Source organism: Pelodiscus sinensis, chromosome 26 (genome assembly GCF_052426305.1).
Source record: "Pelodiscus sinensis isolate ZL-2025 chromosome 26, ASM5242630v1, whole genome shotgun sequence".
NCBI lineage: Eukaryota > Metazoa > Chordata > Testudines > Trionychidae > Pelodiscus > Pelodiscus sinensis.
This window is the reverse complement of record NC_143077.1, coordinates 1,872,730-2,013,802: the sequence shown is the minus strand read 5'-3', so window position 1 is coordinate 2,013,802 and position 141,073 is coordinate 1,872,730. Positions and strand designations below refer to the sequence as shown.

Genomic DNA, 141,073 nt, shown 5'->3' with positions numbered 1-141,073 from the left:
GGAACGTGGAGGGGTCTGGATGCAGTGAATGGGGCAGGCAGGAGGGGCCAGTGGTGCCTTGCACGTCCCTGGGGAGGCGGCTTTCGCCAGAATGCCAGTGTGGTCTCAGATTGGGGTGCCCCGATGAGCTAGGGCCTGGCGAATGGGCTGTCGAGGTCCATGTCCCCATCTTAGCAGCGCTGTGGCCAGTGGGGTGTGTTTGGCTCCTTGCACGAACAGCGCAAGAGCCTGGGCACTCCCGACTCTGGACTCAAGACCCCGTTAGTGCTGCTGGACGTGGTTTCAATACAAGGGCATGTCGCTGGCTTTCTTACTGTACAAATAAATCGATTCTTATATTCACCCGAGTGGCCTGGTTAGCCCCAGCGCTTGGACTGGTCTTCATGGACTGGCCAAGCAGCAGCGAATTCTGGGAGCAGCGTGTGCTCAAGGCCAGGGACTGTGCGTCTCCTGGCTGACTGGGATGAGAGCTCGCCATGTGGCCCCGACGCGAATCTGTCCCTTGTATGCCCGAGGGGAGGGGGGCTGCTGCAGACACCCAGGAAGGAAGTCTCTGTAGCTTGATGCATTGCCAAGGAACAGGGCCTGGAGTGCTGGGAGCCAGGGCCACCCAGCGAGGCCCAGAACCTTGGTACAGAGGGTGATAACCCTCCACAGCTTGTGTCACGATTGTGCCAAATGGGGGCAGTTCCGAGCTGCTCCCTTCCCGGGCGCGGCTGACAATGCCCCCGCCACGCCCTGGAGACCTAGCCCCGCGAGTGCGGCTCCGTGTGCATTTGGTTAGGAGCTGTAATGAGCTGCAGTTATTTTTGGCTTGCTCTTGCCTTTCCATGAAGCACACCAGGCACCAGACCACCGGGAACAAAAGCTCTGGCATTTACAAAAGTCAGCTGGTTTAATCCCTCCTTTATGCATTTGTGTGGCTTGGATTGGCAATCACTCCTTGAACAATTGCCTGCCACCCAGATAATCCCTGCTAAGTCGCTCTGAAAGGGGTAACGCCGGCGTTCCGGCCGAGGGGGTAAACCTTTAGGTCCTGCTTGGCTTTTGTGTGAGGCCTGAGCAGACCATGAGCAGAGCTCTCCAGATTGGGCGCTCTCCAAGTTCCCGGGAAGGGGCCAGGTTGATCTTGGGTAGAACTCCGGCGGGAGCAATTGTGCAGGGTGTAACGATTTGTGCTCGCAGCCATGCCTGGGACGCCCTGGCAGGGGACGCCATGGGCCCTGCAATGAGCGCAAGAAGCGAGCGGTGATCACGCGCTCCTTGATTGCAACTAGTCAGCGGGAAATCTCCGTGCTCCAGGCCCTTCGAAGCCCCACGGAAGCAGCTCTGGGCACCACTCTGGGCGGCTTTGAGAGCCCCACCCCTTCTGCCAAGGCTCCGCCCCTTCTGGGAGCATGGAGCTGTCCCCGCCCACTGCTCCCGGGCCCGGGCCCATGGTGGCTGTCAACCCTGCTGCCCGGCCACAGGCAGGGCACGGAGAATGAATTAGCAGCTGCAACGTTCCCAAACCGTGGTGGCATCTGCATCCCACGCTGGTGGCTCACTGACCCGAGGTCTCTTCCAGCCTTCCACGTCTGATCCCATGGTCCCTGTTCTGGCACCAGCCCACTCGGCCACACAATACAACACACAATACAGAAGCCCAATGTGGAGCCAGGCTCTGAAGCACTTTAATGGCTGCTCCATGTGTTCTCCACAGGGGCGATCAGGAAAACCCCCAGGGGCGTTTTCAGAGGTGGGGGCAAGGTGGCTTCTGATCTCTGGAGTTCAAACTGTGACCAGCTCAGGGAATGGGGGGGGGGGGTTGTGGGACAGCTGCTGGGGGCCTGTTAGGCTCAATACAGGTCATGCAGCACGTACGCTCATGTGGCATGGACTTAGGTCAGTCACGGTTCTGTTCTTGCAGCAGCGGCTTTACAACGTCACGCTTGCGTTGGCCCGAGACAAGCGTGAGTGTAGCAGGAACGCCGGCAGGCACCAATCGTCCGGGGGTGGAATCAAACCTGCGGACTCGGAAGCTTAGTGCATGAGACTCCGCTGTAGGAGCTACAATACAGCTGGCTGTTAGCTAAGACTGTAGAGCAACCTCATTATTCTCTCTGTAAGATCCTGGTGTCCGACATGTGAGCCACTAGTCACATGTGGCTGTTTGGCCCGTTGAGCGTGGCTAGTTGGCTATGGCAGTAGCCGCCTAGTGCTTCAGAACTGGTTGGACCTCATGGAGACAGGAGAGTGCACCACCCAGAAGGTGTGTGGGTTACACAAACAGGTAGAAACAGGTGGATGAAGGTGACTAACATTGATCTAACTTTGGAGTGTAGATAAGATCTTAGAAGAACTTAAATGTGGAGCTTAAAACTCATTGTCATTGTCCCTGTAACGTTCAGTTCTTTTCCTCAGGCCCCACATGTGCTATCAGTCACTGGATCACATTTTCAGCCATTCCATTTTTCCATCCCATTTTCTGCTGTCAGTTTGAGATTAGCGGCAGATTTGCCCCAGATGTGATCAAGAGAAACTTCTGACGGCAAAGAAAGGGGAAACCATACCCCCGTCCTCACACACAGAAACAAGGCAGGGCTGTTTTGTTTAGCAAAAGTAAAAGGAGTGTCCCTGTTCCATGAATGGGAATGAAAACACCACATTAGAAACCCGTCTAATTAATTTCACCGCCAGTCTTTAAATCATTAGCCCTTCTGGTTTGAATCTGCTCTTCCTAGAGAAAACCACGTAACTCAGTAATTGGCTAATAAAGATCTCTCCCTTCATATCACAAAGAGTTTGTGCCGGAGAAACTAGTCATGGGGCCAGTGACTAGCAATGAACTACAGGTAGTATCTGTTCTCTGTGCTGCAGAGGGAGCAGGACCCTGCTGTGTACACACAGGTGAGGGGCAAAGCTAGATAGGCAAGACAGACAGAGTATGGGAGAAAGTGGCTTGCCCAAGGTCACACACACAAGATGTAGCAACAGCATCCGGACTCCTAGTGTGCTGCGCTATCCATTAAGCTGCGCTGCCTCTCTCCCAGCCAGCTCCGGGGCCTCATTATAGAGCTATTCTCTCCCCCACCTACAGAGCGTCTCAACACCTCCAAATCTTAGCTGGATCTTTATCCCCATTTGAAAGGTGAAGAAACTGAGGCACCGAGATTAAGGGCTGATCTTCTTGAGAAATGAGGCTGTAACAGTCTCGTGGGGGCTCGGGGTTGCACACACAATGGCCAGTCAATGTGGACAAGGACTAGCTGCTGTTTAACAGCCAAACTCTCCTGGAGTCGTGGGGTTAACTGAGCCCCATCCCTCCCTACAAAGCAGGTTTAGCGCCGCTGGCCATGCCCACAGTCACTGGGGAAGGTTGCAAGAGACTCAGACCCAGGAGTCCTGCCCTGCCTGACCCAAGAGCAGGCTGCCTCCATGTCCAGAGCCACACTCTGCTCTCCCTGCTGCCCCAAGAAACCCTCCTGGAATCTCTGGGCCCTTACGCTGCCCACAGCCGTCCTGTGCTTGCAGCCCGCTGGGTGTGCTGGCCTGGCTCCAGGCACAGGGCGTAGCCTTTGGGGGGGGGTGCTTCTGGCTGATTGCAGCTCCTGCAAGCAAAGCTCTGAGGCCAGGCACACGCTCAGCTTGAGCCGGTGCTGCCCCCGGGGCATAAGGGACACTGGCGTGGGCAGCCTGTCCTCACTAGGCTCAGTGGCATCCACGCTGCTGGACACTGTGTGGGGTAGCCAGAGCCAGAGCCAGAGCCACAGCTGGGAGCTCTCCCTCCCCTGCATTCACACAGCTCTCTCCCCCCAGCACCTGCTTTGCATCCTGCTCGTTAGGGACTGGGCCTGGGCGAGCCAGGAGCAAGCTCTGCTTGGGCTGTTTGCAAGTCTGACCCAGGAATCCGGAGCGCAGTGTCAGCCGTGCGAGCGCCAGTGAAAAGGTATTTCCATTGACTCCTCTCTTTATGGCATCCCCCGTGTTCAGTGTGGAGCGTTGCTCCAAACCGTGGTGCATGTACCCACCGCGTGCGGCCTGCGGCCAGCCATTTCAGCTCGCGAATGAGGAGGAGGCTCTCCTGGAGTCCTGCCACGCCTCTTCCCTTTGTATTTTTGAGGAACACTCGTGATGTTGGGTTTTATGCACTTTTTTCAATCTTTATTGATTTAAATACTCCCGGTTGCGGGAAATTCTGGGGGTTAGACAGAAGGCAAGGCAGAGAGCAGGTCTCTCAGGGCCGCAGGTGTTGAGAGTCACACAGTGAAAGGTTATCACCATCCGAACACACATTGTCACCTCACACATCAGACCATGCAAAGCCAACAGCCTTAAATGAAACTCCCGTTGAGTTCTCCAGCAGCATTGTCCTTACTCTGCCTGCGCCTCTCGCTTGCTGTCAATGGAAATCTTTCCCCATTGGTGTGTATTTGGTGAAATCAACGTTGACCCAAGAGTTACAGGGGAAAAACGGCCTTTCCAGGCCTGCTGTTAAGGGAGCAGCTTCCTGTCTATTGTGCTCTGTCTTCTTCCAGGGTAGTGCCTTTGCAAAGGTATTTGTTTGCAAGGGGTCATGTGTACTGGGGTTGGATCTGTTTGGTGTAATGCAGGATCGCACATGCCCACAGAAAAGCCTGTTGCTTCCCAAGAGCTCCCAAGCGAGAGGCGATTTTACGCCACGTACAGTTTCCACAGAGTTTTCTTTCCACTCCAAGTTCATGGCAAAGTGCTTTGTTTGGGGCTGGGTGGGTTTGCTTCTTTCTGCACTCCAGGAGCCAGATTTCTAGTTGCTCGGTCGGGTGACGCGCCTCTGGGCCTTGCATTGGGATCGCGAATCGAAAGGCGGCGGCCAAGTCCTAGCGCCCCACAGCTGGAAACTCTGAGTGCAGAAGGGCTTCTGGTTTTTGAGGACCCCCCGGCCCGATGTGCGGGTGACACCGAGTGCGCTGAGGGGCCAGCGCGTCGGCCAAGGGCCGAAGGGGATGCGGTTTCTTTCCGTGCAGAGCGGCCCCGGGGGTTGAGCCCCTGGCTCTCGGCCTGGTGCAGGTAGCCGTGTACATGAATGGAGCCTGTCCTTGTCGCAGGTGTTTCCCTCCCTGGTGCTGGGTGCAGTCGCTAGCTTGAAAGCCCTGGAAGCCTGGTGGCTCAGTGACGAGGGCTCACGCGCTGGCTCGGATCCTTGGCTCTGCTGCGAACATCCCATGTCTCTTTGGACATGTCACTGACAAGTGCCGTGCCTCAGTTTCCCCTCTGTGAACCTGGGGCAATAATACACCAGCCCCGATGAAAGAATTTTGGGGCCCCTTGCACTATGTAATGAGGGTCCCCATACAGCGGCAAGAACGTCCCTTCAGTCCACACCCCCGAATGCCCCTCACTCCACCAGGCTCCACTTAGCCTGACAATCTCCACACACAACCCTGCTGCCCTCAGCATCCCCCAGCCTCATCCCATAAGCCCCCCATGCTCCCCACTCACCCTGCACCCCACAACTCTCCCCCAGCCCCTCGAATGCTGGGACCTTCCTGGCCACTCCCTGGCTCCGTGCTCTCTCTGCTCCCCATTCTGCATCCACACGGCCCCGCACTGCTCAGATTTGGCCCAGCTGCCCACCCCCAGGACAAAAGAACAGCTGGAGTTTCACTGACACAGTAGCACCAACGATGGGATGGAGGAGGAGTGTAAGAACGGCCACACTGGGTCAAATCAAAGGTCCATGTAGCCCAGTGTCCTGTCTGCCGAGCGCGGCCAGCGCCGGATGCCCCAGAGAGAGTGAACAGAACAGGGAATCATCTTGTGGCCCCTCCCCTATCATCCATTTCCAGCCCCTGTTAGAGGCTAGAAATACTATCCCTACCCATCCTAGATAAAAGCCATGGATGGACCTAACCTCCATGAATTTATCTCTCTCTTTTTTAACCCTGTTAACGTCCTGGTCTTGACAACATCCTTTGGCAAGGAGTTCCACAGGTTGATTGTATGCTGCATGAAGAAAAATTTCCTTTTGTTTGTTTTAAACCTGCTGCCTATTAATTACATTTGGTGACCTCTAGTTCTTATAGATGCATTTTCTTATGGCTAGGACTGTCCCCCTCTAGCTCATGGGGGCAGTACATTGATGGGGCGATATTCTAGGGGATACATGAAGGACTTTGGTCTGTTTCTAGGCCTACGATCTCTGTGGTATCTGAGAGTTTCACAGGTGTCAGTTAACGTAGCCTCACAACACCCCTGCGAGGTCAGACAGTGACACTCTTCCTATTTTATAGATGGGAAATCGAGGCACAGAAAGATTAAGGCCCGAACCCCCAAAGGTATTGAAGAGCCTAGCCCCCAGGGATTTCAATGGGAGAGAGGCGTCGGCATGCCCTGCAAAAGATGCTAGTCACACAGATGCGGGGGACAAACTAACCCGCCGCTCTCGGATGGCAGCAGTTTCTGTCTATTTTAGGGTTTTCTCCAGCAACTGCCTCTGTAGCATCTCGCCCCTGATTTGTGACTGGCCGATTAAAACACAAAATCATTAACTGGCACCCGCCCAGCAACCTAATTAGCTGCCACAGATTCTAATTGATACCCCATCCAACACAGCTGAAAGGCATCAAGCGGCTTTTTGCCTAGGGACACACGCTCCGCACCCGCAGTTAAGTAAAAGGCACCCCTCCTCCGAGTGAAAAAGTGCTGGTGAGTTTGAAATAACGAAAAGCCGCCTTGGAACAAACCGTTCGTGTGAGGTGACCTTTCAGGCTCAGCGGTGAGGCTTGTTGTTAGCTCGCCCTTCCGTTATTTTATCGTGGGCCAAGAGAGGAATCTGGTCTCAATAAAGATGGACCATAACCAAGTGATTTTCCTGGGACAGCAAGGAAAGCAGAGTTGGAAACCAGATGACGGGCCTGATACCCTGTTGTGAAAGGGCCAAATGAAATCCCGTCTGGGGGGGGAACTGGAAGCTTTGCCTTGTAAAAGACAAATACTGGCTGGCGCATTTCTGCTTTGGCTTCCAGCCGTGGAGGGGTACCTGGGACGCAGAGCGCGGCTGTAGAGAGAACTTTGCTCCGTGTGGCCGACGCTGGCCACTCCGTGGCTTCTTGTGCCTTCTTCAGGGTTCCTGGGCTCAGAGAGTAAGAAGGGACCTGGGGTAGACAGCTAGTCATAATCCCCTGGGCTGGGTCTAGACTGGCCAGTTTTTCCGGAAAATCAGCCGCTTTTCCAGAAAAACTTGCCAGCTGTCTACGCTGGCTGCTTGAATTTCCAGAAAAGCACTGACTTCCTACTGTCTGAAATCAGTGCTTCTTGCAGAAATACTCTGCTGCTCCCGTTCGGGCAAATGTCCCTTTTGCACAAAACTTTTGCGCAAAAGGGTCGGTGTAGACAGCTCAGATTTGTTTTGCGCAAAAACGCGTCTAGATTGGCACGGACGCTTTTCCGCAAAAAGTGCTTTTGTACAAAAGTGTCCTGCCAATCTAGACGCTCTGTTCCGCTAATGCTTTAACGGAAAACTTTTCTGTGAAAAGCATTTCCGGAAAATCCTGCCAGTCTAGACGTAGCCTGGTGTCCCTGGACTCAGCCCAGTAACTCACAGGTGGAGGTTTGCTGTGAAGCAGGAAGCCTGAGAGAGCAAAACACCCTCCCCCAATGTCCCATGGGGTCCAGTCCCAACAGAACTCAGCCTGAAGCAGCTTGCCCAGAAGCCTGGTGTGTAGCACTATGGGCCCCTTGTCCCCAGGATTTCTCCAGCTGCCGGGCTGGCAGGATTGTCGGAACCTGCCCTGAGCAGAGGATTCTGGGGCTGGCCAGGACTGGAGCTCGCTGGGCCGGTGGCCGAAAGGTGCTCGGACTCCAGAGGCAGGGATGAGCTTTGAAGAGTGACTGACGTGGGGAAAGTGGATTGGTGCGCTTCGGTGCCCTGCAGATTGTGGGAAACACAAATTCATGGGGAGGTGGGGATTCCCTTCCTTCTCTGGGAGGTGCAAGTTAAGCAGGGAGGTCCTTCTGCAACTCAGTCAGTGGCAGAGCGAAGATCAGAACCTCAGAGTTCTGACAATGAGCCCTCTGCTCTGCCCACTAGGCACTTCTGCTTCCCCACCATGCAGCAGAGACCAAGCACTGGATGGAATGAAAAGTTGATACATTTGGATGTTGTAAAACCCAAGTGACTGTATAATTTAATCTGTGGAACTTGCTGCTGCAGGATGTGATTATGGCAAATGTCTTTAATCCTGTGAAATTAACATTCCATTTTTGACGGGGAATAGAATCTGCAGGTACGTTAACAAGGGCACAGATGACGCGGTTAATCTCCTACATGCCTCAGGATTTGAAATTATTTCTTGCAAGAAGTTGCCTTCTCATGACATAATACAGTTCAACTAAGCCCAGTAGTCCAGAGCCAGATCTCCTTTGCCCCAGAGAAATTAGAAATAATTTAGGGTTAGTGGACCAGATTCTGAACTCCGCTTGTGGGGTTTACACCTTCTTGGTCAGAATTGGAGTCGGAGTCAAGCTACCAAACTAGATTGGCCGCTTGTCTCTTTGTGGCGTGGTAACTCCTGTGCTCCCAGTAAAACTGTACATGGAACCGGCCCCAGTGTGAGGAAATACAAAAGTCCAATGACAGTCTTTGTTGTACGCTGTGTGGGTTTCCTGGATGTTTTAGAAAAAAAGATCCCGTCTCTTTAAGTAACGGCTGGTCCTTGCAACCCATCAGCTACACATTCCTCCGAGAGACGCATGCTTATTAAATGTTCCACTAACACGGGTGTAGTTAGAGGGGAATGCGCGGAAAACCGAAGCGCCCCTATCTCGACTGAGAGGAAACCAAAAGGGAATTTTTTTAATAGGAGGCGGTTTACGAAAGTATTTAACAATGTTCCCTCGAAAAGACAAGCCCAGCGGCAGTGCCCCCTCCCATGGAAAGTCTCCTTGATACAAGGTGGTGGGTCACACGAGGCGCAGCAAATGGCCCCCCGGCTTCTCACAGAGCCCAGCTGAGCCATTTGCCAGCAAGCGGATTGTAGGGGACTTTGTCAGTCTACAGCCCGTGGAAAAGTCCCAGCCTGCACTGCACCAGCCTGAGGCTTTCAAACACGGGCTATTATAGGCTCTCCTGGATCCCAACACTGGCCCTGAAACTGATTCACTCTGGGACACTGTCTTGCAGGCTCCGAGCCTCAGTTTCCCCATCTGTAGCATGGGGGTTAATATTGCTCTCACAAGCAAGTGCTAAGTGGATTAGTAAATAGATTAATTAATTAGCAGACTGATTTGTGCAGCTGGGTGAAAAAGTCAGGTTTTTTTTTCCATGAGAAACTTTATTTTTTTTTTAAAAAAAAACACATTTCTTGGTGAGGAAAACACAAACCCAGTTTTTTTTTTCAGTACAAACTTTTTTCAAAAATGAAAAACTTCACTGCGAACTGGAACATCTAACAGCAAAATGGGAGCAATTTTGTTAAAAAAATGAACCTCGGAAAATTTCAGACAAAATGAAAGTTTCCATTTTGGTCAAATGAGCTATTTTTCATTGGAAAAAAAATGGTTTGATTTAAAAATGTCAGCCCGTTCTGTTAGTGATATTATTTGTAAAGCAGCTTGATGGTAACAAGGTCTGTAAATGTCAGGTAATAACCCTAATTTTGAATCTAAATCCTAAATGGAGGGGCAAATCCAATGATGTTTTGAAACCTAAAAATTAATTATTTATAAAGAGACGTATAAAATTACAGAGTTCCACAAACCATGTTTCCTTTGTGTTTAATATAAATACACCAAGGTGTATACCCTGTGTAACAGAAGCTTATGAAACCCTTTGTTTGAAATCTGCCGTGCCTCTAAGAAAGCCAAGGAACTTAAAATAGCAATAGGAATACAAAAGATGCGTTAGCCAGGGACTCGTATTTTGCTAGAGCCAAATAGAACTTGAATGCCAAAAGGGTGTAATTCTGTTCTCAGGAGAGAACCCTATCGTTTAGATTTGCAGCTGAGTAAGAGGGTTCCTTAAGCCAAACGCCAATCTAATCCTGCCGCCGTCTTGAGCCCGGATCTAGCAAAACACATAGACATCTGCTTCATTTTAAGCATGTGGAATGAGATGTTCAAAGCCCTGCAGGCCAGTTTGACAGCTCCTGGCGGCTCCAGCCTCAACTGTTAAAAACCCACGTGCTGGGTTTCCCTCCAAAATACTGCCCCATCACGGTCCTGTGCTGGTGCCCTTTGGACTGGCCTGCTCTGTGAGCTTCAGGGCTGTGTCTTCAGTCTTTCCTCCCCAGCCGCGAGCGCAAGAGCCTGACTCCAGGAGTTGGGGCTTTGAGGGGAAAACCCAGTGAAAGGTTTCTTTTGGGGTACCACGGAGCCCTCTGACCGCCACCCTGGGCTCCCCCTCTCTGTCACAGCTGCGCAAGCTGCAGACCCGCTCCCCATCGTACCCTTCCCCCAGCCTCCACGCAGCTCGCGACACCCCGGCTGCAGTTCCACGCAGGCCGTCTGGCCAGCCTCCGCATGCACCACAGGAGAGCGGCTGCAGCCCACGTTGCTCCCAGTTCCCCAGCCCCCCCCCTTTCTCAACCCCCAAAGGAAACCTCCTTGCGCTGCACGGGGAACTCTACCATGTAAGTTCCTCAAGTCCCCCCCCCCATGTGGGGGGATGCAGCAGCCTTTGCCCCTTGAGCTCTGGTGCCTGGACACATCACGGCCCCTCACTGGGCTGGGTCACAGACGGGCTTTGGCTCCAAGTGCCGCAGAGCGACCCGGAGCAGACAGATCACAGCAGGGTTACTGGGGAACGGAGTCTGCAACACTAGACAAAGAGGAGATGAATAAGCAGAGTCTCACCCTGGCGGATGCTGCGAGCCTGCGACATGTTCTGAAGGGACCAGCTGCTCTTGTTTTACAGCTTCGGAGCCCATTGGCCCGGCCCGGCTCCCACTTCAGCCGTCGTCCTCCAGGGCTCCAGGAGTTGGCTCCGTGGCGGGCAACGAGCACCCCATGGCAACGCCATTCCCAGCCTGAGAGCGTTAGCCTGCGGCAGGAGCCCTTCGCTTCCAAGCGTGGCTCCCAGACAGTTTGTGGAAGGCGACTGACGTGCCCCGAGGGCTCCGGGCCGGCCACGCGGCCGTGCGGTGTGTGGTGTACAGCCTGGCCCAAATGCCCTCAGGAAGGTTAAGCTATTTGACAGGCCAGTGTCCCCGCTCGCCGGCCAGCAGCCGTCTCCAGCTTCCTCGTTGCTGTACCTGACGGGCTGACAGGCAGAGTTCTCCGGTCGAAATACAGACCCCTAGTCATAACGTGCGACATACAGGGCGGCCCTGGGCTGGCGAGTGGCCGTGTGAGTGGCCTCCCTCGTCTCCGTGGCTGCACGAGTGCCCGGCACAGGGCAGTTCTGCTCCCTGGGCTTGTAATATCTAGAATTTGCGAGAATTTGTCGCAGCGCCATGATTGGCTGCAGAGGGAGCACCCACCTCTCACCATCAGTGCTGTGTGCAATCAGCACCCACCTCCCTGCACCTGCCCTGGTTTCACCTGCATGTCACTGTAGTGATAGCCGTGGGAAATCCCTCCACAGGTGGAAGCCAGCGGAATTTCACACATGGGCAATGGTAAATGAAATCTCGCGGGCTACACAGGGAACGTGGCCCACAGACCACAGGCTGCCCCCCACAGATGAGTAATCGCATTGAGCAAATCATAATCTGTCCAATGACACCTCACATGACCCACCCCCTACAACTCATCTCAATTGTATCCCTGTGTTGCACCCACCATCGCTGGCCCCATGACGAAAGGGCGAGAAATCACCCCGGAAGAGCTTCCGTTACACTCAGTGCTAGAGCACCTGAAGCTATGTAGGCGCTTAGCTGCTTTGCCGGGCCCTGCAAACGAGGCAATCGGAGGCCACAAGGATGAGCACGATATAACTGCTTAGGGAGATGTGCCCCAGCTGCCAAGAGGTATTTAGGAGCCTAATTCTCAATTAAATCAATGGGAGATAGGTGCCTAAATCCCTTGAGAATCTGCCAGTACTAGTTGGCCTCTAGGCTTGATTCTTCTCTCTCCTAGGAGTGACCCCACGGGTGATGTGCTGGTGCAAACGGGAAGAGAATGGGGCCATAAAACAGCCTGAACACGTGTGCTCTGGAAGCCGCCAGGCAGCCGAGCTGCCCTGCGAACTGCAGCAACTGCTGACGAAAAGCAGGACTCCAGCTCCCTCCGGGAGCTCCTTGTGGCAAATTCACACCCGGGCAGGCTAAGCACCGCACCACGGGGTGCACTGGGTGTGGCACACGGGTGAATGCCATCAGGCAGAAGGAGGAGATTCAAGGAGCCAGACTCGCCTCCGCCGTTTACACCTGTGTTAATCAGGAGTGGATCCCGTGTGGGGTGCTGTCGCCCCTGCTGCTTTCCTCCAGCCTGAGCCAGGTCCACAGTGAAACCAGCATGTAGGTAGAGTGTGGGCGGGTGTGACTTTTCTTTTTTAATGGTGGAAAAAGTCTCCGAATCTACCTCTGCCCACAGGCTGCGGGGATAATGCTCATTTTTCTAGCCACTTCAAAGGCTCCCTGATAGCAAACTGCAGCCCACACTTGTTCTCATGCAGCGCAGGCTCACAAACAAAGCGGAAGAAAAGCCAAGCCCTTTCCCAAACCAGAAACAGAAACCAAACTCTGAATGGCAATATACAAAACCCTGTAGGAGAACACTTCCATCTCCCTGGACACACCGTAGCAGATCTAAAGGTAGCCATCCTGCAACACAAAAACTTCAAGAACAGACTTCAAAGAAAAACTGCTGAGCTACAGTTCATCTGCAAATTTGACACCATCAGCTTAGGATTAAACAAAGACTGTGAATGGCTGGCTAACTACAAAAGCAGTTTCTCCTCTCTTGGTGGTCACACCTCCGCACTAGCTGCTAGAAGTGGGCCTCATCCTCCCTGACTGAACTGACCTCGTTATCTCTAGCCTTACTCTTGATTGGAGCTCTTTTCTTATGCCTGTTTATTTATACCTGCCTCTGGAATTTCCACTACATGCATCTGACCAAGTGGGTCTTTGCCCACGAAAGCTTATGCTCCAATAAATCTGTTAGTCTCTAAGGTGCCACCGGTCTCCTTATCACCGTTGCAGATTCAGACTAACACGGCTGCCCCTCTGAGACTTGACACAGAAAACAAATGGAAAGTCGCCGTTCCCCTGCGTGAAAAACCTTTTTCCGACAGAGAGCGTCCACACGGCCAAAGCGCATTGAGAAAGTGATCTGCTTTTTCGACAGAGCGTCCACACGTCAGCTGTGATTGCTATGGACAGAGTGGCCACCAGGGCTCCGTGCTTTTTCCTCTTGCCACCTCTTGCGAAAGAACTCCCTCTTCCCCGTCCACACGCGCCTTTTTCTAACAGAGCTCTTCCGAAAAAAGGCTTCTTCCTCGTAGAATGGGGATTGCTAATGTTGAAAAACCCCTCTGTTCTTTCGATTTATTTCAGAACAAGGCGATTACAGTGTGGACGTAATTGAAGGTTTTTTTTTTAAAAAAACAGCCATTTTCCCAAAAATCCTCTGTAGCGTAGCCATGCCCTCTCTAAAACCCAAAGGGGAAATACATCAGGGCTACTTTTCCCTTTAACTTCAGCCCAGATACCATGAGGGCTGCAGGATTTCAGGGCAGTAGCGTTAGGAGTCCCGTGAGATCAGGTCTCCGGACCCTCAGGGTCACTCAAGGCTACTGAGGGATCCTGTGGTGCTCAAGGGACTACACCTAGGTCCTCTCTGCCGGCCACAGGCCGTCTCTGCAGCCTGCCTCCCCAGGTCCCATCACACTTTGCAGAAAGGAAGCTCCCGGGGTCCACAGCGAGGGCCCTGGTGTGGAAGCCACGTTCTGGTTCTGCTTCTGCCACGGACTTTCTGCGAGACCCTGTGTCACGGGGCTTGTGGCTCACTGCCACGGCGCCTCCTGCTGGTCACACTGGGAGTTAGCTCAGTCCTCGGCAGGGCGCCCCCTTCCGGCCGGCGTCTCGCTCATTGTTGCACAGCGCTCTTGCCACCCTCTGGCTCTGAACCTGCGTGGCTCCCAGGACCGTGGTGGCCTCCTCAGGGCACTGCCCCTCGGGACTGCCCACTGCACCGGCCTCTTGCCTCCCTCCCGGGGGTATCAGCAGTCCTCAGCCTTGCACCCGCCGCCATGGCCACCTATAGCCCCGTCTAGCCCCTCAGCTCAGGGGCAAGCCACAGCCTGTCAAGGCCACGCTTCAGTGGTAGATGTAGTGTCGGGGAAAAGGGGGAGATCCAGGCCTGACCACTACTCTGGGTCCCCACCCCGAGACCCTCTGGTGGCAGGGGTGCTCCTCGGGGAACCAGTCCAGCTCCCCCTGGTCAGGCCCCAACTGCCCACTGCTCTGCAGAGCAGCTCCTTATAACCAGGGCTGCCCCAGCAAGCTGCCTTTTGATTGGCTCCTTCTGAGCCCCTCTCTGATTGGCCAAGGCTCTGCACAGGCTCCCGCCGTCCTGTTTGACCCTTTTCTGGCCAGAGTAGGGCAGCCGCCGCACTACGCCTTGGTCGAATCACTTCAGTCCAGACCCTAACCGGTATTTAAGCCCCTAACTTCCATATTGAATCATGGGGGCCGGGCCGCCCCCTCTTTCTGCCTCAGTTTCTCTAGCTGTAGAATGGGGGCAATGGTGTGAATGTTGCCTTGAGACCTCGGGAGGGAAAAGCTGGAGCGAAGGGCTAGCAATCGCCAAGTACCACTGAGCAGCGCTGCCACCGTAACCCTGAGCCACTTGCTGAGGGGCTGCAGTGGGGACGATCCACGCGGTGACTTGGCATCCCAGGGTTCAAAAGGCGACCGGCACAGCTGCTTTGTCCCTAGCGCCGAGCAGCGTGCTGCCTCTCACCTCCCACACACGAGGTCAGTGGCCCGCGCGGATCTATTGATTTCAGTTTTTGATAAACACATCTGCTTACCAAAAAGATGATGCTGTTGGATCGATACAGCCGTGCCCTTTTCAGCAGCCGTTACAGATCTGCATGACACAAACCCCAAACGGAGCCACTTTGCTGTTGGCCAAAGTGTCTGGATCTATATGAAGCCCAAGATCTTTTGAACTCGCGCATTTTAAGATGTCTGACGTCTGACTTTTACAGCCCAGCTGACGGGTGGTGGGGCGATTCCATACTCACATTGCCTGCTTCTGCTCTTGGGAACATGGTCTGGGGGCCAGGTCTGGAGAGCACAGCACCACTGAGACCAGCGAAGCCAAATGATTCCCCCCCGGTGAGGCTGTGGCCATACATACTGTCATACCCCTGATTTCCGGATGAATGAAGAACACGTTGCAGATAATCATCAGCTAAGATAACGATCAAAAATGGTATCCTCTGTTGCAAAAAAATAAGCAAATATGATAGTTGCTGACGGTTGGAGTGGCACTACTGAGATTAAAGACTGCATTAAAAATTCATGCTCAGTGTTACTAAAAACTCCTCAGCTTAGTAAGAATTTACACAATCAAATCGAGCCGTCGCCATTTGTATCTGAGCCGTGTCTAGTTTTTGCACCTCAGTTCAAAGTGGGTTTCTGGTTTTAGTTAGTTTCACGTCTGGGCCTCATGGGCTACCATCGGTCCGTTGATTATTTGCGTATATTCCTGCCCAGTGACCACCCCTCGCCCCCAGGGCTCCATTGGACTGAGGGCTGCACAGACCTGGAATAAAAGCAGGCCCAGATATACAGCTGGTGTAAATCAGCAGAGCTCCACTGACTTCACTGGCTGTCCCAATTTCAATGGGTTCTTCCAGTTTGCACCAGCCGAGGATCTAGGCCCAGCTCTGAGGCGCCGTGTCGCAGAAAGACACAAATGCGAAGTTTCCCCTCCCCCCAGCGGCGGATGCTGATAACGTGCCGTTGCTCTTTGGGCTTGTTTCCTCCTCTCTTATCTCCGCCATCTCGAGCGAGGCAGGGCGCTCCCCCCTCGATTCTCACCTCCACTCTGGCTTCTGGCCACCACTGCGTGGCTTTGCTGGCCTCCCCGGGACCTGCTTTTGGGGCTGTTTCCCCAGCAGCAGAGGCACTGACCTGGCCACGGTGCGGTGAGGGCCGTGCCGTGGTCCTGAGCCACTGACCTGCAGCCTTCAAACCCACCCTCTGGGGCTCCAAACCCAGCCAGGCCAGGAGCCCCCATCCCCTGCCAGCCTCCCCGCAGGGCAGGAGCGCCGCTCACCCACGTGCTCCGGCAGGGCTCTCGCATTCTGCGTGAATGTCCTCGGCTGTAACGTGTCGATCCCACAGATGTGGCCAAAGAGCGACAGGACAAGGCAGCCACCCCGCGCGGCATCCGGCCGATACAGACCCCGCCTCGGCGCCACGTGCTGCTGGGGGCTGAAGGGGAGGACGTAGAAAGATCCTTCGGTGCGTTACTCCACCCTGAGCACCCCTGAGACCAGCCTGCTTTTACAAGGCCTTTTACGTAGATTACGACACGCCCCTTGCTCCCAAACTGGGCTGTCCCACGGATTCATGGGGTCCCACGTAGTACCATTAAATCGATGCCCCTGTGCCACAGGGCAGCCCGGAAGGGCGGGGAGTGATGCTGTGTTCGGGCTGTGGCTGTGTAACCATCAGCAACACGCTCACAAAACGTTCTTCAAGCAAATGGTAAACTCCCATCCTGCAGCCTGCCACAGTCGCTCCAGAACGTGCCTTGGCTTCACTCGCACTCGACTGGCCCGTCACGGGGTTGCCCTGGCAGGCGTTGTCACCTGCAAGTGAACTAGCTCCTGTCTGGAGGCAGCAGGGAGACAGAACAGGCGGGTGGACACTCAGACCCGGGGTGCCGACGCAGCTGCACGTTCCCATCTGGGTGAGGACGGCCCTGCTCCCAGGCACTCACGGGCTGAGCCCTGGCCCTGAAAACTCACTGTGTGCGTGTTGGCAAGTGCCCGGCAGCTGGCGAGGGCGCTGCCCTGGGGCTTATGCTGCAGCCGCTCACTAGGGCCTGGGGCACTTCTGGGGCACCCCTGCCCCGGGGCCAGAGCCCTGGCTGGCTCCACCAGGAGCAAAGCGAGCGGCCCTGTGTGGGCACCGGGCCTTGCTTCCCGTGCGCGCAGGTGGGAAATGAGCCGGGGGACGCGCTGGGGGGGTCGTACCCCGACTGACAGCGACGTGGTACGAAGCCCGTGTCTAGGCCCAGCCTGCGGGCCTAGCCCAATGGGGCTCCACGCTCAGCCTGGGCCTCAGCAGGGTCCTCTGGTACAAAGCTACAGGCTTCCTCTAAAGCAGGCTGCTTGGACGGATTCATAATTTGGTGGCCTCCACGGGAGCCCAGTCGCATGAGAGCAACACCAGGCATATCCTGGCTTTCCCTGGCGGGCGTGGAGCACGGCCCTTGGAGCGCATCCTCCCTGAGACCACGGACCAGACACGAAAATCCCTGCTGTTTGCCACACGTTGTTGGTTTGCATGGCTGTGTGCAGGGGCCGGGCAATCTCAGAGCTCCCTGGTGTTTCACATGGGCCACGCTTCTGGCAGCTGAAAGTGGAAAGAGCATTTCGGACCCTTCCGAGAAGGGCTGGGGGCTGGGTTGGTTTCAGACTCTGTCAATGGGCCACGGTCACACTGGATTGCTGGGGGGTGTCTCTAGTGTAGGCCACTTTGGGTTTGACTCTCTGTGCCTGTGGGAGCTTGTGCGGTTGCTGCTACTGATGGGTTGTCACTTGCATCCAGTGAGTCCTGGGCACCCAGGCTCCTTGCTGCATAACCTCCTCCCAAACCAGACACTTCTCCCGCAATGTCGCTCCCTGTCTGCATTGCCACTGGGCTCTTCTGTGGCGTTCAAACGCCTCCCGGGCACCAGGAGCTTCTGCTCAGCCCTGAAAGCGGCTTTCCTAGAATCCTAGAGCACTGGAACGGGAAGGGACCTTCCAAGGTCAAGTCCAGTCCCCTGCCCTCCCGGCAGGACCAAGCACCATCTCTGGACCATCCCTGCCAGGTGCCTGTCTAACCTGCTCTTAAATAGCTCCGGTGGTGGAGATTCCTCAACCTCCCGAGGCAATTTATAGCAGCACTTTACCACCCTGAGAGGAACTTTTTCCTAATGTCCAACCTCAACCTCCCTTGCTGCAGTTTAAGCCCCTTGCTCCTGTCCTGTCCTCAGAGATCAAGGAGAACAATTTTTCTCTCTCCTCATAACACCTTTTTGGGAACTTAAAAGCTGCCCTTATGTCCCCTCTCAGTCTTCTCCTTTCCAGACTAAACAAGCCCAGTTCTTTCAGTCTTCCCCCATAGCTCCTGTTCTCTAGACCTTTCATCATTCTTGTTGCTCTTCTCTGGACCCTCTCCAATTTCTCCACATCTTTCCTGAAACGCGGTGCCCAGAACTGGACACAATCCTCCAGCTGAGGCCTAACCAGCGCAGAGTAGAGCAGAAGAAGGACTTCTCGTGTCTCACTCACCACATTCCTGTGAACGCAGCCCAGAAGCAGGTTTGCTTTGTTTGCATCCGTGTCTCACCAGGACTCATATTTAGCTTTGTATTCCTTGCTTGACAATTGCCAGTTTATTCCTCCTTTAAACCCAGCTCAGTCTCATCCCCAGCGATCGCCCCATGCCTCTTGCACCGGAATTGCTGCTCTGCGCCATTTTCTGACTTGCGCTAAGGTGCCTTCTTGTCTCCTGGGGGTCTCGTGATGTGTCCTTTCCCCTTGCGGTGCCAGGTGAATAAGACTCTAGTGAATCTGCTCATAGCTCCAAGTTAAGTCTGGATCTGGAACCAAATCTGCCCTTCCTCGCCGCTTGGAGGAATTTCTACCCGTCGCGCTGTCTTGGTGCTCGCCCCAAGCCTATTGCCGCAGTGTCCAAGGGTTTGGGCTGCGTGTGCTGGTCCGAGTTCTGGCCTGGTGGCAGCGTGTGTGGAACGCGCCCAGGGGCACACGTGCCAGGAGAAAGGGAACTGAGGCCGCGAGGACCAGTGTCACCGCTCTGGACGTCTGCCAGGCGAGGCTGCTGTGGTGATGCTCCGCTCACCCTGCAGCCCGGGGAAATGCTCGGTCATGGGACGGGGTGCTGGGTGGCCCTTCTGGCTTCGCACTTCTTTTGGCCTCTGCTGAAATCTGTGTCAGCAGCTGCGAAACCTGCCTGTGCCGAGTGAAAACGAAACTCGCGGGTCACCCAGAGTGGGGCCTCAGAAGGGTTTGGCGGCGAAGGGCTGCTGGCTGCATGTAAGCCCATTTGACCTGCATCTCCAACAGGCAGCGGAGCTGCAGAAACGGTTCCTACTGATGACTGAAAGAGGGGAGACGAGCGGGCTGGGGGCAGGCAGGTGGGCAGGTCCGGAGGCTCGCGCCTGAGTCAGCTGGCTCGGGCTGTGGGGCCATAACGGTCGTGAGACGTTCCTGCTGGGGGGAACCAGGGGTCTGAGCCTGCTCTCGCCCCCCTTGGGGAGTTTCAGAAGCTGGGCTCCAGCTCCAGCCCAAACGTCGCCCGTGGGTGAGCGGCACCGCGCTGCCATGCAGACGTACCCTCGCCGCTGAGACTTGCCATCCAGCGAGGGACCAGCCGAGGCACCTGCTCTCGGAGGGTTTTAGCATCCCCCCCGGGACTGCCGGCCATGCTGCTCGTTTCCCAGCGATACGGCGTTTGCCTGCGGGGATCAGTCCTTGGAGCGTGGGGGTAATTTCAGATTCCCGGGGCTGGAGCTCCCAGGGTGTTTCTGCAGTCACTGGATGGCAGCACAGACGGCCTCTTCCGCTCTCCGGGAGCTGCAGGGAGCTGCCCAGGTGCCTCTGGCTTGCAGGCTAAGCAGGGAGCAGCAACAAGCACACAATGACCCTCCCTCCCCCTCCCCCTCTCCCTCTCCTTGGTCTCAGTGCTCAGTTTGTGACTCCTTCACTTTGCATCTATGTGAACCAAGGCAAGCCCATGTCCTGGAAGATCATGGGGAGTTGTGTCATTGCATTTGAGTGAATGAGAAGTGCGTGTGCGTGTGCGTGTGCGTGTGCGTGTGTGTGTGTGTGTGTGTGTGTACAAGTACTACAGTAAAATAACATTATGAAAGTGGCAAAGTCAAGCACTCTAAAGTTAGGAAATGCCAGTTAAGGATGCCTATGCAACCTTAATTCCTCTCTTTGTGCATATGCCTTATGATGCAGCCTTTAATTACATATGAGTTTTGCCCTGGATCCCATGCCTCATTCAGTTCACATAGATGTATGGGTGGGTGCATGGGGATGAGAAAGGAACAGCTGTGTATCACAGACCCTATACTGCTCACCTCTAGTAGGGAGTCTCCTTTAGCTAGAGCAAATGGAGCTGAGTTGCTGCTGGTCTGAGGTTCCAACTGGCCATAGCATACAGCACAGGGACAGATGACAAGTCCTAAACATCTGTGGTTTTGTTGTAGTATGTTGTGGGGGGGTTGAGATTTTCCGTAAAAACCTGCTTTTCAGATATTCTACACGCACTAATTTATTCCAGAGTAGCAAGTTAACAAAAGATTCTTTTTCTTTTTCTTTTAGCGGAGGGCAATAAGATTGTTTTTCCTAACCAAAAGCTGCTAGCTGTTTGATATGGCTCCTAGACAGGAAAAGCACAGGCAGTTATTTGCATACTTTATGGTCCAGGACTCATGGAGCTAGACGACTCCATTTACAGAATTGTGTGACTGCATTTTTAGGGAAAAGGAGCCCGTCTCAGTACTATTTCTCTAGCGATGACTTTCCCCTGCCTCTTCGTGCCCTGCAATGCCCTGGAGTTGAATGAAACTAAAGCTCCTGTGTGTTCTAAGCCAGTGACTCTCAACTCGAGGTACATGTACCCCTGGGTACGTGGGGATGCGTGCGGATAGTTAGGATCCTGGGGGTATGTGCAGTTGGGGTCCTGGGCACATGGGGGTACATGCGGATAGTTGGGGTTCTGGGCACACGGGGGTACGTGCAGATAGTTGGAGTTCTGGGCACGCGGGGGTACGTGTAGTTGGGGTTCTGGGCACACGGGGGTACGTGTAGTTGGGGTTCCGGGCACGTGGGGGTACGTGCGGATAGTTGGGGTTCCGGGCACATGGGGGTACGTGCAGATAGTTGGAGTTCTGGGCATGCGGGGGTACGTACGTGTAGTTGGGGTTCCAGGCACGCGGGGGTACGTGCGGATAGTTGGGGTTCTGGGCACGCGGGGGTACGTGCAGTTGGGGTTCTGGGCACGCGGGGGTACGTGCGGATAGTTGGGGTTCTGGGCACGCGGGGGTACGTGCGGATAGTTGGGGTTCTGGGCACGCGGGGGTACGTGCGGATGGTTGGGGTTCTGGGCACGCGGGGGTACGTGCGGATGGTTGGGGTTCTGGGCACGCGGGGCTACGTACGTGTAGTTGGGGTTCTGGGCACGCAGGGGTACGTGCGGATAGTTGGGGTTCTGGGCACGTGGGGGTACGTGTGGATGGTTGGGGTTCCGGGCACACGGGGGTGCGTGCGGATAGTTGGGGTTCCGGGCACGCGGGGCTACGTGTAGTTGGGGTTCTGGGCACGCGGGGGTACGTGCGGATAGTTGGGGTTCCGGGCACACGGGGGTGCGTGCGGATAGTTGGGGTTCCGGGCACGCAGGGCTACGTGTAGTTGGGGTTCTGGGCACACGGGGGTACGTGCGGATAGTTGGGGTTCTGGGCACACGGGGGTACGTGCAGATAGTTGGGGTTCTGGGCACGTGGGGGTTCGTGTGGATGGTTGGGGTTCCGGGCACACGGGGGTGCGTGCGGATAGTTGGGGTTCCGGGCACGCGGGGCTACGTGTAGTTGGGGTTCTGGGCACGCGGGGGTACGTGCGGATAGTTGGGGTTCTGGGCACGCGGGGGTACGTGCGGATAGTTGGGGTTCTGGGCATGCGGGGCTATGTGTAGTTGGGGTTCTGGGCACGCGGGGCTACGTGTAGTTGGGGTTCTGGGCACACGGGGGTACGTGCGGATAGTTGGGGTTCTGGGCACGCGGGGGTACGTGCGGATAGTTGGGGTTCTGGGCATGCGGGGCTACGTGTAGTTGGGGTTCTGGGCACACGGGGGTACGTGCGGATAGTTGGGGTTCTGGGCACGCGGGGGTACGTGCGGATAGTTGGGGTTCTGGGCACATGGGGGTACGTGCGGATAGTTGGGGTTCCGGGCACATGGGGGTACGTGCAGATAGTTGGAGTTCTGGGCATGCGGGGGTACGTACGTGTAGTTGGGGTTCCAGGCACGTGGGGGTACGTGCGGATAGTTGGGATTCCGGGCACGCGGGGGTACGTGCGGATAGTTGGGGTTCTGGGCACGCGGGGGTACGTGCAGTTGGGGTTCTGGGCACGCGGGGGTACGTGCGGATAGTTGGGGTTCTGGGCACGCGGGGGTACGTGCGGATGGTTGGGGTTCTGGGCACGCGGGGCTACGTACGTGTAGTTGGGGTTCTGGGCACGCGGGGGTACGTGCGGATAGTTGGGGTTCTGGGCACGTGGGGGTACGTGTGGATGGTTGGGGTTCCGGGCACACGGGGGTGCGTGCGGATAGTTGGGGTTCCGGGCACGCGGGGCTACGTGTAGTTGGGGTTCTGGGCACACGGGGGTACGTGTAGTTGGGGTTCTGGGCACACGGGGGTACGTGCGGATAGTTGGGGTTCTGGGCACACGGGGGTACGTGCGGATAGTTGGGGTTCTGGGCACGTGGGGGTACGTGTGGATGGTTGGGGTTCCGGGCACACGGGGGTGCGTGCAGATAGTTGGGGTTCCGGGCACGCGGGGCTACGTGTAGTTGGGGTTCTGGGCACGCGGGGGTACGTGCGGATAGTTGGGGTTCTGGGCACGCGGGGGTACGTGTGGATAGTTGGGGTTCTGGGCACACGGGGGTACGTGCGGATAGTTGGGGTTCTGGGCACGCGGGGCTACGTGTAGTTGGGGTTCTGGGCACACGGGGGTACGTGCGGATAGTTGGGGTTCTGGGCACGCGGGGGTACGTGCGGATAGTTGGGGTTCTGGGCATGCGGGGCTACGTGTAGTTGGGGTTCTGGGCACACGGGGGTACGTGCGGATAGTTGGGGTTCTGGGCACGCGGGGGTACGTGCGGATAGTTGGGGTTCTGGGCACGCGGGGCTACGTGTAGTTGGGGTTCTGGGCACACGGGGGTATGTGCGGATAGTTGGGGTTCTGGGCACGCGGGGCTACGTGTAGTTGGGGTTCTGGGCACACGGGGGTACGTGCAGATAGTTGGGGTTCTGGGCACGCGGGGCTACGTGTAGTTGGGGTTCTGGGCACGCGGGGGTACGTGTAGTTGGGGTTCTGGGCACACGGGGGTACGTGCAGATAGTTGGGGTTCTGGGCACGCGGGGCTACGTGTAGTTGGGGTTCTGGGCACACGGGGGTACGTGCGGATAGTTGGGGTTCTGGGCACGCGGGGGTACGTGTAGTTGGGGTTCTGGGCACGCGGGGGTACGTGCGGATAGTTGGGGTTCTGGGCACGTGGGGGTACGTGTGGATGGTTGGGGTTCCGGGCACACGGGGGTGCGTGCGGATAGTTGGGGTTCCGGGCACGCGGGGCTACGTGTAGTTGGGGTTCTGGGCACACGGGGGTACGTGTAGTTGGGGTTCTGGGCACACGGGGGTACGTGCGGATAGTTGGGGTTCTGGGCACACGGGGGTACGTGCGGATAGTTGGGGTTCTGGGCACGTGGGGGTACGTGTGGATGGTTGGGGTTCCGGGCACACGGGGGTGCGTGCAGATAGTTGGGGTTCCGGGCACGCGGGGCTACGTGTAGTTGGGGTTCTTGGCACGCGGGGGTACGTGCGGATAGTTGGGGTTCTGGGCACGCGGGGGTACGTGTGGATAGTTGGGGTTCTGGGCACACGGGGGTACGTGCGGATAGTTGGGGTTCTGGGCACGCGGGGCTACGTGTAGTTGGGGTTCTGGGCACACGGGGGTACGTGCGGATAGTTGGGGTTCTGGGCACGCGGGGGTACGTGCGGATAGTTGGGGTTCTGGGCATGCGGGGCTACGTGTAGTTGGGGTTCTGGGCACACGGGGGTACGTGCGGATAGTTGGGGTTCTGGGCACGCGGGGGTACGTGCGGATAGTTGGGGTTCTGGGCACGTGGGGCTACGTGTAGTTGGGGTTCTGGGCACACGGGGGTACGTGCGGATAGTTGGGGTTCTGGGCACGCGGGGGTACGTGCGGATAGTTGGGGTTCTGGGCACGCGGGGCTACGTGTAGTTGGGGTTCTGGGCACACGGGGGTATGTGCGGATAGTTGGGGTTCTGGGCACGCGGGGCTACGTGTAGTTGGGGTTCTGGGCACACGGGGGTACGTGCAGATAGTTGGGGTTCTGGGCACGCGGGGCTACGTGTAGTTGGGGTTCTGGGCACGCGGGGGTACGTGTAGTTGGGGTTCTGGGCACACGGGGGTACGTGCAGATAGTTGGGGTTCTGGGCACGCGGGGCTACGTGTAGTTGGGGTTCTGGGCACACGGGGGTACGTGCGGATAGTTGGGGTTCTGGGCACGCGGGGGTACGTGTAGTTGGGGTTCTGGGCACGCGGGGGTACGTGCGGATAGTTGGGGTTCTGGGCACGCGGGGCTACGTGTAGTTGGGGATCTGGGCACGCGGGGGTACGTGCGGATAGTTGGGGTTCTGGGCACGCGGGGGTACGTGCGGATAGTTGGGGTTCTGGGCATGCGGGGCTACGTGTAGTTGGGGTTCTGGGCACACGGGGGTACGTGCGGATAGTTGGGGTTCTGGGCACGCGGGGCTACGTGTAGTTGGGGATCTGGGCACGCGGGGGTACGTGCGGATAGTTGGGGTTCTGGGCACGCGGGGGTACGTGCGGATAGTTGGGGTTCTGGGCACGCGGGGCTACGTGTAGTTGGGGTTCTGGGCACGCGGGGGTACGTGCGGATAGTTGGGGTTCTGGGCACGCGGGGCTACGTGTAGTTGGGATTCTGGGCACGCGGGGGTACGTGCAGTTGGGGTTCTGGGCACACGGGGGTACGTGCGGATAGTTGGGGTTCTGGGCACGCGGGGCTACGTGTATCATAGAATAATAGGACTGGAAGGGACCTCGAGAGGTCATCGAGTCCAGCCCCCCGCCCTCAAGGCAGGACCAAGCTCCACCTACACCATCCCTGACAGATGTCTATCTAACCTGTTCTTAAATATCTCCAGAGAGGGACATTCCACCACCTCCCTTGGCAATTTATTCCAATATTTGACCACCCTGACAGTTAGGAATTTTTTCCTAATGTCCAATCTAAACCTCCCCTGCTGCACTTTAAGCCCATTACTCCTTGTCCTGTCCTCAGAAACCAAGAGGAACAAATTTTCTCCTTCCTCCTTGTGACACCCTTTTAGATATTTGAAAACCGCTCTCATGTCCCCCCTTAATCTTCTTTTTTCCAAACTAAACAAGCCCAGTTCATGAAGCCTGGCTTCATAGGTCATGTTCTCTAAACCTTTAATCATTCTTGTCGCTCTTCTCTGTACCCTTTCAGAGAAGATACGTGCGGATACGTGCGGATAGTTGGGGTTCTGGGCACGCGGGGCTACGTGTAGTTGGGGTTCTGGGCACGCGGGGCTACGTGTAGTTGGGGTTCTGGGCACGCGGGGGTACGTGCGGATAGTTGGGGTTCTGGGCACGCGGGGCTACGTGTAGTTGGGGTTCTGGGCACTGGGGTACGTGCGGATAGTTGGGGTTCTGGGCACTGGGGTACGTGCGGATAGTTGGGGTCCTGGGCCAGAGTGTGCCACGTGTTCGGAGTTGGTGGTTTCGTGCAGCGCGCCGCCTGCGATGGTGGCCTGGCCAAGCTGCCTGCAGCTGCCTGTGACTCGTCTTGCCCGGTTTGGCGCCAGCGCGGCTTGTTTGGGGTGTTTCCTTTGCGGAGGAGAATGCACAAAAAGCTGCTTCTGCCGACCAGCCTGCTCCGGGGGGCGAAGCCAGGCCCCGAACCTGTGGGAACCTGTCCCTCCGAGTGGCCGCCCCCTCCCCCGGCTGGTTTCAGTGTGTGAGCTGGAGAATGCAGCCTGGGGGGCACAAGGCATAAACGAGGGCAGGGAGCAGGGGACTTTGCATAGTTTCCGGCCGCCAGCAATCGACAGGCTTGTGCAGCTGGTTTTCCACAGCTGGTTTGTGGTCATCGTAGCATCTGGGAGCCCCAGCCAAGGGCATCTTGTGCCAGCTGCTGTACAAATACTGAGCAAAGTCCAGTGCCACCCCCACAGGCAGTCACTGATTTGGGGGGAGGGGAGGTCTCGGTTTGGGGGGCTCCCACTCTTGTAACCCCACCCAGGGCCTGGTAGGAAACCTGCTGGAGAACATGTAACATTTGACTCCGGGGGGGCGACGTGGGGAGCAGCGTCCCATGAGTCCAACTGAAGTTGGTGGGAGCAGAGGGTGTTCCCAGCATTTCTGACCCCAGCACCGCTCGGATCAGGTGTCCGTGTCCGTGCCGCTATTTACAGAGCTCAGCTACAGGAAAACTAACCAAAGACCCTGATCTCAGTCGCTGGTGGCGTGTCCATACGCGAAGGTGGCTGTAGCGCTCTCCTGAGGGGTAGGACTGGATATTTCTATTTCAAGAGCGTCCAGAGGGTGTGTCTAGACTACGTGCCTCTGCCGACAGAGCCATGTAAATTAGATACCACAAGGCCGGGGCGGCCCGTCCATATAGATGAACCAGGCGGTCGCCTAGGGCGCCAAGCTAAATGGGGCGCCAAACGTTGGCGCAATATCAGTGAGGGGTTTGGAGGGGGGGTGCCGATTGCAGGGTCGCCTAGGGCGCCAGTTGCTGGCAGCTCGTCTACGGCCGCCCCTGCACAAGGCATAAGGGATCGGTCGACAACGGCTTTCCCTGTCGACTGATCCGCGTCTTGACTGCCGTGTTGTGCCGACAATCAGCTGAGCTGGCACAGCGCGGCGGCCATTCTTATTTGAATGAAGCGGGGGATATTAAATCTCCTCTTCACTGGCTATGTCGGTATGTCTGTCGGCAGAGGCATGTAGTCTAGACACACCCAGAGAGACCCACCGGGAGGGGGACCCCTGTGACGTAGTGGGGGTACCTGGCTGGTTTCTATGCTGCTGGCTCTGGGGTAACCCCCACTGGCTGCCGTGGGTACCACGACCCAGCAAAACAGGATGAGTCACTATGCAAAACAGTGGCCAGACACCCCACATGGAGAGGAACAAAGGAAGGTGGATGCTGCCCTGGCTGGGGGCAGGGCTGGAAGAGAGTTGGTTAGTTCCTGTCTGGAAAGCAGGGGAGAAGGAGCTGGGGAGGGGGGCTGGGACTCCCCTATCTCAAGGGGAGCACTGAGGCCTCTTAGCCCCAGTTCCTGTAACCAGATTACATCTGTGCTTCGCTGTGCTGGAGGAACAATAAACCACCCTCAATTCCACTGGCTGGTGGAGTCTGTTTGTGCCATTTCGGGGTGCAGGAGACGGGGAACCCCCAACGCGCCGTCACAACCCCGCTGTCCTATCCACAGCACAGCTCTCCGTGAGACCGGCCTCTGCCTGAAAAGAGGTGCTTACGTCAGGGTCTGTAATCTCTGGCGCTCTCGAGGTGGTTCTTTCTGTTCTGTTGTGTGGTCCGGGAGCTATTCGCATGGACTCGGAGAGCTGTTCCTCTGTAATGCATCCATGCCACCAGATTTTGGGTGCATGTACAAACACTCAGTGATGGCTAAGCCTTGAACGGAAAATCCAAAGCCATCATTTTAGAGTCTTTCCTACTTTTGGTGAGCTCACCATGTTACCCATTTTGGGCTCCATTGCACTTCAGAGCTGCCAAGTTAACACCCTCCTCCTGCACCCGGCCTTTTTTAAATGGACCGAATACTTTTGTGTGTGGATTGTGTTCTAAAGTTTGCCAGAACTTTATAGAATGTGAGGTAGGCACTTTGTATTTCTACAGGTCATCAGAGATAAAATATACCAGCACCTACATTACACACCCGTAGATGCATATGGATGTGCATTATAAAATGCAATGCCGGATTAAGTTGTTAATTTCCTTGAAACACAGCATAAGCTTCTGGTACAGAATATAGATAACATATGGAATACCCATCCATTTCTAGACCACATAATAAGCCCTTGCATTTGACTGCACGAGCAAAATTGGAGTATTTAGATTTAAAGACACACCCATGGAAAAAATGCAGCAATTTAAAGAAGGGAGAATTTTATCATAAAGAAAACAGCTGGGGATCATTTCAGAGATGAGTATAACAAGAGGAGCACCAAGGGGGAGGCGCTTCGGCTGCCCGCAGGATGTTTTGTGCCACAGGGCTGGAGCAAAGCAATGAGAAAGCCGCTCTATCCAAGCCCCAAAGGATTAACACAGCGCAGAGTAGAATAATCCTGGGATACCATCTGCTGAGCCACCTTGGCCAGTAAATTTGTGGGCATGGCTTGGGGGAAAGGGGCATGGCCACTTCTCTCTGCACCCTAGGGATCCCCAGCTCTCCGAGTGGCCCTGGGGGACATTTGGAGCAGGTGTAAATCCGAGCAGCTATGCCAGAGATCCAGACCTGGATCAAGGTGGCTCAGTTGTCTCTGCACCCTCTCTCCACTTCCTAAATGGCAGGGGTAGTTTTCCAGGGGGCCTGTCCTTGGCCTAACTTTGCTTCCATTGAATTCAACAGCTTTGAAAGTCCCAGGCCTTTTCCTCATGGGCGGAAGGAATCAAAACTAGCAACTGAATGACCCAGTGGCCCCCGAGCGCATGGTCCACACGCTTGCTGGGTCAGCCATGCACAGACAAATGTTGCGTCGTCGGGAGGATACATCTATTATCCCCCTTTTGCACAGGCAGCATTGACTTCGGGTGTGTCTACACTGCACGGCTCTTTCGGGAGGCCAGAGGTTTCCTGAAATAGCTACCCTGCATCTACACAAGCCGCCCGTTATTCCGAAATGTTTTTCAAGCTAACGGGAGTGCTATTTTGCACAAGGGATAAGGGCTGGCTCGCAACAGCGCGTGATTTCGAAATGTGGCGCAGTGTAGTCGCGCCAAACTTCTAAATAAGCCAGTTGGAAATGGATTCGAGATAAGAGACACGGTTTGCCCAGCGCAGGTTGCGTTACTTATTTCAAGTTTAGGTGCACCCGTCAGTGGGATCAAGGCACGTGTAGAGGGAGGAGACCAAATTGCTCTTTCACAGAATGGGGCAAGAGGAATCTTTTGTCCCCTCCAGCTCCCCAGAGACCCAGAATTAAGCCCTGTCCAAAGTCTCGCTGAAGATGGCCGTGGGTCTTGGACTTGGCAAGCGGGGCTGGCCGGCGACACAACACTTGTGTGGACAAGTGGGGCCTGGGGAAAGGAGGATGCTGTGGTCTGAGAAGATACAAGGCAAATGGAGACAAGGTGACACTGTCCAGGGCCATCGATCCCAGGTCTAATGCACTGAAGTTTCTCAAAGCTGCTTTGGTACGTTGCCCCTCCTTTTGCGCTGTAAGATGGTCACTGGGCCGTCCCCATGCCCGAGCCCCGGGTCTCGCAGTTAGCTGTTAACGCAGTGCGCACCCTCTGCTGTCAGGAGACAAGCTACGGGGCTAGATGGACCATTAATCTGACTCTTATGAAGGGCAAACAGTGTCCCAGGGTTTTGAGCCCCAATAAATAAGATCCAGTTTCCCCCGTCTCCATATTAGCATTCCAGGAGTCAATAACACCTCCCCCCTTCCAGGACCCCTGCGCTCTTGTGCGAAAGCCAAGACTGGGACACCCAGTGGTGGCGAACGTGGGATGATAGAAATACTGCTCAGTCACGCTCCTGTGACTGGAAATACCACAACCCTTGGCACTTCTGGCCTGCAGATTTCATTCGGATTTAATTTGCTGTGAGTTTCACTTCCTCAAATATCTTCTTTTTTTTTTTTTTTGGGTGGGGGGAATCTCTGCATTCAAGTTAGTTCTTTTTCCGTCTATGGGTAGATCCCTGCAGATTTGCAGAGACCCGCTTTATATCCGTGGGGATCCATATTCGTGGGTGTGGATATCTGTGGCTCATTTTTGCTGATGCGGAGGTGGATGTGGATACAAAATTTGATGGCCACACGAGGTTCTACCTGTAGGGCTCCAATGAAAGCTAGTTCTTGAGTTGGGCTCTGCAAAAACACACACAGGATCATATCTGAATGGCGCTTATTAAGGACACGAGCCACTTGGCCCCACCGGCGCTCACTGGTTATGGAGGCATCAGTCCTGCGTCAGCTTGGTTCTAGAAACTAGTGATGCTTCTTAAAAATAGAAGCCAAATTCTGCTCTCGCTCGGGGCTCAAACAAAAACCTCTTTCAAATCAACTGCAAATCTCCTCGTTTGTCCTTGGCCCAGACCATTAATCTGGGGCAAGCCTGAAGGAACTTCATTGGTTCCAACAGTTACTGTGAACTTAGTGTTCCAGTGCCGCAGAGACCAGAATTCGACCCAATGGGAGTTGTGCCTCATTCAAGGAGCAGAGACTGCTGGGATTGGAGTTGTTCTGGGTTTACGCTGGTGCCACTGAGGCCACAATCTGGTTAACACTGACTAACTGACCACTTGCCTGGAGGGACCTAACAACCAAATAGGAATACCTGAAGGGTTGGGAGAAAGAGGAGATGGGCCCTTTGTCTGGGTGTGTCCAGTGAGGACCCTGCTAGAAACCAGTAATAATGTGGTGGATTAACTGGGGGCGAAGAGGAAAGAGTGAGAAGAAAATGTAGTTCATTGTCAGGGAAAGCTTCCTAGCCACGAGAACCGTTACAGTGGGATGGTCTTCCAAGAGGAGTGAGTGGAACCATCGGCCTCTAGGGATGGCCATTTACAACCCACCATGCTACGGCACCTAGAAAAAGTGCACCTAGACCACCTCTGGCCATTTGTGGGGTGTGCGTGTGTGTGTGTGTGTGTGTGTGAGAGAGAGAGACTTGTTGTGAGGGCGTGTGTATTGTGCCAAATCCTCCATGCTACTCACCTGAGTTAATGCTACTCATTGTGAGTAAGGAAACAGGTAAGTCAAGTGTAAGAGGAAAATGATGTATTTGTAATGTAATGGCTCTGAAGAGGCCAGGTCGGGAGCCAGGTGCCCATTGTGCCAGAGGCTGTACCAATGCAGAATGAGAAGACAGCCTGGGCCCCAAGGAGCTTACTCTGTAAATGTAAGACCAGAGACACTAGCTGGATCCAGCCTGACCAACCCAGGAGCACAGGGAACCAGTGGGACAGTATTGGTCAATGGGAACGGCTACGCGTGGTCTCTGGGTACCAGCGGCCTCCGCGTGAATACGTTTTCTGTAGGTATGAAGGCTAAAGAGGGTTTTCAGGCTTTGCAGATGTTTATGCTGCCAGTTCTGATGGCTCTTTAAGTGACGTTTTATTAATAGCCCTGAACCATCTCGTGCCAGGGGATTTTATACAGCTCCCCCCCAGGAAACCAATGGGACGTTTACTTAAAGAGTGAGGGCCCAAGGTGTATCTCTCAGGTATGCTGGGAGCTTTATTTCCTGAGCAGGTGAAGTTCTCCCCTAGGAGAAGGCCCATATTGAATCTATATTCTATTTGACCATGATTTTGAGGGCCATGGGGCCAGATTCTCCAAGGGATGTAGGCCCCTAGAGGTGAAGATAGGCACCTCCTAGGATTTTCAAAAAGCACCTGTGTGAGTTGGGCACCAAACCTTGGAAAATTTGTCCGTTTGCAATTACCCACGAGCGGCTAGCAAAGCATCCTCATTAATAACTGGGAGCCAGCCAGCATGAACAAAGGCCTCGGCCTCAGGCCAAGTTAACACTCTGCGTTAAGTTTGATTTAAAATCTGCATCTCCTGCTCCAAGAATAGTGTAGCTGGAGTCAACGTACCATAAATCGAATTTCTCTGGTGTTCCCACTGCAGGAAGGCAACAGGAGAAATTCTCCCATCAACTTCCCTTACACCTGTGGAGTACCGGAGTCGAGAGAGACCCCATCAGAGTTTGATTTAGTGGGTCCTGACTAGACTCACTAAATCAAACCCCAGAAGATCAATCTCCGGAGCATCGATCTTCCCGGAAATATAGACAAGGCCTCCAAAGCTTGCAAGTTCAGTCGCCTTTATAATGAGATTCTTCACCTTGAAAGAATGACGAATGGCCACAACTCCTCTTCTTCAGCTGAGTGTGTTTGTTCTGCTGCATGTGCTTTGTGTTTTTGCTTAATACTAATTCACATCAAATCCCTGTGAAGAAGAGCCACCCATCGGCACATATGGAAATAGTCTCGACATGCAGTAACGACAATCAGCCAAGAGAGCTGGGAGTTAGAAAGCCATGTACAGCTAAAAATTATGATACAGACAAGTGGTAAATGTGGGAGAAAAGGCAGTTAAAAGGAGAAAACCACTGAATGTAAATGGGTTATTACTTCAATCAACCAATTAGGAATCTGAAGTCTCTTGTCTGTCGCTTTTAGAACAACAAAATAATTAATGAAAAGGAAATGCTTCAATGAGTCTAAGTTCTGCTTCTGTATGTCATTCACCAGAAGGTCCGGGAGAGTCAACCAGGCCTCCCATGAACTAATAAATATAAACCATAAAAAAAAAAAGAAGCAGCAGCCACAAAGTTGTTTCATGCCCCGTTGACATCATGGGTCAGCTGACTCTCTTCTTCCACTCAGCGAATGACTAGCTGGAGTCTTTTCTGTCTCCGAACCGGGGTTGAGTTAACACTCTTTCAGGCCTCATAGGCAACCACAGAACCACAAGCAAACTGCAATCTCCAATTTAGAAGAGTACCTGAACCTCAGCGAGGAGGTTTTCCCCCCTCTGGTTGTTAACACCAGCTGTATTTTTGTCTGTCTAGGGTAAGTTCCATTCATTCATTCATTTCGCTCTCCGTGCTTCATGCCGCTGCATCGTCTATCTCTGTGCAAACCCCATTCTCATGCCCCCTTGCAGCAATGATCCAGCGGGCGTCTGCTTCTGCTGAGCAGCGTGTGGCTGAACATTCCTGTGGCCCGGCAAAGCCAGAGTCTGGGTTGCAAAGACGCCCTTAGCTTCCTTGTGGATTTCTCTCCCTCCCTCGCTTCTTTGTTTCAGTTCAAACTTCTTTTTTCAAGAGTAGCGAGGGGACTACAAACCAACCACAAGTACTGGCTGAAGAATCCGCTTGGGCGGGGGTCATGGCTTCCAACAGCATCTTTGACTCGTTTGCAACCTACTCGCCAACCTTCCTCCGTGGTGAGTAGAGCTCTTGTTTCCCTTCCCTTCCAGGCAGGAAATGTTGTTTGTCACTGCACTGCAGCCTGTGTTAATAACGCCACTGGTGCATCGTCCGTGGGTGCCAGCAGCTCACGCCGCAGGCTGGTGTTTTCGGTGGTGCGTGCGACTGGGCTTCGAGCACTCCATGGCTGGGTGAAGGGATGAGCTTCTTCCCAGGACGTAGCTTGCTGGGCATGTTCCTTCCTGGTGGCTTTTTGTGGTTGACTCACCAGGTGTGGCGTGAAATTGGCTGCAGGTCCACAAACGTTACCTGCATGGTATTCTGTCCACAGAGCATTGTTTGCTGGTAGATACAGGCGCTTTCTTTCTCTGCGATGCTGCTGGCATAGCCCCATGGGAGCCACGGTAGCTAGCTCTGGGGATGGGTGCTTTAGAACATGCCTCCCCAGCAGGTGAAAAGAGAGGACTGAATTCATCAGGTGAGAGCTGCGAGAGTGAATCGCACTCGACAGTTTCCCTTTCTCGGGGAAAGCAGCTCAGAGGGCACAGGAGCGCTTGGGGACGATTTCTTCAAAGTCTTTGCGATTGTGTGTGCTGCTCTGCTAGTGTTTCACTTTTAGAGGGCACGTCAGAAAAGTAGCAGGTTGCCACTAAGTTTATTCCACCTCTTTCTGCCCCAGCTCTGCAGCCAAAGTCCAAGGGTGAGATGTGCTCCCTGTCTCTGTTCTCACAGAGGGGCCTTCCATTTCCGACATGCAGCGTGCGAGTAGGATGCTTTGCGCCATCCTAGAGCAGGGCTGATCTGTGTCTTGTTTACAGAGAGCAAGTGCCTGATCTTTTTCCACTCTTGTTTGCTTCTGCATTGCTATAAACTGGGGACCACAACTGGGTTGAAAGCTTTACTAAGCACAGAGGCCGTTTGATTTGTCAGTTCCAGCCCCGAGATCCGCAAAAGGCAGAGTGTGCCCGATTCCAAGTGCCGTTTTACTCAGTATTTTTGCCTGTGCAAAAATAAAGCAAGACGCGTAGGGTTTGGCCCAACAAGTTTAAACTAGACGGCACTTATTTTGTGTTGTGCGGCTTTGCCTGCCCTGTGGGAGCAGGCTGCAGAATGCCATTCAGTGGGCAATCGGTATGTTACTTGGGCGAATACTGCAAACGGGGATGATGTTGTTTAGTTCAGCCTGTTGGTCTAGAGATGACCTCGTGCTCTGGGACATACTGCTAAAATCAAGTGTGTTTCTTGGAGTTACTTGCTTTGGTAAATCCAGTAAATTGCACAAAACCAACTTGTGCTCTTGCAAGTCCTGCTATCTGGGACGCTGGTGACAAAATATTTAAAAAATGCAACTCAAGAGGACGTAAAGAATGTGCAGATCGTCCCCTCACTGATTCATATTGAACTGGCAGACTTGGCATGTTCTCAATTCTCAAACCTTTGAATGAAAACCAGGACGGACTCCGTCTTTCATTCCTTGTGCAACCCGAATAATCCCTCGTTAATTCACTGAGCGTTGAGGAGGCCTCAGGAACTCAGGATTAGACCATAAAGTTAGAGCTCTGGGCTTGTTCCCAGGTATGCCAGAGCGCGTCAAATTCTGGGCTTTTGTCATGGTGGTTTTGTACTTGTTTTGTAGCTGAATTTCTAAAACAAGACAAAACATTCAAACTGATTCTTAAAATAAATGCATAAAGAAAAGGATTCGCAACTGGAAATTTAACACCGTATACTGACACTGAATGGGTAAAAGAAAGCAATGGTATCAAAATCAATCAACTTGATACCTATGTCCTAAAATGACTGGTGATAAATCTTAACTCGAATGTGATCTAGAAATAGCAAAATACTACAGAAGTTACTGGGCCATATTAAGTAGGGTTTTTATCCATATCAAAGACTTGAATTTGGTGTAGTGTTAAAAAATCAAAAAGATTACAAGATATTAAATGAATTAACATGATTAAATCTGTCCCAGTACATTTAGTGGCTTTGAATTTTCTTTTGAGCAGAGTGTATTGGAAAATGAGAATAAGGAGCCAATTCGGTTTTTAGTTACATTCATGTAAATCCAGAGTAGTTTCCTTGACCTCAGTCGTGTTACTCAGGATTTACACTGGAACCTAGTCCCCAGTTGGTACTTATCAAAGTATCGGAGTACTGTGTGAATATTCAGCAATAAATACAGTAGATTTTAATACCCTCCACTACGTGATGGTGTCATTATGTATCCTTTGTACTCCACAGAGCTAATTAAAGGCAGTCTTAGGGCAAAAAAAATAAGTGAAGTTTTATCAAAAACATTTGCACAGTTCTTTTTAATCTGTGCTTTCCCCCTCCACAAACCAGATGAAGAAATGCCAAGGATTGGTCAGAAAGAAAAAAAAACCAGAAATGTCACATTTTGAATTCAATTTCCATACAAATAGGAACCCATAAAAGCAATAAGCATTTTTGTTTCAGACATAAATTTATTAAAAGTGGGGAGTGAAAAAAAATTACACTGAAGATGGTGAAATTGGTACCCATTTGTTTACAATTAGGACAAGAAATCCTTGTTTCTTTAAGAGGTTAGATGTGCCCTTTCCAGTGCTGGATCTGAGTGAATATTGTAAAACTATTAATGAATGTTTATTTGAATTTCACATAGCTTTCTGATTCAACTACAGTTCCTATTTGACGGCTTTTCTGTGCCTCTCGATGCAAATGGATATTTGTTTGCACAAGTATTTGAGGAATGAAACAAACAAACAACCAAATCCAAAAGCTATTCACTCTTCAGACTGGAAATGCTTTATTCCTTTCCCCCTCCACCTCTCCTTTTTTTTCCAGTATTTTTCTCTTACCCAATCAGTAAGCAGAATCAATGCCACATGATGTAGCTAACCAATCACAAGCCGAGGAACTGGCAGACATTGACATATAATTGCATAAAGTGAACAATTTTGGATAGAAAATCTAATTTAGAAAAATGGGCTGTTTGAGGCCAGTATGAGAACTGAGAATGACTGACTCTGTAGGAAGCTCTTGGCCTACAAATAATTTGCCCAGCTCTTCCCATAACGGCAGAATGAAATGCGGCTCAGGTCAGGACACTCCTGCGAAGTCGCTGGATGCTGCATTCTAGCGGAGGAAGCAGGAGAGGGCATGGAGGAGAAATGCAGCACATTTTCATCTGCAGTCTCATGCCGAGATCCCCCAATTCCCACTGATTCAACAGGTGTTGGGCTCTTAAATATTATCCGAGTCTCCGCTCCCTTTCACTCACCAGAAGAAGTGGTTCACGGAGTGGTGGAAAATTTGACCAAAACTACAGGGCCAAATTGTGCCCCTAACTGTGCTGGTTTAAACTGGCCGCGGCCCCACGGACGGCTAGTGCTTACTGGTGCATCACTGCATGCCATGCGCAATCCACGCTCCCAGCGAAATAAGGGGGGAGGTGGGCGTGTCCAGGGAAAGCGGAATTCCATGGCCCCCATTGGGCGCCAGGCGAGCGTGGAGCGTTTGCCAGCTCTTGTGAAGACGAGCGATGAAATGGGGCCGGAGGGACTCTGCTTCCACCTGTGTTATTCAATGAGCTCGTTGGCATTGAGCTTTGAGGCTGGTGCAAGAATCATTTGCAATTTGCTCTTGAAACTGCTTGTAGCTGGACCACTAGACCTCAGGGTGTGTGGCTCATTGGCCGCAAATGTCACGTTCGCTAATCAGCCTTGTGTCACCATGGCCGAGGCTTGAGAAATTCTCACCTGGGCCTCACTTCTCCCCAGGCACCTTCAACTCTGCAGTGGCTTTCATGGAAATAACGCCCACCAGAGAGTCTAAATATAGACATTGACACAGGCCATGAACAGTCACCAAGGGCCAGCAGAACTCGGTCGCTTCACCAAGATGGACCTGACGTGTAACGTTGATTTGGCTCTGTCCTTTACTGAGACTGGTCACGGGAGGCTCTTGAGTTACTTTATGGGCACTAAGGGCTTGTCTCCACTACACGGTGGAGCAGGTCGGTTTGTCATATCTAGGGCTTTGTTCAGGTGAATTTTGGAAGACTTAGGCCTCGTCTACACTACACTCCCACGTCGATCCAGCCTACACCGCTTATAGGGTTGCCAGGTGTTCGGTTTTGAACCGGACAGTCCATTATTTGAGCTTTCTGTTTGGAAACAAATTGAAAAAATATAAATGTTGGGTATTTTCTAACTAAGATGGAATGTAGCTTGTGATGTAAAGTCAAGTGTGTCCGGTATTTTTGTTGAAACCATTTGGCAACTCTAGCCACTTATCACAAGCGGCTGTACTTCCCGCGGTGCCTTCCATGCAGTAAAGTCAGTGGGGGGCTGTTCTCCCGTCGATTCCAGCTACTCTTCTCATCTGGGCGGAGTGCTAGAGTCAACGGGAGCAGTTTTCAGTGGCTGATTCATCGTGTCTGAGCAGAGATGATAAATTGATCACTGGTGGATCAATCACTGCAACGTGGACCCCCCACATCGCGAAGAAGAGCCCCCCCCTCCTTTTCTTGGAGGCATGGTCTTTTTGGTCTGTGGTTGTACAGCACCCACCCAGTGGCATCCGTGACTAGTGCTCCCTGGTGTTACTGCAATATAAATAGCTGTGATCAGCAGTGGTTTAGCACAGGAAGTGATGGACCTACCCGGTCCAGTTTGCAAGGGAACTCAGAGAGAAAGGATGAAAGTGCCAGGGTGAAATTGGTCTAGGGCAGGGGGTTAACCCCACTGCGGTTCCAAAAAACACCGAGGCATATTCAAGGGCCACAAGGACATTAGCACATGCAACCTCCTCCCCTATTCAGGGCTTTAATGTGGTGAGGATGGTTTTGCCAGACCACAGATTTGCACCTGGAAAAGGCTAACCTGAAATCCCTTCCTTGATTCAAGTATCACCCTCCTAGCAATGTTCTCGCTAATTGTTTCTGTCTGTGTATGGAGTAAATTTTGTTACATGCACCAGTGGCCGTGCACCATCCGTGGAAACACTTGCTGCCAGCTGTGGGTGCTCTGCCAAATCAGCAGGGCAGCTTTTGAATCTCTGCTGGGTGGCTGCCCAAGCATTCAGTTTGCAGGGAACCCCGGCTCCTCGAACCCTCCTGGTGAGGTGATTCCCTTTTGACTAGCTGTGTGGCCTAGTAGCTGCTGCTCTTCAAGGAGTCTCTTCTTGGCTCTGCCCTTACACTGGTCATGTCATTTCCTATTCAGTATGTAGGAGGAAGGGACTGCTCTCTTCCTGCATGTGCCGCTCCCAGCCATCTGAGCACCATGGTCCTAATTGTTAGTGGTACCTGACACTTCATCCCAGAAATGTTTCTTGAAGGTCTCCCATCCACATACAGAACTAGCCTTAGTCTGCTTAGCTTGTCTCAAAGGCTTTAGGGAAGCTGGCACAACTGCAGCACACACAGAACTGGAGCATCCCGCAGGCCGCTACGGAGACTTTAAACCAGGCACTTGCGGCCAGGCTTTCCTGCAGCGTCTGGGGAGTGCTGACTTCACAGAGCCTGAGACTTCCAGGATGTCAGGAATGTGCTTATTCCCGTCGTTTCTTCGCAGCTCACAAAACTGTCGGTAGCTCGTCATCTTCCTGAACCGATGGCTGCCCGCCATCCTTGGCTTCCAAGCCGCCCAGCTCCCGGCCTGGTATCCTGGCCGCATGCCCGGCTGCAAGAGACACAGCGTGGCCCTGAGCTACAAACAGGCTCGGGGGTCAGATCACTCGTATTTTATATTTTCCCCAGAAATGCCACTAGCCAATGTAGTAACGCGCAGGAGTGGCCTGTTGAATGAGGCCACTGCAACGTTTCCCAGGGAAAAGGAAATTGTTTTTCTTTCTGTCGTCATCCCCAGATGTGATGCCCCCTCACCCTTACCGTGAGTCTCCTACATCTCAGCACCAGCTCGCGGCTTCCCTCGGGGCCTTCGACACCGCAGACCCAGTCCTGCTGCTTTTCCCCGGGAAACCCCCATGACCTCAGTGTCAATGGAGGGATTGTCTGTGTGAGGAAGGCAAGACTGGGTGCTGTGCTGGGAGTTTAAGGCTGGGCGTTATCTATGCAACCAAAACTATGCAAAATGTCAACATGAGCTGAGACAGTGTGGTCTAGTGGGTAGAGCCTTAGAAGAGTTGGGTCCTGCTCCCTGCTCAGAAAATGACCATGTATAAATTCTTGGATTAGGCCTCAGCTGGAGGATTGTGTCCAGTTCTGGGCACCACTTTTCAAGAAAGATGCAAAGAAATTGGAGAGGGTCCAGAGAAGAGCAACAAGAATGATTAAAGATCTAGACGATATGAGCTATGAGGGAAGACTGAGAGAATTGGGCTTAGTTTGGAAAGGAGAAGACTGAGAGGGGACATGGTAGCAGTTTTCAAGTACCTAAAAGAGTGTTACAAGGAGGAAGGAGAAAAATTGACCTGTTGATAGGCCAAGAAGCAATGGGCCTAAATTGTAGCAAGAGAGGTTGAGGTTGAACATCGGGAAAAACTTCCTGCCTGTCAGGGTGGTTACAAGCTGGAATGACTTGCTGAGGAAGGTTTTGGAGTCTCCATCGCTGAAAACATTTAAAAGCAGGTTAGATGCATCTATCAGGGGTGTTAGATGGTGCTTGGTCCTGCCGTGAGGGCAGGGGACTGGATCCGATGACTCTCAAGGCCTTTTCCAGGTCTAGGGTTCCATGATTCTATAAGATCGGTGCCTCTGAGTCTCGTCCCACCCATGACGATGTAGAGCGTCAGATCTCGGGGAAGAGGTGTGTCTTACTTTCTGCATGATCTAGGGAAAGGCCTGTAGCCGCTGTTGTCGTATGAATGAGTCACCAGCCGTGTCGTACAACAGAGCTGTAAAAACACCGAAAAGAAAGAGAAGGCGGCAGGGGGTCAGGAGATGAGGGGACAATTCCCAAAGTTCCTGTTCAACCCTGAGCAAGTTTCTTAATAATCTGCTGGGCTTCGGTTCCCGTCGGCACAACGGGCCTAACGCCGACGGAGCTAGTGGGGATGTTCGGACGCTCGGTTGGCTGAAGTGGGTGAGAGCGCTTGTGGGGCCCAGCGCGCACGCAGAGCAGAAATGCAGGAATTCAGAGACCCCGACACAGTGTGTGCTCTGTCAGGCTGTTGGATCTGCAGCAGCACCCTGCTGGCCTGGTCAGATGGGAAGGCTGGCTCTGATCAGCCCTCGGTTAGGGCCGGCGTCCCTGTAAGATTTCCCATCCGTGAGCGGAGTGAATCTTGCCTTGTGCACCAACATTGACATTACGTGTGCTTGTTCGGATGTGCGCGGGGGTGGCACCCCCCAGTTACTCTCACACACACACACACACACACACACACACACACCCACACACACACACACACACACACACTGTCTGTCTCTGCCCCTGAGCAAAATCTTCCACCACTGAAAGCCCTGGCCCAGGACAGCTGCTCGTTGAGTTTAAACGGCTCCTAAACTGTCCAAGCTGCCAGACCAGCCTGTTTGACCAAAGCTGCTACTGAGGGAAGGGAGGGAAGGGCAGACCTGCTCTGTCCCCGTGACCCCCCCAGTCCTGGCTCCGTCTCACGTCAGCGTGAACACCTCTGCCCTCTGCCCTCTGCCCTCTGCACACGTCCAGGGCTCGGTACCAGCGGCCACAGCCCCCTTGTGAAAAGCCCAGGTTTGCCTGGGAGGGGCTACAGAGCAGAAGCCCCAGAAAATCGCCCCCCACCGGAAGAATCCGACAGGAAGGGAGCAAATGAGCGGCCGCAGTGCTGATCTGCTTTCAAGTGACTCCTTCCACCCGGCCAGGAAACACCTGAGTTGACTGGGTTGGTCGGGAGCGTGGGTGGGCCCAGAAATATCTCGGCTTTGCAGTCTTGGTCAGTTTGATCCCTCGCCGAAGGAGGCCGAAGGCCGGGGCTTGAGTGCGGCCCAGAACATTCCCCACGTTTTCAGGAGCCGTCTCTAGTAGTTCTCCAGGCAAATAGTCTAATCTGTGTTCCCTGAAAGCTGGGCACCCAGGAGAGGGTCAGATGCCTCCCAGCATCAGATGCCCACAGTTGGCCGCACGTGTTTCTGCTGGTGGTGCACATCTGCACATGCCCCGGTGAGCATAAAATGTATTCTGCACACAGATGGAAAAAACCGGTCAGGAGCATTGATTGTCTTGCCCATCCCGCCTCTATCAGGGACGATCTAGATGGTGCCTTGTCCGGCCGAGGCCCTGCCAGTTCTAGGGTTCTGCAGCGGGGGCTGGGATAGGAGACGAGACCGTTCTCGAGCAGCTGTCCAGCCTGGTGACTCAAACGAAAGAACTGACTTTGCTAGACCCTCCCCCACCCGATATTCCCACCCCCAGGTATTTCCCACTGACGTCTCGGAGGCAGAAACGTACGGCTTCCCCGCAGCGAGGGCTCCTTGTCTCTGCAATAGGCTCCCACGGAAGTCAGGCAAAGGCCCTGTGCTGTGCGCCGGGGGGTCGTGCACTTGCCTGGGAGAAGGACCCGTCAGGTGCCCCGACAGGACTTCTCTCTCATTCCTGAGGGTCCATTTCTGTTCAAAGGAGACAGGCCTGCAGAGGCAGCAAACAGCAACCAGCCCTAGGAGCACAGGCCGGCTCATCGCTAACCAGAGCCGAGGCTGAAATAGAGCAACGGGGCGGGAGCCCATCACACAGGGAAGCCGTTTGGCTCCAGATCTGGTTCTGCTTTGCAGTACAAGCCTGACTCTGTAATTTCCCAAATTGGAACATCCAAAGCAAACGCCCTCCACTGGGGACGTTTCAATTCCAGGTCTCAGTCTCTCTTGTGTTAGCCACATGCTAGTACGGCCGTTCCTTCCCTCCCCTTCCCTGGGGAACAGGTGTAACCAACAGCACCGTTGAGCCATTAGTTCTTCTCTTCTCGGCAAGGGCAGAAGTGTCACTGAACTTGAAATTGCATCAGGAGCAGACGGGCGGAGATGAGTCGGAGGTTTCACAGTGACTGGTTTCTAGAGCGTGTGGTCTTGGTCATCCAATAAGCACTTGTAGACCAATGTGCCACCTTGCACCGGCCACATCCGGGATGTAAATCCAGAGCACCTCCGCTGCCTCCCGGTGGTCCTGGGGATTTCAGCCGTGGGCACTGAGCAGAATGGAGCCCTGGGCCTTTGCTGCTAGCCGGTCTCTCCTGGCCTCGGAGCCGCCAGCGCAGCGGCTGGGTGGGAGTAGCCACAGGGTGGAAGCTGGGAAATAGGCGGGAGGCCACGCACAGCCCAGGTCGACACGACAGCGACGCTCCCCAAGGCTCCCGGGGATCCGCTTTGGGTGGCAAAGCAGAGGCCGAGCAAGGAGCCAACAATTCCTAGGTGATGAGGGGCAGTGTCCATGGAAACCTTTTGGTACAGAATATCCTGCCTCCGTCCCAGCCCTGCCTGGCTTGGCTTGTCCACCCCCCTCGCACGCTGCAGAAGGGCTCCTGAGGCCGGGGGGTGACCACGCCCACCTGGTCTTGGGGAGATGCCGCCCCATTGTCCAGGGAGGTCCGGGCGCCACAGTCTGTCACAAGACCAAGATCCCCTGGAAGGGCACTTTAAAAACGACTGTTCAGGGGCTCGGAGCAGCCCAAGCCAGACACCAAACCTCGCGCCAGACCAAACTAGGAGCCAGTGGCAGGAGAGACCAAGCCGAGTTTGCTGGGCTGGTATGGCAGTGGTGACTAGCGGCCCACCTAAGACGTCCTCCCTCCCCTGCTAGCGGTGGTACGTGCCCCTCATGACAGACCTTCCCTGCCATCTGAACAAACAAGGTATTGTTAGCCATCTTTGAAAGAGGGGAAACTGAGGCTCAGGGAAAAGACGTGTCTTGCCCCCATCTCCTGGCACGCAGTCTGTTGCCTTCCCAAGCAGGGGTCCTTTGGGCGGCCACTCGGGAGAGATTCCAGTGCCGCCCAGCGGGTTAACAAGGCACCCACAGCTCGGTGTGTGTTTCTCCTGGTGGTGCACATCCCCACGTGCCTCAGTGCACATAACAAAACTTATTCTATATATGGATGGAAAAGATTGGCGGGAACGTTGTAACCCAGGCCAACCTCAGGCAGGGCCAATAAGCTACCTCCCTCCCAAGGTCCTTGCAGAACATCTTCCCATCCCTGCCAGCCTGCGGCCCCATTCCCGAAGCCCAGTCTCACGGGGTGGTCGCTCGTTTCCAGCCGAACGCTTCCCGGTTTCATGAAATGCCCCCTCTTGTCTCACTTGGTGTCGGCTGCAGGCCACGTCCACTCCGACGCTCGCTGGGGTTTCTTTTTTTAACCTTCCAGTAATTCACCACCTCAGGGTTCCCGCTCTACAAACTTTCCCTTTTAATGGATTTCTGTGTTGCTGTTTAACCACGGAAAACTGTAACCCTGACAATATTTCTCTTGCTCGCTCGCGCTCTCTCTCCCGCCGCGTTATGCGAAGCGCCACAGCTCAAAGCGGAGGATGATGGGAGTGTAGGAATGAATCATCTATAATGCAGTGTACAATAGGAGCAGAGTCCAGACAAACATGTCTGTGGTTTCATTAAGTCTTTCTGGAGTATTTCCCTGACCAAAACGAAAGGAGTTTTCCATTCTGCACTGTACCGATGAATCTCCTCGTGTGGCAAAGCTAAACTGGTCCCTCTTCTCGTCTTGCTTACTGTGTCTAAACCCCTGGAAAGCATTGCTTGTTATTTTAGTATGGTCACGCTGCGGGGTCGGGAGGAGACCGATCGGAGGGGTACAGCCAAAGGCCCCGCTCCTGAAATCAGTATTACCCCTGCATCTCATGGCCACACTGGGATCGGGGCCCCCTTGTGCTAGGTGCTGTGCAGACCCCTCCTGAGAGACAGTCCCTACCCTGAAGAGTTTATAATATAAATAGACAAGACAAAGAGAGTCTTACCCCATTTTACAGCTGCTGAGGCAGTGAGAGGTTGTGTGGTTGGCCCAAAGTCACTCAGGAAGTGGGGAGCCCTATAGAGCAGAGTGCAGATCCACATCAGGATACCATGCTCCTAGGGGCTGGCTGCGTGGACCACGTCTCAAAGTCTTTGCTGTTTCTTTAACCCAGGGGAGGTCTGGGCTGCAAAGGCTGTGTCTCCACTACAGGGTTTTTGTGCAAAAACCAGCGGAGTGTCCGCTCCTCAAGTGCATTTTTGTGCAAAAAAAATACAGTAAATCGACAGGCCAGAGGGCTTTTGCCGGTAGAGTTATTCCTCTCCCCACGAGGAATGACTCCTGTTTGCGCTACAGCTCTAGCACAAAGAGGCGGGCGTGGACGCTCCGCAGGGGTTTCTTGCACAAAAAGAGCATATCGGAAAAAGCACAGGTGCTCTGATGGCCATTCTGACGAGTGTCTGTCTAGCCTGCTCTTAAATGTCTCCAGTGAGGGAGATTCCACAACCCCCTAGGCAACTTATTCCAGTGTCTCACCACCCTGACAGGCAGGAAGTTTTTCCTAATGTCCAACCGAAACCTCCCTTGCTGCAGTTTAAGCCCCTTGCTTCTTCTATCAACAGAAATCAAAGAGAACAATTTTTCTCCTTCCTCCTTGTAACACCCTTTTAGGTACTTGAAAGCTGCTCTCATGTCCCCTCTCAGTCTTCTCTTTTCTAAACTAAACAAACCCAATTCTTTTAGCCTTCTCTTATAGCTCATGTTTTCTAAATCTTTGATCATTCTTGATGCTCTTCTCTGGACCTTCTCCAATTTCTCCACATCTTTCTTGAAATATGGTGCCCAGAACTGGACACAATACTCCAATTGGGGCCTCATCAGCGCAAGAATGACGTCTCGTGTCTTGCTCACGACACTCCTGTTAATGCCGCCCAGAACATGTTTGCGTTCTTTGCAGCGTCACACTGTTGTCTCCTATTCAGCTTGTGCTCTACTCTGACCCCCAGATCCCTTTCTGCAGGACTCCTCCTAGACAGCCGCTTCCCTTTCTGTGTGTGTGGAACGGATTGTTCAGAACATCAGAGCGGCCAGACTGGGTCAGACCAAAGGTTCATCCCGCCCAGTGTCCTGTCTGCTGACAATGGCCAATGCCAGGTGTCCCAGAGGGAGGGGACACAACGGGGAATCCTCACATGATCCCTCCCCTATCACCCACCTCCAAACAAACAGAGGCTGGCGACACCATTCCTGTCCAGCCTGGCTAATCGCCATTGATGGACCTAACCTCCATGGATCTATCTAGCTCTTCTCTGAACCCTGTTAAAGTTCTAGCCTTCACCACATCCTCTGGCAAGAAGTTCCACAGGTTGACTGCGCACTAAGTGAAGAAAAGTTTCCTTTTGTTTGTCTTACACCTGCTGCCTATTCATTTCATTTGGTGACCCCTAGTTCTTGTGGAACAAGTAAATAACTTTTCTTTATTCACTTTTTCCACTCCAGTCATGATTTTATAGACCTCTAGCCTAGCCCCCCCTTAGTATCCCCTTTTCAGTCTTTTTACTCTCTCTTCACATGGGACCTGTTCCAAACCCCTTATCATTTTTGTTGCTCTTTTCTGAACCTTTTCCAATGCCAAAATATCTTTGTAGAGATGCGGTGACCACATCAGTACGCAGTATTCAAGATGTGGGCGTCCCATGGTTTTACATACAGGCTATAAGATATTTTCTGTCTTATTCTCTATCCCCTTTTTAATGACTTCTAACATTCTGTTTGCTTTTTTCACTGCCGCTGCGCACTGAGTGGGTGTTCTCAGAACTCTCCACAGTGACTCCAAGATCTCTCTCGAGTAGTTGTAGCCAAATTAGTCCCCATCATCCTTTATGTCTAGTTGGGATTATTTTTTCCAATGTGCATTACGGGTAGACCCCGCCTTACAAACGCATTGACGTACGACCAGCCGCACTTACAACCAACCTTCCATTAAGCGCGGCCCTGACTTACGAACAGCCCGGTCCCATTGAAATGAATGGGGTCCGACTTATGAACACATCGAGTTACGACCAAGTGCTTGGAGAGTAACTTGTTTGTGTACTTTCTATTTATCAACATTACATTTCATTTGCCATTTTGTTGCCCACTCACTTGCTCCTTCCTAAGCGGAGCACTTTGCATTTGTCCTTATTAAACTTCATCTTGTTTATCTCAGACCATTCCTCCTGTTTGTCCAGATCAGTTTGAATTTTGGCCCTGTCCTCGAAAGCGCTTGCAACCCCTCCCAGCTTGGTATCATCTGCACACTTAATAATCATACTCTCTGTGCCGTCATCTGAATCGTTGATGAAGATATTGAATAGAACTGGACTCAAAACAGACCCCTGTGGAATCAAGCTCTGGATATTTATACCTGCCTCTGGATATTTCCACTACATGCATCTGATAAAGTGGGTCTTTGCCCACGAAAGCTTATGCTCCAATACATCTGTTAGGGTATGTCTACACTAGCTCATTAATTCGAGCTAGGTAGGCAAATCAGGCAACCAGAGTTGCAAATGAAGCCCAGGATTTAAATATCCCAGGCTTTATTTTCATATTCCCGTCCGGCCGCCATTTTAAAATCCCCCTTAGTTTGAACGAACTGCCCGCGGCTACACGCAGCAGTTTAAAGTTAATCCGAACTAAATCCTTAGCCCATCCTGGGCTTCATTTGCAACTCCGGTTGCCTAATTTGCCTACCTAGCTCGAATTAACGACCTAGTGTAGACATACCCTTAGTCTATAAGGTGCTATAGGACTCCTTGTCACTTTTGCAGATCCAGATTAACATGGCTGCCCCTCTGATATCTCTGGGATTGGTTATCCAGCCAGCTTTGCACCCACTTCATAGTAGGCAGTATTTCTCTAGTTTATTGATAAGAAGGTCACGTGAGACCGTGTCCAATGCCTTACTAAAGTCTAGGTATCCCACGTCCACTGCTTCCCCCTTAGCCACAGGGCTTGATATCCCATCAAAGTAAGCTATCGGATTGGTTTGACAGGGCTTGTTCTTTACAGATCCATGCTGGCTGTTCCCTTTAACCTTATATGAGAGAGACCCGGTGTGGGAGGTCAGAACTGTTATGGGACCAGCTTGGTTCTGATACGGGCTGTTTTCTAAGCTGAAAAGTCGAAGCCCAGGGGCGGGTCCGCGCATGTGCCGCACGCTCGGGCCCAGGGCGCCAAAATGGCTCGGGCCGCCCCTTGGGGCTGCACCACCCTGCCAGCTTTCCCAGGGTAAACAAAGGGTTAAAACGTACAAATGGCAATTTCCATAACCTGATTTCAATGCGAGGGGCACGTCCCTTTGAGTCATTGTGACAGACTGGGGCATCTGGGCCCCTTCTCCGTTCTAAACCCCCCAGCCCCGCACATTCCCCACTAGGACTGAGCAAAGCATCGATGTTTCAAACTCAAAAATAAAACCAACAAATAAAATTTAAGAAACCGTTTTGTTTCGGACACGCGCTGATTTGTTTTCAGTTCTCTCACCCACACGAAATGCCCAAAGAAAAATGGATTTGGCTTGAAACCAAAAGTTTTGGACACTGAACGGAGTCGACATTTTGGAAAGGGCTCATGCTGATTTTTTTTTTTTTTTTTTTTTTTTTTTTTTTGAAGCAAACCATTTCGTCATTTCTGGGGAAAATATTTTTTTTCTGCCAACATTATTAGTCAAATTAGTCAAATTTGTGAGCAGTTTGGGTGCCTCCCCAGACGTGTTTTGGTCAGGACACCAAAGCTAAAGCAGCGTCTTTTTTTTTTTTTTTAAACGAGAGGCTCATGTGATCTCTAATGACCATCGCTGGCTTCCTGGTTTAATGTCCCAGCCACAGAAGTGTCTTAAGCAGCCAGATACAACCCGTAGGATAAAAGGTCTGGTATTTGCTACCGGAGCAGCTGTGAAAGAAGCCAGGGCACTGATTGTTGTTTACAGCCGACATGGGGCTGAGCCCACGCCTGGGACCCCACTGGTCGGGGGCTGTGGAAACACGAAGTACAATGCCCGGCCCTGCTCCTCCCAGTCCCGGTGAATGTCTAGGTCTGGGGAAGGGGGGGTAACGTAAACAGCTGGTGGGGAGCCAGCAAGCCACAGCACCAGAGTGTCACTAGGAACGTGTCCGCCCGTGGCCGTGTCAGGGGGGAGCTCTCTGGAGAGACTTGAGGGCTGGTTTCGCTTCTTAGATACTGGTTCCCGCACGGCAATATTCCTTCCCCTACTGGGAGGCCAGTGTTGTCTCGTCAGAGGTTCCGTCCTTTCTCTGGGCAGGGGAGTCTCGCTGCACCTAAGGTTTTACAGCGATTTCATGGCTAATAAATTGGACTGGTTCCTCTAACGCCAGCGTCACTCCAGCGCAGCCTGAGACCCGCCGGCTTCGCGATTCGCGTCGTGCAGACAACGTGCAGCTTGCAACGTGCACCTTGCCAAAGTGGGTATGGACAGGCCGAACCTCAGCCACTAAGCTAATGAAAACGGCCCACAAGACAAAATACCTTCAGCAAATGACTCAGCCTGTGGTCAGCGAATCAGGTTTCTTTAGCTCTGCCTGCTGCTTTGGGCCGAATGGCTGCGCCCATGTTACTGGAAGCGACTGATGTTCAAAACGACATGCACAAGGGTGGCAGGAGACCTGGAGCGACCACTGCTAGCCTGGGTTCAGGGCAGAGGAGGAATAGAGGCCCAGGCAGGCTAAATGACATGCCCAAGGTCACATTGGACGTCTACAGCTGAGCAGAGCCTCAAACCCAGGTCTGAGGCTAGGGCCCTAACCACTAGACCCTCCTTCCTGTCTGTGAGGCAGAGACTCTCTTCCCCTGTGTCTGCAAAGCGCCAAGCACTTCTTGAGTGCAACTGCTCTGTCAGTCCCAAGAGCCTTTAACCCTCACCGCCTTGCCCCTCCCCGCCCACGCAGCTCTCATCTCAAGCCTGGGGATACACCTGTGCCTTGCAGCGTGCCGCAGCCTGGAGCCCGGGCATGGGCAAGATGCCAGCCGAAGTCAAGGGAAGAGGAAGTCTGTGGGAGGAAGGGTTGTCCAGTGGTTAGAGCACTTGTCAGCATCCTGAGTTTAAGTTGAGGCTGTTCCACAGACTTCTGGTGTGACCTTGGGTTAGTCACTTAGCCTCTCTGTGCCTCAGTTTACCAGCACAAGGCAGTTTACCTTTTAGGGCTGTGTGAGATGGGAGAGATTCAGGGACCAGGCTAAGGGGGACTGTGTGAGTGCCCAACACAGACAGCGATAAGTCGTGCCAGAGTAAGGACAGGCTAAAAACTCAAAGGGCTTTGAGTAAATGTCAGGTCACTTTCTGATCTCTGTTGCATGCCTGGTGTTCCCGCCCTGCCCCCACGCTGTTACTGCCGGGAGCCTGGCACTGCTTCTCTCTGGTCTCGCCGGTCTGGTGCCCCCCGGCCGGAGCGCCCGGAGCCAGACGGCAGCGAGGGAAGAGAAGGTGCCGTGTGCGAGTCACTCTCCAAATGAGGTAGCTGCTCTCGCAGACAGAGGAAGTGGTTTCCCCGGCAGTGGGAACTCTGTGAAAGTTCTCAGAACAGGCCCTGCACACGGGTCAGGCTTCCTTCTGACTGAGCAGTTCACACATCAGGCTCTCACAGGACCGGCCGGTGTGAGAACAGCACATGGGAAGAAGGGGCCTTCTGAAAACCCAGGGCTGGCTTATTGTTCTCTGATGCGCACGACTCCCACGCAGCACGATGAAAAACTCCACCTAGGCTGGGTTCTAGGAAACCAGCCGCGGGTAGCGAGCTCCTGGCATTGCTCAGGTCTGGAATCCCCCCGAGAGCAGCTGTCCAGGCTGAAAGGTCACCTGGGAATTCATCTCCAGTTTACCCTCCCTAGTGAGAGGTGATTCATGGGCTAATGGAGACTCTTCTGTCTCCCCCATTCCTGAGTAGCCCACGGCTGGCAATGCCTGGCACAGAGCCCGAACCCCCTGCCCGGCCGAATGCACGTGGCTTATTGACTACAGCGATGCTAGGAATGCACAGGGCCTGGGCTGCGTAAACCCGTCGACTTGCACCCGCGGAGATGAGGAAGAGAACAGACTCTGGCCCGTCTGTCTGAGGGCCAGGAAGGACCCGTCTGACCATCTCGTCTGAACTCCTGTGGGGCAGACGTTCCCCAGACTCCGGCAGCTAACCGACTAGCTTGTGGTTACACTAGAGCGTGTCTGTGAGAAGAATTCTGCTGAAATAGCTTCAGCATCCTCAGTGGGCGGCTTTTGTCTTTTTCTTTTCTTTTCTTTTTTTACACTTGCCAGAGAACCACTTGCAGGTATTTTGGTTTGTGCCTGGAGGAGAAGGAAGCCACAGATAGAAGGTTTGCTCTGAATGGTTGCTTCTTGACACTCACCACATGCCTGACGTCTTGTGAGCTGGCTCGGTTACACTGGGGTCTGGTAGTAAGCCCTGCCGGCTTTGTGGCTCAAGGACTTTGGCAGGTTCTGAAATCTGCATTGCTCCTTGCTCTGAAGACGCAGGCGGCGGCGCGGTGTCACTTCCTCTGTCTGCGAGAGCAGCTACCTCATTTGGAGAGTGACTCGCACACGGCACCTTCTCTTCCCTCGCTGCCGTCTGGCTCCGTGTGCTGTGCATGTCTGTACTGTGGGGCCCCCAGTCCAGGGACACGTCCAGTCCAGTCCCAGTGTTTTCTGTTGCCTCACTCCCTCTTCCCCTTAACTCTGCCCATAGCCGTTATTTGGTGAACGATCAGTTTGATGTAGGGCTTGATATTGCTGACTCCAGTGGGAATGGCAGATGACACTTCGGGGTCAGTCACACACACGCGGCTGCACTTTCTGTTGAGCATCATGTTATGGGCTGGCTGGGTGCCTGTAACCTCGTACGGGTGGGGAACGAGTCTTCTGCTGTACCTGTGGGAAGTAGGTTGAACCTCTCTAGTCCAGAGCTCTTTGATCTGGCATGATTTCAGCTGGCCACACCCATGCCGCGCAGACAGGCAGCTGAGGTTCCTGCGGCCCCGTAAAGTTTGTTTACAGCCACCAGGCCCAGCTCTGAGGCTACGTTTACACGGCACACTCATTTCGAAATAACAGCGCGCGAGTCTACCCAGCAAGCCCCTTTCCCCCCATCTCCTGCGCCTGGCCCCTTCCCCCCATCTCCTGCGCCTGGCCCCTTCCCCCCGTCTCCTGCGCCTGGCCCCTTCCCCCCCCGTCTCCTGCGCCTGGCCCCTTCCCCCCGTCTCCTGCGCCTGGCCCCTTCCCCCCGTCTCCTGCGCCTGGCCCCTTCCCCCCATCTCCTGCGCCTGGCCCCTTCCCCCCGTCTCCTGCGCCTGGCCCTTTCCCCCCGTCTCCTGCGCCTGGCCCCTTCCCCCCGTCTCCTGCGCCTGGCCCCTTCCCCCCGTCTCCTGCGCCTGGCCCCTTCCCCCCATCTCTGGCGCCTGGCCACTTTCTCCCCATCTCCTGCGCCTGGCCCCTTCCCCCCATCTCCTGCGCCTGGCCCCTTTCCCCCCATCTCCTGCGCCTGGCCCCTTCCCCCCCCCCCGTCTCCTGCACCTGGCCCCTTTCCCCCCCCATCTCCTGCGCCTGGCCCCTTTCCCCCGTCTCCTGCACCTGGCCCCTTTCCCCCCCCATCTCCTGCGCCTGGCCCCTTTCCCCCCATCTCCTGCGCCTGGCCCCTTTCCCCCCCCATCTCCTGCGCCTGGCCCCTTCCCCCCATCTCCTGCGCCTGGCCCCTTTCCCCCCGTCTCCTGCACCTGGCCCCTTCCCCCCGTCTCCTGCGCCTGGCCCCTTTCCCCCCGTCTCCTGCGCCTGGCCCCTTCCCCCCCCCCCGTCTCCTGCGCCTGGCCCCTTTCCCCCGTCTCCTGCGCCTGGCCCCTTCCCCCCGTCTCCTGCGCCTGGCCCCTTCCCCCCCCCCCCCGTCTCCTGCGCCTGGCCCCTTTCCCCCCGTCTCCTGCGCCTGGCCCCTTTCCCCCCGTCTCCTGCGCCTGGCCCCTTCCCCCCGTCTCCTGCGCCTGGCCCCTTCCCCCCCCCGTCTCCTGCGCCTGGCCCCTTCCCCCCGTCTCCTGCGCCTGGCCCCTTTCCCCCCCCCCGTCTCCTGCGCCTGGCCCCTTCCCCCCCCGTCTCCTGCGCCTGGCCCCTTTCCCCCCGTCTCCTGCGCCTGGCCCCTTCCCCCCCCGTCTCCTGCGCCTGGCCCCTTTCCCCCCGTCTCCTGCGCCTGGACCCTTCCCCCCATATCTCCTGCGCCTGGACCCTTCCCCCCATGTCTCCTGCACCTGGCCCCTTTATCCCACAGCGACTGCGAATGTCGATCCACCCACAGGCAGTGGACTCTGGAAAACTTGGCCACAGTCTGGCAAAGTCCTGTTGGTAGGTTTCTTGTGTGCTGCCCCGTGGCTGTCACCCCACCCCATCAGCACAGCTGCTGTCCCTGTTCCTGCTCCATCCAGGGCTTTGGCTAGCTCCTCCAGGTCTGTGCTGACATGGGTTTGAAAGGCTGTGGCCAAGACTTCAGAAGAATCCATTAATTTAAGGGGCTTCCGGGTCCAATTTCTAGAGCTGCTGCAAGGCCCCTGTTCCCTACCTAGGGTCTCTCAATACCTCTTGACATCAAAGCAAGGGACATGACCTGGCTCCCGAGAGCGTGGCCCGTGTATCCCCAAATGAATGGGCGGCTTTGAAATGGCTGGTCTTAACGTGGATGGACGGTCACCCAGGGACGCGCTCCCTGGGGTGGCTAGGAACTCTCTGCTGTTGTGTTTCCAGATGCAGTCCATTGACTGAGACAACCGTGTGTGAATTAGGAAGGGAGGGGGTTAGACTGGAAGGAGCAAGACTGGGACATACGGGCTCTTTACTTTTGTTCTATATTTGCAATGTGTAGCGACCGGGATGGGGGCCTCGTGGTGTCAGCTGCTGCCAGACAGACAGTAAGACGCAGCCCCTGGTCCCAAAGAGCTTCCACTGAAGAGACAAACAAGCAGACCACGAGTGACTGGCCCAAAGCCTCAGGGGGGCTGCAGGAAAGCCAGGCTTGAGCTGAGCACAGCTTTGCAAAACCCTGTTTTGTTTGGTTCACGGGCCCATGGGAGCTGTTTTGCTCGACTTCGATGAGCTGATTCGGTTCCTTCTCGCGCTTTCGGATTTGTTGTAAAAGAAATGAGACGGCGAGTTTGGAATGGCAGGTTGGGCTGAATAGGAGCATTCGGCACTTCTCAGTTGTTCGGGATTCTAGCCGGTCGGCTTGTTTTTCAACCAAAACAGTTCAGCCAATTTCGCGTTTTGATCGACCCAAATCTTCATTTTTCAGGGGACAAAATTTTGGCCAAAAACCTTGGGCCTACTCTAGTCTTGAGTCCAGTTCACTGGTGTCACCACTAGGCTCTTTCCTCTCCAGTCCTTCCTTGTCTTTAAAAAATGTATTTGGGAAGGGGCCGGGCTAGCCACAGCATTGCCACTGTTCCGTGTGGGAAATGCTGCCGCGTGCTCTGCCCGCCTGGGGCGAGGTGAGCGCGGCGGGAGCCCGAGGAACGCAGGAGCCGAGTTTTCATGATGTTGAAGAAAATATAAAACCAGCCAGCGTGGAGCGGGGGGGCGAGAAGCGTTTTACTGAAATCGATCACAGAGGGAGAACGTGAAAGATCAGCCTCGCTCAGCGTTGCCCTCTGCCCTGGAAGGGGACCTGGCAGCGTCTGCACCCCTTCTGCAATTGACGAGCTGCCTCGCAAGGGAGCGGTGCCCAGTTAGGGCAGGTCGCCGCTGCAGTAAAAGACCAGTGGCAGCTGGCGGAGGTCAGCGAGGACGATGGATTTCATGGCCCCGGCTCCGGTCCCAGCCGTGACGGGGATGAACTATTGCTAATGGGGGCGGGAGGGTGATTGTTGATGCACTGGCCAGTCAAGCAGTTCCCTGGCTTAGAGTCTCCACCCCCCTCGACTTCCCCATGCCCCAGGGAGGGGGACGATCCCTGGGCCAGATCCCCAACTGGGGTAAACCGCTGCTGCTCCGTGTAGGGCAGAGGCGCTCAGCCCGTTCGCACGGCGCCGGTCAGCCCCTCCAAGGGAGAAGCAACCAACTCCTGTGGGGAGCCCCCTGCTGCTGCGGGGTTCAGTTCCATGGGGTCTGCGCTCTCAGCGCTGGGGCCTGTGGCACCTTTGGGACGCACAGACAGACTGGGAGCGTCCGTGGGTAAAACCCACTTCCCCAGGGGGTCGGAGTGGAAGTGACGGACTCTGGCGCCCATGGCGCGGGCAGCCACCTGTGGGCCTGTGTCCAGGTCTCCCGGTGAAATGGGGCTCAGGGGTCCCTCTGGGGCGAGCGACGGCTCCACAGGAGCAGTGCGAGGAGGCTGTGCGGGGCAGCCTGCGTTGCCGGTGTAAGACACGGCATCGCTCTGGAGCGGGGACGCTGGAGAGGTGGCAGCCTGGGGCGTCGGGGGTCAGTTGACACGTGGCCTGGAGTGTTAGCTGCGTAGGGGGGCCCTGGCCGAGCTGCAGAGTTCTCATGTTTGTGATTTTATTTCTTCCCGGGGGAGCTGTGGCAAGCAACAGGGGAGGCTCCGCCTTGCTCGCTGTTAGTCAGTTCTTGCTCCCCGGAAACCGGGCGTAGGGGTTTTGGCCGAGAGCCTTGGGAGAGGGCATTGCCTCCATGCTGTTTGTGCCCGTCTCTGTGCCAGGACTGCGCTCTGCAATCTAAAACAAGCGGCTCTAAGAAGACTCCTGAACAGTAGCTAGGTCTATACTACAGCTGTTTTTTTTTTAAGCTATGCATTTTGCGTTTTGCGTTTTGCGTTTTGCGTTTTGCGTAGCTTTTTCCGATTTATTTTTCGGAAAAGGCTTTTCTGAAATGTGGCCTGTCTACACTGGGCCAAATTTTGGAAAATCCCCTTCGTTCACTAGATCCCTCCTTCCTCATGGAACGAGGAAGACAGGGCTTCCGAAAGAGCGCGTTGCCACTTCCGCAAAAAAAAAAGCAGAAGGGCAAACGCATTCCCTGGAGCTCCGCTATCCCAGAAACCCCCCGCTGGATAGTCATTCCCACCTGTGTCACTGATTTCTCCTCCAATGCAGGGCCAACCTGCAGGGCTCCAAAATCTGCTACAGCTCGGCAGAGGGTGACAAGATAATTAATACTTGCAAGGACTTGTCGTTTTATTGTACTCTTAGGGCGCGTGGGGTTGCAATGAATAATGCTCTAGGCAGAGAAGCTGACCCTTGCTAATGGGATGGATCTGACGGGGGAAGAGGCTTTTCAGGATCACCAGGGAAAAAAAGGAACAAAAAATAACTGAAACTGGGGGGGACCCATTTAATGCAAATATTAAAATACTCGCGCCGTTGAATGACAGCGAGCATCCACTGCAGCCCTCCTTTCGGAATCGCGCCCTCGCACTCACCGAGAGCTTTGCTTAACTTCTTCACAAGTCTCCATTGCAATGAGCATGGAGGGTTCTCCCCCAAGCTACTGCTGGGGAAACTGAGGCAGGCTTTTAACACACACCACTGGGATCAGTAGAGGCTGACCTCAGCCATGTGACGTGGGGCAATAGTTTGTACCCCTGCCTCGTGACATGCGAGTGGGACCAGGAGCTAAATATCCTGTGCCTTATGCAGAGGCCAGGCGGGGCTGCAGGCAGTGCGAGGGATCCAGATCAGAGGACGGGGATCTCTGCATCGCAAGTCTCTGCGCAGAGCCCTTCTCCACATGCCCCCCACGAGCCCAGTGCTGCAAACAATCAGTGGGACTAACTGAAACGTGCCTGGTTTGTAGGGTCAGGGCCTGTGGCTGCAGCTGCAAAGTGCAATTCTCTAAGCCTGGATCCTCCGGAGCATTTTGGTGCCTCACTCCCTGGGAAGACGGGGGGAGGGGGGTTCATTCCGGCTTGTTATCTGCGTCAATTGCCATGTGCCCAGCTCACAGCGGGCCCGGGCCGGTGAAGTGCCAAACGCTTCAGCTCCCAACGTCTGGCTAGTACGTAAAGTCAAACGTGTCACAGCAGAGCGGCCAAGCCCCTTTGTGCCCACGAAAACAGCCTGGCCCCAGCCTCCGAATGCCTGGCCCAGACACACGCAGCCTGGCAGGCGTGGAACCGCAGGCTCAGACCGGGCAGTTCTCTGACCGCAGAGCACGTGCACAGAGACAGTGTAAGGACCGAGACCAGCACTGTGATTTCACTGGAACACACCCCTGAGCTGGGATTGCGGAAAGCCCCTGCCTTTCCCCTCGGTAGGCGGAGGAGGGGCAGCGCGAGCCCAAAAGCACAAGGCAGGAATCAGACGTGCTGCTCCAAAATTAAGCCCTTACCCTGCAGCCGCCGTTTATTGGTGTTTTTGGGCCCGCTCGCACTGACGCCTGCAATGAAAGACCATCGATTTGGAACATCCCACTCAGGGAACGAGCCTCCCTTTCTCCAGAAAGCTCAGCAAAGGAGCCAGCCTGCAGAGAAGCAGCAACTGCCCCAACTCCTGCTTGTAGGGCAGTCAGTGGAACAGCCCCTCCCCGCCCCCATTGAATGGGAACCAGGCCCAGCTCTAAACATACCAGGTCTGGCCACTAGGGACACGGCCCTCGAGAGCCATCTGATCAGTGGCTCTCAGAGCAGATATTCTCTGCACACCTTGCTCAGCATCACAAGGGTGGCTGCACGTTAGAGCCACGTGCCCACATCAGAATGCGTTAGACCCTCACTGAGAATCCCACGTACATACTTTAAAACTCCTCTCGCGGCATGACCCATTGGCACCTTTTAAACAGCAAGAACGTTTGCAGTCCAGTTTACTGGTCGTCGCAGATGCACTTTTTGTCTCTTGTGTGGGCAAGGGGGCTGGAGCAACAGGTTTTACTTTTCTGCTGCTTGTCAGTTTCACGATTCTGTTTCTTGTCAGTTTCACTTTCCTGTTTTTTCTGTAGAACAGCTCGATGTGGCAATGTTGAGGTTGCAAACATCCAAAGGGAATGGTCAATCTGTTTTTAAATGGATTGTGTTCATTGATGTTGCCTTTTGGAAAAAGTGCCTGGCAGACATTTGGAATGCGGGATTCGGTCATGCTTCTCAGCCTGCTAATATGGAAATGAAGGGCACGATCACTCCACGGGGTTGTTAGCTGGTGCAAATCAGCAAAACTCTTGTTTAAGTTGATGAAGCTGCACCTGCTTACCCCGGATAAGACTCTAACTCCTTTGGGAGAGGCCTACAAATGTGAATATCTGTGGCTCATATTTGCGGAAACGGATACAAATTTTGTATCCACACAGGTCTCTAGCCACGTGTTACAAAGACCCAGAATGAGGAACGCTCACAGCCAATATGTTCACAGAGGGGTAGCCGGGTAGGCCTGTGTCTCCCAAAACAATGAGGAGTCCTGTGGCACCTTAGAGACTAACAGATTTATTAGGACATAAGCTTTTGTGGGTAAAACCCACTTCATCAGATGCCTTGGAGTGGCCATTACAGAAGCAGGGGTGTATACAAGGGAGAAGCTGCTTGTGTTAATGAAGCTAATCAAGTCCGGGTGGAAGTGAGTCAGTCACAGCATTTGGTCTGGAGATGTGGCTGTTCTGAGAGAGGGAAACGGCCTTTGTGCTGCGTTAGCCAGGCGAGAGTCTTACTGAGGCCGAAGTGCATAGTGCTGAATTGGCAAATTAACCCCTGTCCAGCTGGCTCCCTTTGGAGTCAGCTTTTGACATTCTTTTGTAGAAGGCTGGCTGCTTTGTGGGGCTAAAATGAGTGGAGTCTCTTGAAAGGCAGGACGCTAGCGAGGAATGGGCCTGATCCGGCAATCCTTATGAGAAAGTTCCTTACTCGCACGACTGAAGTGAATGGAGTAACTCCTCTGAGGGAAAGATTTTCAGGGTCAATCCCAAATGTATCTGGGGGTTCGAACTCTCCTGCCTTACTCCCTTTAATATCCGTCCTAGCGATGCTCAGGAATCACAGCTGTTCATTCTGAAAGCCTATGACCGGGCCGTCAGTGTAACGCGTCAGTGCTGTTTGAATGTATTAGAAGGAGATTAGGGTTTTATGGCTGGACCACAAACTTTCTCATGTGTATGATCTGCAGCAACCCAGCCGTCAGCTGAAAAATACAAAAGTGAGAGCCAAGCTCCTTCCCTCACTGTCACAAAAATCTCTTATTCTCCACTTTGAACAGAGCAAGAAGTCAGTTTCCCTACAGCTGCTCACAGGGGGGTGTTGAGCTGGGACGGGGGCCTCCTCTCCACGGGCAATTTGGTCCCATCCCAGGTAAAAGTGGTCACCCGCCAGTGTGGCTGGACCAGTGCAGACGTTCAGCATGGACTAGGAACAGTGGGGCCTTTCGTGAGGAAGCTCACCCCGGTTTTGAACGGGGATGCACATCATGGCTGCCTTCGTCTTCACGGCACGCTGGCCCAGCCATGCCAGGTCTGCAAGTGGGGCTCACCCGGGTGTGATGTGATCTCCTGTCAGAGCGCGTCTGTTTTGGCCGCCGACTGGTGAGACTCAGACAGAGGCTTCAGCCTTAAAAATCTAGCTCCCCATGGACATCGCCGCAGTGCTGGCCGGGGGGAAGACCTGGGGGGGAGGGGAGGGGCAGGGTGTGACCACAAGTTGGGAGCTCTCTGCAAAATTTGCATCTACACCCGGGTTCCCATTTTGAGCCCCCACCAATATCGGGGGTGTCTGGAGCTGGGGTTTAGTTCAGACCAGTCTCTCCTCTGAAGTGTGTTGCCTCCTCGCACCCGCCTCATGTTCAAGATGGCTCAGAGCAATGAGTTGGGTGACCCTAGCGCAGGGGCTGGCTAAAGAAAATGCAGCATTGCCCTCCTACCTACTGCACTGCAATACTCACGTCCCTGGGGATCCCGTTCCTTTTGACAAGCATTTGGGGATTTGTCTTGCACCTGGACAGCCAGGAGACAGAACAGAGCCAGGGCCGTCCTTACCCATATGCAGAATGGGCCCCTCTGGGTCTGAATGTCCACCCGCCCACCTCTTCCTACCCCTGTTCTGTGTCTCTGCTGCCTCCGGAGAGGAGCGAGTGCACTTACAAGTGACAAACCCTGCCAGGAGTAATAGCAGCCCCTGGATGTGGGAAAGAGCCACGCAAGAGGGAACGGGGCCTTTACCAGGCAGTGGCCACCGCAGGGGACAGACGGTCAGTTTCTCGATTTACTGTGGCAGGCGACTGGCCCTTAGTTTCCAAGTTGCTTTAACAACATTCCATGAGTGTGCAGCTGAAGATTACAAAATGCATCTGTAAAAAGTCCGGGCTGCCACTGTGCTCAGGGCCCCATCCATCCTAAGGGTGGCCCTGTAGAGCAGGGTCCCCCACGCGGTGCCCATGAGCGCCATGGCGCCCACCGGGGCATTTATGTGCACCCGCCGAATCACCTGGCCCGGCCCCCTCGTGGTGCCGGCCCCGAGTGTGGCGTGTGGGTGGCCCCGCCCCCGGACGCGTGGCGCATGCGTGGCCCCAGAGGCGTGGCACGTGAGCGGTCCTGCCTCTGGGCACTCGGCAGCCCCAAAAGTTTGGGGACCACTGCTGTAGAGGATCATGGCAAAGTAGGGCTGGAAGGGGCATCCGGAGGTCACCTGAGTCAGGATTAAATATTCTGACCGGTGTGTGTCAGATGACACCTCTAGCAAGACTGCCCCAGGGTTTGACACTGACTATGTCCTTTTTCACAAGCGTGGGCGTTAGCTCAGGGGTGCTGGCCACATTCTGTTACTTGGGAATTACCTTCTGGTTTCCCCCACCCCCTGATGCGCTCCCCTTCCTGTCCTGGCGCTGCTCTGGCTGGAAGGAGCAGGGCTGCCTTTCAGCGGTGCGCCAAGCAATTCCTGTCTGTTTATCACAGCGGGGCCCAATCCTGTGAGAATCCAGGACACGGACGTTCCCACTAGCCGAGGTGCACGTGGAAGGGAAGTTCTCGCTCTGGCAGAGCAGGCTCGTGAATGTTAAGACTGAGCATGGTGTGTCTGGATCGCTTGAAAGGTCTATTAACCTAGTGCCCAGAGGCCTGTTCTGAGATCAGGGGTCCATTGTGCATGCAGCAGTGTGGGAAGTAACTCCAGGGCGGATCACTCAAATTAATGCTGCAGTGTAGACACCCGCTCCGACTGTCTGTGCTTTGAAGGAGCTGTAGCAATTAACAGACAAGAGAAATATTGTCCTTGCAGCTTGGCAGATGGGCGAATTGAAGCACAGAGCCCTTGGGAAGCTGTGGGTTGGATCTAGACCTCCTGAGTTCCTGCGTCTGCCACTGGGAAATGTGACTGCAGCACATGATCTAGCCTGCGTGACAATAGCAATGAAACTGCAGCTGCACCGGTGACTGCCCAGGCCAGCCCCACCTGGCCCGGACCAGGGGTACGTACCGTGGTGGCTACTGCATGTGCTGCTTCACTGCTGTTGTCCCTGGAACTAGCTAGTCACAGGTGTGTCTACGTGGGCTACAGTCACACCTGCCAGTTGCAGTGACCCTCCCGCTTCGGTTCGAGACGGAAATCTCAAAATATTCTCCGAAACCGCATTATCTCTTCCACTTTGTGAGGTTCAGACAACTTCAGACAGACCCCAAACTGTGCTTGAGAACCAAGGAACCAGCTGAGGGTGCATTTCAGAGATAAGATGCAAACTCTTACCACAGCGTCAGAGCACTCACGCTAGACCAAAAGCCACTACCATTTTGTCTGGACAAGTTCTCCATTTCTAGCCCTTCCAGCCCTAACCTGTTTCTGAATTACACTGTTTGCTCTCCGGCTGTCTAGGTTGAGGGTGGGAGTCTGCGTTTTAGCCACCGTCTCAGACAGCTGACCGAGGCAGCCAGACACCTCCTGTTTGCACACACACTTTATGAGAAACTTCTGCAAATTAAGATCAGCCGATGAGATGAAAACATGGCGTGGGAACTTTGAATTAAGCAGACAGAGCCGAATCCCTCTGCAGACTATTAGAGCCGGGTGAACAGCAACACAGTTGATTACTGAATGTTCTCTAAAGAGTGGGGCATTTGATTTGTCAGGGTTCAAAGCCACCACCAGCCAGCAAAACGCTTGCCTGCATGCATAACTTCAAGCATGTGAGCAGCTCCCCTGAAGTCAACGGAAACATTTGCGGGCTTCAACTGATGCACAAGAGCTCTGCTAGCTAGGAGCCAGAGCCTCTTTTGCATTGGCTTTACACCCCTGGGCTGTGTCTACACTGGGCCACTTATTCCGGAAAATCAGCCGCTTTTCCGGAATAAGCTGCGAGCTGTCTACACTGGCCCCTTGAATTTCCGGAAAAGCAACGATGCTCTACTGTACAAAATCAGCCACTATTCCGGAAAAACTATTCTGCTCCCGCTCGGGCATAAGTCCTTATTCCAGAACACTGTTCCGGAAAAGGGCCAGTGTAGACAGCCCAGTAGTCTTTTCCGGAAAAAAGCCCCGACCGTGAAAATGGCGATTGGGACTCTTTTCCGGAAAAGCGCGTCCACATTGGCCACAGACGCTTTTCTGGAAAAAGGGCTTTTCCGGAAAAGCAGCCTGCCAATGTAGACGCTCCTTTTCCGGAAAAACTGAAAACGGAATAGTATTCTGTTTTAAGCATTTCCGGAAATTCATGCCAGTGTAGACACAGCCCTGGTATCCACACCGTTCTGAGCAGTTCTATAGCAAACTAGCCACACCCAGCCGGCCAACGAGCCACATGTGGCTAGTGGCTAGCATGTAGGACACCACGGCTTTCCACCAATATTTTCGAGCAACCAAGCTTGCTGGCACAGATGTTTGCTCAGCCAGCTCGATTTAAGGAGCAGTTCAGGTGCATCTACACAGCACCCTAATCTTGAAATAAGATACGCAATTTGCACTGCACAAATTGTGTATCTTATTTCGAATCTATTTCAAAAACCATGAGGGCAGGGGACTGGACTCGATGACCTCTCGAGGTCCCTTCCAGCCCTAGTATTCTATGATTCTGAAATCTGGCATGTCTGCACAGCACCAAATTTCAATTAACGCCTTCTTTTGAGCCATCCCTTTCGAGGTTTACCGGGATGGTCAAATAGCACACCTGTATTGTGTCCAGTTCTGGGCCCCCCCTACAAAAAGGATGTGGACGCATTGGAGAGGGTCCAGCGGAGGGCAACCAAAATGATTAGGGGGCTGGAGCATATGACCTATCAGGAGAGGCTGGGGGACTTGGGTCTGTTTAGTCTGCAGAAGCGAAGAGTGAGGGGGGATTTGATAGCAGCCTTCAACTTGCTGACGGGAGGTTCCAAAGAGGATGGAGAGAGGCTGTTCTCAGTGGGGGCAGATGCAGAACAAGGAACAATGGTCTCAAGTTGTGGTGGGAGAGGTCCAGGTTGGATATTAGGAAAAACTATTTCACTAGGAGGGTGGTGAAGCACTGGAATGGGTTCCCTAGGGAAGTGGTGGAGTCTCCATCCCTAGAGGTGTTTAAGTCTTGGCTTGACAAAGCCCTGGCCGGGTTGATTTAGTTGGAATTGGTCCTGCCTAGAGCAGGGGACTGGACTTGATGGCCTTCTGAGGTCTCTTCCAGCTCTATGGTTCTATGATTGTATGACCTGTTATTTTGAAAAATATTTTGAAATAATGGGCGGCTTGTGTAGATGCAGGGCAGCTATTTTGGAATACCTCTGGTATCCCGAAATCGCTGTGCAGTGTAAACGTGCGCTTAGAGAATAACAGCATTGGTACCAGTTACCTGATACTAAGCAATACATTAATCCAGGCAGGGGTCAGAAGTGGCACCATGTTGCCGCTGCCTAGTGAGAACACACTGACGCAGCTGGAATTTTGAATGCTGGTTAAAAAAAAAATCTGCAAGTCAAGCATTCCTGGGAGAAATGAAGCTGGTGAGTTTTTTTCAAATAGAAAATCAGTCAAAGAAAATCCAAAGCAGCAGGAAGACAATTTGCAACCAGAATAAAAAGCAACTTTTGTCAAATTCCCTGTGAACTCCTTCCTGGAGCTCTTTCAGGGGATGCAGATTATCCCGTGATTCATGGGAAAGGCATTGTTATTGCCGGGCATTAGGAACGCGTCTGGGGAGCCCCACTGGGACTGGGGCTGGTGGTGCTAGGTGCGGTGCATGGGCACAGTCAGAGACAGTCTTTGCTGGAAGATCTTACAATCTAAATAGCAAGGCAGGCCAAAGATGTCAAGGGAACCAGAGACAGAGTCACTTGCATGAGCTCACCGGCACAGCCAGCAATGAAACTCAGGTTTCCTGAGTCCACGCTAGGTTCTATCCACTAGACCAGTGTTTCCCAATTTTATTTGGCTGCGGAACCCTTTTAAACTCAAAAGAATTTTGTGGAACTCCTAATAACAGTCTAATATATGGAGCTGCAAAAGTACACCACAAATAAGTAAGGATAATAATAAACAAATGCTAAATGAGGTCATGAGATCAACATTTAGTTTAATTACACATATTTAAAAACAAAAATCACATAATATTAATTATTTTTTTAAAAAAATCATAAAATGTTCTTGTAATGGAATTTTCTCGCAGAACCCTTATTTGCACTTTGCGGAAGCCTGGGATTCCACGGAACACCATGTGGGAAACACTGCTCGGGTATGTCTACACTACCACCCTAGTTCGAACTAGGGTGGTTAATGTAGGCAACCGGAGTTGCAAATGAAGCCGGGATTTGAATTTCCCAGGCTTCATTTGCATATTGCCGGGCGCCGCCATTTTTAAATGTCCGCTAGTTCGGACTCTGTGCCCGCGGCTACACGCGGCACGGACTAGGTAGTTTGGATTAGGCTTCCTATTCCGAACTACCGTTACTCCTCGTTCCACGGAATAGGAAGCCTAATCCGAACTACCTAGTCCGTGCCGTGTGTAGCCGCGGGCATGGAGTCCGAACTAGCGGACATTTAAAAATGGCAGCGCCCGGCAATATGCAAATGAAGCCTGGGAAATTCAAATCCCGGGCTTCATTTGCAACTCCGGTTGCCTACATTACCCTAGTTCCAACTAGGGTGGTAGTGTAGACATACCCGAGCAGTGTTTCCCACATGGTGTTCCGTGGAATCCCAGGCTTCCGCAAAGTGCAAATAAGGGTTCTGCGAGAAAATTCCATTACAAGAACATTTTATGATTTTTTTAAAAAAATAATTAATATTATGTGATTTTTGTTTTTAAATATGTGTAATTAAACTAAATGTTGATCTCATGACCTCATTTAGCATTTGTTTATTATTATCCTTATTTGTGGTGTACTTTTGCAGCTCCATATATTAGACTGTTATTAGGAGTTCCACAAAATTCTTTTGAGTTTAAAAGGGTTCCGCAGCCAAATAAAATTGGGAAACACTGGTCTAGTGGATAGAGCCTAGCGTGGACTCAGGAAACCTGAGTTTCATTGCTGGCTGTGCCGGTGAGCTCATGCAAGTGACTCTGTCTCTGGTTCCCTTGACATCTTTGGCCTGCCTTGCTATTTAGATTGTAAGATCTTCCAGCAAAGACTGTCTCTGACTGTGCCCATGCACCGCACCTAGCACCACCAGCCCCAGTCCCAGTGGGGCTCCCCAGACGCGTTCCTAATGCCCGGCAATAACAATGCCTTTCCCTAATGCCTCTAGACCATACTGCCTCCCCCTTTCAGCTATCCCCACATGCTGAATTTTGCTCTGGGGCCGGGGAAGATTCCTGCACAGGCAAAGGGGAGAGGAGGCGCACACCAGAGCCAGCGCTCACACCGTTAGTCAGTACTCGGCCTGAGCGAGGCTGTGAGGTCCTCAGAGAAGAACCATGGCTCAGCAATAGAAAAAACCCTTCCCTGTGTGGTTTAAAGGCAGGGTGGGTGGTCTGAGTCAGGCGTCTGGAGAGAGCGCCGCATGCCAGCAGCTTCTGCGGGCTCAGGACACATTTACTGCCAGCAGCCAGTGAGGGTTTTGTGTGAAACTGAAACCGCTTGACCTCGGCGTGCGGCCGCACAGAAGGCAGTTCTGCTGGGCCTATCATGCAAAGGGCAGGACAGCAGGAGCCTAAAATAACCGAACGCTGCATGTGGAACGTGCTGCCGCAGCGTGTCATCTTCCCTTCGGCGCTGGGGCACATGGAGGCTAAGAGCCTACTACTGCTACCAGGCGACTGGTGGAGTTGCTCCTCCAGCCCGAAGGGGAGAGGGCGGGGTGTGGGGCCGCAGGGCTAGCCGTGCTGGCCCAGAGGCCTTGTGTAACTATTCCCCCCGGTCCCTTTTCCTCGGCAGCACAACGAGGGGGAGTCACGCTGGGCGCTGCACTCCTGGCCCGGAGCAGCCAGCTTCCGGCCCCAGCCAGTTCGGGGGCTCTGTGGAGGCTGCCACCCTGTGGCTGGCGGTAGCTGTAGGCGCTGTGGCCCGGCCTCACCCTCCAAGCCCATTTCACAAAGGCCGCGGGCTGGTGACAATTCTGGGTCAGGCCTGGATTTGAGCAGCCGCCTAACCCGCAGCCCCCTCTCCCATTCCCACTCCCCCGAGCCAGGCAGGCTGCCCCGCTCGCGGCCTGGCGCCCATGTGGCACGGCCCGTACGCTTCCCCCGCTACCCGCTATGGGCGCGAGCGAAACGCCCCGTTCCAGCCCTCAGAGATTCCACTCTCGGGGGCCACAGGTATGAAACGAGATACCGAGCTGTCACTGCCAGGCCCCGCGCTGGCGAGGAGGGAGCAGCCGAGCAATGCCCCGCTGTGCACACCGCCGGCCTGGCCTGTTCCTAGGGGGCAGGGGGCAAGTGATGCCCGTTGGGGATGGGCTGGTGCTGTTCCGAGCCAGAGCCCCCGTCTGAATTGCACAGATGTGTGTTGTGCTTACGCCTGCCCCAGGGAAAGCATCTGGGCACCACGTGCTCGTTTGCCATCCCTGCGCTGGGCATCGGTGGGGTCCCCGGAAAGCCAGGCCTGGGGCTGCTCGTCGAAACCGGCGCTTTGGCCAGAGATTCGGTGGCCACGGGCTCCTGAGCAGAACAGGCCTTTTAAAGGTGGAGATTTGTTTTCAAGTGCGAAAGGGGAACAACGCGGCGGCGGCGGCGGCGGCGGCGGAATCTGCGGTGGGCAGCGAGCCGGGCGCTGGAAACCCCTTCCCGGCCGGTCTAGCTCGTACCGTGATCGCGCTCGTCCTGCCCTGCGCTTTCAGGCCGCGCTAACGGCCGTGCGCTGGCCGGCCACCGAGGAGCAGTGGCCGAGTCCTTGGGAGAAGCAGCAGGTCTCGGGCCACGGGCCAGCCACTCGTTGCGGGGCCACGGAACCAGATGTGGGTTCCCGAGTGCTTTCCTACCATGGGCAACTACTGCCCTGAGATGGGGGGGGGGGATTCTCCATCCCGCCCTGCAGCTAATCCCCGATTCCAGCGGGGCCAGGCCCCTGACCAGTGGTGCCAAGTCCCCTTCAGCCCCCGTGAGCGGGTGCGCTCTGCTCCCCGGTGGAGCGCCAGCGCCAGGGACGGGGCCATTCGGAGAAAGGGGAGGGATGCGGGCTCTGAACCAGCGGCAGGGATAGGACCGGAGGGTGTGAACCGTAGGCGCCCGGCGCCGCTCCCCCCGGAGGGTGTGAACCGTAGGCGCCCGGCGCCGCTCCCCCCAGAGGGTGTGAACCGTAGGCGCCCGGCGCCGCTCCCCCCAGAGGGTGTGAACCGTAGGCGCCCGGCGCCGCTCCCCCCGGAGGGTGTGAACCGTAGGCACCCGGCGCCGCTCCCCATGGAGGGTGTGAACCGTAGGCACCCGGGGCCGCTCCCCCCGGAGGGTGTGAACCGTAGGCGCCCGGCGCCGCTCCCCCCGGAGGGTGTGAACCGTAGGCGCCCGGCGCCGCTCCCCCCGGAGGGTGTGAACCGTAGGCGCCCGGCGCCGCTCCCCCAGGAGGGAATGAACCGTAGGCGCCCGGCGCCGCTCCCCCTGGAGGGTGTGAACCGTAGGCGCCCGGCGCCGCTCCCCCCGGAGGGTGTGAACCGTAGGCACCCGGCGCCGCTCCCTCCGGAGGGTGTGAACCGTAGGCGCCCGGCGCCGCTCCCCCCGGAGGGTGTGAACCGTAGGCGCCCGGCGCCGCTCCCCCCGGAGGGTGTGAACCGTAGGCGCCCGGCGCCGCTCCCCTCGGAGGGTGTGAACCGTAGGCGCCCGGCGCCGCTCCCCTCGGAGGGTGTGAACCGTAGGCGCCCGGCGCCGCTCCCCCCGGAGGGTGTGAACCGTAGGCGCCCGGCGCCGCTCCCCCCGGAGGGTGTGAACCGTAGGCGCCCGGCGCCGCTCCCCCCGGAGGGTGTGAACCGTAGGCGCCCGGCGCCGCTCCCCCCGGAGGGTGTGAACCGTAGGCGCCCGGCGCCGCTCCCCCCGGAGGGTGTGAACCGTAGGCGCCCGGCGCCGCTCCCCCCGGAGGGTGTGAACCGTAGGCGCCCGGCGCCGCTCCCCCCGGAGGGTGTGAACCGTAGGCGCCCGGCGCCGCTCCCCCCGGAGGGTGTGAACCGTAGGCGCCCGGCGCCGCTCCCCCCGGAGGGTGTGAACCGTAGGCGCCCGGCGCCGCTCCCCCCGGAGGGTGTGAACCGTAGGCGCCCGGCGCCGCTCCCCTCGGAGGGTGTGAACCGTAGGCGCCCGGCGCCGCTCCCCCCGGAGGGTGTGAACCGTAGGCGCCCGGCGCCGCTCCCCCCGGAGGGTGTGAACCGTAGGCGCCCGGCGCCGCTCCCCCCGGAGGGTGTGAACCGTAGGCGCCCGGCGCCGCTCCCCCTGGAGGGTGTGAACCGTAGGCGCCCGGCGCCGCTCCCTCCGGAGGGTGTGAACCGTAGGCGCCCGGCGCCGCTCCCCCCGGAGGGTGTGAACCGTAGGCGCCCGGCGCCGCTCCCCCCGGAGGGTTTGCTCCGGTCTCTGCAGGCGCTGCCTCTCCTTCCCCAGCACGCGCAGGTCCCTTGGCAGGAAAGGCCACTAGAATCGCCCCCAAGCCAGACTGCAACCCTCTCTTCCATCAGTCTCTGTGCAGTCGGAACCGGCCACCCGCCTGAGCCGGGCTGAGTTCCCCTCCCGCCCTCTCTCCCTCCCTCTCCTTCCCCTGGATTTTCCTACTGTCTCCTTCCTCTCTTTGCTGGATCAACCTGTACGGTCATTTCTGCCTCTTGCTCTTTCTGCGTTATCTCCCTCCTCCCTTATCCCACCCGCAGCCGGGCCCTTCCCCCATTGAAATGTGGGCGCATTTCACCTCCCCGGCCTCGTGTCTACACAGCTCTGATTTCGAACCAGAGCGCTCTTTCTCCAACCCCCCTTCCTCCTCGTGCAGGTTACGGGAGTCGGCGTATGGAGAAGTCCTCCAGCTGACAGTAGGTCAGGGCTGGAACTAGCTCATTTTCCGCCTGAGGCAAGAATATAAAATTGCGCCCGCTGCTGTGTATTTATTCATAGTCGTTATTCGTAGAAAGAAGGGAAATACATAAATAACAATAACAACAACACAACGTTTATTTATTATAGCTACGAGTTCTGCACAAACCATTAATACAGATATAGCTGGAATTATAACATATCACCATGTCAGGCACTATTAGGTATTTGTTTAGAATTGTACTTTGCACGCTTTTAATAAGACAAACTCATCAGTAATTGAGTTGAAATTAATATTATTCGCTACCCTGACCCATGGAACCCAGGGATCGTAGCTCCCAGACCCCCAGCTCCACTCTCACACCCCTAAGACCTAGAGCCACCCTGGCAGAGGTGAGACGAGACCCAGGAGTCCTGGTTCCCAGTCTGACACCCCCACCTCGCCCCCTGCACCGCTGCCCCTGTGCAGGGCAATCGGAGCCCCTTCTCCCCCGCCCCCGCCCCCGGGGACTGCGCGAGGGCCCCTTATGGTGGCGCTTGGCGTGGCTGAGCCAGTGTCCGGATTCCCGCGCTGGGCGGCCGTCAGGGCTGGTGACTGTTGGGTCGTGGAGTGGCAACATGCAGCCTGATGGGAGAACGGCGGGCGGGCTGATGCTAATGGGCGGGGAAGGAAGCGGTGCTGTCTGAAAATAAGTAGCTTCCAAGGGGCGGGCGAGTTAATCTCTATTATTTTTCGGCGCCCCCTCAGCTATGCGCCCGAGGCAAGTCCTCACTCGCCTCGCCCTTGTTACGCCCTGCAGGATGGCGACCCTGTTTCAAAATAACTGCCGGCTGTGTAGACACGGCTCACGTTATTTCGGGATAACGCTGCCGGGTAGATGTGCCCTGAGTTACTGCCCGTTGCAATCGGCACTGGCCCATGCTCTGGGGCACTTCGCGCGGCTGCCCCCAGGACGGGTCTCTGCCCAGAAGATGCGGGGGCTGGATTCCCAGTGGGGAACGGTGCCCAGAACGGGCTGAAGGAACCTGTCCTGGCACAGTGGCTAGACTTGTCCAAACGGAGCAATGCCCAGAGTCCCTGTTAGTAGAATCTCCCTGGCTCGTTTTCATCTCCTCTCCTTGCCGCTCGCCTGGTCACCTCTCTTGTTCCAGGCCCTTTCCCCTCACTCGGCCTGGTTAGATCACAGGGGCCAACCACACCACAGAACAGCTGTTCTCGTGTTTTTTCAGTAGAAAGACCCCCTCTCATCTCTCTCTCCTGCTCCTGTGCCGTTCCTTGCACAGATTGGCCCAAAACTCCACTGGGGCCTTGCCTAGGGAGGGTTTCTTCACAGCCTGGGGATTGCCTGGGCTTTGCTTTCGGAGTCAGTCTCCGGGCTGGGCCTCTGCAAGGAGCAACTGGTCACTATCACCATGTCAGAGCCGCCGAGGCGGGTGGGGATCTGGCCCCGGGTGCCTAATTTGGGTCCTGTCACTTGGCTCGTTCTATTGCTGTTCTTCTCTGTTCATTCTCTTCGTCCTTTCTAAAGTAGCCCGGATTTTATCTGGTAAATATAATTTTGCAAGTTTCCCACCTGTCCTTCCACTAGAGAAGAAATACCTGAAATTCCTGCTGTATTGCAAACTGTACCTGAATGTAAAGGAAATGCTGGAAAAACTCCCACGTAAGAACATGAGAGCGGCCAGACTGGGCCAGACCAAAGGTCCATCCGGACCGATGCCCGGTGCCCCAGAGGGAATGAACAGAGCAGGGAATCCTCTCATGCTCCCTCTCCTGTCTCCCATTCCCAGCTTCTGGCAAGCAGAGGCCAGGGATGCCAGTCCTGCCCATCCTGGCTAACAGATGGACCTATCTGCCAGGAATGTATCTAGCTCTTTTTCGAACCTTGTTAAAGTCCTGGTCTTCGACTGGTGCACTGTGTGAAGAAAAACTTCCTTTTGTTTGTTTCACACCTGCTACCCATTCATTCAATGTGGTGAGCCCTAGTTCTTGTGTTATGGGACGGAATAAATAACTTTTCCTTATTTACTTTCTTCACAACAGTCATGATTCATGGACCTGTATCAGATCCCTCCTTGGGCTCCTCTTTTCCAAGCTGAAAAGTCCCAGGCTTATGAAACTCTCCTCGTGTGGCAGCCGTTCCAAACCCCTCGTCATTTCTGTTGCCCTTTTCTGACCCTGTCACAATGCCAAGAGATCTTTTTGAGATGAGGTGACCACGTCTGTAGGCAGTATTCAAGACGTGGGCGTCCCATGGGTTTATATAGAGGAAATAAGAGATTCTCTGTTTTATTCTCTATCCCTTTCTTATCAATTCCTAACATTCAGTTTGCTTTTCTGACGCCCGCTGCTCACTGAGGGATGTTTTCAGAGAACTCTCCACAGTGACTCCAAGATCTCTCTCTGAGTGTGGTAACAGCCAATTTAGTCCCCATCAGTTTACATGCATAGCCATGTTCTCCAATGCGCATTCCTTTACACTTATCAGCACTGAATTTCATCTGCCATCGTGTTGCCCTCTCGCCCAGTTTGGGAAGATCCTTCGGAAGCTTTTCGCACTCTGCTTCGGGCTTAGCTATCTTGAGCAGTTTAGTATCATCTGCAACTGCTGCCACTTCGCCGTGTGCCCCTTTCTCCTGATCATCTAGAAAGATGTTGAATAGGAGGGGTCCCAGGATGGTCCCCACTAGTTGCCTCTCTCCACTCGGAAAACCGAACATTTATTCCAGGGGTGGGGAACCTAAGTCCTGGGGATGGGCTGTGGCCCCCGGCTTGCCTGGCTCCAGCTTCCAAAGCTCGGGGCTCCCCCCCCCGGCACTGGGGTCCCGCGCTGGTGCTCTAGCCCCTCCCCACAGGCTTGGAGTACACACGATCTGCTAGCCTGAGCTCCACTAGGCTCTGGTGTGCGAGGGGAATGTGGGGAGGGGCCACGTCGGCGAGGATGGTTTTTGGTTTTGGGGTGGGGGTTTGGCTCCTCACTTGTGTGTGGCCCCTGACTGATTTTTCTGTGGGTCAGTGGCCCCTGACCCAAGAAAGCCTCCTCCCCCCCCCCCAGTTTATTCCTAACCTTTGTTTCCTGTCTTTTAATCAGTTCTCAGTCCATGAAAGGACCTTCCCTCTTATCCCATGACAACTTACTTTCCTTAAGAGCCTTTGGTGAGGGACCCTGTCAAAGGCTTTCTGGAAATCTAAGTACCCCACATCCACTGGATCCCTCTTGTCCACATGTTTGCTGAGCCCCTCAAAGAACTCTAGTAGAGTAGTAAGGCATGATTTCCCTTTACAGAAACCACATTGACTCTCCCCAACAAACGCTGTTCATCCATGTGTCCGACAATTCTACTCTTTACTAGAGTTTTGACCAGTTTGCCTGGTACTGACGTTAGTCTTACTGGCCTATGCCTGCCAGGATCACCTCTGGAGCCCTTTTTAAAATTAGTCTCACATTGGCTATCCTCCAGTCATTCGGTACAGAAGCGGAGTCAAAGGATTGGTTACAGACCTCAGTAAGAAATTCGTCAATTTCCCATTTGTATTCCTTCCAAACTCCTGGCTGAATGGCATCTGGTCCCAGTGACGTGTTACTGTTCCATTTATCAGTTTGTTTCAAAACCTCCTCTCATGACCTCTCACTCTGGGACGATGCCTCTGATTTGTCACCTACAAAGAACAGCTCAGCTTTGGGAATCTCCCCAATACCCTCCGCCGTGAACACTGATGCAAAGAATTCACTGAGTTTCTCTGAAATGAGCTGATCACCCCTGCGTGCGCTGATAGCATCCCCACTGGCCGCGCTGGCTGTTTAGCAGCCTTCCTGCTTCGGAAGGACTTACCATCGGTTTTGCTCTTTCGAGTTCTTGGCTCACTGTTCTTCAGACTCCTTCTTGGCCTTCCTAGTTGTATTTTTACACTTTCCTGGCCAGTCTTCATGCTCCTCTCTGTTTTCATCACTAGGATTTAACTCCCACGTGTTAAACGATTCCTTGTCTCTTGCTGCTTCTGTTACTTTGTTCTTTAGCCACGGGGGCACTTTCTTGTTTCTCTTCCCACGCTTTTTAATGTGGGGTGCACATTTAAGTTGAGCCTCTATAATGGCATCTTTGAAACGTTTCCATGCAGTTTGCGGGGATTTCACTTTCTGCCCTGCACCTTTTCATTCGGTGTGTTTAACTTCCTTTTTGGGTAAGGCCCCTTTCTGAAATGAAATGCCACAGTGCTGGGCTGCTGTAGTTCCCTCCCCCGCCCAATGACCTAAATCTACTTCTACTATGGTCACTATTACCAAGTGGTCCAGCTAGAGTCACCTCTCGGACCAGACCCTGCGCACCACTTCGACTAAATCAAGAGCAGCCCCACCTCCTGCGGGCTGTTCGACCAGTTGCTTAAGGTGTCAAGAATAGTGATTCTAGGCTGGGCGATGTGACAAACCACAGACACCAATAATAAACTCATTGTTCTTTGTGCAGCGCCCCTTTCACACCCACACACGCTGGGTTCTGCACAATGCTTCAAACGTGGTAAAACATAACCAGGGGAGGGACACACCCTCTGTAAGCAACAGAGACCTATTCAAGTGGAGTCCAAAGCTGAAGGAAAAGGGATGGAAGTGGAACGGGAAAAATATGGGGGCAATAGCCCCAAAATCTAGGGCGGTAGGACAATGTTTCCTCTAATTATTTCCATTCATGTGCTGAATACATTTTGTTGTGTGCACTGAGGCATGTGCAGCTGTGCACCACCAGTGGAAATACCCACTGCCAGCTATGGGAGGCTGTGGGCACTCTGCTAATCAGCGGGGTGGCAGCTGCCCATGTGCTCAGCTCCCCGGGAACACTGGCGAGGGGGTGGCTTTAATGTGGGGAGAGTCAGGCTGAGGCAAGAGCCCTGTGTGGCTGCTCCTCTGCATCTGCACCACTAAGCCCCAGACAGCCATGTCCCCACCTGTGGCTGCAGGTACCCATGGGGATGAAGCGGGGCTCCCCAGATCTGCAGGGCTCTGCGGGGACAGAGGGCGAGAGGGTGTGACCCACTCACTTGGCCAGAGGCTGGGGCGCTGCTGTCTTGGGGGCTGCTCTCGAGAGGTGCAACGCCAGCTGGTTTCACCCCGCAGCTCCAAGGAGGGTCCAGCGCCTCCGAGAGGCTTAGACTCCGAACTGACATGGGATCCGCGGGGCGTCCGGTGCCCACACACTGGGGCAGGGTCCTTAAGATGTGCTGATGGGAATCTTCAAAGGCAAAGCTGTCTCTGGGCAAAGCTACATGCCAGGTCGTGGGTCGGGGTGGGAGGGGGGCCTCAGAGCCACACAGAGCACAGAACCCCCCCCCCCCCGAGCCACACAGAGCATGGCACCCCCCCCCCAGAGCATGCACAGAGCATTTAACCCCTCCCCAGCCACACAGAGTATGGAACACCCCCTCCCCAGCACTCAGAGCCACTTCTGATTCTGTGTCATGTGACTCTGCGATCGGAGCCTGATGCCTTCCGCAGTGGCTGAGTTTGACAGAGCCTGAATTTCAGCACCACGGGCAGGCAGGAGGCTGACGGGCTTGCCTGGTCCCTGGATAAAGTGGAGGGGGCAGATGCAGGCTCCCCGAAGGGGCAGGGCCTTGGGCAGAAGGGGTGGGGGGGGCAGCCATCCCTCAGCACTGCCCAGACCCAGGTGCACTAGCCACCACTGCCCCACCCCTTCCTGCCCCCCCGAGCTGGCCCTCAGAGCTGGCTGGAGTGCAGCGCTCCAGCAGCAATTCTAACGGGTCTGCTATAATCACAGGGCCCCTGCCCCCCGCCCCCGTGCCTCCCCATCGGCGGGCCTGCAGCTGAGCTCATGGGCAGCCACCCAGGAGAAATGCATATGCCCCCCAGCTGATTAGGAGAGCGCCTGCAGCTAGCAGCCTGTGTGTCTGCGGGTGGTGCACGTCCTACGTCCCTTGGTGCACAGAACAAATTGCATTCCACACGTGGATGGAAGAACTTGGAGGGAGCGCTGCCCACGTGGCTTAGAGAATGTTTCTGACGGGAGGGGTGTGGTGAGGGCCAGCGGGAAGGCAGGGCCTGTTGACATTCACTCTTCTGCTACCCACTCCCCCCCTTTCCCAGAGGCATCCTGGGCCTGGATCTGGGATGAAAAGGTGCCCTTCGGAGAGCTGATGTGCCCAGGTGGCGGTGCCAGGTACTCTGAGCACCCCTGTATTTTAGAACACTTCTCTCCGGTCTCCGCTCTACTCACAGGGCGCGTCTGCACAGCGAGGCTTAACTCGAAATGAGCTACGCAAATAGACCTACGTCAATTGCCCAGCTTATTTCGAAATAGGGAGCATCTCCACAGCACTCCTCCTCCGGCTTCCATTACTCCTCGCGCAATGAGGGTATGTCCACACTACAGAGTTCTTTCCGAAAAAACTTCACTTACGTCCACACTGAAATCGCATTCTTTTGAAAAAAATGGAAAGAGCAGAGGGGTTTTTCCGGCATTGGTAATCCTCTTTCTACGGGGAAGAAGCCTTTTTCGGAAGAGCTCTTTTGGGAAAAGGCGTGTGCGGAAGGGGAAGAGGGAGTTCTTTCGGAAGAAGGTTTTTTTGGAAGCTCTCTTCTGGAAAAGCTTCTTCCGAAAAAAGCCTGCAGTCTAGACATAGCCCATAGCTATGTCTGTCATCAGAGGGATGTAAATTAGACGTTTTGAAAGTGCAAATGAAGTGGGGATTTAAATATCCCATGCTTCATTTGCATAATCGCGTCATGGCGCTGTTTCGAACAAGCGCCATTTTGAAACTGAAACCGTGGCTTAGACGTGGTTTTTTCAACAACAGGGAGCTTTTTCAAAAGATCCTGTACTCCTCATTTTTTGAATGAACCGCGGTTTGAGTTTTAAAATGGCGCTTGTTTGAAACAGCGCCATGACGTGATTATGCAAATGAAGCACAGGATATTTAAATCCCCACTTCATTTGCACTTTTAAAACACCTAATTTACATCCCTCTGCCGACGGAGGGGTGCAGTTTAGACACAGCCTGAGGCTACACAGCAGGCAGTTATTTTGAAATACTGTTGAAATATTGTCAAGTTGGACGACTTCTTACGCCCACTCCTGTAACCCTCAGGCTATGAGTTTTCTTGCAAAAATTATGCTAATGAGGGATTCATTTGCATAAACCACGATCTCATATTTCTGCCAATCCGTTTTTGCCTAGGGGTTTTTATGCAAAAACAAGCAGCTGGACATTTTCTTTTTGAGCAAAAACCCCTTTTCCCCTCCAGATAGGTAAACCTCCTTTTTTGGGGCATAAGGATCTGGTGGGGAAAAGGGTTTTTGGGCAAAAAGAAAACATCCACGCTCCTTTTTTTCCTGCAAAAACAGCTTGCATAAATTATGCAAATCATGTATGGAGATATGCTAATCCACGCCTTATTTGCATACTCACTGCCCAGTAGACATAACCGGAGTAAGTTATTTCGAAATAATGCTGCTGTGCAGATGTAGCCTAAATCTCAAACATGCGGGTTCGGGGGAGGGGGGGCAGAACTCCCGGTTTAACCCGAGTCCTGGGGAAGTGCCACGCACCGCCCTGAGCTCGCGCGTTTCCGCCGCCCGCTGCGGGCCGCCCTGCTCTCAAGCCCCGGGCCGTTTTCTCAGCGTCTGGCGCCCTGGTCCGACAGCGGAGGCTCGTGGCCGGGGCAGATCTGCCGAGAACGGCGCTGGGCAAAGGCACGTCCCCGCTGCTCCCGGGGAGACCCCAGCTCCCGAGTGCCCGCCGTGGGCCCCAGCCCTGCCCTGCCGGGCGCGCTCGGGCTCCTGCGCTCACAGGGCGCGTCGCGGGGGTCCCCGGGTCCCGAAAGCCTGGTGGGCCTGAGACGCGCGCTCCGTGCCCGGGTACCTCCGTACTAAGGCCGCCGGGGCAGAGCAGGGCCCCGGCTCTCGAGTGCTCCCCGACTTGCCTTGGGGCGCAGCGGGGCTCGGAGCCCGGCGGGTGCCTGCTACGTGCAGCCCGCCCGCAACTCGGAAAGCGCCGCTGGGTTTGCCGGGGCCGCCTGCGCCTTTCGCTCCCCCCGCGCCCTCCAGACGTTTCCGCTTCTTCTTGCCTTGGGAATTTTTCTCTCTTGGCCCCTGGGAAGGCTCCGCGTCTGGCCCCGCGGCCGCGCAGGGCCTGTCGGCGGAGCGACCTTGGGGAGGCGGGCGGCGGGCGCTGATTCTGCCGTCTGGCTGCTGCTGGGAGGCCCGCCGAGGGTTCAGGCTGGGCCGCGCGGCGCTAGCCCCCCTCCGAGCGCCTGTCCCGGGGGCGGATTCGCCGCCCGCTTGGCTGCCTCCAGCTTGCAGGGCGCTCGGGTTTGCGCGCGAGTCCCAGCAGCGCCGGGCGGATGCAGGGTCCGGACTTACCCCCGTGGGGCCCGGCGGAGCCTGTCCAAGGGCGTTGGTAGCAGCTCGGACACGTGTTATTCACGCTGCGCCTTCCAGGCAAAGGGCGTCTCCAGCCAGTCGTGCAATTCGCCGCTTTCGCGGGGATCCAGCGCCGAGACGTTTCACTCCAGTCTCTAGGGAAGACCTGCCCTTCCCCCAGTCTGCAGTGGGGTGTGGATCAGGCCCTCACTCCCCCAGTCTGCAGTGGGGTGTGGATCAGGCCCTCACTCCCCCAGTCTGCAGTGGGGTTTGGATCAGGCCCTCACTCCCCCAGTCTGCAGTGGGGTTTGGATCAGGCCCTCACTCCCCCAGTCTGCAGTGGGGTGTGGATCAGGCCCTCACTCCCCCAGTCTGCAGTGGGGTTTGGATCAGGCTCACTCCCCCAGTCTGCAGTGGGGTGTGGATCAGGCCCTCACTTCCCCCAGTCTGCAGTGGGGTTTGGATCAGGCCCTCACTCCCCCAGTCTGCAGTGGCGTGTGGATCAGGCTCACTCCCCCAGTCTGCAGTGGGGTTTGGATCAGGCCCTCACTCCCCCAGTCTGCAGTGGGGTGTGGATCAGGCCCTCACTCCCCCAGTCTGCAGTGGGGTTTGGATCAGGCCCTCACTCCCCCAGTCTGCAGTGGGGTGTGGATCAGGCCCTCACTCCCCCAGTCTGCAGTGGGGTGTGGATCAGGCCCTCACTCCCCCAGTCTGCAGTGGGGTGTGGATCAGGCCCTCACTCCCCCAGTCTGCAGTGGGGTGTGGATCAGGCCCTCACTCCCCCAGTCTGCAGTGGGGTTTGGATCAGGCCCTCACTCCCCCAGTCTGCAGTGGGGTGTGGATCAGGCCCTCACTCCCCCAGTCTGCAGTGGGGTTTGGATCAGGCTCACTTCCCCAGTCTGCAGTGGGGTTTGGATCAGGCCCTCACTTCCCCAGTCTGCAGTGGGGTTTGGATCAGGCTCACTCCCCCAGTCTGCAGTGGGGTTTGGATCAGGCCCTCACTCCCCCAGTCTGCAGTGGGGTGTGGATCAGGCCCTCACTCCCCCAGTCTGCAGTGGGGTGTGGATCAGGCCCTCACTTCCCCGCTAGCAGCCCTCGGCCGCTTTCAAAGGGGCTGTCCTGTCGGTAGGCGCGTGGTGGGCCTTCCGCTCACGGTGCACGTTCCCTACCAGAAAGTCGGGGGTTCGTTCTTTCATTATTTGACTGGCCTCGCCCTTGCGCTCGCTTGGGTAGACCGAGCATAAAGCGCTAACTGTTCCTTGAGTATTTACGGCTGGTGTTTACCTCGTGCCATGCATACAAGCCATACTTGAGTCCTTTCCTAAACGTTTTTTCAAGTGCAAAACTTTCAAAACATGTGGCTTGTGTTGCAGGCAGGAATGGATAGCAGCATTCCACAGGGAACCACATGAAATGGAACAGTAATAGCCATGTGCGTAAGGCAAAAGCGGCCTTGTTTCCTATTTGCAATTGAACTCTGAAATTCATTAAGGACTAAAAAGGGACTGACAGTCATTAGTGTCTTTTTAAAGGGAGTGGGCGTTGCAGATGGGACCCACACTCCAGGCTCCCCTCCCCCCGTCAGTTGCACCGAGAACGCGAACAAGGAACAAGCCGTAACTGATGGAGTGAAAGGGGAGGGCAGCGGTTACCGGCCGGGCCTGGCTCGCTGGAAAGCACAAGCCTCGAGCAGTGGAACTTCAGCTTCTAAAGCCACTTGGATGCTTTTGAAAATCCCACCCAAACGATCGCCCGTTCCAAAGGGGCTCCAGGCAGTCTTAAAAGGCTTGTTCCAGGGCCAAAGGCACCTGCCTGGGGAGACCATGGGAGCCCGTTCTGGGTCCAGTTCTCTTGGCATGAAGGCTGTTTACACATCACCTGGTTCTGCAGAGTTACTCCTGATTTATCCCAGTGTACGTGCAGAACTGGGTCCCCAATAGGCACGTGTGTACCACCGCCAGTGGTGTAAATCGGAAGTACCCCAAGTATGGACATTGGAGGAGAGCCGGAAAAGGGTGACAAAAATGATGAGAGGTCAAGAAAATGTGAGCTAAGAGGGGAGATTGAAAAATTGGGCTCGTTTAATTTAGGAAAGAGAAGAGTCAGAGCTGATAGCAGCTTTCAAATACCTTAAAGAGTGTTACAGAAGAGGAAGGAAAATTGTTCTCCTTGGCGTCTGAGGACAGGACAAGAAGCAAGGGGCCTAAACCGCAGCAAGGCAGGCTGACGTTGGACATTAGGAAAAGCTTCTTGCCTGTCAGGGTGGTTAAACACAGGAATAAATTGCCTAGGGGGGTTGTGGAATCTCCAACCCTGGAGATAGTTAAGAGCAGGTTAGACAGGCACCTGTCGGGTAATCTGGACGGTGCTTGGTCCTGCCCTGAGGGCCGGGGACTGGACTTGATCTCTGGAGACCCCTTCCAGTGCCACTGCTCTGTGATTCTATGATTCTCCCTCCATACAAAGCCATGGAATTCCACCGGGAGGAGAACCAGGCCCCAGGACACAGAAGAAGGCTACGTCTACACAGTGCAGCTATTTCGGAATACTGGAGGTATCCCAAAATAGCTATCCCGTGTCTTTAAATGCACCCACTATATAATGGGCACTATTCCGGTGTCCCTGTAACCCTCATTCCAGGAGGGTTAAGGGAATGGTGCTTTATTCTGAAATTTGGCACCGTGTAGACAGCACCAAATTTTGAAATAAGTTATTTCAAAATCACCTAGAAATAAGCTATGCAAATTATGTATCTTATTGTGATGTTATTTTGAAATAGCTTATTTCAGAATTTGGCGCAGTCTACACAGTGCCAAATTTTGAAATAAGGCGCTATTCCGAAACATGCAATGAGGTTTACAGGGACGTCGGAATAGCGAGCCTGTTATATTTCCGTATAACGGGTTTGCTCTTAAGATGCGGAATAACTATTTTGGGATACTGGAGATATCTGGAAATAGCTCTGCAGTGTAGATGTAGCCTTCCCAAGGGGAGCAGAGACTCAGTTTGGACTGAGAAGTCGCTCTGACAAGGGAAGCAGGCCCCTTGCATGAGGAGGGACCGTTCCCACGAGGAGTCCGTTTTCCATCCCATGAGCTCTCCCATTCTGGCAGGAGAAGACTCTTCAGGATACGTCTACCCTGCACGGCTATTAAGGGATACCAGAGGTAACCCGAAATAGCTACCCCACATCTACACAAGCTGCCCATTATTTTGAAATATTTTTTGAAATAACGGATGCACTGTTTCATCGTGCCAGAAAGCCTCATGGCACAAGGGTTAAGGAATGGCTCAAAATAGTGTTATTTCGAAATTTGGCACTGTGTAGATGCACCAAATTTCAAAATAAGCTATTTTAAATTAGAGGCACAATTTGCATAGTGCAAGTTGCGTCTCTTCTTTCGAGTTTAGGGTGCTGTGTATGTGCACCGGCACTAAGGCGTTACCGCCGTTCTGGGCACCCTGCAAGTTCACAGCATCAATGGGGAGTCCAGAGGGCTATCTCGGCCCAAGCTGGCCTGGCATAGACTTTTGCTTAGAATGTTCACTCTGCTGGGGCAGCGGGCAGGGACCGCCTTTTCCCTCTGGGTTTATGGGGCACCTGACACAGTGTGCCCGCAGGAACAGGCTGTGTCTGATTGGTCGAAGGTGGCGACACTCTGGTTATAAAATGTCACAGCCTGCTCCCCACGGGGCCCAGCCTCTGCTATCTGACCTACCAGCGACTGGCCCGTCCCTTTCCCTACGTGCTGCTCACAGAGCCCGTCCCTGCACTGCAAAGCAGATCCAGACACCTGAATGGCTCTGCTGAGACCTTTGTTCTTGAGAGCTTCGGGGCACAGTTTGCAAGGCTTCCTATAGACCAGGTATTTGCTGCCTTGCTGTGGAAGCAAGTGGACCTGTTGCTAAATACCAGCTCAGCTGAATTCAAAGTTGCAGAGGTGATTGCAAGGGAGGGAACCCGGAAGCAGTGACTTATGGACTTGCTGATGTCTCAGATAAAGGATAAAGGATTTTAGACGAGGCACATGCAAATCCGGGGCCTTATTCCCTGTTAACCTTTTGTGAAATGCACTCACTGCTGAGGGCGAAAGCTTAACCGTGAAGAGCTCAAAAGCCCAGACTCCATGTGGCCATAGGGTGCGTCTGCACAGCCCCCTAAACTCGAAATAAGATTTGCAATTTGCACTACACGGCGCCAAATTTCAAAATAACGTGCTATTTTCAGCCATCTCTTATCCCTCATGCCATGAAGTTCACTAGGATGGAAAAATAGTGCCCCTATTATTTCAAAGTACCGGGAGTCTTGCGTAGCCCCGGGGTAGCTAGTTTGGGATCCCGCGCAGTGTAGAGGTGCCCACACTAGGGACCGAAGCCAATGCTCAGAGGAGAGCTAAGAGCAGAAGGCCTGTGACCTGCCAGAGGCTCCTTTCTCACTATTTGGACAATCCCGCCCCTCTGCCCGGAGGGCTTAGCTCAGTGGATGAAAGGTGCCTGCAATCTCGCCACTGTATGACACGCGGGGGATGCGTTTCCTCCCACTTCCACTGGTGTAAACTGGGACGATTCCCTTTTCACTCACAATAGCACTGGGGCCGTGAAAGGTTACGTGGTACCGGTTAACAGGGGGGGAGCAGCTCAGTGCCTGCCGTGGGGGGAGAGGATGCTCCAGTCCATCTGGGCTGAATTGCCTCCCCTTAATTGGTTAACCAGTTAAACTTCGAGCGGGGAGCAGGGAGCTGGTGGCGGTGCTGGGTGCAGTCCAAGGAGCCGGGTAGCAGTGCGGGGAGCTGGGTAGCAGTGGGGGAGCCGGGTGGCAGTGCGGGGAGCCGGGTGGCGGTGCTGGGTGGCAGTGGGGGAGCCGGGTGGCAGTTCGAGGAGCTGGGTGGCGGTCGGGGAGCCAGGTGGCGTTGTGGGGAGCCGGGTGGCGGTGCGGGGAGCTGGGTGGCGGTGGGGGAGCCGGGTGGCGGTCGGGGAGCCGGTGGCGGTGCGGGGAGCCGGGTGGCGGTCGGGGAGCCGGTGGCGGTGCGGGGAGCCGGGTGGCGGTCGGGGAGCCGGTGGCGGTGCGGGGAGCCGGGTGGCGGTCGGGGAGCCGGTGGCGGTGCGGGGAGCCGGGTGGCAGTCCGAGGAGCTGGGTGGCGGTGGGGGAGCCGGGTGGCGGTCGGGGAGCCGGTGGCGGTGCGGGGAGCCGGGTGGCAGTCCGAGGAGCTGGGTGGCGGTGGGGGAGCCGGGTGGCGGTCGGGGAGCCGGTGGCGGTGCGGGGAGCCGGGTGGCAGTCCGAGGAGCTGGGTGGCGGTGCGGGGAGCCGGGTGGCGGTGCGGGGAGCCGGGTGGCAGTCCGAGGAGCTGGGTGGCGGTGCGGGGAGCCGGGTGGCAGTCCGAGGAGCTGGGTGGCGGTGCGGGAGCCGGGTGGCAGTGGGGGAGCCGGGTGGCAGTCCGAGGAGCTGGGTGGCAGTGCGGGGAGCTGGTGGCGGTGCCGGGTGGCAGTCCAAGGAGCCGGGTGGCGGTGCGGGGAGCCGGGTGGCGGTGCGGGGAGCTGGGTGGCGGTGGGGGTGCCGGGTGGCGGTGCAGGGAGCCGGGTGGCAGTCCGAGGAGCTGGGTGGCCGTGTGGGGGATATTTTGAGCTGCTCAGGAGAAAGCTGGAGCAATTTAGAAACGTTGCCACACGCGGCACCCCTAGAAACCTCGCTCCGGGCTGGCTCCGCGCCTGGCATTTTGGAAGCGGGGACAGAGCAGTTCCCTGCTGGCACCCGGCGCCGGACAGGAGCGTGTTGGACGCTGACGAGTTCGTATCCACCCCACAGCGCCGGGTGCGAGTGACTCCCCGAGAGGCCCCGCAAAGCGCAGGAACTAGCGCACCGCGCGGCCCGGGGTCTTTTATACGAATTGGGAGCGACCTTAGCGCCGCTCGTCTCTGGCCGGCACCGGGGGACTCGGCGCAGCCCGGCCAGCCGCCCCCGCGCGGATCATGCCCACGGGCGGGCCGCTCCCCCCACGCGGAGCTCGCAAAGCCAGGCTCGCCCCAGCTCGCCGCGGCCGTCGGGCAGCCCCCTACACCGGCCAGCTTCGCCCTCTGCCAGCGGCGGGCGGGTGCGGGCAGCCTCGTGCGTCGCCCCCCGGTCTGGTCCCTGCTGGACAAGCCGCTGCCGGGTGCAAAGAGCCCCCCCCCCCCCGAATGTGAAATGGGGGGGGGGGCGTTGCGAGTTTAACGACAAACCCGCCGGCAACTCGCGTTCAAAGCCGAAGTCTGGCCCCGAGGCCGGGCCCCTCTGCGCCGCCCGGGCCGGGGGGGGGGGTCTATGGACCGAGCTTTGCCCAGGGACCCCTGCAAGGGGCAGACCCGCTCTCGGGGGGGCGAACTGCGCTGGGGGCCGGTAGCAGCAGCGCTGGGCCCGGGCGCTGGGGGGGCTCTGGGACGGTGGCAGCTTAGCTCCTGAGGGTCCCGATTCTGGGTGCCCCGATCCGGGCGCTGACGGGCCCCGGGGCCGCTCAGAGGCGGGGCTAAGGCGCCAACTAGCGGCGGAGCCGGGGAACGTCTCGGCCTCCGGGGCTCCCCACCCCTCCTCCCAGGTGTCCCAGGGCGTGGATGGGGGCGGGAAGCCCCCCCATTTCAGAGCCCCTCCCCCTCCACACACCTTTACCCGCATCCCCGGAGGAGCTCGTGCGAAGACGCCCCTGGAACAGCTCCCCTGCTGCCAGCGCGGGGCTCTGTCCTGCGCCCCCGTCCCCTGCGCTCCCCCCCGCACGGGGAAGGGGCGCGGGGTGCTAGACACGCGCCTCCAATCCGCTGGCAGCCCCGAGGCGGACCCCCGCCGGGCCGGGCTTCTCCCCGGTTCCTCGAACCGCCCCCGCCCCGCTTTCGTTTTCCGGCCCGCGGTCTCTCTGCGTGGAATTGTCACGGGCGAGCGGGGTTTGATCCGCGCAAAGCTTCCAGCCGCCTGGCTCCGGGGGGGGGGGGATCCCCCGGGCCGACAGAGCCCACTCGGGGCGTTTAGAAACCCGACATGGGCCTGGCGAGCACCGGGGGATGTGAAACTGCCCCCCCTCCCCCCGCCGACTCTGCCTGGTTCCCCCGTCGGTTTTCCAGGTGACAATTCTGCAGGGAAGGATCAAAACGAACCAGGGTCTCAAACGGCCTCGGTAGCAGAGTTCCGGGCCGGGCTGGACGCGGGGGGGATTGCTGGAAGACAAAAGCCCCTATAGTGCTAGCGCCGCCTTACCTTCCCCCGCGCCCCGGCCTCTCGTAGGCGATACTTTGCATATTGAGTTGGGTTTTTAACGGAGCCCAGCGAAGAGTTTACCCAGCCCAGACTCACAGCAGCTCCTGGTCTCGTGTAGACGGGGCCTGGCTAGAGGGAGGCTACGTGCCAGGCCTCTGTAAACCAGACTAGCGAAGCTATCGATTCCCTGACCATGATGGTGCAGAAAATCCGCATCGTTTCAGAACCAAGTAGGCGGTTAACCAGCGTGTGACGGGAAACGGAGCCTGGCTTCCCCTTAGGCACATTGGCCAAAAGTGCCTCCAAACGGGACGCGCACACGAGCTGAGCGTGCAGACTGTCCCGCGCGCATTTCGTTGGAGCAGTTTTGTAGCGTCAGAAAGACGAGTCCGTCCAAAAACCGCGCGCGAAGATGAAACAAAAACTACAAACGAATCGAGTGAATTTTGGTCTCACGCGGGATCATTTTGCCCCCTGCGGATTTTCTCGGTCAAATTCCATTTCGAAGCCACGTTTCCCGGGGCGCGAGCCCGAAGCGACGCCTTGGAAACGCGCGACGCTCTTTTAAGACCAGGCTTTTTTTTAAGGTCATTGCGCATAGGAAATTGTTCTGAAACGATCGTCACTTTTCTCTGCTCCCGCGTCGATTTCGTTTTGGGAAGGGACGGTGGCGGGGACGCACGTGACTAACGAAACAAACCAAAACTCCCTTGCGCGCTGCTGCGCGGCCAAGATGCCAATTTCCGTTTGAAAGCAGATTTCCCGCTGGCTCGGGCTGTAGGACGGGGCCGGGATTAGACGGACAGTGCAGGCGGTAGCGGGGTGCGGGAGGGGAGGGGCTTATTCTGCGTGTGCAGCAGCTCGCGGGTCGCTAGTACATGGCCCCCCCGGCCTTTCCCCGTTGTTGGCGGCCGGAGCATTGGACCCCCCCGCGCGCATCCCGCCCTCGTGCCGCGCTCCGACAGGGCTCGGAGAGGCCCGTTCTTGCGCGGTTCTGACGTGTGACCTAGCGGGGCCTTTTGGGGGCGGCCCCTGGGTTCCGGACACGCGGGGCCGTGGCAGGCAGCTCTCGGGCGCAGAGCCCCGCGTCTCTCCAGCGTGGGAGTCTCGGCAGGACCCCGGGCCGGCCGCGTTTGGCTCCGCAGGAGGGGAGGCGGCAAAGCGAAGTTCTCATTGGCTCTGAGCAGCTAAGGAAGCCCGCGGAAGGCAGCGCGCCATGCGCGTCTTTTAATAAGATGCCACCGGTCCGCTAGGTGCGCCCTCCTCGCCTCCAGGGGCTTGGGGGCGTGGCTTCTTGCAGAGACCCCGCCTCCCTTTCGCTCCGCCCCCTTCCCCTGCTTCTATCGCTTTCCCAGGCAACGTGTGCAAATGGGGGGGGGGGGTTCCCCACCCTTTCCACCCTCCCTCCCCATTGGCGCTCCTCCCCGTCAGTCAGCAGACGGCTCCTCCCCCGGGTGCCTGGAGTAAATAGGGTATGTGAGAGGTGCCTGCGGACACTTGGGGCTGGTGTCAGATCCGGAGCCAGGCGCACTAGGCCGCGCTGTCTGCAGCCGAGAAACCCGAGAGCAGTAGAAGTGGGGGGAGCCCAGCTGCGCGGGTCCCTGCAGGGTTCAGCAGTGGCGGACTCGGGCTGTTTCTGGGACTTGTTTGGCAGCTCTCCTGCGCAGTGGGGGCGGGGAGGCTTCCCCTCCCGGGCTCGCTTGGGACTTGGGGTGTAACCCCCCCCCCCTCCCCGTGGCTGGAGGAAAGGCCCCGCGTCCCGCTTGGCGGAGCGTCTGCAGGCACCAGCGAGGACGGAAACCTCCCGCTCCCGGGCCGAGCGCACGGACCTGCCCGGTGCCAAAGGACCGTGCGCGCCCGGGTTGGGCGTGGGCGCTGGGAGAGTTTCTCTGCCCGGCGCTCCGACTCCAGGGCTGGCCGCTGAGGACAGGAGAGCGCCCCGGAGCTCGCCCGCCGAGCCCTGACTCCAAGCGACGCCAGCCCCGGGCAGCGCTCAGGGGAGAGGCCGAGTGACCCGGGACGGCACCGGAGCCCCGGGGGACCCTCAGGCTCGGGGCCTCCCTTCGCCTCAGCCTGTGACTCGACCCTTCCCCGGCGCCTCGCTCCTTCGGCCTGAGGGCTGGGACCTGGACGCCGGCCGCTGCTTCGTCTCCCGCCCTCTCCAAAGCGCTGCCCGGAGCCGAGTGGGACCCGGCCCGCCCAGCCCCTCGCTCGCAGCCCTCGCCGGCTCTCTAACGCCCGCTGTTGTGATGCGTATTCCCGTAGACCCGAGCACCAGCAGGCGCTTCACACCTCCCTCTACGGCCTTCCCCTGCGGCAAGATGGGAGAGAGCAGCGGGGCGCTGAGCGCGCCCGCCCCGGGCTCCCGGACGCGGCCCGAGGTGCGCTCGGTGGTGGACGTGCTGGCGGACCACGCGGGCGAGCTGGTGCGGACCGACAGCCCCAACTTCTTGTGCTCGGTGCTGCCTTCGCACTGGAGGTGCAACAAGACCCTGCCGGTGGCCTTCAAGGTAAGCCCGGGCCGGGGGCTCCACGCGGGGGACTTCCAGGGCCAACGAAAACGAGGCCTGGTCTCCTCGGGCGATGGTTGGGGGGAGGGACGAGAGCGGCCTTGGGGAGAAACTTGCACATTTACTCCCAGCGCACCCCCCTTCGCTTTCGGGCAGCGCTCGCGCTGCGCTGCGGTCAGAACCGCTCGCCTCTTGCGCGCGGGTTGAGCTCGCAGGGACCTTTGAAGTTTAATGAGAGTTGAGGCTAATTACCCAAGCGGGGGAGGGGGAGCTCTGAGATCGTAGAGGCCAGGGAAGAACCGCAGAGACAGCCCGGCTCATTGCAGAAGCTGCTTCTCGCCTTCCCGGGTTGCTTCGCTGCTGCGCTGGCCCCGTTGGCTCCTCCGGGAGATTGAAACATTCACGTTCCACCCGAGTTTCTGGTTCTGGGTGGACGGGCCGAGCCGGGGGCGGCGTGCGTGGAAGGAAGAAAGCGAGAGAGCCGGGACCAGTCACAGCCCCGTCCCCCGCCGTAGGAGCGCTCTCCGCACGGCTCAGGGTCTGCCAAGGGGAACGATCCTCACCCTGGATTCATGATTTGGGGGCGGCGGGGGGGGGGGGGGATAAAGGCGAAAGTAAATCGCCTGGAACGCCAGTCCCTTCAGGACTCGAGTTCCTCGCCAGTGCCTCGGGCAGAGCGGGAGGGGATTAAACAGAGACGTGGAGCAGCAAACCGGGAACCTAAGGCTGGAGTTAATCCGGAGAGAACGATCGTCCAGGGCCCTTCGCGGCGACCGAGGAAATGGCCTTTGGGGTGGCTCTGTAGAGGAGGGGACCCCTAAATGAGCTGTAGGGGCTCGGGGAGTCAGGGGCTAGAAATGGCCGGGGGGGGGAATAGAAACACGCCCGAACGGGGCTGGGGAGCAAACCTGACCCATCGAACCGGCCTTGTTCTGGGGAGGCTACTTCCCAGGCGAGCGGAGCGGCTCGTCCCCAGCTGACGGGCGCACAGGGGAGAAAACGAAAGGGGCTGGCCAGCCGCGGTGCGGGTCATGCCGAGAGCCCGGGCGCTCAGACAGCCGGCCTGGGGCGGTGAGCGAGGGGGGCGATGCGGGGCGAGTGGCTAGAACGAGACCGTCTGATCCGTGCGGAGCCCTCCCGCTGAGATCGCGGGGAGAAAGTCGGTGGGAAAACACGATCCCGTTCAGGTCTCCACAATCCAGCCGCGTAACAGCCCCCCCCCCCCCCAGGACCTTGGTATTTACAGGGAAACTGCCCTTGTGCCGCGTGGCTAACGCGAGCCCCTCTCCCCGCCGCCCCTGCGTTAAACGGCGTGAAAATCGCCTCGACTCCAGCCGGGCAGATACGGAGCCGAGCCGGCTCCGGCCGAGCCCCGCTCTCCGACAGGCGGTTCCAAACGAATACGCGCTCGGCTGCTTTTGCTGGGGCGCGAGAGGGGCTTTGGGGCAGGCTCCTGCGGGTGGGGAGCGGAGCCGCGCCCTGGCCCGGTGGTAGAATTCAACCTTGGCCCATTGGGAACGGTTCTGCGGGCGAGTCTGCTACGGCCGCGTGTGCGGCGGGGTCCCGAGCAGCCAGCCTGGCTTCTGAGCGGAAGTTAAAGGTGAATCCTAGGGGAGCTACGCGCAATGAATCGTGTAATTCTTTACGGGGGTACTGTGCCTAGCGGTCATTGCGGGTGGATTATGTAGCGATGGGTTCCTTAGAAGAGAACTCGGACTGTTTTCACCCAGGAAAAATGTTCACTGAAAATTCTTAAAACGGTTGTTAATTGTTTTGACTTTGACTTGTTTGAAATAGGCGAATTTGTGTATTTTGAAACCTGTTTTTTCAAAATATACAAATTTGCCTATTAATGAAAGCAGGGGATCACTCAGCTAGTAGGACATAATTTGCCAGATTTAATTGATGAAGGGAACTTGAATTCTTTTGAATTTCCTTAAATATATTTCTGTTTTCAATTTTTTAAAAAAGCCATCCCTTTCTTCCTCCTCCCAAGGACAGTTCCTCATGTCTGGGTGCAGAATGTTGAACCTGCTTTGAGCCACTTAATAATAACATCACTTGTCATGAGCTGTGTGAAATGACCTTGTTGCAACTAATCTCTAGGTGGTAGCCCTTGGAGACGTACCTGATGGGACTGTAGTCACGGTCATGGCTGGGAACGATGAGAATTATTCTGCAGAGCTCAGAAATGCCTCGGCCGTCATGAAAAATCAAGTGGCGAGGTTTAACGACCTCCGATTTGTGGGGCGAAGTGGCAGAGGTAGGTAACTGTCACCTATGTAGCTGTACAGAGTTTTGATTTCAAAGCAACTGCAAATCAGTATGGAGGCGTCTTAATCGCTGTGGAATGGCCTTCAAAAGTGTGGGGCGGAGGGGGGTTCATTTGTAGCTCTGAGCCATTCATTTCATGAATTCCCACAATGCCCAACTTTTGAAATGAGCCACGCAGGACCGACTCATGCTCCCAAAGAAGTCAATGGAGGCTCTGCCGCAGCTTTCAATGGAATCAGAATTGGGTCCATTACATTACTATTCGGGTCCGTAGAAAACTGGATTCCGCCGTTTTGCATTTCAGCCTTTCTTTTGGGCTTTGCCTGCATTAGTGCACAAAAGTAAGAGGGAAAGCAACCCATTTGTGTCATAAAAGCGGTGGACCGTTGTAACCTAAATCTCCTCTTTTGCGGCTCACCTTTTCACACTAAAATTGGATACAAAGACACGCATCCATTTTTACAGACTGAAGGCCTGGGCAAAGCCAGTTAAAATCTATAAAAAGATTCCCATAGAATTAGTCCATACATGGTTACGAGTGTAAAGGTTCAAATGTACCTTTTTAAACACAGTCACTTCCACTGCATTTATTCAGGACTTTTAAGAAGAGAAGTAAATATTTTCAGTGACTGGACGTTGCCACTATTATTAGTGCTTATAGTTACAGAGTTTGAAATGTGACTAATACTATTCCCATATCTTACTCTCAGCCCTAAAAGAAAATGAAATTATTAGTAAATTATAATGTTTGAGTACTATCATCAATTTAGTCCTTCCAGGTCAAATGATATGCTTATTAGAAGATGAATGAAACAAAGATTTGAAACTCTTTTCGAGAAGAAATTCCATAGTGCAATTCTTTAAATTCTAGTGTGATATTCTGAAAGTGTTAGACTAACCTAATTTATTACATTTAAAGTTAAATGTAATAGTTATAGATTGCTAAAGCAAGACAAGTTTGAATTAGAAATAAAATAGGGCACAGCTTTTTTTAACTGTGAGGGTGATTTACCATTGGAACAAACTACCAAGACTGCAGAAAAGATCTACTTTAGTGTTACTGCAGGATTAACTGGATGAAATTCAGTGGCCTGTGATATAAAAGAGGTTAAACTAGATGATCTAACGATCGCTTCTGGTCTTCAAAAGCAAAAACCCTAGAATGTAACCTTAAACTAATCATCGTGCGGCAGACTTACAAGCCAAACTTTTTAAAATAGTCATCAATGAAATGTCACTGTTCTGTATTACTAAGTACAATTTGGAAGTGAATCCCCTTATCTAGACGGCAGGCCAGACAACTTTTGAGTATACAATTAGTATATCCCGTACCCTCACGCATTATTCATTACAGCCCTATTTTACATAGAATTTTAAAATTTCATCACCAGCAAACACTGCAGATTCAAGCAGTTCTTCTCAAAAAGCTAACGCCGTGTTTTAATGGCCATTTGGCAGTGTTTCCTCTCCCTTTCAAATGTATACATACAAATGTCAAAGATATTTTGACTTCTCGGCATTAATTAAAACCAGTGATGTTAAAAATTATTTGCATGTAATAACTGTTTACTTGTTACTCTTTATGAAACTTGAATAGTTTACATTCTTTCTGACATTTCCTTTTTCCTGTTGGCTCCTTTTTCGAGTTGCAGATTTTCTTTAAAACTCTCCACTTAACTGGTTGCAGGTTGATGGATGGAAAATGTTTTTCTTTTATGAATTAAGCTTTCATTTCTGTAGTCAATTATTTTTCTTAGTCTCTCCTGCGCTCGCTCGCTCTCTCTCTCTCTCTCTCTCTCTCTCACTCACACACACACACACACACACACACACACACACACACACACACACACACACACACACACACACACACACACACACACACACACAGATATTTCCAGTCCGAATGAGTAAATAGAGAATTCTCTAACCTGAAGTCTTTAAATCAAGAGTTGAGGACTCCAGTGATTCAGCCAGAGGTTAGGGGCCTATTAAGGGGTGTGTGAGGTTCTGTGGCCTGGAATGTGAACGTTAGATTAGATGATCACAAACTTCGTTAACTCTCCTCCCCTGGGTGCTCATGTTCATGCTCTGAAACAACAGGAGTTCCCTGTCTCTTGAAAGCACGTAGGTGCCCCATCTCCCTCCCAAACCATAGACCTGATCAAAGCCCATGAAAATCAATGACAGAATGTTCATTGACTTCAGTGGGCTTTGGATCACTCCTTGTGTGCATTCACCTTAGGCACAGGTGTCAAGACGGGACCCTGCCATGTGCATCTTGTGCTGAATAATGGGGCCAATCCTGCTTTCCTTGAGCAGCAAGCAAGCCAGCAGGAGTTTGAGGAGGGTAGAATGTGTCCAATGGGCCAAATTCTTCTCAGTCCGATCTAAAATAACTCAGCTGGCTTCAGTGGAGTTACTTACAATCCGCACTGGATTTTCTCATTGATCTATTCCTCACTTATCCATGTGGGGTGTGAAAGTACCTAAGCACATGCGTAAGGTTAAGCATGTGCATCAAATTAAGCACCAGGCTTAAGCGCTTTCCTGAGTGGGGAGGCTGAAAGCAAAATTTGGCTAAAGACCTTTAAAAAAAACATTAGGGATGGAAATTATTTCTGTCAGGTTTCTGCTACACTTTGCTCCCCCTGCTGTAGCTTTTAAATCTCTAGGAGGGCCAGATGCTGCTCTTGTCCACACCAACAGAAATCTGGAGTCACTCCAGTGTTATATGCAAACAGAATTGGGGCCTGTGATTCTTATGTTTTCATATCAGCTCTGAGAGATGCATGACTTGTATGAGTAAATTCTGATTAAAAAGTCTCCTCCAAGATCTCCTATCTAATAATAATAATAATTTAATAGTTAATAAATGTAACACCAATAGATGCCAATTGAGGTTGGGGGCCCTCTATGCTGTGAGCTGCACGACCACTTAGTAATGAACATCCCTGTCTCAAAGAGTTTACAGTCACAGATTAGAAGAGTTTTCTTACCCCCATGTCACAGATGGAGAAGAGGTACAAAGAGGCTGACTTGCATAAAGACCTATCGAACAGTAACGTGCTCTGGGAGCAGCCCCGTTGATATCAGGGCAACTCCTTGTGGAGTAAGATGCTACTCAGTGTAAGGCTGGTTGGAATCCTGCCCATCATTCGCCATTTGCCCAGAGTAGGGTGCGTGGCACTTGTCTTGAGGCCTCATGCAGTCAGTCTGCCTGGAATGATCAATATTGTGCATAATGGCTTGTCGGGGGAGGGAGTGGGTTGAAATGATTCGAGTTGTATTTGTCCTGGTCTGACGCCCGTGGGGCATGGGAATGAGTCCACTGATGCTGAGTAATAATAACAATTTGCACAATTCAGCTGAGAATCTCCGCAGTTCAGAAACACGAAGCGTCGCATATTGCTCTCAGATGAATGCAAGTTGCTCCCAGTGAGACACAGCCCTCGGCGCGGCAGGGAGGTGTTACCATGGCCCCTGTGTTACAGAGGGTAAAACAGAAATCCAGAGGAGTCAGGTAAATTGTGAAAAACAGGCAAAGTTGGGACTAGAGCCCAGGGCTTAAATCTCCCAAATACCCTGCCAATGCATGAGGGCGGGCTGATCATGTGAACGTTATTGCTCATGCATTTGCGCTAAACTTCGTAACAGATACATTACGGGGGGACTTTTGCCTCCTGTTCTCTTTGCAAACTGCACATGAGCTGACGGAAACATTTTCTGATCGTATTGCCTATATTTGAAGTTGCTGCATGAATACATTCCACTAATAATTCCTGATCTGTAAATCATTTCACTGAGAGTGTTTTGCTATGGGACATCTTACTGTGTTGGCTAGTTCTGATGGGATGCAAAAGCCACGTCACGTTATGTGTGTTTCCTAGGCTGCACAAGTGGAACTCCTAAACACATAGGGCTACGTCTAGACTGCAAGCCTCTTTCGGAAAAGAGTGTCTAGACTGCAACGAGTACTTTCAATAAAGCAAGCTGCTTTCGAAAGAGAGCACCCAGGCAGTCTGGATGTTCTTTGAAAAAGAACAGTTTGCATTACATAGCGCCTTTTCTCAAAAGAGCACTTTTGAAAAAAGGAGTTCTTCCTCGTAAAACGAGGTTTTCCGTGGTAGAAAAAAATGCCATGTTCTTTCGATTTACTTTCAAAAGAACGTGGCAGCAGTCTACATGCAGGGGAAGTTTTTTCAAAAAAGGCTACTTTTTTTGAAAAAACCCTGCAGTCTAGACATCCCCAAGCTGTCAATGTGAATACTTGCATTTGCTAGTGAAATTTACTTTGCAGGAAATTCACCCTGCTGCAGAAAGTCTGTACAAGGTGTTTGCACCATTTAAGCCCTATTCTGAGTTCTTAGTTGGGCCTGCACTCAGTGCTTTACATGAATATGCTTTAGTATCCCCTTAATATTAACCATTTCCAGGAACACTCTCTGCAAGGAACTGCTTTTGGTAGAATAGATGTAAGACTCTAACCCCATGGAAAGACCCCATCTTGTTAAAATGCAATTTGATTTTTGTTGAATAAATAATTTAATAGTAATATTTGTTTTTGTTGTTGGTGTCTGGGGTGCATAGAGATTTTGGTTAGAACGACCCTTTTAAATTATTGCAAACAGTGATAAATGAGATTGGAACAAATGATTTTTTTTCTGTATAATGTTTGCTCAGCTTTAGTTAATGACAACCAGTGAATGTGTGTGTGTAATTAATATTCAAGAACCTAAAGGCAGTAAAATGGGATGTATCCAGCGGAGCCCCACGGTAACTAATGTGCTTTGCGACTGGCAGGAAGGCAGGGAGAAACAGCTACTGGCTCATAACAGTAAGGGCGCGTCTACACAGCGGGGCTATTTTGAGATACCGGAAGTAGCCCGAAATAGCTACCCCGCATCTCTTGAACACGCCTGCTATTTCAGGATAGGTCAGACGCGCAATTTCGGCATCCCTTGTTCCACGAGGGTTAAGAGATGTCTCGAAATAGCGCCTTGTGTGTAGAGGTGCAAAACTTTGAAATACGCTATTTCGAAATTCAATGGAAGTAAGCTACGCAATTTGCATATCATATTTTGAGTTTAGGGCGCTGTGTAGACGCCCCCAGACAGGTCTGAGCGCGGTCTGGAACAGGCTTTGTGAAATCCTGCATTCGGGCTAGACAGTGAGTCTGCTGATGACATCAATGAGCATCCACGGGTGCTGGGTATTGTCCAGGCCCAGGAGGGCCACTGTGATCTAATGGTTAGAGCACAGGCCCTGGAATCGGGACTCCTGGTTTTCTCCCAGAAGCTGAGAGAGTGCAGCCTAGTAGTCAGGGAAGGCAATGGGGAAACGTGGTTCTTGGACACCAGGGCGGTTCACAGCAGCTGAGGATCTGTCCCCTGCCTTGCATCCTTGCTTGTGGAAGAGAATATTGTCGAGTGGTTGGGATGGTGGGGCAGGAATTTCCAGAGCTTGTTTCCATTCCTGGCTCTGCTCTTGTATAGTCACCATGTGACCTTGGCCAAGTCATTTCACTTCTTTGTGTGTCAGTTTCTCCCTCGGTAAAACAAGTGAAGGGGAACGGCCCCCAGGCAAAGCGCTGCCAGCGCCCTGAGGGAAAGCGCATCTGCACCAGTGCGAAATGTTTGCATTATTCATAGAGCCCGGCAGATCTGCGGAGATCCACTCTGCGGGTATCCGCGCCCACAGCTGTGCGTGTGGGTATCTGCGGCTCATTTTTGTGGCTACAGATGCAGATGTGGATACAAATTTTGTATCTGCGCAAGGCTCTGGTTATTAACAAATACAGACTCTCCTCAAGCCATGTCACAGCATTATCTCCATTTAACAATAAAAACTCATTAATTTGGAAGATGTAATTTAACCCCCCCCCCTTCCCCCGAGCCCCTCATCCCTAGGAGTGATATTTTACATCCTGTTCCTACCAGCCTGTCTCCTGTGTGGACAAGTAAGTGAAGGAGGAGGACCTGCAATCTGAATAAGGCAGATCATCAGAGCCGCAAACCCCCATGGGTCTGCGTTTGGTGTTTCAAAGCTGAAAGCTGGGCGGAATGGTTGGGTTCCTGCTTCCCTTTGATCGTCGCCCCGACGCTCAGGGCTGCTTGGCGGCAAGGTTCACACACCCGTCTCCAGATGAGGGGGTGACAAACGGCGACAGAACAAAGGGCAGAGGGAGAGTAGGGAACAGCAAGAGCAGAGTGATCATGGAAGAGCATTCAGGATAATCAAGTCAAACAATTCAGGGCTTCATCATGCAAACATGTACGGCTGCGTGTAGCCCCACTGAACTGAACACAACTGCACATGGGACCAAGGAAAGTGGCAGGAAGTGTTTGCACAATTAGGCCTTCTTTCTCTCTCTCTCTCTCTCTCTGTCTCCCTTCCCTCCCCCCATATCTATCTATCTATCTATCTATCTATCTATCTATCTATCTATCTATCTATCTATCTATCCCCACGCATACCCCCATTGATCTATCTATCGATCCCTCCAAATGTATGTGTCTATTATGTTAAAAATACTTTATTTTTATGGGCCCGATTCTGGAACCCTGGCTCATTCTGAGATGTTTGCCCTGAGCTCTGCTGGAATGACCAGTGGCTGCAGAATCGGGCCCGGTTCTGGGGCGTGGGGAGCTGCAGATCTGTGAGTAGGACAGGAAGGGAGCTGACAGCTGGGGCTTGCGGGGGGGATGGAGGGAGCCCTGGCTCATGGGAAGAAGGGAGCTGTTCCACGTAGAGGGGAAATGTAATGGTGTCTGTGCGAGTGTATCCAACCGGGTTCTGGCTTTGGCTCTGAAATGGGTCGAGCTTTCACAGTGGGAAGTTGCCATTGACTCCAGTGGGACCAGGTCCAATTTAGTGTCCCTGCAAGCAGCAAACAGTGTCTCACGAATTTGTAACTGTGACTCAGATGCTCCCTTTTCGATGTCATTTGTGGCTTCATGAGCGTTTCCCACAGCTGGGTCTGAGCCTCCCAAGCCTCCAGACTCGCTTTGCTGGCGGGAGAAATCTGCCCCCTGCATTTCCTCTCATCCGGTTCTTTCTCCCCCTCTAGGAAAAAGCTTCACCTTGACGATCACGGTGTTCACCAACCCCACGCAGGTCGCTACCTATCACCGAGCCATTAAAGTGACGGTAGACGGACCCCGGGAACCAAGAAGTAAGTGACGCGCTTTGTCTGGAAGCAGAGCGAGCCGGAGAGTGTGGGTGGAGCATCACCACAGCTGTGTGTGTGACAGATGCATCGGGGCCAGTGCACAGCCCTGTCCGGTGGCTGCCGTGCAGGTTGGCAGGGAGCACGGGCCTTCTGGTCGCGTGGAAGTGCCTGGTGCTTGCACAGGGCGGGCGTGTCACACATGCACCGTGGGAGAGCGTGCACAGGGGTTCTGAGATGGGGAACGTGGAGCGCACACCGTAACCGTGTCGCTCTGCAGCCCTGTGTTCTTACGCAGTTGTGCTGTTGATGGAATTGGCGGGACGTGTCCCTTGTGGCCCTGGGGAGGCAGGCCGATGCTGTCTGCTTAAGAAACAACCACGGGCTCAAATCCTGAGCAGTGCAGAGCACCTGCCCGCCTCACTGAAGCTAATGGCGCCCAGTCTGGCTTAGGAGCTGGGCCCTTTGGAAACAAGCCCGTTTCTTTACGTGATTTGCCTAGATTCCTCCAACAGAAAGGGCTTTACCAGGCCCCTTTCCTTTCCATGGTGCGTTTCCTTTTGGCGTTTCTCTGCACCGAACCCACTGGCCCTTTCTGGGGCGGAGTTGGCTCCCCTCTCGGGTTCCGCATGGCGGCGGCGGGCACGGAACCCCCGTTGTTGCTTCGTAGGCGTCGTTCTGATCCATGTCAATTGTGAGCACAGCGGAGAGGAGGGCCTCTCGCTGCTGCCACCCACGTGTGACCTGAACCAAGCTGGTTTGGCCCTTTGTAGCTTTGCATTGAATTGGGGAACATTGGGACAGTCTCTGGATTAACGAGGGGGAAGAATTCTCCCAGCATGATGCTGGATTGGTACATTCCTTCCCCGCGGGGTACGCAGTGCTACCCTCACGCTTATTCATTTATTTGCAGTAGCACCAAAGTGTCCCAGTCTTGGGCCATGAGTGCGAGGTGATGTATGCAAAGACAATGCATGGGGGGTCACCTGGTGTCACATGCCCCCCCCCATTTGTTACTTGTCTTGTACTGAGCATGCTCATATGGTCTGCTGAAGCCACTGCACTCACACGGGGATGGGCAGGGGGCCAGGGTCGTCTGTGGCTGCATTACATGAGTATTGGGAGTGAGCCCCCACCCGTTTGCTCGCATCACTTCCCTTGTTTTCAAATCACCCCCTTCCTGCTCCTTTCACTGCCAGGGGCTGCCTGGCCTGGAAGGGAAACGCTAGCCCAGCCTCACATTCCTTCCCCGAGGTTTCCCCCGAGCTCCCCGCATGGACGAGAAGGCAGAGCTTGTTCTCCTTGGCGGTGCACTTGGCGGTGTCCAGGCTGACGGAACATTCTGACCCTGCTAAATGTGCTTCAGAAAATATTTTCTGCTGATGCTGTGGCCAGATGCACCCTGGCCTGCGTCTGGCCCGGGGGAGTAACAAGCGTCCGAGTGCAGCGGCCTGGCTTGGCCTGGGTTGTGTGGGGTTTCTTTGGTGGGCTGCGTAGGATTCTGGACAAGAGCACAGGGGTTTTGAATCTCCTCCTCGGGGCTGGCTTGATGTGGTTGTGTGTGTTTGAAGTGGTCAGAGTCCAGGTAACGAGGGTTTTTTAAGCGACGATGATTTTTTTTCCTGGTGCAGGAGCGCGCTCAGTAAAATTGTGGCCTTAGTGCATCTGAGCATGTGCACGAGTAACCCCCATGCCTGTGCACTCCTCCCTCCATCTAGGAGCCAGGCCTCCTGCCGGCCACTTCTGGGGCACAGCATCGTCTGCGGTGCCAGGACAGGCAGGGAGCTGCTCCTCCCCCCCCCACTGCTCACCTGATCCCCCTGCAGTGAGACCCAGTGCCCAGTCCTGGGTTGCTTGAAAGCCCTGGCCCTAGGCCATGCTGCCTCCAATCAAAGCCTTTGTAGTTCATCTTCTGGCGATTTGCTTTGCTTTGATTGACCTCTCCAATAATCAGCACTTGCCGATGGGCAACCGGATCCGTTTCCACCTCCCCTTTGCATTTCAACATGCTCCTCCCAGGCTGGGTTACTCGGTTCCAGCCAGAGGCAGGTTCTCTCTTGTTTAGTTTGTGTGCGCACTGCGCTAGAACCCTGCGCAGAGAGAGCATTGGGGTCTGGAAAAGTGAGCCCTGGATTTCCTCGCCGCAGGATCTGCAGGGCTCTGTGCATTGCTGCAAAAGTCCTGGCTTGTTCTCCTCCTCCTGCTCCACGGAGGTAGCGTCTGGTGGGTCGGATTCTGGACTGAGCCTCAGGAATTCTTAGTTCTAGTCTTGCTCTTGTTGCTGTGTAACCGGGGCAAGTCACGCCACCTCTTTCTGCCTCAGTTTCCCCCTCTCTAGAATGGGGATAATGACACCGGCCTCCTCTGTGAAGCACTTTGAGCTGTATCGACGAGAGCTTAATATTCTTGTTGTTAGTAATCCTCCTGCGTCTGGCCATTAACTGATTACAGGAAGGGAAGCCGCAGTCTCCCCCACCTGCCCATCTGCAGCATTGTGTAGTTGCCAGGAAGCTTTGTGTCTTGCAGCGCCAGGCGTCGGCCAGTGCTAGAGGCAGGGATACAGGTCTGGAGGGCCATGGCCAGGCAGGTATGGCAAGAAAGTCCTTTGTAGTACTAAAGGAATCAGCCGCTTGTATCAGGACCATGAGAAATCCCAGCTGGGAAGAGGCCCCCTGCAAATGTTGCCGTTGAGTTTTTAAACCAGAAATAGACCCGGTCTCCTGTAGCCGATACTGTCACCAGCCTGCAGGAAAGTGTGTGGGGCACTCGGAGGCCACCCAGATAGGCTGGGATTGAGATTCCATCTCCAATCTCCACCTCTTTTGAACATAGAACGTCCATAGAACTTGGTCTGGGTTTTCCTCTTGGCACTGCTGTCCTGAGGCATTTCCTTCCACTCCAGGGGTGCTCAGATCCCAACCCGTTTTAGGGAGAGGGGCTTGGAATCCGGATCCGGGGCTGTTCTTAGAGCTGCATTCCGTCAGCCCAAACCCCACCGTCAGCCACTTGTGTGGGAGGTTGAAATCTGGCCTGTGGGGGGACGTTGCAGCTGAGTCGAGGTATTTACATCTGCTCTTTTCCTGTTTAAATCCTGCGAGCACAAAACCGTCAGGGCAACACATTCATCAAGGCTCTTGGGTTCAAAGGGACCTTCATCTAGTCCTTCATTTGGCACCCACTACAAAAGCAGACACTGTAGTCACCGAGCTAACGACTTGCACCCAGGAAGATGGGCTGGGCCATTCGCTCATTTGAGCCTGCTGTTTTGGAGGGGTTTGAAAGAGGCCATTCAGCAAGTGGGATGGGAGCTCTCCCAGCATGCATCCTCTCGGAAACGCCAGCCACTGCATGGTATGCACCGGGAAAACGCCTGGGTTGTTTTCTTTTTCGTTTACCACGAGTGTTCTTCTTGCATTAAAACTGGTGGGTTAGATCGGAAAAAAGAACATTTTTTCAAGCTGACACCTTAAGTCCTAAACAAATTGCACTTTAAGTGTCAATTGTTGACATATTCGTACAAACAGGAAGTAATAAATATATATGAACTTCCTGTGGAATTTCCTTTTTTTCCCCTTCGCAGCTCTTTATTTAGAGAGCTCAGCTTAGATGAACTGCAGCTCTTGAGCAGAACTTTGCGTATGCACAGTTACGAGCACCAGAGCATGAAATACAGGGTGAGCCTCTCTAGTCCATCTGACCAGCGCCAAACCAGAGAATTTGCCCAACTGTGAGAGGTCCGTATTGTCAAGCAGCATTGCCAATTCTGCCTCTGCTCGCTGGGCTGTTAGAAGACATTGGGGGGAAATTAGAGCTAACAGCACAGAGCCCTGAGAGCCAGCACTAGTGGCTGTAAACAAACTTTGTGGGACTGTGGAAAACTTGGCCACATCCATGCTAAGTGGAACATCCGGCTCACTCAAATCAGCCAGACACCAGATGTTGCTGGACCGGAGGGTGCCGGACTGGAGAGGTTCAACCTGTATCAATCTGAAACTGTTCAGTGACATCACATTCAGCTCTGAAATAAGTTGGTACATTTACCACTGACCATACTGTTAACTGTATCTACTCAAATCAGTGCTGAATTTGTCCCATAATATTGTCCTTATGACAATCACTTTGATATCTTTTAGGGAGTGGAGATAGAGAGTGATGGTGAAGGTGTAAAAGCCTAGACACATGTTAGAATAGATAAGGAGAGAGGCCATGACTTGTTTAATTTATCCTGCAAAGCAGGAGCTGACGCTCGAAGTACGGAAGCTGCCGTTACTCTGTATTTTGCAAGTGAATGTCTGAAATTGACTAGGGCAGTTCCTCATTCTTTGTGAGCCGTTCATGGCTCTGTTTAACTGGCCTGGGAACGATTTCAGGCTGGGGAAAATGTCACCATCTCGTACCCTTGTGTCATGAAGAGTCATGACTAGGCAAAGAAATAAAATGTCTACTTTAGATTTTTTTTTATTCTTCCTCCCGCCCCCTCCCCCCCCGAAAATGTCATGTTTAGGGAAAGCCCTTCCGCCTGGCCAGGGCGCGAGAGCCCACGTGTCGCTGACGGCCTGGTGACTGTTTGGGACCAGCTGAGACATTCGATATATTTTTACTCTTGTAAAATGTCATCAGACTCCCCAGCCGCCTCCCAAACGCTCTCCGAGGGGAGGGGCCGGCCGCATTCAGAACCGTTCGCAAGTGAAGCTGGAACAAATTCCTCCCGAAAGCCGGGAGCTGAGCTCACTTCTGAACAACCAAAACCCTCCCTCACCTGGCAAAGCTCCCTTCCGTATCCACTGCCAGTTCCCCCTCCCCCTTCCCAGCTGTTAAACATCTGTAGGTTAGCGCTCCGAGAGGCAAGCAACATGGCTCCTTGGGGCTGGGGACGTGCCAAGGCCTCGTGAATGAGCGTTTGAGTTTTCCCTTTGGGGCACTGTAGAAGATTAAGCCCTGCCCTCTCCGTATGGTCTTGCAGTAGGAGCTGCTGGCCCTCCAGAGCCGATTCACACTTCAGCTATCGCCCTGAATTACGTGACACACATCAGTGCGCCGGGGTTACCTGGCTAGAACCGGAAAGAGGGGCCCGCTCTCACTTACCCCCCCGGCCCAAACCCTGCAGCAGAGGACGAACATGACTCCTCTTTCAGAGAGGCAGAAATTGGGAGCCAGCTTCTTCCCTTAGCCACACGTGTTCAACCCACGCTGGCTTCAGTGGGGGAGCACCTGCATCCCCAAGGACTCGGCCTGGTGACATTAAGTGATTTGCTCGAGGGCGCACAGCATGTCGGTGTCAGCAGGATTAGACCCAGGTCAAGGATCACCAGGCCCTGGTCAATGTGGAGAGGGCCTGGCGCTGCTGTCCTGGAAAGGGCTGGCCCTCAGGCAGCCAGCCCCCCAGTGCTGCCCAGACAGCCTGGTGCCCCCCAGATCTGGCCGGAGCACACAGCACAGGGCTCCGGTGCGGTTCCAAAAGGCCCAGGTCTCCGGTCACTGCTGCTGCCATAGAATCACCGGACCCCGGGGCAACTGTCCCCTTTATTCCCCCTTCCCCCCTCCCCACCGCCACGGGCCTGAGCTACGTGCTCTAGTCTTCCAGGAGCCTCCACTGTTCATGAGAACTCTGCCTGCTGAGCCACGCGGGCTGGGGCAGCCTTTCCGCAGCACCGTCGTGGTGGTCACTATTCACCAGCATTGCACTAGTGCTAGAGCCCGTGCAGCGTCAGTGCCCAATTGTACGTCCGCAGTCCTTACCCGCAGCGTTTCCACTCCAAACAGGCCTGGCAGAGAAAGGAGGGAGAAAGTCAGCGATGATAGCCCCATTTGACGGGGGACACTCTGGTGCAGAGAGTTTAAATAGCTTGTCCTGGGGCACCAGGGGTAAGTCTACACAGCAGCATTATTCCGAAATAACAAAGAGCGCGTCGATGCAGCAAGCCGTTAGTTCGGAACAATGTCGAACTGGAGGACTTCTCACTCCAACTCCTGCACCCCTCATTTCACAAGAGAAGTCGGGGGAAGAGTGCTCTTCCTTCAACTTCCTGCAGTGTGGACAGCGCCAAAAGCTGAATGCAGCTATTTTGACTTGTGTAGCTTAATTCGACTTTTGCCCTGCAGTGTAGACGCGCCCAAAGGAAGGCTGTGGTGGAACCGAGAATGGAACCTCTCGAGCTGCTTGGGAAACGGTATTTGCATTCAGCAGGAAATGCCGACATTTCCAGACGGGTTTTTCTCCGAGCTGGAGCGAAAAGCCAAAATTTAGTGTGGAGTGAAAGTTAAAACAAAATCCATGTGGACCTATCCGTCGGTTTTTCAACAATGGCAAATCTTTGGATCACACTGAATAATTCTAATATTAAATACAGCGTATGTAAATATCCTATCACTCTAATATTATGATTTAATTTGAAAGTCTAACCAAAATGAGACTTTATCAAAACAAACCGTGGCAATGTTCTCTAACAGGGAAGTTGGAATGATTCGTTTTGATCTTTTCCCATCAAAAAAATTCGTTTGCTTACGGATAAATATTCCCTTGAAAATTAATTCAGCTGTTTGCCAGAGTTAGGGAGCTGCCCATCATGCTCATCCACAGCATCTTGTTTCCTTGTGCTTCCCCATCTGTCTGTGTGCTCCTTTTGCCTCCTCCTTCTGTTTTGGGTGTAAGCAGTTTGGGGGCAGCGCCTATCTTTGTGTTCTGTCTGTACAGCACCTAGCACTGTGGAGCCTGTTCCGTGTGGGGCTCCTAGAACTACCATGATAGGAATTTATGCTAAGCATAACCATTACTGGAGCCCATTGGATCCAGTTCTCCTAGAGACCGGCTCAGTGTCTATCACCAGACCTTCCTTCCTCACTAAAGCATCTAGTCAAGAAACCCCGACACAGATTGGCTCCTCCTGCCCTGGTCCCTGAAAGGAGAACTTGAACAGAGATTGGACGGATTTCTTCTGGCAATGCAGTTGTACCTGTGAGGTCTGATCACTGCTCCCTGTTTGCATCAAGAGGGCTAGGACAGCCTGCTTTGAATGTTTCCAGTCACCGCCGGAAACCCTGTTTAAAATGGATGTTCTCTGCCCAGCCAAACCCCCCAGCAGGCAGGCAAGCAGGCTACTGTAATGAGAACTGCTTAAAACGGCCCGCCCTGCATGTTCATCCAAGGCAAGGTTCTGTGTGATCTGTTGCCCGTTCTGTGCTTGAGTGGCCTTAACATTATTTTAATGCATGAAGTTCATTTCATTCCGTGGTTTATTTTTCTGTTATTTATTAATGTTGCTCCCAAATCCTTCCAGCTCGAAATTCAGCTCTTCTGGAAGTGTCTTTCCTCTAGCAGCCAGGACTTCCGGCAGGTCTGTTGTAAAGTCCACGGGTTATAGCATCATTATCTATACCTACTATATTGCTATCAGTAATCAGACATGTTGGAAAATTAAGTGACTTCTGTCAATGTTGCAATACATTTCCTTTCCAAATTCATTCTTCATTATTAACGAATGCATGAATGAACACTGTGCCGTTTCCCTGTCCGCAGGAACATGGGCAGTTATGAAGTCTCACTAATTAGGAACAAATGTAATGCACAGTAATTGCTATTTGCCTAAAGTGGGCCTGATTCGGTGCTGATCTTGTGCAGAGCCCACTGAAGTAATATGTGCATGTAATACATCAGCTTAGTACTTGCAGTCCTATTTCTGTTTGTGTCTTGTGATGGTCACTAGGGGTGTGTCTAGACTACAGGGTTTTGTTGACAGAAGTTTTGTTGACAGATACTGTCAACAAAGCTTCTGTCAACAAAGAGCGTCTAGACTACAGCCAGTTCTGTCGACACAGCAAGCCGTGGACACAAAGGACAGTGTAGCTGCAATAATGTCTTCTATTGACAGAACACTGTCAACAAAAGGTGTTATTCCTCGTAGAATGAGGTTTACATACGTCGACAAAACTGCTGAGTTTTGTCATAACTCAAAGGCAGTGTGGACGCAGGTATAGTTTTGTCGACAAGTCCACTTTTGTTGACAAAATCCTGTAGTCTAGACACACCCTAGTAGTTGGATTCTTACACCATGTGCCACTCCTGGCATACACGCCTCCATTACATGCTGGGTTTTAAGTCATGACATGATCGTAGAATCCTAGGGCTGGAAGAGATCTCAGGAGGTCATCCGGTCCAGCCCCCTGCCCAAAGCAGGACCAACCCAATTAAATCAACCCAGCCAGGGCTTTGTCAAGCTGAGACTTAAAAACCTCTAGGGATGGAGACTCCACCCCTCCCTAGGGAACCCAGCCCAGCGTGTCACCACTTTTTTCTATGGAAAAGCTACTTGTAGAAAGTTATGAAAATATTATTAGCTTCTCCCTTTCCCCCTTCTTCCACTAGGGTGCATCTACCCAGCACCCTAAACTAGAAATAAGATACGCATTGTGCTATACAAATTGCATATCTTATTTCGATTCGGTTTGAAATTTGCCACGTCTACACAGCACCAGATTTCGAAATAGCGCCCTATTTCAAGGCAGCCCTCACCCCACGATCCGTCTCATTGAGCCTGGGTGTCCACCCAGCATCCAGGGTGCTTGTGGCTCTGCAGGGAACCAGGGAGAACTTTTCTGGGAGGTCCTAGCCCCTCTGTGCAGGCCCATAGGCCCGGCTGTTCGTTTGCACAGCATCACGGTCTCTGTGGGCAGAACTAGAATCCAGGGTTTGCGGCTCTGAGCTGGGCCAGCAAAGCACCCGCCCTCCACCGCGTCCTCATGATTCCAGGGCACGTGACCCCCTGGGCGGGCTGAGACCCCAGAACGTTACCTTGCGGGCTCACGTCTTCCCTACACACAGGGGGCTTGGGGGGTTTTCTTCAGTCCATCCTGAGAGAGATTAAAAAAAACGCAAACCCTCAACACTCCCCGCCCCCCCGAAAATCTATTCGACCTTCTCACAAAACGCCCCACCACAATGACAGGAAACGCTGCCTGGAGACCAAAGCCATTGCTTGCTCCAGCCCTTTCGTCTCAGCTTTGTTTTCTGAGCTGGGCACCGATTCACGCCTGCTTGGGATCCCCCCGCTCACGAGGGGCCCGATCCTCTCTCTGTGAGGCTCCCTCCTTTCACTGCAGTCGGCTGCATAGCGGGTAGCTTGATGTTACCTTTCGGTTACAGTGGGGGAGCAAATGCGCACCCCATGTCCCATGGTCCTGGCTTGCCAGGCTCTGGGGATTCCTACAGCCTGGCACGTTCAGGCTGCTAGTAGAGCCAGGGTTCATCTCGGGGGGGGGGGGGTTTGGAAAAGATCAGACCTCGCAAAACCATTCTTTGACCGGCCAGTTACATATTTTCAGGCCTTAATGGCGCAAACACCAGCACACATCTGAAATGACTTGTTTAATAAATTGCAGGGTTGGTTGTTTCCTTGCCAGCTCTGGGCTTGTTTTTTCTTTCTTTCAAGAAACGGCAACAATTATCAAGTCTGGCCAAATTTCTGACTCCTCTGTAATTACTAGTAACAAAGAGCACCTTTTTAGGGCTTCCTTTACTTGCTCTGTGTGAAAAAGAAAAGACATTCCAATTACCTCTCAGAAACAGGAGTGCGGGGGGGGGGGCAAACAATTAAATTAAATGGTGCATGAATGCACTCATCACACACACACAGTAAACTGCACTTTGCTGAAGATAAATTGCTAGCTGTTTTGAGGAACTAAGACCTGAGAGCCACACAATAGGCAGAGAAAATGTTTCCATGGGGCTATTTGTAGAACTCATGGTACTTTAAGGAAGCCGTTCAAGTATGTGTGGGATTATTAGAATCATTCTGCTCTGTTTTCCGTAGTGTCAGACCTCCTCGGACCGAGTGAATGACATTTCGCTACCACCAGGTAGTAGGTGATTTTCTCCCAAATTCATGGTTGGGGAAATTGAGGCACAGAATGGGACCTTGCAGAGCGGAGCCAGGCGCTGGTTTTTCCGAGTGAGTGGCCAGTGTTTTAACTGCAAGGCCGCATCTCTGCACACGCTGCTGCCGTTCTAACGAAGAACAACAGTGGTCTTTGTTCATTTGATCCCCCCTTAGACTTAATGGGCCAGATCCCCAGTGGATGTAAATCCATGTTGCCCCGCTGGAGTTAGTGCAGCTGCGCTGACGGACACCGGGACCTGGAGTCCTGCAGCACCATACAGACAAGCAGGTGAATTTGGGCAAAAGCTTCTTTGTCAGATGAGCGTCCCCGGGTTCCCCACCCAAGCTGGTGCCCACATGAATTTGTTCATCCCCAAGAGGCGCCAGCACTCCAAACTCACCCGGCTCCCCTCTGAGACTGAGGCCTGGGTGACGACTGGCTCACGATGGCAGCCTGGTGAAATCATTAAATCAAACCAGACCAGCTACAAGCGGGGGTGCCTGGCAGGCGGCTATTTTGTTTGCCTGGGTGACACAGGCAAGCAATACGCCGGGCCATATGCTGGGCTGTAAGCCGGGTGGTGAGCTGGGCCGAATGCCAGGCCATGTGCCGGGCAGTACTCTGGGCGGTACACCGGCCCATATGCCGGGCCATGTGCTGAGCGGTGAGCTGGGCGGTACTCTGGGCGATTTAGCCGGGCTGACAAGCGTTGCAGGTGGCGCTGCACACATGCACCGCACACTTCCTCCGAAAGCCAAATGGAACGGTTTGTGCAGCAAGTCTCTCACCGTTGGCAGCAGCCGCAGGGCAGACACGCAGCGGGGTAATCTCTGTGGCATCTGGGCTCAGTCAGGCTAAAAGGTGCAATCTGTGGCCTGTGTTGTACAGGAGGTGACCAATGGTTCCTTCTGGCCATAAACTCTATGAAAAAACTCTCTAAAGCTCCCTGCGCGGTGGGAAGGATAAGGTGGGTTCTGAGAAGAGCTGAAAGTAGCTGCATGGAGAGTAAGAGGGATGTAGCAAGGAATCTAGTCCAGGGACCTGTTTGGGAAGAGCTTGTGTTTCAACTGAACTTTGTTCTGAGATGTTCTAGTTCCCCCCTCCCTCCCCATACTCACCTTGTTAGTGAAATATTGCAGGAGAGACTGTCCCCATTGTAATGTTTCTTCATGCAGTATATTATTTAATTACTAGATGTCTATCGATGTTGTATGGCATTCCAGGCAGGGTGTGGTCCCTGGTAAACATGGGAAACAATGGTAGAACTCAAGCCATGGGGAAGAAAGCAGCTTTGTAGCTTCTGCTGCTTTCTTTAATAATCACCTCCTGTTTAGGGTAGACTGTGATCCCATATGTTGTGTTATGCATGAGCTTGCCAGCCTCATTTTTCCAGCCAAAGGGATCCTTATCTGAAAGCTTATTCCGAACCAAGCTGGAGCCTGCAGAAGTACCAGGAACTTGCTTTCACTTTCTTGCAAATTGTCCTCCCATCACACCCCACACAGGCGAAGGGAGAGAATGGGACTTATAAAACCTGTGGGTGTCTTGTGACCCATGGGGGAATCCAGTAGACTCTAGGGCCTTTGCTGTACTCTGTGGACTGCCCCCCATCCATAGCCGCATGGTTCCTCCATCAGCTGTGCTGCCAATGTCCCCTCCCCCAGCTCCCGCTCCCGCGAGTGGGGTGTTGTGAGCGACGATGCCAGTAAAGAGCTGCCGGTTGGTTTTCTCTTTTTTCTGCAAGGAAATGGCTGCTTGTGTCGCCAGAGGGGCCCAGGGAGAACAGGGCTCCGCCGCCCAGCCCAGCCATGCGCCCCCTTGCTCTGGGCAGCCCCGAGCCCAGTGCCTTCTTGTGCATCCGGGAGCGGGAAAGAGGGCGCGCACGGGCCAGCGCTTCTCTGGTGGCTTTCGGCCCGATTCAGCGCCGCCCTGTGGAGGTCGGTGGAGGGGAGAAAATGGGTCTTTCTGCTAGACGTGCCCCACGCCGCGTAGAGCCAGGATGAGATTGGGGAGCACTGGCTGCTGCTTTACCCTGGGGGAATGGTGCGCAGCGTTGGTACGAACCTGGAGAAGGATCGTTCATGGGGGGGGCTGTTTCTGATTTCAGCCTCGGACTACAGGAAGCTCGTGCCAGTGCGGTACGTTTCCAGATCTTTATCTTGGCAAAAGATTGTTTCTCAGGGGGATGAATGCAACTTGAGCTCGAAACGTTTACGTGTAACGTAGAGCAGGCGAGTTGCTTCGATGCTCCCGGGGGTTGCAGTTTGGGGTATTGTCGGGGTGGGGGGGGCTCAGTTTCTTCTGACCCAGAGTCAGATTAAAAACACAAACGTTGCGCAGATTGAACGGGAATTGTGACACCCGGGAAATGCGGGTGGGGAGAATCAGACATAAATGATTTGGAACCTGCCATTTCGCAGATGACTGTGTATAGAAAATTGCTACACTTGGTTCTAATTTAACGTATGCAAAGTATTTAAAAATACGGGATCCAGCCTCTCGTCAGAGGAGGATGGAAGAAGAAACCTAGAACAACAGGTGCTCACTTCCCTGTTAATTCTTAACTCTGCAGCGTTCTCAGCTCCACTGAGGATGGGCGCTGGACCCTGGCGATTCTCATTTCTTACCCCGGCAAAGCCCCTACCGAAGGGGGCTGGGCATGAAATAGTTTTCCCATCTTGCAAGAATTTTTGAGATTTTGAATTTTTCCCCATCTCAAATCAGAACAAAAACCTCAACATTTTTCACCAACTGATAAGCCAAAAAAAAATTCATTTGGGTCAATCAAAACATTTTATTTGGAATTTTACCTTTCATTTCTTGTGTCCAACTTTTTTTTTAACCTTTTTTTGGGGCTACATGTTCTAACATTTCTAAGCAAAAAGTCCACTCTCACGCCAAACTTTTCTCTTAGAAAGGGCATTTTGACAATTAGGAAACATTTTAGAAGATAAAGAGCGACCAGCCTGGGTCAGACCAAAGGTCCATCTAGCCCATGTTAAGTGACTGCGTCTGACAGCCAATTTGGCTGCCTCAAGATGTCTTTAGTGAGCTATCTCCTGTCTTCTTGGCAGGGGCCTGGAAGTTCCTGCCTCGCTTCCTTGTCTCTCTTGCTCTTTAATGTGGACAAACGACCGGCAAAGGAGACGGTGCGGACTGACCTTTGCTGCCTTTTCCACGTGGGGTTTGCATCAGACGCTGCCAAATCTATTGTCGTGACACCCCCTCGCCACTGAATGCGTCCAGCTTTACGCACTGCTCTGGCAGAATGCTTAAGCGTGTGCTTAAACGTGAGCATGCCAACAGTCCTGTTCACGCCGCTTATTTGAATGAGCCATCCAAAGTGTTTTGCCGGACAGGAGTCTTGTTAAGTAGCCGCTGTTGCCATCTTGTGCAGATCAGCCCAAATGGGCCCTGTTCGGAGGATCTGCCATTTGCATTGTGAGTGCGCTCAGTTCTGGATCAAAGGTAGAGGCCTGGTTCCCCTCGTGACGGCAGTGGGGTCAATCAGGAGTCATGACGTCCGAGGGGATCCTAGCTGAGGCTACGTCTACACTGCAACGTTATTTCGAAATAGCTTCGTCCACGCAGCCGGCGGTTATTCCGACCTCCTGTCGAAACGCTGGCGAGCTGGAGGATGTCTGGCTCCGACTGCCCCCTCATTGCACGAGGAGTAAGGGAAGCCGGAGGACAAGCTCTGCATTTCCAAAGCAGTGCTGTGCAGGCGGCACCGACATGCGAAGGAGGCCGCACGATGGCTCGGAACATTACTTGGTTTGGATCGGAGGGTGTAGGACGAAATGCCGCCGGCACAAAAGCAGCCAGAAGAGCCTGCTCCATCCAGAGACACGTCTGTCCGCCCGGGGGAGGCAGGGCCGGCCGGAAGGAGCAGGGAAAGAGTTAAAGGGCTTCCCAACAATTACAGGCTACAGACCAGTCGGCTGGTTTTAAGTTCAGCTAATCAGCACCAGGCCATGTAGAATGAACATCTCTCCCACTGTTCTGATTTCAGACAGTAAAGCCCTACTGTAAATGCAACATATCTCTCTGCTCCCTGCCAGCTGGCCCGGGGCCAGCGTATTTCCTTCCAAAAGGGATATTTATTTCCACCCCTTTATAGGCAGCCATTCATCACAGACCACCACTGGCTAAAAAATCTTCATAATTTATCATCAACCTCCCCCCCCCCCCAATATTATTTCCCATTGGTTGTTAAAGTCCGTGTAAATCTTCCGGCAGAACGGGCGGGCTGAAGGGCCTCGCGACACTTTCTTCTCTCTTTCAAGGCTGGAAAAAGACAGTAGCGGCAGTGTCTGGAGAAGCCAGGAGGAAGCCAAAGCAAAGACTCAGCGTGACTGATTCTCTTTCCAAATGGCGTAAGCAGGCCGGCTTCAGACATGGGAAGAATGGCTTATCTGTGGTGGGCTATGCTCGCAGGCAAAGGGACTCGGGGATGCTCTCCCCCTTCCCTTGAACTTCTCAGCCCAAGGTGGGTTCTGGGTAGAAATCAGTCCCGCCATTGTTAGTGCGTGGGCGCCTGCCAGTCACGCCCGGTCCCCGCGCGGTCGGAGGGGGGACATAGCTCAGCCCTGCTCAGGCAAGTCCTTTCGAATCAAGCCCGTGTCTCCACTGCGTCCAGTGGTGGGGTTGTGCAACCAGGGCTCAGACTGCCGGGAGGTTCACCCCAGGCAGGGGCCAGCACGACGCCGGGGCCAGTGATGTGCCAGTTTTGAGGTGCTAGCTGGGGCAGCGTCCTTGCACGGGCTCTTTGCACAGGGATGAATTCCAGCCAGTGGTGAGCACCTGCCTCGTGAAACCAACAGAGCATCTGACAGAGCCGGGCCCGGAGCAGAGGGAGGGAGGGTCCTTAATTTGCCATGTTCACGTCTAAGCATTAGGATTTGCTGCAGGTGTTTTCACAAGGCCTTTGTGTAAGGGCATCTCAGAGGAGAACATCTCTCGGGGGAGGGGGGGCGCCCTTTGCGACGCCTCTATTTAAGGAAGGACGAATAAAGAACTTGTCCACAGACCATGCCTCAGGTAAAGCCATGTCAGTTTAGCACAAGTCAGTGAAGCTCACTCACGTTGCAAGTGAGCAGGCGGCTGCACTAGTGACGCTCATGTTGCAAGTGAGCAGGAGGCTGCACTAGTGACGCTCACGCTGCAAGTGAGCAGGCGGCTGCACTAGTGACGCTCACGCTGCAAGTGAGCAGGCGGCTGCACTAGTGACGCTCACGCTGCAAGTGAGCAGGCGGCTGCACTAGTGACGCTCACGCTGCAAGTGAGCAGGCGGCTGCACTAGTGACGCTCACGCTGCAAGTGAGCAGGAGGCTGCACTAGTGACGCTCACGTTGCAAGTGAGCAGGAGGCTGCACTAGTGACGCTCACGTTGCAAGTGAGCAGGCGGCTGCACTAGTGACGCTCACGCTGCAAGTGAGCAGGCGGCTGCACTAGTGACGCTCACGCTGCAAGTGAGCAGGCGGCTGCACTAGTGACGCTCACATTGCAAGTGAGCAGGCGGCTGCACTAGTGACGCTCACGCTGCAAGTGAGCAGGCGGCTGCACTAGTGACGCTCACGCTGCAAGTGAGCAGGCGGCTGCACTAGTGACGCTCACGCTGCAAGTGAGCAGGCGGCTGCACTAGTGACGCTCACGCTGCAAGTGAGCAGGAGGCTGCACTAGTGACGCTCACGTTGCAAGTGAGCAGGAGGCTGCACTAGTGACGCTCACGTTGCAAGTGAGCAGGAGGCTGCACTAGTGACGCTCACGTTGCAAGTGAACAGGAGGCTGCACTAGTGACGCTCACGTTGCAAGTGAGCAGGAGGCTGCACTAGTGACGCTCACGTTGAAAGTGAGCAGCAGGCTGCACTAGTGACACTCACGTTGCAAGTGAGCAGGAGGCTGCACTAGTGACACTCACGTTGCAAGTGAGCAGGAGGCTGCACTAGTGACGCTCACGTTGAAAGTGAGCAGCAGGCTGGGGTTTTTTCTTACCTCCCCACCTCATGCTTCTTAGCAGAAACCAGGAAAACGAAGCACAAAAGTCCTGTGCGTCCCGCCCTTTCCTGAAAAAGCCAAAATATTTAAAAAGTTGACACTGACCGACTTCAGCTTCAGGTTAGAAAAACTCTCTCCCCTCGACCAGCTCCACCAGCGTCCTTGCGGATGGGAGGACACACGGAATGACTGGGGCATCCGAACTCCAAAGTCAGAGAGAGAGGAATGTGTCCGACAGTTCCCTGCCCTTCCCAGGGGTAGCGGCACCTCCCTTCGACATGGGTGCAAGCCAAACCCGAGCATGGGTCGCCAAATGGCTCCTGTCTTGCTAATGGGCCGAACCAGAAACCGCACCGCGGAGCTTTGGAAACACACAACACCCGGATTGGGATTTTGAGCGTGGAGGTCTAGTTCTGCCTTTGATCTAACACAGACTCGAGGGCTTGCTGTGTTCCGCAGTAGCACAGAGACGTTCAAAACAAGGGGGACTTGGCGTCTTAGCGATCTAGGAAAATGAGATGCTTGTGTAGACCCCGGGGGAGACCCCCCACACGCACGCGAAAAGTTCCAATCAGGGAGTTCCTGAAGTCTTGTCAGTTTCCAAAGTTCTAACAGAGGAGAAGGGCTCATTTCGCCTTTGAAAGGCTTTAATGCAGAAAGCATGTCTTTGCAGCACAGCTCGAAGGGCTACAGTTTCATGGCTCACGTACAGTATTTCACTGTTGCCATTCCAAGAAAACACCCAGAGCTTCCAACGTGCTTTCTATTATTGATCAGAGTGTCAGATTCACGTCAATTCTTTCATATGGAAAATATTCAATGGCCTTGGTTTTGTTTGATGTAGTGATACTGATCTGCATAGAAGTTAACCTGTCATGGTTAATATCATGCTGGATATCAAAGCTACCTGACTAAGAAACTGCGTCTGTCTTTAAAAACTTCTTCCCTGTTGACAAAAGGCAGATCAAGTCAGTAGCTGTCTGTGTTTTGTTACATCAGGGCTTAACATTTCCATAAAGACATGAGTCACCGTTTACTTGTGTTTGGTTCAGAATATCAGGGCTAAGCTGGAGCAGACAGCTGGGTGACCTCTGAAAGCCAAATGGTATCACCTGGTATCACCTATTTCATGGCAAAATACACCCCAGCAAAGCAGTGTTGGGTTCTGCATGCAAAAGACTCAACCCCTCTTGGGACTCAGTTCTTAGACCCTGATCTAAAGCTCTCAGAAGTGGATGGAAAGACCTTCGCTGATTTCAGAGGGCTTCAGGCAAAGCCCAGAATTTTCAGAGCCTGGAAACTCCCTTCCTTGTCTGTCCGGTGCAGCACTGCGAGCGTGGCCGTGTGGGTTTCCTTTGTGTGTGCAGTGTGGTTAGGTGGCGAAGGGCTTTCATCAAATGAGCCGCTGCAGAAACGAAAAGCTGAGGCCGTTCTCATGAAAGAAGCACGTTCCGAGTGACTCCACTCTTGCCTGGCAGTCACAGTCTGACGTTCCCAGCTCTAGTGACAGGAAGTGCCAGCAGCACAGGGTGTGCAAACCCTGCTTCTTGTTTTGGGCTTTTTTTAACTGCCGTGCCTCGTTCTTCGGTTTGTTTTGCACGTTTGGGCCCTGCTGATAGGAACGGAGCTAAGCCTCCTCGCAGACTCTCGCTAGCGGGCCCAAAGAGCAGCACAGAGTCGGCCAAGTCACCTTGCTTTAACACTGCCAGTTTCCTGGAGCAGGTGGACCCTGGTGTTCTGCTCGGCTTACACTTTCCGCAAGTGAGCACTGATCGTAGGTGCCGCCGTTGGTAGGGGGATGGGACTCATCTTAAGACCTAACGAGGCCAGGTTTTCAGAGAGCAGGTGCTGAATGCTGTCTGGAAACCAGCCCTTTGTCCGATGCTGAAGTGAGCTCCCCAGAGTCACGAGCCCCGTCTAAAATATCCTACGAAGCCAGGACACGCCCCTCCTGCGCCGCTCCCCTGGCCAGCACGAGAGCCCACACGTGGCGGACACCAGGCGTGTTGCGTAGTGCACGGCTGGAGGGGAAGCCAGTGTGCCCTGTCAGCCCTCCTGCTGGGGATTTTCACTTCTTCTGGGGACGCACGTTTGCACATGCCCTGGTGCACACACACGTGTGTCCTACACGTGGATGGAAAAGATGAGAAGGGAAATTGAAGCCGACACAGTGTTTCGGGGATGAGCTGTGTAAGGACCTGTACAGAATAGATTAGACCCTTTTCACTCCCGCACGGTGTGGGATCCACTTGAACCATTTTGCCTTCTGGCTGCCCTGTACTAGCTTGATGTTGCTGTTTGGGTCCACAAGCCGGCAGGAGAATGCGGGGCAGGGAACAGATGTAGGAAACATTGACTTTTTGAACGGAAATATTTGTATTCCTCCTGCTATTGAGTTCCTCTCCCTGGTATTGTTAACACACCCAGATGTCCCTTTTATGACACATCTCAGGAGTTGGTGCTATTCCCATTGGTTTCAGAGGCAGCTCTGGCAGCTTATTGGGTTGCTGAATTTGGACCTTTAAACTAAGGGTGTGTCTACACTGCACCGTTATTTCACGAGAACTAGCGTTCTTTCGAAATAACAGGGTGAGCGTCTACGCAGCCATTCCGTTATTTCAAACAATTTTGTTATAACGGGCGGCTTATTCCAAAACCTGTAAACCTCATTCTCGGAGGAATAGCGCCTGTTCCCAAATAGCTATTTCGAAATACGGCCTGTGTGGACGCTCCGCTGCTGCCATTTCGAAATGGCCCCTCCCCTCGCCCGTTCCAAGTGATCCCTCCCCACTGCATCCCGGGGTGCTGTATCGAGGTAGCGCGTCTCCCTTCGGGGAGCCGGCCTTGGACGCGGTTTGAGGCTTCCCTGCTGTGTAGACGCGCTGTTTCAAAATGAGCGTGTGGTGTAGACATGCCCAGTGCGGCCAGGGCCCCTCACAGCACGAGGCTCGAGTTTAATAACTATGAACCCCCAGAGACGGGCTTTCCAATGAGCTTTACAAAATGAGGCTCGGACGCCGCGCTCAGACCCCACCAGGAACACAGCCTGAGAGATGCCCTGCCTCTAGGCCTGGGGGGTTCACGCCCGGAGCCGCAGCAGTGTGCAGCCTGCGCATGGGAGACCAGCCAGTGCGGGACAGCAAGCGAGTGGCCGGGGCCTGGGGGAGCGGGTCTCCTTTTTCTTGGCTGGAAATTGTAACTTGCGACGCTCTAGTCTAACCAGACGTGGGTGGGGGCGGGGGAGGGGAGGAGTAAATATGGGCCAGTTAATTTGAGGCCGTTAAGCAGCAGGAGTGTCCCTTTTAAAAAACCAGGGGGGTCCTGCAGGCGCATGGCCCTGTGCGCACCAGGGTGCGTGCTGCCTGCATTCTGCGGACGTTTGCTAACGTGCTTTGGTCTGGCCCCATTCGAAAAGGACGAGGTCAGAGCCCACGAAGGCACCGGGCACATTCAGGGGCATCTGCACCGCGGCAGCTTCGTGGGAGATAGCTCGTGCCCCCACTGCCCCGGGTCTGCTGCCCTCGGCAGCTGCCTTGCTTGTTTGTGCCTAGAACAGCCCCGTGTAGAATCTGTGGAAGAGGCACCACCCATGCCCCGACTGAGGGTACAGCCAGCCCCTCCCCAAGTCCCTGATAGCTCCGCCACAGGTCGCCGGGTGACCTTGGGCAAGTCACTTCCGCCTGTGGCTCTGTTTCCCGTCCTACTCTTGCTGTTTAGATTGTAAACTCTTTGGGATAGTGACTGTCTTTTATTGTGTGTCCGTACAGCGCCTAGCACAGCAGGGCCTGACCTCAGGCAGGGGCCTCGACCTGTGGCCGCGATAGCAGTAATCAGACCAACCTGTCTATTGCGGCACCGTTCTCACGTTGTGTTGACAAGGGGTCTGCAGCCAAAGGGTAACTCATTCAATCTCGGATTTTCTCGCCATGTTTCAGGGCACAGACAAAAGCTAGAAGACCAAACCAAGCCCTTCACAGACCGCTATTCCGAACTGGAACGCCTGCGCCAGTCTATGAGAGTTACCCCAACAACTCCCAGCCCCCGAGGATCCTTGAGCGCCCCAGGCCACTTTGGGTCACAGGCTCAGACTCCAATACAAGGTAACCAGGTTGGGTTCATTGGCACTCCCCTGCCTTGACACTCGGGTTCCTTAGCTGACTCGCACAAAGCCACCCAGGTTCTGCCGGGAATCCTCCTTGCCCAGGTCACGAGAGGAGGAATTCTCGCTCCCTGCCCCCACGTGGGAGGGGCCTACGGTCCCACGTGGGAGGGGCTACGGTCCCACGTGGGAGGGGCTACGGTGCTGTTGGCCAGATGGCAAGGCTGAGAGTTCAGAAAGGACCCAGCACAGGTTAAAGGCGGTTGGAGCAGGAAGGGGTCTGTTTCCCTGCACCAGCCCCTTTTAACCCCGAGCCTCAGACCCCCTCATGATGGGAGGTCACTTTCCATGAGAATGGGCCCCGTGCTGGGAGCTTAATGTGGTGTGTTTGTTATTGGTCATGGGACGAATGCCTTTGCCTGCTTAGGCAGCAGATTGGTGGGGGGAGATCTAGGCATGTACTTTGAGTAACTTTTTAGCATGAGTGCACCTGTGTGTTTAGGCTGCAACGCATGGGCCAGCAGGCGTGTATTATAGGCTATGAGATATTCGGAACAGTGTCCTGTCTCCTTGATTTATACATATGCCAGGTCTGCAGGAGAACTCCCCACCCAACACACACACTCAGGGGTTCCAGCAACCATCAGTCATGAGCGACACAGCTAGATCTCAAGGGCTTGCTTGTGAATCTGCATCAAAGGTGTCTGCAGGGAAGATGCAGGAATCACGGCTTATGCCTAGCGATAGTGAACCTGGGGATGGCAGCGTGTGTACTCAGCCTGCATAGATTTGGGGTTTCAGCGCTAAATTGGGCCGTGCATTTGACAGTAGACTGCCCTGCACTGCAGCCACCCTTCCCTTAATGTTCTGCCATGCGAGGTAAATTTTATCCCACCTCTTACTTCTATAATCACATCATTTTCCCCAGCGGAAGTGACATATGAAGTACTCCATGCGCTGAGGGAAAAGCAAAATTATATTTTAGCTAAGATTTTGCTACAATTTTTTTTGTCCAAAGATCAAATTGCTGATGAAAACATTTACATTTCAAATTTTTTGGATGGAGCACATTTTAAAAAAGTGTTTAAGTCCCATTTTCAAAAGTGACTTAAGTGCTTAGGCCCAAACTCTCAAAAGTATTTAGATGCCAAACTCCCATAAAAACCAGTGTAAGTTAGGAGCCTACATATCTCTGAGGAGCAGGGATTTAGGAGCCTAAATGTCATTGACAGTAAATGAGACTTAGGCACTGAAGTCACTTAAGCACTTTTGCTCCAAAGCCGGTAAATAAACAAAACAAAATTAGGTGAAAATTATATTTAAATTATTTTAATTACAATTCTAATTTTTTTGGACCAGCTCTCCTTGGAAAAAGATTAGTATCTGCTCTGACAGGAACACTGGCAAGTAGGTTTAGAACATTATATACATTTGATTAAAAAGGGGGAAAGTTTTAGAGACCTAATTGACAGTGTGCTTTCACAATTAAAAAAAGATGCACTGTATACATATATAAGTATAAGTTGAACCTCTCTAGTCTGGCACCCTGAGGACCTGACCGGTGCCAAAGAATTTGCCAGACCACAGCAGGTCAATATGGTCTAGCAGCATCCCCAGCACCTCCACTGTGTACTGGGCTCTGAGAAGACATTGAGGGGTAAATCAAAGCTAAACAGCAGCACAGAACCCTGAAAGCCAGGACTGGGGGCTGCAATCAAACTTTATGGGACCACAGGAAACTTGGCCACACCCACGATAAATGGAACATCCGGCTCACTAAAATCCTGCTGGGCCACGGACGTTGCCAGACCAGAGAAGTCCAACCTGTATTTAACGCCTGCCATGTTCCTCTGTTGCAAACCCAAACATAGTGGTTTTGGGCAAGTGCCTGACTCAGCTCAAAGTGAAACTGGCCAGGACAATTTCACTGAAATGCAAAAGGTCATTTCCTGTTTGTTACCCGGAGGGCTAAAGAAGGTGGAAACACCCGTGTCCAGTGACGTGGGGGTCAGTTTGCAGCTACTTCATTGATGTGAATAATGTTGATAACTCTGGGCTGGTCCCGGTGTAGGCAGGAGCTAAATCTGTTTTTAATGTTTTATCTTGAGAGGATCCTTTTGACTAATAAAGCCCCCTTCCAAAGACACGTGTTACTGACATCATCGGTTTTGCCCAAGCCATTAGAATTCAGCCCTTCCAGAATAATACAGGAGTTAACAGGCCTGTGCATTTTCTCATGTCTTGGCACGTTCCTAGGTCGCATGTATGAGAAGATGAAGCATGAGAAGATGCCACAGGTTGGGAGGGGCAAGGAGGAGATGCTAGAATCTATTTTACGGCATTTCCACAGCTCTCATTGTTGTGGCAGTCGCACTCTGCCAAGTATTTAGCTTCACGGCACTGCTGTGCAGTAGGGCAAGGTCATTATTCCCATTGGCTAGATGGGAAACTGAGGCACAGAGAGACCAAATGAAGTGCCCACGGTCATGCAGAGAGGCAGTGGAGAGCCAGCAATTGAACCCACGTCTTTCCAGTCCCTGACTGCTGCGAAATCCTTCCTCTCTGGGATACAGTCGGACTGCTCCTGTGTGTGACTGCCAGTTGTCAACAGGGACTGAGTGCATCTTCCTTTTGGACCATAAATAGTTAATGAGCATCTGAGTGCCATGGTCCTGTCCTGGGAAACTTGGGGAATCACAGAATCCTAGAACACTAGAACCAGAAGGGAACTCGAGAGGTCATTGAGTCCAGTCCCCTGCCCTCTTGGCAGGACCAAGCACCAAGCAGGTGTCTGTCCAACCTGCTCTTCAGTATCTCCAGAGATAGCAGAGATTTCACAACCTCCCTGGGTAATTTATTCCAGTGTTTCACCACCCTGACAGTCAGGAAGGCATGCCCAACCTAAACCTCTCCTGCTGCAATTTCAGCCCATTGCTTCTTGGCCTATCCTCAGCAGTTAAGGAGAACAAATTTTCTCCCTCCTCCTTCAAACACCCTTTTAGGTACTTGAAAACCACTATCTTGTCCCCTCTCGGTCTTCTCCTTTCTAAACTAAACAAGCCCAGTTCTTTCAGTCTTCCCGCATAGCTCATGTTTTCGAGAATCTAGACCTTTAATTATTTTTGTTGCTCTTCCATGGACCCTCTCCAATTTCTCCACATCTTTCTTGAAATGCGGTGCCCAGAACAGGACACAATCCTCCAACTGAGGCCTAATCGGCGCAGAGCAGAGCGGAAGAATGACTCTCGTGTCTTGCTCACAACACTCCTGTTAATGCCTCCCAGTATCATGTTTGCTTTGTTTGCAACAGCGTCACACTGTTGACTCCTATTTAGCTAGTGGTCCACTGTAACCCCTAGATCCCTTTCTCCTCCCAGACGGTCGCTTCCCATTCTGTGTGTGTGAGACTGACGGTTCCTTCCCACGTGGAGCACTTTGCATTGGTCCTTGTTGAACTTCATCCTCTTTACCTCGGACCATTTCTCCAGTTTGCCCAGATCGCTTTGAACGTTGTCGGAGCATCACCAGCCACAGAGCAGGGGACCAATAGGGATTAGAATAGCCACATTCGACTGTCACCTGAGTGGCCCGGCACAGGGCCCCCTACGTGGGCTCTGCCTGCTTGGAGTTGCACCCGGAACTTTTGTGCCGCAACCGTTGCTTGCTCTAGTCCCCTGAGGATCCCTGTGCTGGGTTCACTTGTATTGGCTCCTGCCCTTTCCTCCTTCCCCAGGCCTTGGCCACACGCGGACCGTGCCAGCTCCCTCCCATGCCGCCAGGCTGCCTGCCCTCACCTGCTCCTGCCCGCGAATTGCGGAGGGAGTGAGCGCATGGCCCGGAGCCTGCCCTTAGCAGAGGCTCATGGAGCGACTCTGGAGCTAGCGCTGGGGGGAATGTAGTGCACAGTCTGGCCCACTGAACAAGCCTTTCACTGAGGCCGCCCCATCAAACGACCCTCCTGAGTCAAATGGTCTGATCTCAAAGCAGAAAACCGCCCAGGAAAGGGAGCAAACAACCATTTCTGGCGGCCGGTGAGGAAGCGCACAAGGAATCCGCCCGAGGCCAGAGAGCCAGACTCTTCACCCACTGACGCCGCTGAAACGCCGCCCATTTCAGTAGGGCCGGTGCTGGAGAGGAGAGAGGCTGTGTGCAACCTCCCTTGTCACCCGTCTGCTTTCGCTTGGCCCAGTGTGAATGCTACTGGAGCGAGGCGCGGCTCTGGGTTTACACCAGAGTACCCAAGATCACAGTCTGGCTCTGGAGTGTGCCAGGAAGAGAGGCAGGAGCATCAGCTGGTCTGTGGAGCCGCATTGCTCCTCACACTTCAGCAGAGCTGAGCTCAGGCGAGGATCTGGCCTGATACCTCTCGAGTAAGTCCTGTGAAATCTGAGGTTTTAAAATCCTGGCTCTCCCATGCATTGTGTGAAACGCCAAACTAGCATCAGATGGGTTTGAATTTTTCCCCTCATTATGGGGCATGCACAGACAGGGCTCCATGCTGCTACATTTCTCATCTTTGTTTCTTTTCTATTTTTTAGGTCTTTACCTTGCGGGTTTTGTCTCATAGCTAGAATAGTTTGAGCAGCCTCCAAAAATTAAACACCCGGGCTGTGTCTAGACTGCATCCCTTTTCCGTAAAAGGGATGCAAATTAGACACATCGCAATTGCAAACGAAGCGGGGATTTAAATCCCCCTGCTTCATTTGCATAAACATGGCTGCCGCTTTTTTCCGGCTCACGGCTTTGCCGGAAAAAGCACCAGTCTAGACAGGGATCTTTCGGAAAATAAAGCCTCTTAAAAAAAGGAATAAGGAATCTTTCGGAAAAGGCTTTTATTTTCCGGTTTGGGGTTTGGGGTTTTGCAGTATTTTCTACCTTGGTAGAATTGCCCTGTGACTCGCCCAGACAGACCTCGGGCAGCCTCCCGCTCGCGCCAAAGACCATGACGAAGCGAAGTGGAGCATGATTTATGCTGGTCCTTGCAGCGTTTCCTTTGGCTCCCTGGGGCCCTGGGCCTAGGGGCTTCATGGCTGAGTCACTGCAGCGTAACCGACACGGGTCTCGCTCGAATCCGTTGTGGCAAGGACAGGCGTGGGGGTGGGGCGGCTCCTTGGAAAACAAGAAACATTGTCACCGTCCTGCTGGGTGGCTCAGAATTGTTCCCGGGGTGGCTGCCTGGTTGCCGGTGTCAACCCCAAATTCGGCTCCCAGCCCACTGGTGCAAATGGGACGCTTTCCGTTGACTTGGCTGGGAGGGGGCTCAGGCCGGAGGCCCATGGCATGGGTGGTAGCTTTTAAAGGCACCAAGCAGCCCCAGCTGATCTCAATGGAAGCTGCTCCAGACCAGTGAGAACTGGGTCCACAGCGCCTAGCACATCAGAGTGCCGCCTTCCAAGCTATTAGCTGGGGAAACTGAGGCATGGAGCAATGTGTTGCCCAAGGTCACCCAGTAAATCGGTGATAGAGCCAGGAGGAGAGCCCGCGCCTTCTGCGCCCCAGGACTGTCCTTCCACACGACCCGGCGAGGGCGGGTAGTGCAGCCAGAGCCACAGGGAGAGGGCTCATAAGCCAAGAAGTTCACCTGCTTAGAAACAGTCCCTGGACAAAGCCCTGTGTCCAGTCGCAGCTCACTGGGCGTGGCAGAGCAGGGACCCCGGGTTAGGCACCACAACTCCGTGCAGGCCTGTGTCTCAGGGTGCCCCCACCCTACCTGTCCAGGGCAGTCCAGCAGGGTCCCTTTTCCTTTTCCTATGTTGAGATAAACTCCCATCGGGCATGACACTGACTGAATTATAACCAGTAACCCCCTGGTGTAAATGCACTTAAACCAGTTTCACCCCAGCTGACAGGGGTCTGGATTACTTTGGCCCTTTGCAAACCTAACTTTAAGGCCTCGCTTCCTTTAGCGGGTGAAGCCAATGCTGAGCGCTTCGGAGAATCCGGGGGTGCAGCTACATTCGGGGTTCACCAGACCAGCTGGATTTCAAATCCCTCGAGTTAAACCCGTGGTAATTTTTCAAGTGTAGATGAGGAATGAATTGAATGGGGAGGCTGCGGAATCTGCATCATGGGCGATGTGTAAGAGCAGGTGAGATACACACCTGCCAGGGACGCTCTAGATGGTGCTTGGTCCCGCCGTGAAGGCTGGGGACTGGACTTGACGGCCCTTCTCGGCATCGTATTCTGTGACTCCCCGGCCACAGCAGAATGATTTACTGTGCAGTGGGGAATAGCAGAGCGCCCACACTAGGCTTTGTGTTGCTACTGGTGGTGCACATTTGCACTTGCCTTGGTGCACATAAAATGTAATCCACACAGAGATGGGAGAAAGCTGCCCATGAGTGGAAAAGATTCGAGGACCCATTGCCTGCTCGTAGCTGGTGTTTCCTGCATGGGTTTCACTACAAAAGGAGCTTGGCCTTGCTACATTGCTCAGGGCTGTGAAAAATGTCGCACTCTGAATGCTGTGATTAGGTCAACCAACCCTCCCTCCCCGGCCACATGTAGATCGGCTGAGTCAACTGGAGAATCCAGCCATTCACCCGGCTCCCACTGCTCAGGAACCTGGATTAACCACGTCAGTGGGTGACCTCCTGGCGGTGAGCAAGCGTCTACAACCGGCACCGCGGCGGTGCTGTCGCTTTAGTGGCAGTAGCATAGGCCCAGCTCAGAGGTGCAGCGAGGCTGTTCTGAGGTTAAACTGAGACTCAGCAAATACATGGAGTTTCTGCTCCCTAGTCCGCCAAGAGCCCGCTGAGACCGACTGACGGTCTCTTTAAAATGGCTGTTTCTGAATGGAGACAAACACTCTACCCTGGGCAGCTGCACAGCGGTTTCCAAAGGAAGTTAGGCAAGCCGTGGTGGGAAGAAAACAGAGGGTGGGCTACAGCTTGCTCCTCAGCGGAAGGAGCTTACCAAGACGGGTTTCCTGGCTTCCTTCTGCCTCTGCTATTCCTGCGTCGGCTCCAGTGAGCTGGTCTTGCCGGTGGGCCAGAGTCCCTGGCGCGCAATGCGTTCCTCGGGCCTGAATGTTTCCAGACGGACTAGAGCCGAGTAAAGGACCAGCGTCCCGGTGAGACGCCTCAGCGGCGCTTCAGCGCTTTTATTTCACGGAGTTCTAGGGGGCTGTGCCCCCTGCTCGCTACACTCGCCAACACCCCCCCCAGGACAGGCGGCTCCGGTTCTCTCATGGCCGCTGGGCAGGGCCGAGGCTGCATCAGCCCCAGCTCTCCCCCCAACCATCGGGGGCTAGGCTTCGCCAGCCCCAGTCCTCCCCCCATCCACCGTGGGGCGGGGCTTCGCCAGCCCCAGTCCTCCCCCCATCCACCGTGGGGCGGGGCTTCGCCAGCCCCAGTCCTCCCCCCATCCACCGTGGGGCGGGGCTTCGCCAGCCCCAGTCCTCCCCCCATCCACCGTGGGGTGGGGCTTCGCCAGCCCCAGTCCTCCCCCCATCCACCGTGGGGCGGGGCTTCGCCAGCCCCGGCTCTCTCCCCCCAGCTGCTGGGGGTGGCCAAGACTGTGGCAGCCCTGGCTCTACTCCCTCCCTGCTAGGCCAAGGCTGCTGGGGGAGTGGAGGGGGCACGCTGAGGCCTCGCCAGACCCCGCGCTCTCCCCCGGCCACTGAGCACCAGGGAGGAGGGAGGCCACCGTGCAGCAGCAGAGCCCTGGGGCGGGGGGGGAGGGAGGATGCAGGCGGGACTCTGTCTTCCCACAGGAAACTTTTTTTGTGTAGATGGAGGGAGGTTTGGAGTCCTCACTCACCTACCCCCGATGTGCAGCCACCTCTGGGTTAGAGCGCGGCAGCTGTTCACAAGCCACAGTTTGCAGCTGCCCACAGGGGAATTTGCTGATGGGCCGTGGGCTCTCTAGGCGTCAGGATCCTGGCTTTCCGTCAGCCCCCTCTGACTTAGGGCGTGATGCTCTGTTGAGGGCCCCCAGCACAGATCCCCGGCCGGGCACAAGAGAGCAGCAGGAAGCTGGTGGCATTCTGCCTAGTTCACGGGGCTTCGTACCGGAGCAGGCGTGCGGCCACGGAGCCTGGCTGCCGCCTGCCTCCCATATCACCATGGCATTGCTGGGCGGCTCTGCCCCCAGGTATCGGCCTGGCCCAGCGCTCGTGACAGGCGGACTGCAGGCTGGCTGGCTAGGTTAGGAATCAGGCAGGGTGCCCTTTGCAATGTGGCAACCAGGACTCAGAGTCCCAGAAATCCTTCGGTATGGGCTCCCATGGAGGTCAATGGGAGTGAAGCACCTAAATCCCTTCCAGGGTGGGTGTGGACGGAATGTCTCGGCAGGAGCTGCGTTGGGCCGGGGGAGCAGGTCGGGGACTGCGAGTGTTTGCAGAGCTCTGCTCATTTCGAGACATTTATACAAGCAGAAGGCTCCAGGTCGTAACAGCTCTTTACACGCTAGAAAATGAGATGCTCAGATAAGCCGTACGGTGGTTCAGACGCAGCAGAGGAAGCAATCACATGCAGTTCAGGAGTGAGCGCTATCAGATACAGAACACCCGCTTGGCTGCTTCTTGCAACGGACGCTGTTCGCACCCTGGCTGTTCAGTGCCCCAAAATAAACTCTCGTCTGTTTTCTCTCCAGAAACAGTCACCTCCTTTTGTTCTTTCTTCTTCCTTGGCTCTGACTTAAGAGCAAATGAACCAGGTCCCAGAGCCAGGCGGTGACTTGCAGCCATGAAACTGGCGTTTAAGGGAGGGGTTAGAAGCCTCTCTAGGAAGACGGATGGTTTGATAGTCTAGAGAACAAACTGACTCTCCGTGGCCCACCTGCTGCCATGCTCCCAGTGGACAGGGCGGGGAGAGACATGAGAGAACAGAACGTTGGAGGACAGTTTAGCTCCAAGGAGAACAAAGTCCTGGGGAGTTGGAGGGGGGGATTTGAGGCAAAGTGAACTCTGGAAAAGCAGGTTTCGCCCCAGCCCTCTGCCTGTCTCACACACACACACACACGTGTAAAATAGCATTAGTGTTTACGTTGTCATCAATCATCAGGCCATATGGCAGGAAAGTCGATGTTTTTCTCCCCTGGGCTGGATTTTTCATGTCAGTTTTGCAAGGCATGTACATACACAGCACACCGCGATAGTCACGTTGAACAACATCTTCATAAAACATTCTTAAGTGTTTCATTTACTCTCTCCCTCTAGATACGTATCAGCTGTGTGCGTGTGTGTGTGTGTGCGTGTGCACGCACACGTGCACATACACCACTTTGCTGCTGACTTACTTGGGGAAGACACGTTACCGGTCTGTGCCTCAGTTTCCCCCGCTGTACAATGAGGCCCATCACACTTTCTGGTGGGCAGAAATTTCAAAAGCACGGAAGCGTGGACTTCGTAAGGGTATTTAGGTACTTCATGTCCATTGGACGTGAGGCGCTTAAAGGCCTTTGCGAATGCCACTCCATGGGCCTACATTGCTCCTGAAAACGGGACTTGGGCTTAGCCAGCACTGCAAGGAGCAGTTGAGCGTTTGAGCTAGTAACCCACATTTTTCAGCCTCGGATGACACTGCCACATTCCCATTGGCCATTAGCCTTCGTAGCAAGCCGGGTTTCCTAGTGTTCGCCCTAAATCGACCTTCGCGCCGTCCGCCCTCAGTGCTCCTGTATTACTGACGTCCCAGGGATGGCCCAGCAATAACCCTTCCTCCTTGGACCTTACCCCCTGCGAGCTATCAGTTGGGGCGTCAGTCAGCGGCGTGACAGGCACAGGCAAGACACACGCACTAGCCAGCCCCCATAGCCGGGGCGTGGCAGGGGCACTTGAGCGGCATGGGTGCTCGCTAGGCTGGCGCCGGCACGGTCTGTCTGCGGGGGCTGGAGTTGCACACACTAACTCGCTGTGTGTGTGGCCCACGGCCGCAGTTGCACCCCCATGGGGTGGCCTGCACCCACCCCCACCCGGACCCCGCTGAGCAAGTGATCAGAGCCTGGAAAGGCAGCGAAGCCCAGCTGGGCCAGACGGAGCCTCTCCAGAGCTCGCCGCCTGCCCCAGAGAAGTGCATCCTGGTGCAGCATGGCCCAAAGCACCCCCCGCTCGCTCCTCATGAGCCGGCAGCTCCCACAACCGGCCCCCTCGGCTTCCATGCGCCAGGCGGGGCCTGTCTGCCCACCTGCGCCGGTTAGCGCCTGGCGCGGGCACAGGAAAGGCCGATCTTGCCCCTCAGCCGGCGGGACACAAAAGCCACCGTCACGGCCGGGCTTCGTGGGGCCAGCGGGGCGAGGGCTGCGCGGTGGAGCCCAGCCCAGAGACAGTGACATTAGTAATCAGAGCGGTGACCTCTGCATGGCTTTGATTGGATACACATTCCACACTTCCCCACTCGCCCATCCAAAACATTGACATTTCCGCTGGTGGATCGGGTCCCGTGTTGGCGGAGTCGGGGACGCGATTCCCTCGCACAAAGGTTAAATTCTTACATCTAAATGGGCTTATTCATTTAGTGCAGCAGCTGGTGTGATTTCGAGAAGAAAATAAACATTTCCTTCAAATATTTTGATTGGCACCTGGACAACTGAAACACTCGAGCTCAAATTGCCAGGGTCTAAAAAGCCAATGGGCCGGACAGCTAGAAGCTCAGTCAAGCTCTAGTCAGTTTGCAGATGCGAGGCGCTGGCCTGCATGCCGGGTTAGACGCAGCGGCGTGTGTGTGTGTGTGCGTGTGTGGGCGCGTGCGCACAGGAGACGTTTTGCCGTGGTGGCTCCGATTTCAAACAGCGTGAAGGGCGGGGGAGGCGCATGCTGACTGCGCTGACTGTCCTGCCGTGCGCGTCGCGGGTTGTGCGAATGGTAGGTTCACTCTCGCGTGCCCGTGATGCCTGGTTAATGTGACAGACGGTTCCTTTGCTGGTGCAATAGGTGGTGATGGTGCCCATTAGTACAGCTGTTTGATTTGGAAGGTGTCAGGGCTGCGCTGACTCAAAACCGCAGGGGTGGTGCGGTCGAGCGCAGCAGGCGGGGCTGACGCACCCGTGCGAGAGGCACGTCCGGCCACATTTCATGGGATGGAGGGATGGGGCAATGGTGCCCAGCAACTGTGTAGGGAAAATGTCAGCTTGCTGATGACTGGAAGTTACTTCTGTGCTAATTTGGTGGGCTAGTTAATCGCGTAAAACTGCAGGCTGCTGTTGTGGGGTTGCTGCTTTTCGAATAGAGTCGTCGTGATGCTGCAGACACAAGGGCTCACCCACGCGGTGCCCAGAGGCTGCGCCTGCACGTTCTGAGCGCGAGTTCCCACCCCAAGCGCTCCCAGGCTAAGAGCCAAGACGTGGCCGTGGCTGGGGAAATGCAGGGTGAGTATCACCGCCATTGAACGGGGCAGCGGCGGCAGGCGCCACGCAGTAATGCGGGCACAGAGCGGCTGGAGCAGTGGGCTTGGGATTGAAGCCGGAGCTCGTGGTCAGTGTCTGCCACAAGCCCATCTTTTGTCTCCACTTGCAACATGCCTGGCAGTACAGCGTCTGGAAGGGTGTCTGGGTGCACCCCTGCCCTCTAGTGGACAGACGGCCGGTCCTGCTCCAGGTGTTGCTGCTCCGCAGGGCTGTTGCCAGCCGCGGGCGGGCGGGTCCAGCTGCTGTAAAAGCGGCGAGCGTGTCACAAAGAGCTGTTCGGCCAGCCTGGGAGAGCTGCGGCTTTGCAGCAGAGGGGGCCTTTGTTCAGGACCGCGTGGGACCAGAGTCTAACTTGGCAATGAGAAAGTAGGAACGTTCGCCCGACAGGGAAACACACACGGGACGTCACCGGGCATCAGCCCATGTGTTTGCCTGTGCAAAGGCGCCTCGGCTCCGGAAGCTGCAGCACGGGGAGCGCAGCTAAGCACAGGCCTGGGGCAGGCTCTGGGGGCTAGCCCAGGGCTGTGCAGGCATGTGCCAGGCTCATGCGAAGACTCTTGTCTGGGCCCACACGCCACAGGCGGGACAGGCGCCCGGGGGGACGAGAGGCAGGCGCTGCTGCATCTCGACCTCCAGACACGAGGCTGCCGAACAGGGGCTAGATCACTGGGGCGCTTGTACATGCAGCCCCCCAGCTACACCTGCCTTGGCTTCCGCAGCACTTCGGTCCAGCCCATGTCCCATTAAGTGCAGTGCTCCCTGGAAGCGGGGCGCTTGTGGGGCCAGCCAGGAGAGAGGCAAATGCCGCCCCGCTGATCAGCAGAGCGCCCACTGCGAGGGCTTGTGTTTCTCCTGCTAGTGCACATCCGCACAGGCCTTGGTGCACATAACAGCATTTATTCTGCACATGGATGGAAAAGATCAGAGGGACCGTGGGGACTGTCCCGCGTTCAGCCGCGGCAGTGCTGATGTCCTGTGGCAGGTTTGGCCATTCGTGGGGGGCAGCGGGCAGCCCGCAGTATAGACACGGGGGCCTTTCTTAGCTCCCCAGCGCCTGGCTCTCGGGTGAGGGACAAACAACATCAGGCCTTATGGCCTGGTGGGGAAGGCTTTGCCCCTGTGAAATCCTGAGTGTGACGCTCGTCGGTGCCCCCCTTTCGCACCACGTTGGACCCAGCGCCAGCGCAGCCGTAAAGGCTGGGCGAACCCGGTTGTGCTCATGGGCCCATGGCATCCAGGCTCCAGGAACACTCCTGGTCTGGGGGCCTGGCACAGCAACGTTTGGGGGCAGGTCTCGGCCCCCCAGCCCTGCCTGCCACCCCCTCACATGCCCCCGTCCACGGTGTCTCCTAGCCAGCCTGCGGCCTCAGGCCAAATAAAACAGCCTGGGGGCCTGCCACAGCCACTGGCAGTGCAGTGGGACTCACTCTGGGTGGCTGCAGTGCCGGGCCGGAGGCGGGGGGAGGGGGGTTTCCACTCGCTGCCCCTTCCCTGAGCACCCCTGTGGCCAAAGGGAGCTGGGGGGCAGTGCTGCACCCCCCGCCTGCCACCCCCTCTCAGAGCCTGCACCCTGAGCCCCTCCCCCAACCGCTCCTGTCCCCAAATCCCCTCCCAGAGCCTGCCCCCCAACTGCACCCTAATCCCCCTCCCTCAGAACCTGCACCCTGACCCAGACTCCCTCCCAGAGCCTGCCCCCCCCCCCACCTGGACTCCCTCTCAGAGTCTGAGGCAGGTGGGTGGGAGGCCTTTGGGTGGGGGCTCCGGGCGTTATTTCTGCAGGCCGGCTGTGCCGAGTGGCGCCGTGCCCATCCTGGGAGCATAGGCAGCGCGCGCCCACGGGTGTTCCCGGCTGCGCACAAGGAGCCGTGTTCTGCAGCCGCCATGGCTATAAAGAGCGCTGGCGCCGTGTTCACCTCCCCGTCTGCCTCGGCCGGCAGGGTTGCCCACGTGCCAGCTGGCTCTGAGGCCAGCGGAGCCTGCAGCTCCCAGGTGGAGCCATGTCCCCCCTGGGTGGGCGGGGAGGTGAGCACAGCCTGGCTTCCCCTGGCGGGACAGAGCCCCCGGAGACGAAGGGTGCGGGTTAAAAACCCGCCACGTGGGGCTACGTTCAGTGCGGCGCTGGAAAAGCCGAACCCTTCTTCCGGAGAAGATGTTGGAGCAAACCACGCTGCTGCCCGCCCTGCGCAGCCGGTCCTCTGGCTCCCCGCGCGTGGGGGGCATTCCCGCCAGCCCCAGGAAGGCCCTTGGCCGCCTCAGTGGGCTAAGGCCTCTGCCTTCACTTCCTGCCTCGAGCCGCCCTGCACGGCGGCCGCTGGCGCTGCAGACGGGCGGCTGCCCCAGAGGCCTGTGTGCGCAGCAGCAGCTGGCAAAGCGACCGTGGCGTGTGAGTTGACGCGGGAGATGGCGCAGGCCGCGCCTCACCATGCTCAGACGCAGCGTTAACGCCCACCGTCATGAGAGCAGCCCGCCCAGGCAGCGTTTGGATTGCTCTGAGGGTCCGCGCTGAGCCTAGTCCTGGCATGCGGGTGGCCGGTCTCCTAGGCGGGGGAAGGCGCTGACGTCCCAATCCACAGCATGGCCCAGCTCACACGGGGTCTGTTTTGGGACCAGGTCGGTTCAGTGTCTTCGTCAACGATTTCGATATCGGCATAGACAGTACGATTAGCACGTTTGCAGAGGGTGCCAATCTGGGAGGGGCTGCGAGTGCTCTGGAGGATGGGTCATAATTCAAACGGATCTGGACAAACAGGAGAAATGGGCTGAGGTCAAGAGGATGAAGTTGAATAAGGACAAATGCAAAGTGCTCCACTTAGGGAGGAACAATCCGTGTCTCACACACAGAACGGGAAGCGACTGTCTGGGCAAGAGCATGCAGAAGGGACTAGGGTAGGGCTGTAACAGATTAACCGATACGCCACAGGCAAAGCCTGGTTCCCAACCTGCCATCCTTACTTTGCGCTTTGCGGCGACTCGGTGCAGCCGCGTCGTTGCCGGGCCGGGCCCCTGGGGGAGTGCCACAATCCTTAAGGCAGCTGCGGCAGCGCAGCACGCTCACGAGAACACCCGGTGCTCCCCTGGGAACCAGGGCCCCGTGTACGGCCTGGCCGGGCTTACGCTGCCTGGGCAACCCCTGAGGTTTCCGTGATGCAAGGTGGCCGCTGGGGGCTGCCCCTGGGTCAGAGGGAGGTTAGAGATGACACCAGTGAGCTCAGCTTCCCAGCCCCCTCCCATTGGCCGCCGGCCAAAAGGAGCAAGTTTCCCGCTGGGTTCTCCTGCAGCGGCACACGGCAGCCGGGCTGGCGGTGCAGCGTGGGCGCGCTCAGCTGTGTGTTTATCGGCTCCGTCCCTGATACGATCAGCATGAGCAGGCCACCCACACAAAGCCTTAACGGCCTGGTCTAGACGCCAGCTTCCCCGCCCTGGCTGTGTGCGTGTGTGCGCCAGGGGGCCTGTCTGCCTGGCAGAGGGACGGCTGTCTGGGGCCCTGTGCCGGTTTGTTTGCTCCACCGCCCACGCAAAGGCTAAACAATTTTTCTGGTGTTTATAGTTGTTTTTTCCCCTCCTGGAGACAAATAAACCGCTAGAGAAATAAGCGTCTCCCTGTTCTTTCATGGCTAGTAACCAGCAGCCTTTAGGGCAGGAAACAGTCCTGGCCTAAACAAATGACTTTAGGATTTTTTGTGGCTTCCACCACTCCCAGTTACTGAGGATTTAGACCATGCCTCTTACTGCACATTGTATTTCTTGGGCTGGAGACACAGCGCCTAGTGCACCGACACTGGGCAGCAGCCTGCACAGCCAGGTGCTATGCAGGATCTCCAAGCAAAGAGCGCACGCCCATCCCAGGAGTAGCACTCAGAGAGCTTTTAGCAAGCACTGTCCCCATTTTACAGATAGGAAAACTGAGGTGTGGGACCTGCTGAGGCATGCATGCAATCACTCAGTGGGCCCGTGACAGAGGCAGGCGTAGACCCAGGTTTCCTACTCTGTCACACAACTGCTGATTGGTGTGAAATCCCCAGCGAGGCCCACAGACGGATCATGCCAGAAGGGGCGGGGCTTCAGGCAAAAGGGGCGGGGCTGGGGCAGCCAGCCCTCAGAGCCACAGGAGTGCACCACAAAGAGCTCCCAGGGCTCTGGGCTCTGGCTGTGGCAGTGGTGACCACCTTGGGCCCTTTTGAATCGCCAGGCCCCTTCCCCCACCTTGTCAGCAGGCGGGTAGCGTCCTGCTTTATGTTTTGCTGGTCACACTCCTCAGCGGTTTATGGGGGAAAAGCTTCAGGTTCATGAGCCGATTGGGGTAAAGGCCGCACCCTTTTGCCTTCTAGAAAGGCCAGCGCCAGGGCCACCCTGTTTTCAAACCACTTTTGTGCCCAGGTTAAAATCCAAGCCAGCTCCGTCAGGGCAGCCCCTCCTGGGGCGCAGCCGCTGGGAGGCAGGGGCGGCCATTCTGCCTGTAGAAAGGTGTTGCCAACAGCGTGGCCTTGCTCCTGCTGCAGCCGCAGGAATGGCTGTTCGGACGTGTTGCTCACAGGGCCCTGCTTGGACAAATCGCTCAAGCTGGATCTTAAGTGCCGGCGACGTCTTGCCTCGTAGTTAAGTGTTGGCTTCACAGGGCAGCTGACTTGCCCTTACTCCAAGCCGCCGACAAACTTCAGAGTATTGCAGAAAACCCGTGACTGGCATTTTGTATTCCCAAACGTAGCTCTTTTAATGAAGTGCCTTCCGCGTGGCCAGTCGTCACAAGCTGGCATGCCGTGGGCCCCGGGCCCCGTTTTCTTTAGAAGAGGGGGTTTGCTTCATTGGGTTCAGGGATTTGGGTGAAAGGGGTGAGCAGAGAGCCAAGGGAGGCAGCGGGGAAGGAGTAGGGTAGTGGAGGGGCAGGGCTGGGGCAGACTATGGGCGGGCTTACCTCCCCAAGCAGCAGCTTCACCCATGGGGCCAGCCCCAGTTACTCCCGCCGTGGTCTGGGCCTTTTAGCAGGAAAAGCCTAAGCAGCCACTGTTCTTTCTTCTTGCCAACAGGCACGTCGGACCTGAGCCCCTTCTCCGACCCGCGGCAGTTTGATCGTTCCTTTCCTACGCTGCCGGCCCTCACGGAGACACGGTTTTCCGACCCCCGGATGCATTACCCCGGCGCCATGTCAGCAGCCTTCCCCTACAGTGCCACGCCCTCCGCCACAGGCATCAGTGGCATCAGCATGACCAGCATGCCCACCACGACTCGCTTCCACCACACCTACCTTCCGCCACCCTACCCGGGTTCCACCCAGAACCAAAGTGGACCCTTCCAAACCAATCCCTCCCCGTACCATTTGTACTATGGTACGTCCTCCGGATCGTACCAGTTCTCCATGGTGGCCGGGGGCGAGCGCTCGCCCACAAGGATGCTGTCCTCCTGCACAAGTGCCTCGGTGGGCAACAACTTAATGAATCCCAACCTGGCCAATCAGAATGATGGAGTTGATGCGGATGGTAGTCATAGTAACTCGCCTACAGCCATGACGACCACCGGCAGGATGGATGAGTCCGTCTGGAGACCCTACTAGGAAGGACTCAAGTGGGCACGTGCAACGTTAACCGAATAAACCCCCCCAGTACGTGACTCCTGTCGCTAGAAAAACGAGGCCCAGCATGAGGCAGCTCCCTGTCTGAAGGCAAGTCAGGGTCCGTCCTTAGGCACCTGGCAAGCAGCGATGGACCAGTGTTGTGTACAGGTCAAGACACACATCCGCAAGGCTTGAATTGCTCACTCAGAAAGGGTCCTTTGATCCCTTCGAAATGGGTGGCTTGTATATAGGACTCTGTGGAATGCAACGTTTGCTAATTGCGCAGCTATGGCAGTATTCAGCACGCTCTTCACCAGAACCCCGTCCTCCCGCAGATCCATAAAAAACGCCCCAGCCCATCCGCCTCGCTGCAAACGCAGGATCTAGCTGCTTGCCCCCTCCGGACAAGGGCGTTTAACCACCACAAGAACCCAGTAAGGACACCAGAGATGCCTGCATCCGCTGAGTCCGGAGTCTTGCTGACAGCAAAGTAGATGGGACTGGCTCTCGCAGACACTGTTTCGGTTCTGAGGGACATTGCAAGCGAGAGGGCAGATGTCGGCCATGTGAAAAAATGCTGTGAGTTGATTTGGAAAGTGGTTGCATTGTGATTTTTTTGTTTTGTTTTGACCAGTAACATGGCTGATCTCCTCCCTGTATGTTTACATGAGATGTAATTTTTTACACAAAGTGTTTTCCTTTTGGCCTGCCCTGGACATTAATGTCTTGCTATTTCTAGTTAGTCTCGCTAGGTGCATCCAAGAAGAAGAACGCATTTGGGACAATCCAGCGGGTGAGGTGCACTTAAACATATTTGCTGCAAAGAGGATGCGAAAGCCTTTGGAATCATGTGAAATTCCGGCTCGTGGCTTCTCCACTCTCGTTTCCAAATGGCGCACAGGCAGCTGTGGCAATACTTAGTATTTATTTATGGTTCTCTTCCATTGTTACACCCAGAATGGCTCCCCACACCATGCAGTTGTACTTAAATACAGGCAACCACCAGCTGATTCTTAAAATACTGAGTTTTGACTGACCCCTCAATTTTACATTAAAAAAAAAAAACCTTCGGGGGCATCAAATTGTAAGACAAATGAAATCAAAATATAAAGTACCGCACATCGCACCCGAATGCGAGCTCTCCTGTCATTGCCTAGCCTCTTCAGATGGGCTGCATTAATAGTCTTGCTGAAGGATAGGTCTACAGTTATAATAATCTTGTGAGTATTTACCAAAGCACATGGCTGGAGGGACATATCTGTCCAGTAGACCAGGCCAAAAGTTGCCCCTTATTTTCCCTTAACAGACTATGAAACGACTATTTGTCAGTGGGTTTTTAAAAAGTTATCAGGAGAATTAATTGGCATCTGGTTGCTTACGTCTGCGTGAAGGTTGCTTTGGGCTCTTCAGGGCCTTTGGAAAGCCCATCCATGCTCCACAGCTGAAGGCAGGATGGCTGGCTTGCCAAAGCCAGTGGGCATCTTTCCAGCAATCAAGTGACGTAGACTACACAGAACTGGCACTGCCGTTTAAATATGGGGTCAAGCCATCGAATCACAGGAACCCGGATCGAGTTGTCAAGCTGCAGTGAGCACACAAGGGTTTAAAACCTGCAAAATCCTCTGGCCTTAGCAATTAGCAGCTGCCTGGCACTCTGGACTAGCACTGCCTGTCTTGATGCAGTCAGGTTTCTCAGTACAGTATTTCCACTGATAGAAAGCACAAAGAAAATAAGGAATTTCTTCATACCAACGTAACGGTGTTCATGGAGTATTTAAAACATAAAAAAAACTGCAACTATGTTCTTTTATGACATATTGTCATATAAAGGTGTAAGTACAGACACCTCTATGTTATGCAGCCAGTTGCAAGACTGGCCAAAAAAATTTGCTTTGCACTATAATTTGCCTTTTTTTAAAAAAATGCACAATCGCTTGTACAGTAAAACCTTTGGCTTACGAACTATTTAACTGTAAAATCTAATTTTTTGGTCTTATTTGTTATAATAATATAATTCTTAAATGTATTGAAGGATCCAGTTCTTAATAATGCTTCCTATACTTGTGTGGCAGGGGCAAAAAACAGAAACAAGAAAAACAAAACAAAAGAAGGAGAATAGAAGAAAGATCTTTCTCTAGTGAAGGAGAGCAGAGATTGTTCATTTGTTTTGTTAAATGGAAACTTACGATGGCGATTGAAAAAAATGCTAGTAATACCAAATAATGTGGCTATTTGTGTACTATGCCAGCCTTACTTGAAGGTAACTCCCTGTATTTAATATGTAGCCCTTTTTACCTGTAGCACGTGTCACGGGGGGTGGGGGTGGGGGATCTTTTCCCATTGAAGTCATTAGCAATGCTCTCATAGGGATGATCCTGCTGCTTTTACCTTCAGTGAGCGCAGAAGTTTTGCTTGCCTTGTGACCAGACAGACTCACGTTTGTAAGGAGCCACCTGACGTGGCCAGTTCTGCTTTTCTATTATAAACATTGATGTTCTTGTCACATGTACGTGATTCTCTCGTCAGGCGTCTGTGTAATCATTTTCAAGCCTTTCCACGTGGAATAATAAATGGACGGTTACAAGTCTTGGCCGTGCCACTCGCCTGGTTGATTTCCTCCTGCTGCTCACCAGGCCTGGTCAGTGTGTGGGCAAACAGACAGACTCAGCAACCATGCGCCTCTCATGATCCTGCCCCCTGTGCCTGGCACCTGGAACATCTCAGACACACGAGGCAAGGGCCATAGCTAGCCAGTGGTGCTGATTTGACAAAGCTAGAGGTCTGGCCCACAAAGGCATTTAATGCCGAGTGCCCTGAGAAGGGTGTGTGGCTAATTAGCTCCATTTTACAGATGGGAAAAGTGAGGCATGGCTCATCTGCTCCGACTGCATTCCCATTGGGAAGTGGTGTGTGTGCAGCACCCAATATGATCAAGCCCTACACTCCAAATTGCCAGCAACACATGCGAGTGCGCACACACACACACGTGACTTTCAAGTGCCTCTAACCCAGTGATGAGCCACGGAGGCTAGTGCGTGGGTCGAATGAAAGGCCTTCATCGCAGTGGGCCACAAGATTGTTGTAACCAAGGCGATCTCCTGGGATAGTTTTGCTCACCGCACTGAAGTACCTAGAATTTGGGGGTGGGTGTCAGTTGCACCGTAGCAGCGCTTTGATTGGCTGCAGAGAGAGCACGTGGCGCGCACAGTGCGTGCTGAGTGTTGTGTGCAATCAGCACCCACCTAACTTCACAGGCCCTGGCGTTACGAGCGTGACACTTTAGTACCGGTTGCACCTCTCTAGTCCAGAATCCTCAGGACCTGACCAGCTCCAAAAGAGAGACTTTTCTGGACCGTGGGAGGTCAGTATGGTCTAGCAGCATCACCAGCACGTCCACTGCTCACTGGGCTGCTAAAGGACATTTCGGGGTAAATTAGAGCTGAATGACAGCACAGAACACTGAGGCGATGTCTACACTGGCGGGTTGTTGCGCCAGAAGCATGCAAAGGAGGCTAAGCGTGGAATATCACTGAGCCTCATTTGCATACCTAATGAGCCGCCATTTTGCAGAAGAGGCTCTTGCGCTAGAAGGAGCTGTCTACACTGCCCCTGCTAGCGCAAGAAAAACCCTCTTGCGCAATGCTGCTACGCTGATTATTTTCAGGAATAACGGCGTTGTGCAAGAGGGTTTTTCTTGCGCAAGAAGGGGCAGTGTAGACAGCTCCTAGCACAAGAGCCTCTTCCAGAAAATGGTGGCTCATTAGGTATGCAAATGAGGCTTGGCAATATTCCACGCTTAGCCTCATTTGCATACTTCTGGCGCAACAACCCACCAGTGTAGACATGGCCTGAGGCCAGGACAAACATTATGGGACACTTGGCCACACCTCTGAACAGAGGAACATCCGGCCCACTAAAATCCTGCCAGGCCACGGATGTTTCTGGACTAGATTGCGCTGGACTGGAGCGGTTCAAATGACACGGACAGAAACCTGCAGACTCTGGCAACCCTGCGCATGGGCAACGGTGCCCAATGTCTCGCAGGCCACACCTAGCCCCCGCATGGAGCCCACACTGCCGGCTGCCCACCTCTGCGCTAACCCACAGCCCAGCGCCATGGAAAGGGAAAAGATGGACTGGCCGTGTCAGCGCCATCGCTCAGCTGGGACCACAGACCTGATTTGTGCCCAGCACTCTTGCAGCGTTCCCGGCCTTTTAGAGCTTTGGTTTTCATCCCGCACCCATGGAAATGCTGGCTCAGGAAAGTCTATGGCACTAAACCAACGGGCCATGCTCCCGATCTAAAACCAGCTGGTGTAAATCCAGAGCCATTTCCATGAACTCAAGGGCATGACTCTGGATTGACACCAGCAACGCCGAGGCCGGAACGCGGCCTGGTTATTGATGATACCTCACACATCTGCTGGGCCGTCAATCAGCGTTCATGCTGCATTACATGTAGGTAAACTGAGGCACAGAAGTACGGGCCCAGTCTAATGCCTAAAGAAGTGAATGGAATGACTCTAGCAAAGGTGTAGCCCACACGCTTGGTGGCATGTTAGTTTGAGTGAAACAAAACGCCACCAGGGCCCTGATCCCCAGCAGATACTGGTCCCTCAGCATCCACAAACCTGTTTCGGTGTCCAGTCACAGCTGCAAAGCAGCCCCACAGCCTGCAGGGAGACGTCTGCCCGTCTTCCTGGGGTGGGGGTCCTACGGAGCAGAGAGGACTCCTGCACAGCTAGGTCTGTGTGTTTGCATCGCTGCGAGGCTCTGACGCCAGCGCTGTGCTGTACATCGGCAAGGCCAGCCCCTGCCCCGTGCACGAACGGCCTTGCCCACAGCGAGGCGCACGTTCTGGGGCTGGGCAGGCATTCCCAGGGGCCTTTGCACGCAGGCGCATGGCTTTAGCCCTCAGTTGCATTTGGGGAACCCAAAGAAACCACACTCTAGCCACTGTGGCTGAGCCCTCGGCTCCGCCGCCTCCGCCAGAGGAGCTGCATTTCAAGCGAGGCCCTGGGCGGAACGGCCCTCTGTTCACAGCCATTGGCCGAGGCAGCGGGCAGCGCTTAAACGCCCCTTTCAGGACCGTTCGTTCGACACTAGGCCCAGCGCGCTCACCCCGTTGAAAGCCGTGACGCCAAACAGAGCGAAGGCCCCGTCGCTGTGAGACGGCTGCGTCCCCACCGAAACACCCACCCACTGGGCACGCACCTAAGCTTTTGCAAAGCTGCTGTTGTCTCTAACTCTCCCCCTCCCCACACTGGCTTCATGCAGTTGCTGCAGGTCATACAAGCAGGCAGGCGAGGGCCTAACCAGCGTTCCCTGTAAGCTGGGCACTTGGGCAGCTGCTCGGGAGAAATTCTTATGCTGCCCCGCTGACGAGCAGCGCGCCCACAGCTAGGGCTTTGTTTCCACTGGTGGTGCACATTGGCAAATGCTTTGGTGCACATAATTTATTCCACACATGAATGGAAAAGATTAGGGGGAACACTGGGCTGAATGAGAGGCAGCACTTCTAAGGCATTCTGGTGAAACCTGCCGCGGGTGATCATTTTGGAACCTCCTGTGCCAAGCCGGTGTGGGGACACGAGTGAGGTAACTGGCCAAGCAGCCCACAGAGCAGCGAGGCATGCTAATGCTCTGCAACGTACCCAGCACGTCAGCCAATCGCATTACTAGATTTGATGGCCAGCCGAGCCCATGGTGGTTATCCTCGCGCCAGCGGCCATGGGGTTTCCTTCGCATCCTTCCTCCTGGATCTTGTTTGATCCCGTTATCACGTCGTATTTCTTATTATTATTGAGGCCTGCTGACAAGGGATGCAAAGGGGCAATTGCCCGGGGGCCCGGTGACTCCAAAGGGCCCCGGGCCCCTGGCCACGGCCGCTACCGACAGCTGGAGCCCTAGATCCTTCATGCCGCTGCCAGAGCACCGTGCAGCACACGCTGGGCGGCTCTGAAGGCTGCCTGGGGGTGAGGCCCGGTGCCATGTACTCCAGGCAGCATGGCCCTGCCCCCTCTGCCTGCGGCTCTGCCCCGTCTGCGGCCGGGGCCCTATTGTGAGAGGCAGGGCACAGAGCTGCCGCCAGGATGGCTTGGCCCAGGCTTTGTACCGACTCGGAAGGAAGGCGACATCCTTAGGTCAGCACAATCCCCCCGGGCTGATGGAGCCACCCGCTAGAAAGACGCCCCTTAGGGAATCATGTGAAAAGGGGAATTACTGATTTGACTAGCAGCACAGCCAGTCAGGGTCCGCCCAAAGGTCCCGCCAATGCCAGACGCCCCAGGGGGAGCGCGCAGAACAGGGAATCAAGTGACCCCTGCCCTGTGGCCCATTCCCAATCGAGGCCAGGGACACGCCCCGGCCCAGCCTGGCTAGGAGAGGCTACCAGGCTCCCTTGGTTTCTGTTGATTCAGTTCAATCGCTGGGAGATCTGAGCAGCCCCCCAGACAGGCCTTGCCTGGAAGAACTTGCAGGCTAACTAGCCAGACACGGCGTGGGAGAAAAGGAAGTAGAATTATTCCCATTCACTAGTCTGCAGCAGATGAAGGAACCGAGAGCAGGTTTCCTGAGGTCCCAGCACGGTGCTTTACCCCTCCCCTGGGTGTGTGAGTACAAAGGCTGGCTGCCGACGGTACCCACGTGCCCATCGCCCAGAGTCGTCAGTGGCACACAGCCACCATGGCTTGGAACGGGGCAAGGACGCACTACCCAGGTGCGATTGGAGCCCCCACTAACGGGTGGGGGGAGAGCTGCACAGCAGAGATTCCAATGCCCCCCGCACAGATTAGCAGAGTACCTACAGCTAGGTTTGCGTTTTTCCTTGTGGTGCACATTTGCACGTGCTGCAGTACATAAAATTTATTCCACACATGGATGGAAAAGATTAGCGGGACCATTGCCTGGGTGTCATTTAATTTTGCACACAGAGCTGACTGTTTACCTGTTAATTCCCTGGCAGTAGCAGGGAAATCCAGCTGAGGTGTTCCCTCATGCCAGAGAAACCCACGGAGCCTTGGCGGGGTTGCCAGCTCAGCGAACACACAAGACTGTAAATTAAAGTGTCGTGTTGATCTGGGAATCTTCCTCTTGGCTCAGTCTCCCCATGTCACACGCATGGGAGCGACATCGTTGGCCCGTGGCCTACAGTCGATTCTTGTCTGCAGCCAGTGCTGGAAACTGAAAGCAAGTGCAACATCAAAGGGGCAGGGCAGGGCAGGTGGGAATAATCCTTCTTGCTGCGGTGCCTTTGCCTGGGAGCGACGGGAGCGCTGGGTGGGTGTCATTGGGAAAGCAGAGGCAAGCCAGGAAGCGCAAACCCCACCCTCCCACGGCTAGGCACACACCCCTGCTGCAGGTGGGCCCAGACAGCTGCCCTGCTGGCTCACACCCCACAGCTTGAACCAGGGACCTGCCCAGATACCAGCCGAGCTAACGCTGGCAGCGCTAAGGGACTCTCACCCCCTCTGGGTCGGCATGCGGGGGGCCTGCGCTACGCTCCCAGGCACAGGTGGGCTTGGCCGCCTCTCTTCACAGCTGCTCTGCCTTCCTCGTTAACTCGGCTGGTTTCTCACCCGCCAGTGGCAGCTCACAGGGTGGGGCGTGTAGAGCTGGAAAATCCAGAACCTCGCGCACTTAGCGGCAGCGAGTCCTTCCGTAGCAGCTCAGGAGACGTGCTCTGGGCTGAGCCGTGCAGGGCAGCAGAGGCTCGCAGGAGCTGCCGGCTTCCCAGCCTCCGCCAGGGTTGCCAGGTGTCCGGTATTGACCCAGACCGTCCGGTATTTTCGCCTCCTGTCCGGTAAAAAATTCAGAAAATACCGGACCCCTAAACTGTCCTACAATGTCCGGCATTTTCAGACTTTTTTCCCCCTGCCAGGAGGCGGAAGTACCGGACACCTGGCAACCCTACTCACCCTCAGCAACCGGGCCCGGCCCCCGGCCCCCTCGGTCCCTCCCGGACCCCCGCTTGCCTGGTTCTGCAGGGCGCTGTCTTCTGGCTCAGGTCAGGAGAACAAGATGGCCTCAAAGGCTGCCCCGTTGCGGGAACAGAGCCCGGGAGACACGGCTCGGGGGCAATTCCAGCCTGTGGCCAGGCGCCCGGCTCCCCAGCCGCACGGGTGCGAGGCCTTTGGCAGGGCTTCCCCAAGCACTTTGAAATCTTCCACTGCCAGGTGCCCTCTAGGTATCATGACCCCAAGGGGAAGGGGCCCGATTCTGAGCGCAGGCACGCTGGTGTGCAGCCCTAGGACCCACGCTCCAGCCAGCAAGACCCCCTGGCTGGTAGCAGGCTCAGAGCCTAGGCCACGCCATGGGGAAGGAAACAGGCAACGTTGTGGTTTTCCATTTGCCCAGCCGTCCCCAC

At 54.6% G+C, this 141,073-nt stretch overlaps 1 protein-coding gene across 3 annotated transcripts; it reads left to right on the top strand.

Annotated features, from left to right (window-relative positions):
• Nucleotides 1-32,560: 32,560 nt before the first annotated feature.
• Nucleotides 32,561-135,295, top strand: RUNX3 (RUNX family transcription factor 3). 3 transcript variants are annotated; one of them, XM_075908529.2, is made up of 7 exons: nucleotides 32,576-32,785; nucleotides 33,046-33,161; nucleotides 86,159-86,403; nucleotides 88,510-88,666; nucleotides 95,747-95,851; nucleotides 115,651-115,815; nucleotides 132,185-135,295. In XM_075908529.2, exons 2-7 carry the CDS (start codon nucleotides 33,104-33,106, stop codon nucleotides 132,706-132,708), a joined length of 1,254 nt encoding a protein of 417 aa, XP_075764644.1. In that variant the 5' UTR covers nucleotides 32,576-32,785; nucleotides 33,046-33,103; the 3' UTR covers nucleotides 132,709-135,295. The 3 variants fall into 3 exon arrangements, with proteins under 3 accessions (XP_075764646.1, XP_075764644.1, XP_075764645.1); XM_075908531.2 differs by lacking the exon at nucleotides 115,651-115,815 and having other exon boundaries at nucleotides 32,561-32,785; XM_075908530.2 differs by lacking the exon at nucleotides 32,576-32,785 and having other exon boundaries at nucleotides 32,849-33,161.
• Nucleotides 135,296-141,073: the final 5,778 nt, after the last annotated feature.

What these genes read in the sequence shown, in the direction of transcription:
- RUNX3 (XM_075908529.2), top strand. Translation starts at nt 33,104, where the DNA reads ATGGCTTCCAACAGCATCTTTGACTCGTTTGCAACCTACTCGCCAACC. An exon ending in TGTGGGGCGAAGTGGCAGAG is followed by an intron (nt 88,667 to 95,746) that starts GTAGGTAACTGT and finishes CTCCCCCTCTAG; the next exon opens with GAAAAAGCTTCACCTTGACG. An exon ending in CGGACCCCGGGAACCAAGAA is followed by an intron (nt 95,852 to 115,650) that starts GTAAGTGACGCG and finishes GCCATGTTTCAG; the next exon opens with GGCACAGACAAAAGCTAGAA.